We start from the raw sequence: 142,755 nt of genomic DNA, 5'->3' as shown, positions 1-142,755 counted from the left end.
TAGTATGACTAGGTATGATGATGTCAGTCATTAAAAAAATATTCACAAGAACACCACACACTTTTCTTCAGGATGTGCTCACGTTTAGCAGCCACGGCTATCACAGGAATTGAAGTGAGTTCATGTATTGTGACGACATGATGCATTCACCTCTGCTCCTGGATGCAGAAACTCATGTGAACAAGTAAATTACTTAAAGTGTTCTGACACTTGTGAGTATTTCTTACAGGGTTTAGAAGATTTGAAGCTTCATTGAATGCAAAAAAAAAGTTGCAAGTAAAAAATGTCATATCAGTATACCCCTTTACCGAAAAGTTTTCACAGTACTCTAGTAAAGCTATATCCAGAGAGAGTGGAACCTGAAAGCTAACCAACAGCAGTGTCGCAGGAGCCATGTGTACAACTATGCTCACGGACAACTTCCTGTGGCAATGAAGGGAAAGTTGTGGAGGCAAAGGGCGCGCAAATAAGAGCTCTTCTGAAAAAAAAATCTTGCATTTTCATCTGTGTCAATTTAAGCTGGGGAAGGCAGAACATAAACAGCCCGTTTACGACAGCAAATTAAGTTAAAACACACTACTGAGTGCTAAATTTGACTTATGTTTTTCTTTTCGCTTCTGCATCAGTGCAAATGTAAAACCATTGTGTGAGCTATGCAGATTTAGTATCTGCAAAGCGAAAATGCTGCCAGACTACTTGGTGCAATGAGACATGTGCAGAAGTGCCGCCCCCATGGCTTTTCCTTCACTGCCACAGAAAGTTGTCTACGAGTTTAGAGTTTCATACTTGCCAAACAAGCTTCAGAATGCCAGGATCTCTGTCCACTTGTGTGCCATGCTAAGCCATCCAGAGGGACAGTTATGATAGTGTGCACATTTGTGCAGAATTTCTATAGCTTTACCTTCGGTTCTACGACGCAGCACACGATGTGTAAAAATGGGTGCAGCTGGAGTGGAGGGGGTACACTAAGCATGTGCCTGCCACCACCGAAATCTCTGTGCACAAGGATACCTGGCATAATAATGTGTGACAACCCCCCTTCACCGGTCAAGCCTGAAAGAATTCCTGGATTTGCCACTCTGTATGAACATCTACATTTCTTGGTACAGTCTGCTGTATTGCTAGAGTTGTTACTTAAGGCAAATAAGCACAGATGAAAATGCATGTTGAAGAGGCCCTCGTGGTAGGCAACCCACTGTCTGGGCTCAGTGGTGATGGTGTTCTGGCAAGCACTTCTTCACAGGTTCAATTCCCAGCTGTAGCCACTGTATTTTGGTCAGGGTAAAACGTAAAAAACTTTGTGCGCTTATAATCAAGTGCACTTTAAAGATCTTCAGATGGTCAAAATTAATCCAGATTCCTACACTACGATATTCTTTGTACCGCCACTGTTGCTTTGGGGTGTTAAACTCAATCAATCAATCAGTCAATCATGTTAGGCATGTGTTATGTAAATTTGTTGATACGGGCTTCATGGCACTGTTGCTCAACTTGCTTTACAATGCTGAGGTCGTAATAGTACACGTATTTAGTGTTTTAAATGCCCCCTTACTTTGCATACGCTTCTCTACACGGCAAATACGCTTTATAACACAGTCTGTATGTTTCGCTGCATAACACAACTGTACTGTGTCAAAGCTGACAGCAATTTTTGGTAGATTTGAATATTTTTAACAGTAAAAGTGTCTATCGAATACTAACCGACTCGAATCGAATATTCGCAAACCGCTAGTTCAAATTCAAGTTCATTTGCACAAACGGTTTGATTTTGCATCAACCTTGTTTTTTCTCTACTGTGGAGTCTTTTTTTCCAGTTCTACAAGTTTCTTTTTGGGTTGTGCAGACGAATGATTGGGCTGCAGGATAAACATGTTACATCATCTGCTAGCTGTTGTGTAGAGGACTGTCTACCAGACCACCTATGACTAGCATTGTTAAACGAGTGAATGGCACAAGTACGATTACATCAATGCCGATGCATTGTTTAATGATGCTTCAGGCATTTTAACACAGTATCCTCTCTTTTTACTAAGCGAGCCTTGGAAAGAAAAACAGCAGCCACGAGTCCGACTGCACTAGGCAGCTCCAATGCCATGCATGCCCTAACACAACCCAGTAATTTACGTTGCTCTGAAGACCCCTTTTGGGTACATGCATAGATGCAAGTTTCTTGTGCACCTATTTATCTTGTTTCATGCTAGTTCACTTTTCGCCTGCTTGATGGTGCTTGTAATTGACAAGCATAGCACATTAGTTGAACTGCACTCTTGTGGCTTGGTTTGAATCGCCAAAGGAATTTCATATTTGGTAATGTTAACTTTAATGTTGACCAATCAAAACCATTCGGTGAAACAGGAAAGTAAGGCTATATAGCGCAACTTTTTCTTTTGTAACCAATGTAATGAGGTTGTAGAGAGTTGAAGATTGCCCTTATCAGTCTTGGTTTGAGCTGGTGGTGATCCTTGGCCATAGCATGTTCCCACAAACAGGGATAGACCAAAAATTGGGCAGTTAGATGTAGAATTCTAGAATTAATTATCCAAAGAAATGAAAAATGTAGGTATAGAAAAACAACAATATTATTAAACTGGGCAGTCAGACTTTCACAATTATGAAATGGGTATTAATGAAGGAGAGATTAAAAGACCACATTAGTGAAGAATGTGGAGACACAATTTCATTGAATAGTGGGCAGAAAAGAAGCAAAAGAGTAAAGACAAAAATGAGATGAGCATGGTAATCATTTTGTTTCGCTCATAAAATCAAATCCAGCGCAATGAACGTACCAGTGGCTATATCCTATTGTTGAGGCCCCGAATGTTAGTACAATAGGAATACTTAAATCCAGTCCAATATGGCAAAGCTAGTAACTCCTTTCTCTGACAATGTCAAACATTCGTTGAAGCAGTCCAGGGTGACATTACACAGACAGCCGAATTCCAAGGCCACAACTGCATAGTGCTGGAAAATTACATTCTAGCCAAGTCATACCATCGGTTGAAGTTCTTTAGTAAGCCTTGTAGAGGGGCGGCTGTTCAATGAGAAGAATACACTTTGCTGCTTGGCGGCGGCAATCGTGAACACTGTTACACCGCTGCTGAAAATTTACACCCAAAGCAAAATAGAACACACTTGTTTACTGCAACATTAGCTCTGTGTTTGTCTGGTTGAGCTCTGCATCATCAAGTGGCTGCACTATGTAGGCCACTCATGTTTGCGCCTCCGCCCACCCGGCAAAACACCCAGTCTGCCTGTGTTTAGTGGAATACCACTCATGCTAAAACTACGGTATTTATTGTTACAATCATGTACTGATGTGGACAAATTTCATGTAGTTTTAAAACACAGAAGAGAGTGCGTAGTCATAAGTGCAATATAGTCTTCAGTTACCCTAGTACACAGAGTAAGACATTTAGGTGGTGAAACTCCCGTCAGCGCGAGCGAGCGCGGGCGACCAGATGTATGCGATGACGGGGCTGTATACAGTGGCGGCGCCATGCGGCGCGTCGTAGAAGCCGCAGCGAAAAAAAAAAAAAAATGCAGCGCCCAGGCAGGTGGCTCCGATGCGCTCTCAACGGCGGTAATTTTTTTCCAGGCCGCCAGCACGATAACGGCTCCGTGGGCTTGTGACCTTTTCTGGTCGCCGCAAACAGCGGAGTTTCCACTTCTAAATATTTCTTGCTCCGTGCCCTAGTAATAAAGCTAGAGGCTTTAAGCATTTGCTCAAAGGCACTAAATGGTTAACTTCAATGCTCATGACTATTCTTAGATAAGCTCAATGAGATTTGTGGCAGGAGGATCACAAACTTGCATCTTCTGAAGGTTCTGATATGTCTGATATGTCATGCAGTGATCTGCTTGCATTTCTGGCCTGTGTCAAAGCTAGCTGGCATGATTGAATGTGTCTGATTTGCATGGAAGTTGAAGAAACTGTAGGCTACTGCTGGTTTGCAATATGTTTTGTTCAGGCTGGTTGAGTGTGTTCATCTTGGAACAGAAAGCCTATAATCATTTGAATGGATACTGTTTTTCACAGTGTTATGCAACCTTATTTCAGAAACATCCTTTGGCCAACAGTTTGGCCAACTAAAGAACTACCAAAGGACCACTGTCAACTGTCTGCGTTGTACCTGTCATGAATGAAACATCATGCAAAGCTTGCACGCACGGCTGTGGTGGAGGGTGCTTGAACATTGTGAAGCACCATATGCTGCTCAAGTAGCGCAGCAAACCATTTGTATTGTGCAAAATTTCCAAAGAAATGTCATAGAAGTTGCGCATTCTGTTGCTATCCAGGCCTGCTGAGCTGCTGTGTAAGAATTGTTGCTGCAGTCCTGACATGGATAGTCAACAGGTGCATGGTTTACACACGTTGCAATATGTCACAGTGAGAGATTGCAACATGTTGTGAGACAGGGCCTTGTGCCTTCAAAATAGTTTTTCTCAGAAATTAAATGCTCATATGTTGAGAAAATTTCTGTGGTTTTCTTTTGTGCTGAATATGTGACAATAATGTGAAGATGCCATAGTTTTTGCTCTTTTGTTCTAATTCACGAGTGGGTGAAGCACTGAAACCTTGAAGAAGCATTCATCAGTATCGTTCATTCGAAACATGCACTCAGCACAGCTGGGCTGGTTCAGTTGTTGGTGTAGACAGTAACTAAAAGCATTTCATGAATGGAGTGCAGAGTACACCAAGTTTTTACCCTTATTTCATGACACTGGAAATATGTTCCGACTACCTGCAGTATTTGTGCCTTTCAGTTAAGTTAGCATCACATAAAGTCAGCAAGTTGCATAAGGCAGGAAGCCGGTGCTTAAATATTGTTGTGTCCTTGCACACTTATAAACAACACAGAAAGCGTCAACAATACAGTCGAAAACCAAAATGCAATAGTTACTTTTTAAAGGTTCGTGTCACCACATAAAATGCATGATATCACAGTCACAAAACATACAGTTCTGCTCTGGTTAGAGTAAAAAAATGCAGATGGGCACTTGTGGCAACTTGCAGCACTACAATACAACAATGTGAGTATGGCTTTTACATCCCCTACAAGGACCTGTCATGACTTGTCGTCGCAGATGCCCGCAGCACCCTGTCCAGTGCTCTGCGCAGCAGGCGGGAGGCTGCAAAGCGGTTGTCTTTGGCATTGCTTGGCTGGTCACAGATGGCTAGCAGCTTGGACAAGCCGTACTGCTCGTCGACGTCCTTTGGAATATCATGCATCAGGCCCCCATAGGATGAGTAGAAGGCACGGGGTGCAAGCAAACCACTGCACACAGCGTAGAAGTTGTGGTCACTTGTGTCATGCGAGCACAGGTCCTCCACATTGAAGCTGAGGCAGTCGTGGCACATCTCTTCCCGGTGTTCGAGCCATTGCTTCCAACCTGGCCTCCTTTCTGCAACACAAAGTGAAGCATTTTAGCCTACTATATCTTTCCTAAGAGAAACGCCTCACAAGTATTAAAGCAGTCATAGCAGCATACATTTGGCACAAGTAGCTGCCAATATATTTTTCATTTAAATATATACATTTATTTTAAGTTGTCACGTCTGTTGCCCTTGACAGGCCCCTAAACCACTCAAATATAAAAAAAATTTGCTATATGGTGGCAGCTGTGCACCCATCTGCAACGAACTAGCAGCTGCAGTATTTTTCAAAGTGATGTTATAATAGCAATGTCACAGGCATCTGAAGAATTACCTTGTGGCGCACACAGTTTCTCACTCGCCTTTACTGTCCTACCCATGGTGTTCTCTCCTTTTCACTCGTCAACTTATGGCAGTGCAGGAAAAGATGTGGGTAGCATCAGAAAACCAGAAGAAAATCCTCTATATAAGCCCCACAGAAGGATCAATGGTGCACAAGGATTAAATCCCCCTTCCTTTTAGAACATACAGCCAGCTCTCGTCACATTGTTGCTCTCGCTTCCCAACCAGTCGACAGCTTCTACTAAGGTGCACATGCATGCACATACATGCAAGCACATGCGTGTGACTCTGCTGTTGTCACAATGCTCAAAGAAGGTGAAGAGGAGCACAGGATTGCTTTTAATTTGTGGCTTGCCAACAAAGCATACCATTGCCATGCTTGCCGAAGATGATCATCATGGCATTCTGTACATTATATGCATGGTTATATACATGCATTCAATATTCCAGAGGTGCTTTAAGGGTGCTTTAAAGCAAATGATTTACTGAGGCCAGACTTGTTTGAATAATAGTATGCAGTCCTTATACCCCCCCCTCTTTCCTGAAAGTGGATGTCCTGTACGTTTGCACACCATTGGCTTCCGCAAACAAACATTAGGCATACAGACCGTAATTGACAAATGAAAATAAAATGCAGCTATGCAACATATATTTAGCATTCACCACAATGCAGAATTCATCAGTTTCAGACTGCACATTTAGACCACAGAGAATTTTTGCCATAAATGCAGTTCCCCTACTTTCTCTTGTGGGTGTATGGTACATGTACTAAATAACCATTGCTGCCAGTGGCATCATAAAGAGAAGACAGACGGAGGATGTCCCCGTCCCCAATTTCTCGGACCTGTTGCCATGTAGAAAGAAAAGAGTGGCCGACCAATGGAGTAATGACTTTATCCGTCCTTATTGTTCTGGCACATCTTGCACCAGGCATTTGAGATGTCCTTCACAGCCACATTACCATCATGCCAAGATCTAGCTGGAAGTTGCAGCACTGGTGACTGTGTCTGCTGAGGTCATGTTCAACCAAAACAAATGTGTTCCAATGTTACCATGTTTTAACAACTCTCATTGGCAGAAAATTTAGAGAGCCTAGGGGTGTGCGAATAGTGATTTTTGAGACCGAATCGGATAGTGCAATAAGCAAATCGAATTGAATACCTTTCGCATAGTTTTCAAATCATGACCAGCTGTTACCACAATTATTTTAAATGTTCACATCCCAGTATTCTTAAAGTTAGCAGGTTTCTGTCACTGCATAGTATGTTATGAAGCATTGTTTATTAAAAGCACAAATAGAGCATTAGGAGAGAATAAGTAGTTTCTATGCAAGCACAAGGACCTTCAAAAAGTACAAATGATCGCTGCACAGCCTGTAAAGTATGGCTACCGAAGTGATGCAGCCTGCTCCATAATGCAAGTTCTCATGTTTTATGGGGGTGATAATTTACCGTACTTTTGCCCCAATCTTATGTTTCTTTGGGTACAGTTGATGTTCTGAAATATTTATAAAGTATTTAAAAGATATTGGCATTTACAAATAGTGACTATTCAATTTGGTCTTCGAATAAAATAGGATGCCATTCTATTTGTTATTCGAAAATTTCAAATATTCGCACACCCCTAGAAGAGCCAAACATATATCAACATCATACCACTATAAAGCCTCTGTGCAATCAGTTGTGTAAACACAGTTGCGTACTGGAATACATGTCCTGTAAGTTTTGGCTAAAAGTATCTTTTTCATAACTCGCTACTGGTGTAATGTGAATGTTTCTACACTTCACATCCACCCAAATAGGGTGGACCTGTGCTAAAACAGCACCTATAATCATTCTACAACTCACCTGCCCGAACCTGCACGCGGTCCACCACAACTATATTTTCCAAGTCGACAAGCCTCACTTCACCTTGATCGTTGACAGCAAAGTTGTCCATGCTTACATCAGTCATATACAGTGCATACTGAGTTGGGTTCTCAGTCATCAAATCGGCCATGTCGAGCAGCTGCAGAGAGATGTTGGCTCGCACAGTCCAGCTGGCCTGCTCAAAGTGTGAGAGAGGCTCTCCCTCATACGTCTCCACCACTGTGCGACCGCAGCTGCCCAGCAATGTTGGGAATGGCCAGTCATCCATGCGTGGAAATGTCTGCGTGGAGTTGTGCGGCAAAGGTTGGATTAACCAACGACCACCGTAGCACTAGTAGACTAGGAGCCAGTGGCTGGTAAAACATGCAAAAAGGCTTTTTATGTAGCCTATACAGGTAAGCTTAGTTATAACAAAAAAATACTCTCATTATATCCAACATCCGTTCATAAGCATGTATTTGTTACGTGCTCACATTGCGAGATACATTTTAGATTTACTTCGTTATATCCGTGTTCAATATAATATCGAAGTTCAGCTGTATTCCAAAACTGTTCTAAATGCTATATGTCGCCCTGCTTCTATTCAGAGGCAGAACCATCCCCATCTAACACACCTGCAAAAGCAGTGGCTCGGCATTGACGGTGACGGTATAAGCAAACACATCGGCCCTCCTCAGTGCTCCTTGGCGGTGTGCGATCATGGCTGGCTTGTACGAAAGCATCATCAGCATTCGGCGAATCAAGCGTGAAGATGGGCACGCCGTCATGTCTTGCTCCTTTCTAACAGCGAACATGTGTTTCAGCAATGCCGCTTCGTGGCTTTTGCCGCTGTCCACGGTATTGCGAACCGCGTTGGCGACGTTACACCGACGACTGCGGCACCAGCGACGATCCACTTGGCGGAACTCATCGTCGTGTGCCAGTTTCTTGACTACCACACGCGTGCCGTTCAGCTCCGCCATGAAGACGTTCTTGACGTTGAAGACGCGCAGCGCGCTACGACTGTACCAGCCGGTCAACTTCACGTCTCGCATGTGCGGGCAGAGACCGTCGCCGAAGCAGGCGGGGCATTTGTGGAACTCGTGGAAGGCTTCCGATGTCGGTTCTATGTGAAAAGAAAGAAGGAACAACGCGTAGACGAACACACACGACGCCAGCAGCCAGAACAGTCGCCATCGAGCCCGGGAGTGGCGTACTAGCACCATGCCGAGTAAATAATGTTCAAGGTAATGTCCCAAATAATTCAGCGAACCGGAATGCTTGAAGATGATCAGTGCTGCTGCTAAATCTAACAGCTGCGTGCCGAAGAAGCTTTCACTTGTCCTTTTGAGCTGAGCTTGCGTGGAGGCTTCTGGTGACGGCAGCAAACGGCGAAAATAATGTAGAGCCCATTCGGTGACGTTTCGTCCTTTCGAGTTGGCTGCACGCGGCACATTTAGAAGAAGTTCGGATGTTCAAGTTAAGGCGCATTAAATCCATGCGGTTCATGTTCATGGTTCCTTTGAAGTGTCACCTCAGAATAGTTATAGCAGACAGCAAAGGAAACAAAACCCGCGGTTCCGCGGTATCTGGGTAGGAAGAAGTTACAGAGGCTTTCGGCTAGATTTCGGCTCTACATTGGCTAGGACCGGCCTCTGGAAGGGCTAAAGCACTGACTCCGGATCACGCTCCGGATTGCGTTTTCACGCATGTTTCTGTTTCCGGAAAGTGTCTGCGTTCACCCGGTCGACGGAACGCAGGCGTTAGGTTCACCCAAACGTCACGTCCGGGATGTCGCATTCATTCTTTGTTTTTCGCATTCGTGATGTCACATCCGTCTTTGGTTTTTGGCGGCAGAATGGCAAGCTCAAAGGTGAGCTACGCTCAAACAACTGGACAAAGATGTGGATCGTTTATTTTTTGGGGCTTGTGCTAGCGTAAGCTATCGTAAGTACTTCACTTTTCCATTCGATGTGCCTCTACTATGCAAACCTACGCTTTCGGCTGCCTGATACTTCATTTCCAGGTTCCTTACCAGCTTATTTTCCTTGTGACGCATCCCGCGGACCGCCGCACCGATCAGCCAGTGCTACATTGTACTGGTAAGAGCCTTTTTCACAATCACTTAAACGTAACATTACCTGGTTACGGTGCTGCTACACGGCAGAATGTGTAAATGGCAGATGACCCAAGTGCGTCATGTGCGCGCACTTGTTTAGAGAAAATAAAGGGTATTCATCATTTATCTCGCAATGTAAACGCACATTCCTGACTCATGGTTCAGGTCTGCCGTCCGCCGACTAAGGGCGGTAGTGAATGAAGTCGCTAAATGAGTGCTTTGCGGCGTCATTGCACGCGCGGGAAATAGCGTTCGTTTACATAGTAATATGAGCCTTTACATAGCAATATCGCTGCGCTGTCAACAGCCATTCTCTGGTAACCTTTCTCCGCAGCGTAACGCTCGAGTGCTCTGTGCAGATGTGACAAAGGTTGTGTATGCGGTCGGTATTTGTGATTTTCTAGAAAGAAGCTTCATTACAAAGTGCATGATCAGGCTGCGTGGTCGTCCATTCTACTAGAGCGGGACAATCAATAAACGATACAAGCATGGACATACACATGCTGTTGCCAAATAACCCTTATGGTGGGTCCATTTAATACTGGTGATTTAATCGTGGATGAAGACTGGGATGTTCTCTTTATGTGCTTGCTTCAAAGTAGGATAAATGGAAACGTGGCCAACAAATTTTACTAGTGTTATAAGGTTTTGTGAGAAAGGGTGTTGTGTATTGCTTTGTAACGAGTGACTTTTAAGAGTGTGACATTGTCTCCCATCGCACGTGTATATCCCGGCTGGAAGTTATGTTCATGTGCTCAACAGTGCTTCAGGAACCCTCTCAGCGCTTACAAGTTGATATTACAGCCACTTGTGAATTCTGGTCCTAATGTAAGCATTAAGGGGTTTTAGCACTCCTCTTAGTGATAACCTTAGACGTTAATTCTATAGTGTATATTGTTAACTGACAAGCTGGGTCTGGTAAGTTTTACATCTTGAAACTAAGAACCTGTGGCATGATGAGTTTGCGCAAAAGAACAGTGTAGGTGCCATCATATATACATTCATTGTCATTCACGCAGACTATTGGAGGGACTCCAATCTACATTAAGTACAGCGCAATCGGCGCCAGTACCAGTGGTTGCTCAATGTGTGGTTTGGAATTTACGCCAGTGCAATAATCAGTACCATCTTCAATCACGCACTGACTGGACAGCGTTATGTGAACAATATCCTTGAAGGAGTGGTTGATGAGTTTCTCAGCAAAGTCCCGCTGTCACATCTTCCACTTCTGCTGTATCAGCAAGATGGGCCACCTGCATGCAGCAGCAGCCGAGCACGAAACTGGTTGGGTGCTACTTTTCAAATAGATTGGAAGGCACGAACCTGTAAATAGGCCGGCTAGGTCACCTGACCTCTCTCCGTTAAGTTTCTTTCTTTGGGGTTATGTGAAAGATTGTGCCGGACGTCAGATTAGACGAATGTCAGATTAGTTCAAGGTAAGGATAATGGATGTCTGCCATAGAATTCCGGCATCGGTCATCAAGAAAGCCACTAAAGGTGTGATAAAATAGACAGTACTGCGTAGCTGCAAAAGGAGACCTATTTGAACACGTCCGCTAGGCTGGTGTTCAACGGGGCTTATGAATTAATAGATAGTAAGAGCACACAGTTTTTTTTTTCTTTTTTTTTTTTTTTGTCTGTGTGTGTGTGTGTGCCGACATTCTGATTGCCAGTTCGGCTCATAGAAGCGGTATATTTAATTTCGTGAACGCATTGGTTTTGCCTTTTCTCTACAAGTTGGTCGCTTTCCAGTGTGTTTATTTCGCTTTTATTTGTTGACACGAACCTGTTTTTGCAGCACGTATACACTTTCATAAAAAATAAGACGCTCACTTTATATTGGCTTTGGTCCGAAGCAAGTTTCTGGTGTGAAATATAACTTCGCCCGCACTCTTTCGATGCGGTGCGAGCAAAGTCTGGATTTTGAAACATTCTGTGCCTATTACATTGCTCTTCACATTTCGTGTGTGGTCAGAGCTGCACTTTGGCTGCGTTATCAAGGTGCTTTTGTTATCATTTATCAGTCGGCCTTTAGAGAGAGATAATAAGTGTGACGTAGAGAGAAAGGAGTAGCTGCGAAGCTGCGAAACCTGCTGTTGGGGCTCCTTCCGTAACATTATCAAGGTGGTGCGCTGTCTCTTCGGGTTCGCGATAGGCAATGCAGTTACTTTCAATCAGCTTATTTGAGGGCGCTGCTTTATGATGCGGGTGAGAGTTCACTCACATGGTGTTTTTCATAGTTCGTGAGGTTATTTTCCAGTCGGTAAAATTGTACGCAATTAGTATGTGGCTGAAAACACTGCAGTTAGATGTCATTTTGGGATGCCAACAAATGCCTCATTGACACTTTGAAAATTATGAGAGTACTTCTCGAGTTAGATAATTGTAATTACCAAATTAAATCTCAGTAACGAAAGAATTACTGGCTACTACTCCACTTTACTGGAAACAATATGCACTAGGTTTTCTTCGAGTAATGGAACTGTTTTTTTTTTTTTTTAATCTTAGTGCATGATAGCTGTGGAACACTCTCTCTCTTCATCCCTATACCCCTTTCCCCAGTGCAGGGTAGAAAAACGGACATGTGTCTGGTTAACCTCTCTGCCTTTCCTCTCTTCTATTTCTCTCTCTCTATAATTCACTCAGTAACCGTAATGAAGCCAAGCCAGATTCACTCGAAATCAGAATCAACAGCAGTCATGTGCGGCAGCACTTATGCTCGAACTAGCAGAAAAATAAGAGAGGCTGCAATTTTCCAGAAAGGCGAAGCAGTGTTAGTGATAGCCAAGGATGCGACAATTACACGGAGGAAGATTACACCAGCAAGGGGACTCAGGCTGTGAAATTGAACTGTCTCCTACTATGAGGTCTTGTATATACTTAGCGCCGTCACTTCAGTGCTCAAGTCTTCGAGGTCAAGCGCAGTTTCTTGAAGTGCAAGAAATATATATATATATATCGTAAGGAACTGCTTTATTCCAGCCAAGCTCGGACTGCTACCTCGAGGATTAAACTGTGCTGCTGGTGATGATATATGCAGATGGAAAAGATGTGCAGATGATGAAGTTGAAAGTCAGGCATGTGTTGTGCCCATGCTAATTCTCTCTCGCTGTGGAAGCGGCCGCCTGGCAGCGCGTAAGTACTATAAAATGCGTGAAGTATTTGATTTTAAGCGGGAGACATGCACTATCTCTGTGCCACAGCAACGGGAATTGGGTGGCGTTCTAACAAGCGAGACATGGTAATTGACAGGTGATGTCTGCTCAATGACCGTGGAAAGTCGAATAAAACACGAGAAATTTTTTGCATAAGCCAGGAATGCACACAGGAGTCCACAGAACTTCGTCACCAGGAGAAAAAGTCACAGCACAGTGGGTCCAGTCATAACGAAACTTGCGAGCGTCCTGGGAGACACCGGTGTTAAGCGGGGCGAGGCGTCTGCACTCTGCGAGGCGAGACACAAACTGTTCCAAGAAAGGAACTGATGGGGGTACAGGAGTCGAAAGGAATGATACATCAAGAATGAAACTTGGTGAACAGCCATAGATGAAGCAAAAATGTTAAAAGCCAGTAGTACGTTGCGTAGCCATGTTATAGGCGAATGTCATGAACGGCAGGATTGCATCCCCGTTCGTGTGGCCAGGGTGGATGTACGTACATCGCAATCATGTCAGAGAGGGTATGGTGAAAACACTCCGTCAACCTTTTTGGTCTGCGGATGGTAACTGGAAGTCGTCTTGCAAATTGTGTTAGAGGCGCACAGAACTTCCGTAAGGATAGAAGAGAGGAAGACTGCTGCGGTCACTGAGGAGAACGCGCGGAGCGCTGCAGTGTAAGATAATGTTGTATAGAAAGAAATTGGCGATTTCAGCAGCAGTCCCGGATGGTAGAGATGCTGTCTCCGCATAGCGTGTTGGTCTATGGCCATTGCAATCCAACAATTTCCATGTAAGGTCATGGGAAGAGGACCGTACAAGTCTATTCCAACTACTTCAAAAGGCGAAGCGGGACAATGCAGAGGTTGTAAAGAGCCAGAAGGAGCTGTTGGGTTTGCTTTGACAATGAACGCAGGGTGCAACATACTTCGCAACGGCTGAAGATGGGCCAGGCCAGGAGCAGCGACTTCATATTCTGTTGTAAGTCTTGTGGTAGCCTAGATGACCAGTCGTCGCATGATCGTGAAAGGCTTCAAGCACCTCACATTGCAGAGAACATGGTATGACCGGGACCCATTTGTTGCCATCGATCTGATAAATGTTACGATGTAAAACCCCATTGTGCAGCTTGAATTGATTAAGTTGTCGACGAAGTCTGGCATTTGGAGGCGACGAAGAATCTTCCATGCGTTGGAGAATAGTTCAGCAGTATGGGTCGACGCGTTAGTGGGACACAAGGACAGATGGGCTGTCGTGTCTTAGCCATTCGAGGGTTACAATGGGTAAAGCCGATGAAGAGGACTCGGGACGTACACAATCATGGAGAGGTTATGGTGAATCGTCGTGATTTGGCAGAGGGTAGCAAGAGAGAACATTGGTGTCTTGATGCTTCTTTGCAGCCCTGTAGGTGACATTGAAATCGTACTCCTGTAGGTGAAGCACACAGCAACCCAGGTGACCTGATAAATTCTTTAGCGATGAAAGCCAGCACAGTGTGTTATGGTCGGTAACGACTGTGAAATGGCGGCCATGAAGACATGGGTGAAATTTTTGCACTGCCCAACAGCAAGGCACTCCTGCTTGGTTATGGTGTAGTAATTTTCTGCACTGGTTAGTGCACGACTAGCATAAGCAATTACTCGTTCGCGGAATGTGTTGTCACATTGCAGTAGAATGGCACCGAGACTGACTGCTAGCGTCGGTGTGAAAGATGGTGGGCACGGTCGGATCAAAGTGGCACAGTACTGGGTCTGACGTCAGGGCATGTTGCAAAAGCAGGAAAGCATGTTCACATTCGTCGGACGAAACAAAGGGCGCATTACTGGCAAGGAGTTGATGGAGCGGGGACGTAAACGTAACGAAGTTGCATATGAAGTGTCGGAAGAAGCAAGTCCAGGAAAACTGTGCATGTCTTTTTGACGCAGTGGACACAAAATTCGAGGATGGCAGTAAGCTTCTCGGGGTCCGGTTGAATACCTTCTTTGCTGACTATGTGCCCCAGAACTTTGATGGCCTTGCTGGCCAAACTGCATTTGTGTGTGTGTGCGTGTGTGTGTGTGCATGCGCACGTGTGCGTGTGCTGAGCTGCAAACCAGCATTTGCAAGACAGGCAAGGACTTCATCAAGATGTTGCAAATGTTGTGAGAACATGGTTGAAAACACAATGTCGTCGAGATAGCACAGACAGGTTTTCCATTTCAAGCCACACAAGACTTATCGATCATGCGTTCGAATGTGGCAGGCACATTGCAGAGTCCAAAAGGCATCGCACTGAATTCGTAGAGCCCATCAGGGGTAGCAAATGTCGTTTTTGCTTTGTCGGATTTGGACGTCGGTATTTGCCAGTAGCCTGGTCTAAAGTCAAGGCTAGAAATATATTCAGCACCGTGGAGTGAATCTAGTGCATCATCCATCCGTGACACGGGGTAAACATCTTTGCGCACGATTTTGTTCAGCGCACAGTAATAGACGCAAGAACACACTGAGCTGTCTTCGTGACAGTTGACCCACGAGGCAACAGTTGGGGTTCGATTTGGTTTATTGCAGTAAGCAATGCAGACCCCTCAGAGAAGCGAATAAGGCCAGGGGTAATCAGAATTGCTCGAGATAGGGTATGGTCATAGGGTAGAATGAATACGCCGCCATCCACAATGTTACAGGAGTTGACACCTATAATTTCTTCTCTAGGTGGCCAAAGAACGCAATCGGAAGAGGTGATGAGACAAATGCGTTCTTCGAGGTTAGGAAGAGAACTGCCAGTGGCATCCAGTTGTGTGAGGTGCTGACGACAAGAGATAGAAGCGAACGCCAAAGATAAGAAGTCCCACCCCAAGATGAGTTCATGGGTCACTCACGAAATACCGCAAAAGCAATGTGGTGAAGAATTTAGTCTATGGACACACGAACAGTACACGGTGCGATTGGACGAATAATAACGTTGGCCGCTGCACAAAGAGAAAGGCCGGAGTAAGGCAATTCTTGTGTTTTATAGAGTCCCGAACAGTCACATGGCAATAATCGCCAAGCGTCTTGTAACAGGGAGCCACCTCAGAATTGCACCAAACAAAGATGATGGATGCAGCCAGTCTTGCCAGATAACTACATTTTGACTATTCTGTATTGTTTGCATTTTTTGTGCAAAAGGAATTCTCGCAGAGAGTTTTATCTTCAGTGGCCTTCAGTTGACATCATCTGCTACAACTAGCACATAAGTTAACTCCATAGCACCACTAGGATGGAGACATTGTGTCGTGGGATGCTTCCTTAAAAGTGGACAAGAAGATTCTAAAGGAAAAGTGTGAGATGGTCACAGTAATAACCAAGGCATTTGGCATGGGAATGACCCAGCTATGAAGGTATTATCAGATGTGGACAAGCATATAATACTAAATGGCGCCTTGCACGAGCCCCAAGTGTCAAATGTAATGAGTATTGTGCATTGAAAGGGCCAAAAATGTTTTGTACATGCAAGGGAACACTATGGTCATTTGATAGCAGTTGCTTAGATGTACTGCATTAACAGGAACCAAACAAACTCCCTTAGACATAAGCATGCAGCAAATTCAAGGACTAGATGAAGCTTCAAAGAAGTAACTGCATTTCATGTAGGATAGGTGTGAATGACCTTTGTGCATGAGATCAGTGACAAAAACACTAAATGAATGCAGTACAGTGTCTGTATCATATCTTGTGCAGACCAAACTAGCCTGGCGTTTCAGCGTTCCTTGTCAGTTCATTTAAATAGGCACTACATTGTTCAAAGTGCAATATTGTTCTACAAAACATAATATGCAAGATGTAGCATGCTAACCCTCGTGGCTCAACAACTACTGAACCGAAACCTCAATGAGCAGTGAAGCGTCCTTGTCATTTTCATCGTAACCATACTTTTGCTCTTGAAAGTGAACCTCTTTAGTGAATTTGCTTGTGTATTAATTTTTCTTTAGGCAAGTATTTTTTATACATGTTAATGTCTCAATCCTGCTTTCTCTTTCCGGAGCTAAACAAAATGCCTCTTATTTCAATTTGATCTTTTGACCTAGGAAGCCATCATCTGGTGCTGTGTACAGCAAGCACATGCTTCGGGCAAGGAGGGAGCCAGCACCATATCTACATCAGCAAGAACCTCGGTGCTCAAAATAAACATTTTCTGTGCAAATAACTGTCTTTTTATACTTCCAGCATGAATTAATAAAGTTTCTTTTGCCTTCACATGCAGGAAGGTTTATAGGAATAAATAGTGACTGTTGAATGCCCAGCAAAAGCCTTGAAGCCATTTTACTTGTACAGTGATAAAGTACATGTGTACTTGAACTTGATAGTACAGAAACGAAAGGCAAAGTAACAGGCAAAATGCTTGGGGCAGCAGTCGTATAAATGGTAGATGAACACAGCTAATTGTGCTGTCCAGTTTCATTCAGTTTGACCAAGTGTTGCAAGAATTGCCTTCAGTATGAATCATTCAGTTTAGCCAGCCAAAGTCGAACTCGTACAAACTTTGGAATGTCTGCTGAGAATTTTAGCATAAATGGTATGTGTGCATCCTTCAGCAGCACTACAAGCCCAATAAGGTTTTTGCGTTACTGTCCCCCCTCCCTTAGGGTTATGGCAGTGTCTACTTCAAGTGCTTGAGGGTATTATGGAGAATGACTCCAATTTGCTATAAATATGTGCAGTGTTGATGCAGAAATGAGAAGGCTATATAAATATGCAGGACAAGAGCTCGTAGGCCTGGTTATAAGCATGAATTAGAAATTTATAGACCAGAGGCAATATGAATACAATATGTTAAATTACATCCATATGTGGGAACTGCCCACATGAAAGGAAAGAAAGTGCAATACTTGCAACCTACCAACAGAAACATCAGTCTAGGGAAGGATTCTGTAAGGATCCACTAAGTGGACTATTTCAGCACACACTGATTAGGTAGCGCTCTAAGTTGGTAGAGCAAGCAGCAATCGTCACCGTGGGCTCTTGTGCTCTATTCATTCAGCGTGTACTGGAATGGACAGTCCACTTAGTCAACACTTACAGACTGGCCCCCTAGGGCTGTGGAAGCGCGCAGTATATTAAGCTTAAGTCTGGAGTGCTACCTCCTACTTATGTGGCAAGTCCTCCTGTTTACCTGTTCCTTTCAACTGAGAGCTGAGCACCGCCTAGGTTATGTCAGAAAAAGCAACCAGCGTCCATAGAATTCAAACTATTACTATTTGCCCTATAAAAGGGGACAGTGGAGCCTAAAATGACACTTGACTTGGGCCATATTTTTCCCGATATGCCTGAGAATATTGGGATTTCCCATCAATTTTACCCTTCCTACATCACATAGCGAACAACCTGAAAACTTAACACTGTTGCGCAGAGCGATGAAGGGTCAGGATTTGAGCGAGAAAACAACACGACACCTGAGCACAAACTATAAACTGGTTTACTTTTCTGCAAATGAAGCGTACATAAAGCCTACATGCATGCACAGGAGTCTTCTTCCCAGTCTACCTACCTATTGTCGGCGATTATGCTAGTCTCTTTATTGCTGATTGAAATAGACGGCACACTGACACATGAGCCCTGAGGTACATCTTGATGTTGTATGCTTCCACGACTTCTCTTTTCCTTTGGTTCCTACTTTTCAGCAGAATCATTGTCTTGTGATAATCACCAGTTGATAGTTTGTGCTCAGGTGTCGTGTGTTGTTTTCTCGCTCAAGTCCTGTCCCTTCGTCGCTCTGCACAACAGCGTTAAGTATGTCGAACCAACTAGCCCACTGCACCATTTTCCTGATGCTGAAAACAATCGTAAACTAAAGTCTGTGAGAAACGATGAAGTGTTCTGTCGTGACATACAGATTTATGCATGATCATTTTGCTATAGAAAGATACAATTTTAGCCAATGTTAACGAAGAGCTTCACTTTTAGTTCACTTAAATAGTGTGTGTGATGCATTGTGACAGTACGAGGTCCTAGAGATGCTACTGTGGAGATATGTCAACATTGAGCCAGTTCCTGTTTAATCTATGGATAGATGCCTTCACGAAGAGTTGGAGAAACTGCACAATACAATGTTTTATATCACATGTAATAATTATGCTGTGATAAAGTGTACACGCTGAGCTTAATGGTTTAGAAAAGCTCAAGAAAAGGCTCCAGAATAGGTATGATGGATAGGCAACCTTTTATTTGGCTCTCTTCATAGTGAAGTCTGGACGCATCACCTCAGCCACACTTAGTAAAATTTGTGGGCTCGTACTGCCCATGCCTTTACTGCACAAGTTGCCTTGGTGCTCCCAGTCTTGACAGGTAACACTTAAGAACCCTCTCATGCACATGTTTGTTTCAAAGCTACAGTTGCTAACTAAAGTAACTCCCACATGCGATTCTGTAACTCTAGACCTAACTGCAAAAATGCATGCAATACTACGAGTTTGGCATGGAGTTCACATGACATGTGCACAACTTCAAATTTCGTATAGGCAACAGATAACTGGTAACCTGTTAGAGTAACAAAATGGATGCCAAGGAAAATTCACCCAAAGCCTTAGGCAGGAAAATGAGGTGTTGTGATGAGATAAATAGCAATCACATTTGATCGACTGACTAAAAGCTGGCAGGGGTATTGCATTTGACATGATTGAAATGAGCTGAAGCATGGCATGGTAACTGTGGCAGCCTTTACAATGCCGCACTCTCTGAATTACACTTGTGTGCACCCATATGCTGCAGCGACCAATTGTTTTTATTCAAGAAAGCCAGGTTTGTGGTTCAGCACACATCATACGCTGGCAAACTCACTGATTAGTCAACTCCCTCAGATCATCCGATGAGTCTGAGTGAGCCCAGCTGAGCAGTATTTTGGCGAGTTTGAGCCCGAGTGAGCTCGGCTGCGTAGTATATTCTTATGAGTTCAAGTGAGCAGCTAAGTATAATTCTGGCGAGTCTAGATAGGGAGTTCCGATTATTTTGCCAACATATATATGGTCCGTGTACTTTCGAAATTCAGGTACGACACTTGCGCATAAGTTGGAAATTAAGCTTCTCGACAAGTGACTACTGCAGAAATGATCATAGAGCTAGAGAAGAACGATACGCCTTAATGATGCAGCGTGCCGCGCGGGATCCATGTGTGCAGCATGCCAGTGGATGGGTGCGTGTTTGGGAAATTAAGGGGTTTCGACCCATCCACAGATAATTTCCATAATACCTTTCTCCATAGTGTATTATTGCGATAGCAATTTTTGGACACCCCAAGCGAATTTTCGCCATCGCCCTGATGTTTGGTTTAAAGTTCAAGTGTGACAAAAATTATAGTGCCCCGTTGCATCCCACATGCTGGGGTTAATTGCGAATGAAAGGGTGCGAGGGTGAGCCGAGAAGGATGGCAGCTTTATGCGCGCTGTCCACGTCCCGTGGACAGCGCGCATAAACCCTCTCCTACCCTAGCGCGCGCTAGGGTAGGAGAGCGCGCGACGTCTCTTGCCCGGCCGTGCCCGTGCATATGGCTGTCCGCGCGCAGCAGAGTGCATATACACGGCCCGCGCGTGCCACATTTTTTAAAGTAATTTGCGGTCGGTGTAAAGGCGACAAGCCGACGTGGCTGCTGGTTTCACGAGTGTTGGAAGTAGCGTTATCTAAGTTTCTGACGAAACTTAGAGAACAGTGACTTAAAACAGTGACTTCCTTAGAGGGGCCAAAATTTTGGGGCGTATGAGCGGCACGTATAGTAGAATGCAGTGTTCCATTGTAAAAAAAAAATTTTGATGTAACAAAGTAGAGTGCTGAGTGTTAGGTCTTTGTTACATCAAGGTTCAACAAAAATTAAGCGCTGGAAATCAGCGCTGGACGCATATGCAACTCCTTACTCCACACTGAAAACATTTGAGAAAACATTTTTTTTAAATACTTTGTACATTTCTATAAATCCCTACCTGCAGATATTCCTCTGGTTTAGCCTAATTATGTGCTGCCTACTTACTGACGCAGCATACGTATCATTGCGAAATTTATAATTTTTTGCTTTTAGAAAAAGCATCGAGTTATTGAATTTTGCGAACAGAAAAAAAATTGCAACTTCCAATATAGCGCGCTTCCTAGGCTATTAAATAGCTACAATGTTCAAGGAACGTACTGTTTCCATGAGTGGTTTACTCATGCAGTAAGATGTACTGTTCCTACACTTTGTAATAAAAAGCATATGCATCGACACATAGCAGCTGATATATTCTTGCTTATTTTCTCATCACAGAGGTAGATGGGGCACATGAACCTATATGCTCACACAAATCAACGTGACCAACTACTGCGGAGACATGGCAACGAATTCTTTGTTTACGTTGTAAACCACAAGTGCGAGGTTTGCGCATTAATTTGACTTCATGAAACCCTAGTTATACTACAGGCTTTACGGCAATGCTTGCATGCAGTGCGGTGAAGCGCTCGACAAAACTGCACATATTATATGGTTTGTTTGATATTAACTCGAGATGCAAACGTTTGTGCAGGCAGGCAAGCAATGTTTCCATTCACGCAGCGCACCAAAAGAGCGTGGTATATGCATTGATCTGGTTTCATGACATCGTACTTTTGCCACTAGCTTTACGGCAGTGCTTGTGTATAGTGCTGCGAAGCACGACGGAACTGCACATTATTATACGGTGTGCTCGAAATCCACTCGAGATGCAAACGTTTGTGCAGGCAGGAAACGAATGATTTAATTCACGTAGCACAACACGAGAGCGCGCTCTATGCAGTCATTTGATTTAATAAAACTCTATTTCTGCCACAGGCTTCACAGCAATACTTGTGTAGAGGGCTGTGAAGCTCGACGCAGCTGTAACAGCATCCCACGGTCCACCCGATTTTTACCGAGTTTGTTTTAAAGAGCCCCTCACAGGCTACATAACAAATTTTGGTTATACGCTGAAAGTTGTTACGTGCCCTCTAAGAAGTGTTTTACCGCAAGCATTTTTCAAATTGGTTCATTAACAGCAGAGAGAGAATGATTGAAGTGCCGCGAACACATGATTTCAGGAGGCGAACGTCGCCGCCTATATAAACACTCTCTCGACTTTCCCCGTTTCGCCTGTGTAAGCAAATTTCCTTCACTGCGTTCTCCCATACCGGAGCCGAGGGGTCGCGCGGCGGGTATACCCTGCCGTCTTCTTTTTCTCACCGTCACCGGCACACTTCCGGTGACGGTGTCGCGCGAGCTCTTGCGCTTGTCTCGTTTCCTGTAGCGGACGATAATGCGCACTCTACACGAAAACACGTGATTAGCGGTATAAGTCAGTGCCCCAGCACTGAGGCAAACGCGAGAGGATGAAAGAGCATGATCGCAATGCTGGAACACAGTAGACAATGACGTATAGTTTCGTTCTCTGCGCGCGTGCAAACGTCGGAAAAAGGAGACGAAACGGAAATTCATCTCTCTTGCTACAGTGCGAAGTAAAACAAAAGCACCCAGACATTCGGGTTGTATTTTTCATTATTTCTCTAAACTTTAATTAGTCCACTGAAGCAACAGATTCAACAAATAACTGATGCTGCCTTGAATCTAAGTCACATGTTACTCTGAGTGCCATCACAGCACAGCCTGTGCTCCTATGCAGCAGCACAGTTACGGGCATTCATCTGCTTGCTGCTGCGATAACATTATGACACTTGAACTCAGAGGTACGATTTTTGTTGTGTGAGGTTATAGATAGCCAGTAGGCTACTTGTCTGATGTTAAATGCTATGACCCACTGGCAATCCACGATGCACTCAATGAAAACGTTTTTATGCTGTGTGCGGCGTGACTCACCAGTGACCCACCCGCAAGAATTCTCGCTCTTGTGTTGCCATCTGAGGTTTGAAATTGCAACTAATATATCTTTTTACTGCACTGGACATGGGGTGGCATGTTTGTTTCGGAGAGTGGAGTGGCGGCACATTTCTCAGTTGGGTTTCTTGCAAACTTTTCGCCGCAGTTCTTGAAATACGTGCTGTTGGAATAAGTACCTGCATTTTTCTTGCTACTCCCAAACTTTTCAGCGTGTCTCATAGATAGATCCTCATGCCCCTTATGGATGCAAAAAAAAAGGACAATGCAGAGGAAACAAATAAACTTCGTTTTGGGCCAGAAGAATGCACCAGCAACTTCGCGATCACCAGCGGATGAGTCGAGTGCTTCAGTGTCAGATGTTCAGCAGTGGACAGACAGTGAAATCAGTGAGAAAGATAGTGTTTACGAACCATCACAGACCTCAGCCAGCATGTCGAATGGAGAGCCAGACCTGACTGATGATTCTGAGGTGAATGATTCAGGATACGATGCTCTCATTTCTCTCAGCCCATCTCTAGAGAAATGGACACCGGCAACAACCACTTCGCCTAGTGTGACACCACACTCTAGGCCGCCCACTATCATTCAGTTGCCATCTAGCCGTTATGCCCCATCTTTATGTTCACTGTTTATTACGGATGACATTTGGCAAATGATGGTCAATGGAACAAACAGGTTCACACAACCAGTGTTGAAGTCAACTACTCCTAAATCTAAATCACGGTTGAAAAATTGGACGGAAACCAATGCCAAAGAAATGAAAGCATTTATTCGAATACTGATTTGTATTGGTCTCCTCGGTCTTCCTACTCCCAAATCTAAATCAAAGTTGAAAAATTGGATGGAAACCAATCTCCAACAAACGAAAGCATTTGTTGGAAAACCAATTTGTATTAATCTCGTCCATCTTCCTATCTGAGTCACTACTGGGCAAAAAGTAACTATGGTGTTGAACTCATTCGTCAAAATATGAGCCGTGACTGCCTTTTCCCTACTTTTGAGGTTCCGGCACTTTGCGGACAATTAACTGGTTGCAGAGTTGCAGGATCATGTCTTTAAGATTCATGCTCTGGTAGAGAAATTGAACCAAAATATTTGCCACTGTGCTTGAGCCGGGAAAGGAGGTTGTGATAGATGAAACAATAGTGCCATGGCGTGGCAGACTTTCGTTCTTACAGAGTCAGGCTGTCAAGGCATGTACTAAAGACGGTTACAGGCTAAAGGTTGATGTATATGCCGGAAAGTGTGACTGAACAGTTGGCATCGGACATGCCGAAGATGTATGCTTGAAACTCCTGCAAAATTACAAGGAAGTCGCGTGCCCGCTGTACGTAGACAACTTCTACATGAGCTTGCCGCTCACTCTTCGCCTTCTAAAGGAAGACACTTTCATTCGTGGCACAGTTCGCTCAGTGAGGAAAGGGCTGCCAAAAGATCTCACTGAAGTAAAGGTTGCAAATGGCAGTGTTACCGGACTTCAGTCCAAAAATGGAGTGAAGGCACTGAAGTGGATGGACAAGAGGCCTGTTCTGATACTCACACCTGTCGCCAAATATGAAGCAACTTTGGTGGACAGTGGGAAGAAAACAAGGGACGGCGCACCAATCATGAAACATCAGGCCGGTCTCGATTACAATGCAGCAAAAAAGGGCGTCGACTATAGTGACCAAATGACGTTATACCACAACTGCTTTAGAAAAGGACTCAAGTGGTACAGAAAGGTAGCTGTTGAGTTGCTTGTTGGAAGTGCCATCATAAATGCGTGGAACATTCGTGGCATGCTTGAAGGAAACTCTACGCCAATTATAAAATTTCAAGATGAACTGGCTCATTCACTGTTCGGCCCTCGTCAAGACAACATCGAAGAAACTCGTGGGAGAAGTGTCCACATGCTAAGAAAAACTGGCACATCGGCACACGACACTCAGTGGCACTGCACTGGCTGCTATGCGGCCAACAGTACCAGCAATAGCCCAAACACTACAGTGAGAAAAGTGACCACTTTCTGTGAATAACGCTTCGGCAAGCCATTCATCTGTTTGTTATGCTTTAATTCTAAGCACAAGTAACCTGAGAAGCAAGCTAGCTTCAACTGTAAAATGAGTAGGATGAAAACTTCAAGACATGGCTAATGTTCATACTAAATTTTAGCCTTTCTCTAACTAATAAATATTTCTAACACAGGAACTGACTTCTTGTCTTTTCTAATGGCAAGCACTTTGTAGTTCAACATAGGTTTCTAGCATCTTGAATCCATTGAGGGGCTACAGAATGTATTAAAGAAAGATAAAAATGCATAGTGTTGTGCTGAATGTGATCAAGACACATGTACAAGAAACTATAGTTATTAGTTCGATGAGGACAGTAATGTGCTTTAGCAAGTTAGAAATTTGTTACCAACTTGCCCACATTCACATCTTAACAGATTTAACAATGTTTCCACTACGTGGAGAACCTTGATCTACAGTGCTTTTATCATCCTGAAGAAGGTTGGTGTTCCTATTATAACACGTGTACTTGAGAAGCTCAATCTCTCAGGATTTCATGTTGTTTTACTTGACATAAGCTTACGAGGCCTACAGATTACGTGCTCGTATCTCAATGTAAACACTAACTTCCTTTTCAATGATTTTCATTTCTGTAAAAGCACAGTAAATTTCATCAGACGAGAAGTGCAAATGCGTTTTTTATTCTTTCATACTTGGTGCTTGCTATTATACAACTTACTTATATTACAACTTGCTTGTTTAGAAAACTCATAAAAAACACTCCCCCCACCTTTTTTTTTCTTCTTTTACTTTCAATTGACTCTGACTTTCATTATGTTAATAAACTTCAGAAGAGCTTGCTCTCAGGCTAGTTTGTACACACTGCTAAGAATGAAAAAATGGAGAGAAATTGGGACAAGAAAGAAAGGCCTACAGAATGCTGATTTGCGCGCGGCAATTTATATCAAGGATGGGGTGCTGGACCAGGGAAGCTAAGAAGCCGCCACAACAAACTAGGGGAGCTAGGTAAATGGCTTCGATGTCCACACAGAAACATAAATATAGGCATGTTAGAGAATGCTGTGTCATTCAACAACCCCGCGAATGTTGAAAAGTGGGACAGTGATTAGCTGAAAAGAGTTTCAGAGAGCTCCAGGGAGTGGGGAGATGGATACGGTAAGGGGGCTAGAGTGGTGACGCGCATTAAGGGCATCAAGAATGAAGTGAAAAATTGTGGATCATAGGGGGATTGTCTCATCACTGCTCGATCGCTCTACACCAGATAGCCGTGGCCAGTTGCTTTAGCCGAGATTCACCTACCCTGTCATAGCATGTGCTGTGCTTGCTGCTCTGCTGTCTTTAAAATAGGCAGGTGTCAGGGAAGCATGCCCATAATGCCTGCAAGTAAGTAATAGGCGACTTGCAAAATAGTGCCCGCTCTCTTCCATACACAGCCATGGCTGAACCACTCACTAGCAAATCTGGTAAGAAAATAATGCTGACCTCCACTGTTATTTGGGCTGCAACAAGTCTGGGCTGCAAACAAGAAGACACAAGACAGAGCGCTGTCATGTTTTTAGCACAGCTCGCTTTCCTAAGTAATGTACCAACAAGGTCATAATATACATTATATAAATACATCAATTTGTAAACAAAATGTGATTTTTAATATAGTCATTTTTAAAAACAGCACAAGGATGATAGCATAATTTTAGGCGTAGTGGCTGCATGCCTTAGCAATGAAAAACTTTTGTCAGAAGTTAAGCAAAGTTGTTTTGGCAACGTAAAAATGTGCATCCTCATTGCTAAAGCATTCCTGTCCGGGGAGTGCTAGGAGTTTGTCTTGGTGTGATGTAAAACCCTCCACACATTTATATAGTGCGAGAGAGAGAGGTGATGGGGGAGTGGTAGTGGCCAGTGGAGTATCCTTCCCTGAAATAAATTTCTGGCTACGTCACTGAATGTCTGCAATGCCTTGTAATAGCAACAGGTCTTGGATGGAAACACTATAGATGATACCAGTGAACCTATCGAGCCTATTCCTGTTTAGTGAGATGATGGATGTTTTCCCAAAGAATTATATAAACTGTACAATGGAATGTTTTGTACCACCTGTAATAACCATGCTGTAAGAAAAAACAGAAAGGCTGAGCTTAAATGTTGTAGGAAATCTCTTAAGAGGCTTGAGGATAGGTATAGATGACTAACTCCCGTATTCTCCACTCAACACTCCACCTGGATTCAAATGCACAGCAGCCCCGCTCCTTGACAGAGGCGGTTGCTTAGCTTTAATTAAACTTCATGTCAATTACTGTGAAACACAGCGTCGTCTTCAGTCTAGGGGTGGCACTGCGCTCAGCTCAGTGGAATGAAGCTTCCAGTCATAGATGGTTTCAGAATACAGGGTAAGTGACCTCACATTTTACTCTCTTCGTCGTGAAGTCTAGACACCAAAGCCTCGGTTTGAACAAGTAATGCTTTAAGCGCTCTCTCATGCATATGTTTGCTTTAAGGCAGAGTCAGCTTACTATTTCCTGCTTCTCCCACATGCAAATTACACAAAAATATCTCAATAAAATGATTGTGATTTAAGTGGTACACACTCTCTGCAATGTGATTAAATGTTTGTAATAAAAAAGCACTACTCATGTGCTGGTCAGCATCTGCAGCAATATGTTCACCAAGATATTTTTTTTGTCTCAATATATTCGATATTGTTGCAAATTTAAGAGGTTTTGCAGCTAACATGTAGCTGTTTACTTGTGTCTCGAGAACATACAGCTTTAGGTGAGAGGAGCGCTATATTGCATGAGACAAAGGAACATTTTTAGACTGCTTGTTTTATTTTTGTGCGAAAAACAATTGTGAAGGTTTTAATTGCAAAGTAATACAGTAGGTGTTGGCAACGCGAACAAGCCATGCAAAGTGTATGCATTAGAAATGAACTATCCAGATGAGGACCCCCCACCCACTGATATATGTCAATGCTATAATATCAAATGCTGTGACATTTAACACATATGGTAACTAAAAAAAAAGGATAACTAAAGCAAGAGCAGCATTAATAAAACAACAATATCAACTGCAAAATTTATATAATTTTTCTCAAAACTTTTATCTTCACATAAACTGTGGCCTCACACACTGTGGGCACCTTTGCTAACAACCTTCACATTTCACTAGTGCCAATTCTAGCTTCCCTCTAGCTTCTAGCTCAACTGCAATGTTTTGAATGTCAGGGCATGTGCAAGTGAAAATTAGTTTGTGATGGCCATGTGGATCTGTTTCTCTGCCTGAATAATAGGGAGAGGAGGGCAATATAATTGCCTTAAGAACTATTAAGCAGAAGCAGCATGGTGGATGAGGAGCAGTGGCTGGGATAAAACATTTCAGGAGTTCAATGTAGTAAGGATACAGGAGTAATATGATTAACTTTGCAAGAATATGAGGCCATTATAACACTAAGGGAAACAGACTGGCTCATCACAATGAATTTTCAAATATTGTAACTGATCTAGAACACCTTGCACGGCTGCTGCAATTAGGAAAGAAAAATGTAGCATTGTCTTAAAAAGACAGCTTTTTTGTTTGTTCACTCTGCTATGCCACTGTACAAATTATTACTATTACTTTTTTTTCTTTTGGAACAGAAAGTCACCATATGCCTGGAGGTTTTAGATAACCTTCTTGGTGTGCTCCCGATATATGAACAGTTCGAAAACATTAACACTGTTGCTTGGTTTATTGCCCAAGTAGACCAACGACTGACTAAGGAAGCAGGCATGTGAATATGCACACCCTGTAACCAATCAACCCCTATATCAATCAATTTTGTACAATTAGACCTCCATATATTGAACTTTAATGTAACAAACCGTTTTACTTTGTAGAACTTATTTGGTGTGCATACAGAAATCTTCAATTTATTGTATTCTGTTTATCTGCAATTTCAATTTACTGAAATTATAAATTCTTCTAAAATTTAAATGAGGATATGTGTTGCATTTGAACTGTAAATTCTATGGACGTACAAGCGCTTTTCGGGAGTAAAGCTTCACGATTTCCTTCCCAAGTTCCTTCCCAAATTCTGCAGCAAAGCTATAAAACGACCACAGGTGACAAGCAGCTGAATGCGAGGTATCTGGTACAGACCGACGGGGGAAAACTTACAAATCACAATAGCACACATTCAGGCGAGTATGTAAACAGGCGAACTAAGCAGGGAACAAAAACACAGCACTGCTTTCATAGGTCCCGAAGGATCAGAGTTTCGTCAGAGTTGGTGCAAGCACACATCCGCAGATAAAACGGCTCCCACCGTGCATTGCCCAATACTTTGAGAGCTGACGCCTACACAACCACCGGGGTCACTTGTTTCTGCTCTGATCGTATAGTGTTCGAATGATGTCGCGACAACGCAAGTACTTGCAATAGGGGCGACGACCTTCCACAACTCCAGAACATCACAAAAGACCGTTTGCACATGTACTAACCAGCCAAACAAACTAACCACGGCAGCGAATACCACTTAAATCGAAAATACAACGCAGAAACACCTCGAAAAGGTTTCACCATAGAGAAAGGTTACGCCCTGTTTCACAGACGCTCACAAGAAATTCAAGAAATGTCCAAAGCGGCACTACCGCCGCCTTTTAAAAATCCAACGGGAGCTAAGCCAAATCAGTAACAAGTTGGCTATTTGGGTGAACGCAACGCACCCGTTCGAACCACCGGGTACGCGCAACGCCGGCCCTGTTTCCGACGTGCGTGCACGTGCGTTCGTGTGATTTGCTTCGTCCTACGGCATCGCCGACAGTGCGGCAAGTGAGACGGTTTCATGGGAAGAAGCAAGAAGAAGACAAATAAGGAGAACAAACTAAGTGAGTGCCGAAACACAAAACGTTGTGGGTCTGAAGGACCGCTCTCCATTGCGCGTCAATCTTTCAGGGCCAGGTACGAAGAAAAGTTCGGAAAACCTCAAAGCAGAATGCAGCGTCGACGAGCTCTTGTTCCAGGTACCGCTTTCGAATTACTTGCTTCTGACGACATTTATGAACGCTAAGGTCCTGTGTTGCTAGCTGAGAGGTCAACCCAGCGCAACAAAAACATTAATTGAAAAACGATATTCGTAAATGTCATGTTTCGCATGTTACGTTAACGTTATGTTGTCTTCTTGTCTCGTGGTCATTGACGTGGTTCTCACTTTTGCTGTGACTTTCCTTATCGATCAGATGGAAAGCTGCGTGAACGAACTGCAGTACGATCAAGCAAGGGAGTTTGGCGAAAACGCCTTAAGAATGGAACCGGAGAACCTGAAAGTACTCGACGTCCTTTCCAGTCTGCTGCTCGAAATGGGCGATTCCACAAGAGCCTTCGAGGTAGGACCAGCAGCGTCAGAATTTTTCTGTAGTACGGTTTGGGGTGAGCCTGCGGTAGCATGCAAGCCTCGACAGGTTTGATTGCATTTCCTCTATTTGCTCTAGCTTCTAGATTTGCATAGGGACATGATCAGAGTCACCGTAACGATTTCTTGACACCAAAATGCTTATGTGTTAGCCATTGTTCCGTTTACCTTCCTTTTAATTTCTAAGCTTGCGTATTCTTTCATTTTGTGGTGTTGTCGCTCAGTTCTTGCCTTTGCATGCCACAGAATCGCCATGCATGTATGTGACCCTCTTAGAAATTTTTCCTTTGAACTAGAAAGTACACGTTTTAGCACACTCTTTATGCCCTTCAGCATTGCTTTCAGTCATTCCCTTGCAGTTGACGCATGTCCACTTCCATTATTCACGAACAAATAAATATTGTTTAAGAAAGGTTGTTTTAAGTTAGCGCTATATCTGATTACTAAATTTTGAGTAATCAACATTGATTCAACAACACAGGGCACTCTAAGGAAGCGGAAAACTGGGCCGTGAACAATGGTGTGAAAAATGATTTGCACTAATGTTAACAGAGTGATTAAGAGAACAAATGCAGGTGAGTGATATTGTAGATGAGGTTAAGAGGTAGAAGTAGAGCTGGAGAGGCTTTGTAATGTGTAGAACAGATAAGCAGTGACCTGTTATCATAACAGAAAGGGGTGACAAGTGAAAGGAAATGCAGTTGAGTGTGAGACAGAAATGAATGGAGAGGCAAGATAGGAAGCTTGTAGGTATGCAATACAGTTGGGTGATATTGGGAAGGGGCAATATGGAAAGTACTAGAAGAGCCGTTCATCCTGCAGTGAACCTAAATATGCTGATGATTATTATTCAGTTTTAGCTGATGAAGTGGTTATGATTTTAGTTAACCTGAAATGAAACCTGACTTTTGTAAGATTGTTGAACATTTTATGACCTAGTGCGCAGAGCAATCCACTCACTTAAAGCAGGAAATAAAGAGCAGCGAAGCCGTTCTGCATAACCCTGAACTTGACATGTCCAGCCTCCAGACCTTTCAGTGTACCAAAGTGTGTGTATGGTTTCCTAAAAAAAAAAAAAAGATACAGATGTGTCATTCAGGTTGTTCCCCACCACCCTAGCATGTCACTTCCCTCCCTGCTCACTTTCTCATGCCAATTTCTTCCCAAGGATGCAATCATCCCAATGCTTGTTTGTGCAGCTGTTGCAAAGAATGGTCCAGTTGGATCCAGATGGGGGCTTCAGGAAGTATCTCAGCCTGGGCCAACTGACAGATGGCAAGGAGTCATTAGCACACTATGCAAAGGGAGTGCAGATACTGTGCAACTTGCTCCAAGAGCAACATGGCTTGGCTGCTTCCTCTGAGGTTAGTACCAACTGTCTCTCTGTTGCACAAGCCCTTGCAGGCTTACCCAGTGGCTTGGAAAAGACGTTCAGTGGCTTTTGGCAATAAGTGGCCACTCCTCTTAAAAGCACTGATGCAGCCACGTTTGTCTTGGTAACTTTCACTTCTAATTCATCTTTTGAGGGCTATCTATGTATGTACGATGTTTGTGCTTTTGTATGTTTGTATCTAACCATGTTCCCGCCTACCTGAATCACTGGTTAGCTTGTGGTCAACTGGGTAGTGCATTGGGCTGCTTTGCTAAGGGAATAGGGTTAGAAAACAATCGTCAGACCAACTTGGGCAATGATTATGTGGCAATGTGGACATACCTGCCACTCATCAGCGAACCTCTTTCACACTGACATGGGTCACTTTAGATGCGGCACTGGGCAGGTACTGCTTTTCATTGAACACCTTTCATGCCAACGCTTTAAAATTAACTAATGGCACATACCCAGCGCCATTAATGCACTGGGTGTGTGCCACTCTTCAGTTAACCTATCGCTGGCTTATGTTACTGCGTATGCATGTTAACAATTCTCAGCATTCACAGGCATTGGCGTGCCATGCTTCTCGTCTCGGGAGGCCAAGCGCGAACTTCTTGGAAATGCCACTAGATGGCGCAGCATATCCAAAAGTGCGAGAGACGAGTTCAGTTGACGCATTTCTCAGCATTTGCACGCACCGGCACGCCATGCATTTCGGCGGCCATATGCAGGCCTCGCGGCGGCAGCCCTAGATGACACCGATTGTTCTTAGGGAAGCACAAGAAAAGAGTCCTGCTGTAGTACATGCCTCATGCATAACTTGTTTCAATGGGGACCGGATGTTGTGTTGCTATACTGATTCAATGCTAACGTATTACTGTTGACAGTCGTCGTGAGATGGGTTCTGCCGCAATTTTTTATTTTGTGGTTCGTGGAAAAGTGAGGTTTGATGCGCAAATATAATCTTAGGTACTTATGCATTGTTACACAGAAACTTACATTTCTATTATAGCTTCTACAATAAAAGTGTGTCCAAGAGCATACATTTATTTTAAAAGGGCAAGAAACATCTTATATAAATGGTTGACAAATGGCTTGCATAAACAGTATGGTGAATTAAGCTTGAAATGTGACATAGAAGGTTAAACGTAGTAGTTCTGCGGAACCTGCAAGGTGGAGAGAAGTAATGAATAAAGGGAAAATCAGGAAGGGGAAGTTGTGAGCCCCTGTATTTCGGCTAAATGGGGGCTGCACTAGTGAACTTTTCACTAGCTGCAAGTGAGTGATTGCAGGATACTGTGGTGCGGGAGATACACACAGGTGACGAAGGTCCTAGGTGAATCACTGCGACAAGTGGCATTCTTTTGTAATCCAATCCAGCTATCACTATCAAGAAAGTCTTTGTCTAATTTTGCCCCCCCCCCTCCACCTGTGTGCTATAGGCAACACTTGATTTTGGTAGCTAAGTTAGCGAGGAAGTGAAACAAAGCTTCAGGTTTGAGAATCGTACTGTAAGGTCCACCTTCAGGAGCTCCCGATAAAAGGGGACTCGGGCATCCTGTCGCTGATGTGGTAGGCCCTGTTGTGTCAGGTCCTACCACAACCACTTTCAGTGGCTGACCTGGCTGCTTTAAAGAAATGGGAGACATGGCTTCCTAGTCTGGTGTACAACAAAATAACCAAGCTCGAGGACACCATGTCGCTCAACAGAAGCTCACAACAATAGCAACGCAGCCACAGTCTTTGTTCCCAGTAGACAGTCGGTTGTTAGAGCCTGTCCCGTGTTTTTTAACCCCGTATGTACTTATTTTCGTGCATGCTGATCATCATGAATACCTCTGAACTTGCCCAATTTGCAATCCTTTTGCACTTCCCACTTAATCCACTGTAAACCGCTCGTCATGGCTGGCAGTTGCTTCGAAATAAGTGGCAGTATGCTTTGGGATTCAGTACAGATTGAATGTTGGGCCTCACATTGCTAGGCTATCCGAGGTAATTGGGAGAAACATGCGGCATGGGCTGCATTGACTGCACATTTGAAGAAGTGTGTGTTTACCATCTTCATTGTAGGCAAACCGTTTTACATTGATGTTTGCTTGTTTTTAGGAATGTAGTGGGGCTGACCTCAATCGAGCATTGTCATCAGCATACTGCGCCATGGCTGAGATCTACATGACTGACTGTTGGTGAGTTGATTGGCATCTTCTGCAGAGACAAGGAAGACCTGCTTGTTTTGTTGTCCCTCTCCTTTTCCTATTGGGAAGCTTAGTAGAATTATGTCGAAATGTGCATCAAGCAGGAACCGGGTGATGTGACAGTCAAGGCTTAACCAAAACCGTCTCCAGATCAGGGTGCCTGCTCTGCATTGGCAACTTGGCTTCGGAGCATGCATCTTCTTCGTTACGTCCCCTTCTTTTTATTCTGGCAGAGGACAACCATACAGCCACTTTCGCGTTTGTTACGTTTGGGAACAGCTGCATATTGTTAATACAAGGTGTCCAGGCTAACCTTAGCCAGAGTTAAAAAAATATGCAAATGTCATGTAGCTGGGCAGAACCAAAGTAATGTTGTGTGTCGTCGCTTGGAGATGCTCAAATTATTTTTTTCATTATGTCTAATTAGATAATTAGTCAATTAAATAATCAACTTCCTAAATTTATAATTAGATGAAAACTGCCAATGAGTAAATTGTACAGTGACATGAAAAGCTCCAGATATAGCTTTCTGTTGCTCATTACGTGCTACATAAAAGTGTTTTTCAGAGCGTGAAAGCAGCCTGCAAATACACGCAAAATTGCCGCGATTGGCTGCTCAAGGTACTTTGTGTGTATTCGCGGGCTTCTTTCACACTTGTAAAAACACTTTTATGTAGCACGTATTGAGCAACAGAAAGCCTCTATCGGGAGTATTTCATGTTGCTCTACAATTTTCTCATTGACGCTTCTCATCTAAATATAATATTTGAGAAGTTGATTAATTAATTAAGACTAATGATCTAATTAGGCAGAATGAAAAGAAATGAGTATCTCCAAGCAAAGGCAAACAACATTACCTTGGTTCTGTTCAGCGACTTGGCATTTGCATATTTTTAAACTCTTGTTAAAGTTAGCTGTGACACCCTGTATATTAGTGAGCTATACTTGGTTATACAATGACTGCAGTAAAGAGCATGCTTATCTGCTGCATTAGATGTTACAAGTGAAATCAAATATAGCTATGACCTGAAGAGACAACCAGCCTCACGTCTTATCCTTATTGTAACCAAGATATACTTATAATAAGTGCAAATGCATCTACTACTAGCTCTACTCGTGTATATGAGCATCCCAAGTCGGTACCAAATCTATGTTGCTCCTGTGATTTAACAGTTCAGGATTACAAAACTCTTTGAGTGTTTATTTTTGTCCGTTTTATCTTTTGCCCTGCCAAGTTACCTTGGCATGCTGAAAGGCGTTTGTCCTGGACATGGTTAGGCTTGATAATATGGAATTACATCTGGCTATATTATATGCTGCTGTCTGTTTTATATCATTATGAACATGTTAATTTGAACTTACTGTTTGCATTGTACAAAGGTAAAAGTTAACAGTTTCTGTATGCCAAATATTTTTCCTCTATGTCAAGTTTTTATGAAGTTTTAGTTTGGATGCAATTAATAAATATTTAATTTTACATTGTAGTGCTGGTGAAGAGTAGCTTTTTCTTACCACTGATGCATCTATGCTGCACCATGTTAACGATGTAAATAACTGTTTGATTGATCAATGTGTTGATCAACCAGTCTTTCCATCAGTCTCTTAACCACTACTGGGCTCCATTTGGTAGCAATCATGTTTTGTGACTACACAGTGATGAAGAGGAGGCAGAGCAGCAGTGTTCAGAGTTGGTGCAGAAGAGTGTCCAGGCCGATCCCAGCAACCCTGAAGCCTTCCAAGTCCAGGCCAGCTTCCTGCTTGTCAAACAAGAACATGAGGTTCGGAGAATTGTCTGTATGAAGCACTGAAGACCAGAGTGCTTGAATCATTATACATATACAAGTCCTTAAAAGTGAATGTGAATGCAAGCTGTTGGACTCCTTGGTTTACAACGAAGCTGCTAATACTACTAGAATCACCTTTCGCATCTAGAAAAAGCATGCACAGAAAGGTATTGCTGAGCATATACAAGAGAACTAAAAGTCAGATTGGGATGGAACTTTTCTGGAATACGAAGGACATTGGATATCATTTGTAGGGTTGGAGGAAAAGTTATAGGATCTCGCTTTATTGTGGGAGTCATGAATTTATGAGAGATTTGTTGATTGCAAATAACACTTGCCAGGACATTTGAAATTATTGTTGTGGGAAAGCTTTTAATTAATAATATTTGGGGTTTTACGTGCCAAAACCACTTTCTGATTATGAGGCACGCCGTAGTGGAGGACTCCGGAAATTTTGACCACCTGGGGTTCTTTAACGTGCACCTAAATCTAAGCACACGGGTGTTTTCGCATTTCTCCCCCATCGAAATGCGGCCGCCGTGGCCGGGATTCGATCCCGCGACCTCGTGCTCAGCAGCCCAACACCGTAGCCACTGAGCAACCACGGCGGGTGAGAAAGCTTAAAGATCAGATTGCAGTGAAAAGTTTAAGGAATAGAGTGGATACTTTGCAGAAGACATTTGAGAAGTTACGGAGATGTGGGATAACTGGGGAAGTCATAAGAAATTATAAAAAGCTGCAATAACTGTAGCATGCCTCAAAGATAATAAGAGAGGCTATTTAATATGGCTTTATGAGAGCTGAGAGATCAATCAGAATTAAACTTTGCAGCAATATGGGGCACATTGCCTGGGGTCTATGGGCAAGAATAAAGTGTGTAGGTCGATTGGAGGCGGTGCAAGATATTAAAAATTTACTGTGGGGCCCTCTAGTATAATTACAAAAGAGCCAAATTAAGGTCAAAGTAGTTGCCAGAAGCACGGAAACAAAAATTTCAAGCTGACATTTTGCACATGTATCGTTGAACACCTCTACAAGCCAAGTGGGTATTGAAAATTGCTTTATGAAAACAAAGGTATTTAATTAAGCACATAAACTCTTTCTGTACCGCGCTCATTGGACATAGTTAGCCCACCAACGGTAGTTTCAAACGCCGCTTTCGAAACCTTCCATGCCACTCATGGACACACTGCACTATCGTACGTGAAGGAGAACTATATTTTTGTTTTCTAGGCAGGTTGCTTTTTTCTGATCAGGCAGTGATTTTTGAATGCGCTTTGATGTTTCTCTATGGTCAAAGTAGAAAGCAAAAATGGCCGCCCGCTATCGATTGTTTGAAACACCGCTTTAGAGACCTTATGCACCGCTCACGGACACACTTCTTCATTGGACGTGAAGGAGGAGAACATCATTTTTTTTTCTTTTCTAAGCGGTTAGGTTTTTTCACGCCAGGTGGTGATGTTTTAATGCGCTCCAAAGTTCCGCTGTCGTAAAAGTAGAAAGAAGAAATGGCTGCCTCTGGGAGCGGTGCACGCACTTCGTAAGATTGCAGATGTCGCAATTCCTGTGGGTCTGCAGCTGATTTTATAGATGGATCGAGCGGCAGCGGGTCTCAGGATGCTGCCTATTTGTTGGACTTTGACTCTGAGAGCAACGACGATGCAAACGAGTCCGGAACATTCGCGGCCGCAGTCCGACACGCCAACCTGTAGTGCTTGCGGTTGAAGTTTTGTTCTGGAATACCTGTTCAAGGGGTGATAGTGAGCGGCTATGAGTATGCGCACTAGCAGAAAAATGGGCGCCACGAAAGCTGCCTCATGGAAACTTTCTCATGCTGCAAGCGGGATCACTGCAGTGGCAAGCAAGCCGCGAACGCCGGAGACCAATGAGAGCGGCCCCTTCAGTGACATGGGCGTTGGAAACTGGTGTCATGCGGACACGCCCAACCATTTAATTCGCACTCGTGTGTGGTGTACTATAGTCTGCTCGTGTCAGCTCTCGCTCACGCTTGTTTTGGTTTGCTTTGTTTGGTCTCGTTCACACTTGTTTTTATTGTCGTGGTTTGTGATTGTTTTTTACAAGGATGAATATAAACAAACGTCCCAGTGGGAAAGTTCTTTGGAAAAGGTGCACCATATCCGAGTCTGTACAACAGGACAAACCCTGAAAACAAGGATGCAGGGCCCCCACTACCTCATTCTCCTTGTTTTTTTAACACTGCGATGTAGCAACAGGAGGGAGCACACCAACATGATTATGATTAGTGGCAACGACGTCGCCATCTTCATAAGACGTAACTCATGTTAAAAACAAAGAATGTAAATACACCACTGATCTGTCAGCAGATGAAGGAAAAAGCATGCGCCGTCTTGCACCTACATGCAGAGGGAAGGAGAGGAGGCGAGATTTGCGTGCTGTCACATGACTGCTGTCACATGGCTCGCCGCTAGTTTGTGTGGCCGCTCTGCTGCAGTTGCGTCTTGTCACTGTCAGCGTGCCGCACGCGTTTTTCCTCTAGTGTGCATGCACCTTAAGGCTCGATGTGAGGCTCCCTTCGATGTTTTCGCCGCTGACACTGGTGGCATGACTTTCCCACTACGAAGGGCCGCTCTCGTCGTTGGTGGAACAAAGGCATAGTGCTGCGCAAGACGGGCTGTGTGGGGATGATGACTACGATATCGTGCCAGAGTAGAGCACATTGTCTGTATGGAAACAAAGCGTTACACGATTGGAGGTCTGTCTGTAGCGGCTGCTGTGAATTGCAGATGCGCCACACTTCACTTCATTTGGAACGTGCCGCACTAGACAGATTGTCTAAGCCAGCCAATATATCGCAGAATGAAACACATATAGAGCTGTGCTCAAATTTCAAATTGGAGAGTATCGTAATTGTTGGTGGATTTTATTTTTTCCTATTTCTTCACTGAGTCCAAGTATAAGTGCAGCTGTGCATGACTGCTATTGATTCTGATTTCGAATGGATCCAGCTTGGCCTCATTTCAGTTAGTGAATGAAATATATATATTTAACCTCTGCATGCAAGTGCTGATGTTTCCATCTCTAATGAATGTCGTAAACTATTAGAAGATTTCTTTTTTTGTGAGTCGTTAGCCTTGCTTACTGGAAAGAGAAGCAATACTGAGGTACATATCATTCCTGTGCATTTCACATGCTGTTGATAAAAGACTCTGCTGAAGGGTTCACTGAAGCCTGCAGGGTTTCTTTTTTTTTTTTCAGGATCAAAAAAAGCACACAAAGCAATTTGAAGTGAGGCTAACATACAGCAACTTATTCATTCTCTAGGCACAGGCTATCTATATCATTAGAAATAATTGCTGCTTGGCTACCTCCTTTGCATTAAAAAATATAATTCACTTTGTCCTGTTTATATATTTAAGTATATTGTGTCTGTGCATGGTGTTACAGTGGAAATTTTAAAAAAATGTTGAAGTGAGAAAGCACGGATGGGGTAGCTGCTGCTGCTGCTTCTAATGCGTTTGACCTCCTGTTGTCAGAATTTGCAGAAATAAAGCGAAAGTATGAATTGAAAGTCGTCCACATCCACGTCAACAATGATGCAGTAAGCTTTCAGCCACAATAAAAAAAGTGGAAAGGTAGAGGCAACTCAAAGGAAGCCTCAGGAGATGTGGGTGAGAGAGCTCTGGTAATGACACCTTTTGCGGTGGAGGGGAGGGGGCAAGCGGCTAGGCTTGAACATAACATCGCCAGAGGGGGCTCTGCCACACCCACCCTCCCCCCTTGGAAAACTTCCAAGGGGGCTCCCCCCCCTCCATAGTCGTTGCCTATGGGTGAGGCATGTCCATATGATGTGAGAGGTGTTCAGATAGTTCCCACTGTGGATGCACAGCAGTGGGTCATGGATGGTAATGGTCTGCAGGAGCAGGCAGTGTGTTCATTTGCACTTGTCACATGAGTGGTCCTTGGCGGCAGGTGAGTTAACGAGAGCAAGGTGCGCTCAGTTATGGCAAAGGAGAGATAAAGCGAGCAGTGGCATTGCGGGAACGAAACAATATCTGTAGAGGAGCACAGTACATCACAATAGTGGGATATCTTGGTGAGAAAATATGTCGGTTTCTTGTCTGACCAATGATTAATCAAATTTACTTGGGTCTGCTAAGAGCTTTTCTCTCTCTCTCTGGGAGTGTTATCCTGTGCCACTCATGACAATGGCAACAGGTGTGGAACATCCTTCCAATTTTAAACATTTATGTGTTTTGTGAACAACAGCAATTCTTGCACTCTGAAATCCAGGCGGCGAAAGAGGCCATGCAGCGAAGTCTTGGCCTGTGGCTACCACAGCACGAGCGGCTGCTCCTGGGAGAAGAAGCTGGAAGTAGTGACCCTGTGGAGGTGATTGGTTGCTGACACATAAACCCGCTGCTGTGCTTTTTTAACTTGCTGTTGTGTTTTTTAATGTGATCAGCACACTTAGGATACTTCACACACTTTTCGGTATGTATGTCCTAAACGGTATCTAACCGTTTTTCTTTCATGCCAGTTTGGGTCACTGTGTGTCCCACTCATCATAATACCATCAAACCCACTTATAGTAATACCGGTTTTAACAATATATCAAATATAACAATGAGCAGCTGCAGCACCCCGAACTTCTGTGGGTGTTTTATGATAAAATAAACTGCTTACTACAATGTCAGGGTGTCTACCAACCGGGAAAACCGGGAATTCTCAGGGATTTTGAGTACTGGAAAAAGTCAGGGAAAACTCAGGGAATTCGGGCCTCTATCAGGGAAAATTACAGCAATTTTATTGAAAGGGTCTAAAGTCGCTGTAATGCTGGCTCGAGTAACAGACAGGAATCGTAATGAATCGTCTTTGACGCTGTGTCGTTGGCTGGAGGAGTTGCCAGTGTACAGTCAACGACCGACTTTCCGGATTCCCAATAATTTGGACGGCTTCGCGGCACCGCCACGTACCCCATAGAGTCAACGTATCAGAACGTGTGCCATTTCCGACGCAAGAACTCTTTGCCGTCCGATTTTCCGGACGTTCTGCCGTGACCGCAGGTCCAAAATGGCAATAATCAAAGGCACCACCACTGCCGTTTTGATTGCTTTGCCACCTCGAACCGGCACTCTCGCACGCACATCCGCTGGCAGCCATTGCCGCCACTGCGGCAATGCTAGGCCTAGCTGCTTCGACGTTTGCTATGAAGCTTCTTGCCGTTGGATGCCGAGTTTTTTTTTTATTGAAAGAATTAGCTGCTGTCAGCAATGGCACGGACTCCGCCTTTGTGGTCCTCGCAATTGACTTAGAAACTTGGAAAACACGGTGCGTTGCATAATGCCGGTGACTGAAAGTCAGCTTCGCCTTTGTACAGAAATGTTACTTGGTGAAGCATACACAAAAGTACTGCAGTGAAGCATAACAAGCGTGGGAAGGGGCTATTGCCATGGGACACAGTATGTATTCCTTAATTTTACAGGCGTACATCTGGTGTTTCCGGTCACGGTGCGAGCACCGATATGCCTAATATGTGTACCGACAGGCTTTCAGAGCGTTTTCGAACGAACCTGTGGCGATTTTAGCCCCTAAAGGCACTAAATGACACATATTTATTTATTTTTTTCAGTTGGCCGATTTTTCAGACGTTTTCGCGGCCCCTAGGGAGTTCGAAAAATCAGTCGTAGACTGTGCAGCTAACCAAGATGCTTCAAATAGTCCTCGGGGTGAACGAGTGGCGGAAGGAGGACAAGAACAGAAATGACCTATGCATTGAGGAATAAACGGGAAAGGAAGCTTGCTGCTGCCGTTTTGAAGGAGCTTGAGCTGAAAAAATAAAGTTTGGCTAATGCCGAGATGCAGATGTCCCTCATTCAAACCAAAATAAACTCTTTAAAGCAGTGAAACACAACACTCAGGCGTCTTGCGCGGGCTGAGAGTATGTCAAGGCAGTTGAGGTTGACTTACGAGCTGTTGAGAGAGAATCTCAATTGTGACAGAGTTCGGGCCTCATACCACTGAGCTTGCTATCAGTTTATAGGAATAGCTCATATTCGAAAACATTTGCTTCTATATGCATCTCTTTTTTATTCGTATTTGAGAATGTCCGACTCCATATGCAATTTTTTTTGAAGACACTTTATTTGCTGTGCATTTTACTAACCCCTGCCTTCTGTTCTCTTTTTGAATAACACAAACACTACTCCTTAGTATTCAAATTGGATTAAGGCGCTTCTTTATTTTTTTCATGTGCTTACTAGAGAGTGACAGCATCAGGCGATATCGTTTCAGCCCGTCTTGACATAAAACATATATCTGCATTACTCATAGAAATTTGCAATGGCACTCGGGGAAAACCTGGAAAACTTGGGGAATTTGGAAATGTCAACTTGGTAGACACCCTGAATGTTCTCATACCACGTTATTGCTTATAACGGTTGAATCTGGCTAGTGGGTGCGCTAATAGGGGGAAAAAAAAAGGGTGAGCTCATGGCTATGCAAAAAAAAAAAAAAAAAGTGCACTGCTGCACTTGCCTATATGCCACATTTTCAACGCAACTGCCTGTGTGTTGTGCACTCCACCACCCCTGCCATATTGCCAGCCTTGCACGCCTTTCCCGTCTTGTGTCCACCACTCCAAAGCACAACTCAACTGTTCCAACATTCGCCCTCGCCATCGTCCATCGTCGGCACTGTTGACTTGTATTTTGGAAGGGTAAAAAAAAAGACGGGAAATACGTGCAAGGTTGGCAATGCAACAAAAATGGTGGCACGCTTTCTTTCTTTTTTTTTTTCATTATTTCCTATGATTTCATGTTCCGTTTCCTTTTGGTGCAGTGCAGACCTCCAGTAGCCAGATTTAATTGTTATGACGAATAATGCGCCATGGGAACATTGTAGTAAGCGGTTTATTTTACCATAGAACACGCACAAAAGTTTATGATGCTGTGGCTGCTGATTGTTATATGCGAATATGTATTTTGAAAATCACTAATGTTAAGTTTGTTTGACTCAGAAAAAGGTGCACAGCACCGCAAACAAAAAGGTGCTGCAGGCGGTGCCAGTTGTGGTGTGCCAGGAATAAACCATTTACTGCAAGGTTCAAGGGTGCATTGCACTGCGGCGGCACCTTGCCTTGCACCCCATGCAATCGAGGACGGGAGTGCAGGGTGTGCCGCTGTGCCTCAGAGAATCGAATGCCTAGATGCAGCGAGCACACCATGGATAGGCGCAGAAGGTGCAAAGTAACCTGGATGAATCTAATAGACCTGTTATAATGGTGTCAAAGTAAATTGTTTTGATGTCGGTCCCTTCTGCTTTCCTTTTCTTTATTTTTTTGTGCAACCTGGTTATAACATTTATTGGTTATAACAGTGGGATTTTCTTGACACCTGAATATTGTTATCAGTGGGTTTAACTGTAAACATCATAACAAATAAAATGTATCCTCACCAATTACGCAATTATAATAAGATAGATTGCTAATTGCATTATTGTTGCCAATCATCTCCAAATAATTGAAGCGCCGCCAATCATTTTTATTATTATTATTTCAGGTTTGTCCCCTAAGTTACAGCAGTCGAGTAAATGGAGCCAAGCTACTAATTGAGCTGGAGATGCTTGATGTAAGTATGCTGCATGAGATAAATCATTGCACTTCAGTTGTTTGAACAAGAGTCACAAACATAACATCAATGTGAGGCACACAATAGAAATGAAAATAAGAAGCTGTTTTGTTATGTGACTCCAATATCGAGAAGCATTGCCGATAATAACAACAACAAGGTAAATCACTTTTCACATTGCATACATAAGAAATGATGCGCACATTAGCTGGAAACTTGAATAATGTCACTTATTCTTATGTAAACCACAAAGCCCGATGTAATATTCTTGCTACGCTAAGTTTGATATCTCAATATTCTGATTTAACCACAGGAAGCTTAATGCAAAGCCTGTAGTAACATTTTTCATTTTAAGCTTGAGTGAGTTTTTATTCGTTCATAGCAAACTCAGCAAGCCAACTACGAGTTAACTACTGTAGTAATTATTTTTACTCTGACAACATTTCATTGTTCTTATTGTACGGATGTGCTCTGCATGGCCAGAAATAAAGATGAAGAACATCTTGTAGTTTTCCTTGATGCTGATTGGTGTTTTGGCTTTGTTTACAGGAGGCCAACACTGTTCTCGATGGCTTGGTTGAAGAAGATGACGAAGTTGTTGATGTGTGGTACCTGCTTGGATGGCTGAACTACCTCCGCGGAGGAGAGTTCTGGGGAAATGCGCGGTACTACCTTAACCAAGCTCGCCAGGTGAGTGTACATTTCATTCTCCAGTTTTCACTGCTATGTTAGTGCATACGTATGAAGTTTTATGATTCTATCATGAAACGCACAATTTTTCACATACTTTTGCAAGTACCATATAGATGCTTATATGTTTACAATTTTCCATGTTCTGTGTTCAAAACTCATAAATGCAGTGAGCGTTGGTTTATGGAGTCACTATAACTGCTGCATCTCACCTAGTCGTGGTGCCATGTTGGCAACACAGAGTTTGTTGGTTTGTACCTAAATCCAAAGCTGACGATCCTTTGTGGAAACATAAGTGCTCGTCTTTGCTAATGCTGTCACACCTGTGTGCATTGCTGCCGAAACTACGGCACATGACTCTGTGCAAGCAGTCTAAGCGATGTCAGGGAAGAAGTACTTTCAAATATTTTTCTCCAGCTATTCAGCTGACTTTCCATTGATTAAGAAGTTGCACAAAGGTGAAAAGTACGCATACTGCAGTTAGTGCTGCTGCAATGTCAACATTTCGCACGCTGACCAAAAGGATGTGCTATTGCATCTGGGTACAAAAAACACAAGTACTTGGCGAAAATAGTGGGCTCATACGAGAAGCTTGGAGGGGTCTGCAGCTGATGAGCGGATCTCCATATTACTCGGGCTGAATGCTTTTAGCTGTGTTGCGGGGTTCTCAAACATGCTCTTGGGACAAAGGAACGACAACACAGTAGTGCAGACACTCACAGGGGCATTTATTGCACCTTTATACACTAATGCCTGCTAGCTGACTCACAACACGTAAAACATGCCAATGGGCGCGCGACAAATCGAGGAAGTCTGACTTATTGCGACCGGATAGCGAGTGAATATGTTCAACCTGTGCTGGACACCAACGCCTGGTTGCTTGTGTGTACGGTCACGCGAATGGTGGCCCGTTCAAACGATTGTGTTTGTCCATTCCAGTGTCCCGCTCCTAGGCCACGCGAGACGTTCTCGCAGAAGCATGAATCGGCACACGTGCGGAACGTCCGCGCCGCTTCCCGCCCTTGAGTCAAAAAGGAAGAGCCTACTCCCTGTCGCGTGCAACGTACCCCGCCGTGAAGTGGCGCTAATAGTGCCACGCTTGCGCCATTTCTTGTAATGCGCTGCAACCAGACTGACCGCTGCCGGCACTAAGCTACGCAGAGAGGCCGGATTACAGGATATGCAAGACATACAGGGAAAACAACCTATCAGGGGACACGTGAGAGTCTCACATTCCCACATCCCCCCAACCTTATATCACTGCATATTCCGGCAAAACATGTCACACGGTCCAACATCAACACGTGCTTTGTGAACAAGAGGTAGTACATGCAGCAGTGGTCGTGCTGAGGAAATGTCCACGCACTGTCCGTAACATGTGAGCCGACATTGTCCTTGAGGTACACTGCTGGTGTCCGCTCTGCATACTTGACGGCACAACTCCAGGCCAGGACTTCGAAAACAGTGACGCAGTAGTCGGCATGAGCAAGCGTCGCTTGTGGCAACGCGCCCTGCAGGTGAGAGCCGCAGTAGCTGTTGGTGACTGCCGGCTCTTTTCTCTGCCGCCGAGGGTTGTGAGTCAAACACATGCGGCCACCAAAGTCGCTGGGCTGAACTGGTCACAGCATCTCCATAGCCCAGTGTGGCTCTATTGTAGTCCAGGGCAGCAGTGTAGACAATGTGCAGGTGACAGCAAACCATCAGCGACTCCACTCACGCTGCGTACACTCAATGCGCTCGGCAAACAGTGAAGTAGTGCAAGGGAGAGGAATTCTGCATGCGCATTGCCCATGTGGTACGATGTTTAATTCGGCTAGGAAAAGATCAGGCGGCTACTCAGATGCTAAGTTCACGTGAACAAAGCTCGCTTTCTTGAGTTGATTGAGTAATTTCAATTTGTGTGAGGCTAACTAGAATGAGCAAAGCAAAGTGCAGCACCTCAACGCCACAGTCCACCAAGTTGTGTCCCTCCAAGTGCGACAGGCGGCTTCATAAAGCCTTAAGCCCAATGAGTCATTACCATGACAACAACTAGCATCCAAAAACAACATCCAAAATGGGCGCAAAACAGGCAGCCACGAGGAGACGTCAGCTCTGTTAGGCGGTCCTACCCCGCTCGGTGCACACAGCATCCGAGTTGACATCGCCCACCGTTCCAGAGAGTGTCGGAGTGCCCGGTGCCAGGCCGCAATACTAGTCGGCTCATAGCGGCACCTGTGGCCCGTGGCCGCCCGGTTCCCCGAGCTGCAATTCATCTGAGTCAAAGAAATAGAAGAAGCTATTTACATAAGAAATTCGGACCACCAAGAGACTTCTGTACTCACTCATTTCAGGCTTGCCAATGCTCCGTGAGCACTAAGCCTTGCTCTCCCAGGATGCAGACCACATGGCTCTCGTACCGGTGAATGTCATTAAAAAAAGAATAAACACTTGCAAAAAGGCTTACCATGTTGAAAAGTTCAAACACACTACAGCCACCATCGCATCGCTCAAGAAAGCACGCCACCAACGCTAGCGATAAAAATCCACTCTAGCCCCACCCTACGCTTCAAACAAAGGTCTTGAAGTGAAACTGTTAAGGCTATCGTCCTATACCCTGAGAGGTCCACGTTGGACAGCCAAATGTGGGGGTCTCATTCGTGCTCTTAGGACAAAGGAACGACAGCACAGTTGTGCAAACAATCACAAGGGCATTTATTGGACCTTTCATACACTAATGCTTGCTAGCCGAGTTGCTATCCACAAAACATGTCTGTGCAACAACATGATGGGTGTTCAACAAATCGAGGAAGTCTGACTCACCATGACCGGATAGCGAGCGAGTAGGTTCGCCCCATGCTGGACACCAGCGCCTGGTTGCTTGCGTGTACAGTCACGCGAATGGTTGCGCGTTAGAATGATCATGTTAGTCCATTCAAATGATCATGTTAGTCCATTCAGGTGCAGGCCTCGCGAGACAGTCTCGCAGAAGCATGCATCGGCGCCCGCGCAGAACGTTCATGCCACTTGCCAACCCGAGCCATTAGGTGGCACTAGCAGCACCGCACTCGCGCCGCCATCTCTCGTAATGCGCTGCAACCAGACCAACCGCCGCCGGCACTAACCTATGCAAAGAAGCCGGATTACAGGATACGCGGGACATGGTGGGAAAACAGCAGGTCAGGGGACGCGCGAGTATTGCGCATTCCCACAGCGTTCATTGTTGAACACAATGTGCCGTCCGTGACTGCTCATCGCGCCAGAGAACTCCTTCAGAAAATGTTCCCAGATTGTTGTGACAGGTTTGTTGTACATTTCACGTAGCCAAAAAGCTTTTGAGAAATAAAATGGTATTTTAGTATTTCTTTGTGTAATTGTAATATTTTCTGTCATCTCGTGTAGTATATTAAGCTGTGTGGGGTTGGTAGGTACACACTCGAACCACTTTATAACGAAGTTGAAGGGGGGAGCCAAAATTACTTCGTTATATTCATTATTGCAATTTACTGCATTATGCTCTATGGCGTGCACAATTGCAAACATGGAAATAAGAATGTGGCACTGTGGCCCACGGAACTGCTACGCGGCCACACATGTGATAAAATTTGAATAAAACAAGAAAAGAATCTTTGACACGACTTCTTAGCACCCGACAAGCTTCAGAATGCCAGGGTTGAATGCCTGACCTCTGCCACTTGTGTACTATGCTAAGGCATCCAGAGGGACAGTTACGGTAGTGTGCACATTTGTGCATAAATTGCATAGTTTTACTTTCAGTTCTACTACGCATCACACCATGTGTGAAAAGGAGCGCAACTGGGGTGGAGGGGGTTCACTAAGCATCTGCCTGCCACCCTCGAAATCTGTGTACAAGGATACCTGGCATAATAATGTGTGACAACCCCCCTTCACCGGTCAAGCCCTAAATAATTCCTGGATTTGCCATTCTATGTGGAAATCTACATTTCTTGGCAGAGTCTGCTATATTGCTAGACTGGTTACTTAAGGCAAGTCAGCACAGATGAAAATGCATGTTGAAGAGGCCCTACGATAATGTAGCAGGCAATCCACTGTCTGCATGCAGTGGTGATGGTGTTCTGGTAAGCACGACTTCACAGGTTCAATTCCCAGCTGTATCCACTGTATTTTGATGGGGGCAAAACATAAAAAATCTTTGTGTGCTTATAATCAGGAGCACTTTAAAGATCTTTAGGTGGTGAAAATGAACCCGGAGCCCTCCACTTCACTGTTGCTGTGGGGTGTTAAATCAATCAATCAATCAGTCAATCATGTTAGGGAACAGCCTTTATTAAATCCAATCAATCAGTCAGTCAATCATGTTAGGCAACAGCCTTTAGATAGCTGCCTTCCGTTTCATTGTGATAGTCTTATGCACCCATTTCCCACTTCGCTCGTCACGGTCGAGCAGCACGTGGCACACAACACAGCGTTCTGCTGGGTGATTGAGAAGGCAAGCGAACTTGGCTCGGCCAGCTCGTGGCCTCCGAGATTGGACCGGTGCCAATGCGATCTCAGAGGCCATGTCCAGCTGTCAGCCCGTGTGGCGCACCGCAGAGAGTAGTAGTTGGCTTCTTCGATTATGCAGTCCCAAATTATCTGTAAACTGCCCGTGGCTTTCAGTCTGACTAGCCCTGACAGAAGGGCACATCACCATCACATGATCCATCTGCTGAGGCACCGTGATAAGAAGTCACTCCCCTGGCTGCTGTCGTCTGCTCGTAGTTACTTATAGGTAGCCCTTCTATTCAGCGAATTCATTAGTGTGGCCGACATCGCCACAGCGCTTGCATAGTGGGATCGCCACCTGAGTGCATCAAACAGGTGTTCAAAGCACAACTAATGTAGTGCTCTCACTCTTCATGCCACTTAACCGCTGTAATTAGGCTAGCTCGTTGCCTGTGAAATTTAAGCTGAATTCCGACATGAAGGTAAACAAAATTGCAATCGTACAATGTTGCTCGTACAATCGTACAAGAACGCTGCTGCTGGTACCCTGAAGGCTTGTGAGACCGTCTACTAATAGCCCAACGCACATCTCGGAAAGAGCGAATGTACATCACCTACTAATTGTACATGTCAAAAAGCAAATGCTTGAACTTCGCGACAAATTTGGATCAACGTAGGTAAGCAGTAATCGGCAAAGTTCACAATAGTATAGCACCCCAACTACCAGCGAGAAACAGCCACATAGAATATTATATGCTTTCTCCCACACCAGTTTCATTCACCTGAAAGGTGATATCTACCTGTTTACTACACATATAATAACAATGAGCATAACAGCTTTCACAAAACGCATAAAAAAAGCAAACATGTGCACCTGATTCCTGTGCTTGTCTCATAAAAAACGTGAAGGCTGTAGCTGCAGCAGTTACACAGCTACTGAAAAGCTCACATGATGGCACACAAAGTATTGGTGTAAAAGAAGTGATAGCTGGATGCACAGTATTTGCCGCCTGGAATGCAGAAGCACACAGCATCTTTCATAACATGGCAGCAAATGCCGGGCGCATCTTTTTCAGACAGCTGTCGTCTGTTATAGCTGCATGCACCAATCCGAGCAAAAATTTGTTGACAACTCCGAGAGTCCATGGACAGTCCGTGGCTTCCAGTCCGTGATGAAAGAATTCGATTCTGGCAGATGTCGGAACTGGCTGCACAGCATGCCGTAGAGATTGAGATAAGTAAATGCACCAATCTTTCGCACTGCTGCGCGTAGCTGCGCAGCATGGCACAACTTGCACAGGCTTTCACGTGACCCCCTAGATTGTGCCGGGGGAGATCCCGGAGGCTGCGCCGCGCAATGGAAGTCAGTGCATTTATCTTTCACTCCACCACGCAGCATGGTGTGGCTCGCACATCCAGGCATGCACAAGGTAGGCCAGAGGAGAAGTACGATGGTGAGCCCCTGCTTGTGCTCAGGTGCATAGCTACATGCAACAGTAAGAAAGACCATTGTGTGTCGACGGCATATTCGAAGCGGGGACACGGGAGTTTTGAACTGCTGAGACGAACGAGTGCCGAACCTTGCGGAAAGCGATGTATCCGGCGTGCAACGGTTGGGGTATATTTTGGTTTTGGAGATTAATCTAGTTCATTGTATTCATTGTACAATTTACAGTTTCACTTCGTTAAAATGAGGTTTTAAATACGTGAATCTCTATGGTGATTGAAAGAGGCTTTCAACTTCGTTATATTCATTATTTTGTTATATCCCATTTTGTTATGATAAGGTTCGAGTGTACAAGTAGACCAGATGAAGGGACTGTAAAGCCATTGGTGTTAGTGGCTGTTATTCATCACTAATGCTAATGTTATCACACCGAACTCATCTAACCAGACGAGTCTGTATCATGCAATTTTCCAAAATGATGGGGCCGGTAAGTACTGTTATCATAACATTATAGTATTAGCATTCTTAGTGTACGAGGGGAGTTCCAAAAGCCAATTTCGTCATTTTTTTTTAAAAGAGAACAGTATACCAGGTGTAACAAACGATTAACATAAGAATCCATGCCCGTTGCTGGTTCGACGATGGAAAGAGCATCAGCGGAGGAGGAACAACACATGCACAGAGTGCCTAAGAAGAGGGAGTAGCAGCAGACCAGCATGCTCGAGGTTATTCGTGTGCAAATCACGATGGCGGTCATACGTGTGCTGACAACGTGGTTGCCAGTGGAGGGTGCGTGCTATTATCCGGCGTGAATGAGCACATGGGACTAGTGTGTCCATTATCCATGAATGCCTACAGATCATGTATGGTGAAGAGTCCGTGTCTCAGGCCTTGCATCGCTTGGCACCGACTTTTACCCGAGTGGTTTTTTTCAAACTGATTGCATTCTATGACAAATGTCTCACTGTCGGTGGCGACTATGTAGAAAAATAGTCTAAAGTGTATAGTTCGTGATGCCATGGTGTATTTTCTGCTGGCAATAAAATTTCTATGTGAAAGTAAATGACAAAACTTACTTTCGGAACGTCCCTCATACTTCACGCACTTTGTTGGCGCTATCTTTCTATCTATGTATGTTTGTATCTGACTGTTTTCCTGCCTGCCTGGGTCACTGGGTAGTTCGTGGTCGAATGGTTAGCGCATCGGGCTGCTGTGCTGAGGTAGCAAGGTTCGAAACCAACTAGTGGACAAATTTAAGCCACTGATAATGAGGCAATGTGTACACATGTGCCGCTCTCCATCAAATGCCATTCTTGCCGACATGGGTCACTAGGTGTGGGACTGGCTAGGCACCACTGTTCAATGAAGCTCTTTGATGCCGACTTAGAGCACTGGGTATGTGCCACTCGTTCTGTGCTGGGCGTCAGCAATGCTCATTGATGACAGCTTGGATCACTTAGTATGTGCCAGCAGGTGTGTGCTGCTCTTTAATTTAATGTCTTTGATGCCAACTTGGGCAATTGGGTGTGTGTGCCACTGGGAATGTGCTGCTACACGATGACGAAAAATATCCCTTAAATTTTTTCAGTGCAGAGCGGCATTGTACCCTCGTTACAAGGGTTCCTGAAGGACAGCATCAGCAGACTGCGCCACAAATGTGCTGGTTATTTGCCGCTTTCAATGAATGCATTTCACGCCAATGCTTTAGAGAGCTGTGCCATGAATGCACTGGGTATGCGCCACTCTTCAATGAACCTCTCGGCAACTTGTGTCACCCAGTGTGCAGTAGATGAGGGAACAATTCTCACTGTTCCACGCGCCCATGCTTATATCTTCATTGTGATCAAGAGACCCGTACGGGGTCCGAAACGTCTGTTCTTTATTTTTCTTTTATTCTTGGCGAGTACATGTTTTTTGGCACCAAGATTGGTCTAACACTTCTTTGAAGGAATGCCAGTGTCTAGCTTCTTAAGGCAGGCTGATATTGAATAGGCACAAGGCTCATTGTGAAAGTGGCTTGCCTAGAAGGTGAGTTTGCGCAGGACGCAGGTTTTCATCTCAACATTTTCCATAGGGTAGATTTCCGGACACCAAAGCTCTGGAAATGAGATGGTTACAAAAGTGCCTACACAGTGTGCATGGGACGAAAGATAGCTGTCCGGTAGTTATGCAGGGGCCTAGTGCACCATTGCTTGGAGCTCATTTGTGGATCTTGCTGATTTGTCAACAGTGTGCCTGTGTGTTTGTGTTTGTGCAGGTGGCCCATAAGGTGCAATTTGATGACGCAGATGAGTTGGCTCACATCGAGGAGCTGTTGGGCGAATTAGGGCCAGAGCCCGAGGGAGGAGATGAGGAAGACAAGGCAAGCTTTGCCAGTGAGAGTGAGGAAGAAAAAGAAGAAGCGATGGAGGTGTAAGACACTTAGGAACACTGTGTGCAGAATGAACTGATGGTGAAAAGAAAGTGCACTGTTTTTAAAATGTGTGCAGCAGCCATATGTCGTCATTCTTTTATCATACTTGACTGGACTGGACTGGACTGGAGAAAGATTTTTAATCGAGATGCCCTGTTCAAGGCCAAACATCATCCTTTTTCTTTTTTTTGCTGGATGGATGGATGGAAGGTAGGAGCGTCCCCTTTGAAATGGGGTGATGGCGATTGCCACCATGCTCAGCTTTTTATTTTTGTTTAACTGTGTTGGAAGTTATTCAAACTCGCCATTTTCTTTAAATATGTTTTCCTACACTTTTGACCTTATGTCACCTCTCTGGTTTTGAGCCACCAATCCTCCAATCGCCTCTTGCTAATTTCCACCGCATATTTATTTACATGACTTGTTATATCTGAACTGTAGGGCCTCTGAAAGCGTGACTGTGCCCGCTTCAACATTGGGACAGACACCATCACATTTCAGTATGATGTGTTCTATTGTTTCTACAGATTTAGCACACACAGTACATGTGTCTTCTTCTTCGTTAAATTTCTTTTTATAGCTCCGCGTTCTAAGACATCCTGACCTAGCTTCAAAGAGAAGGGCACTGCCTCTTGAGTTATCATAAAAAGCTTCCTTCCTGATCTGCTGTTTCCAGTCTTGATATGGTTCAACACTATGCTTCTTTTCCGTTGAATTTATCAATTATTACCTTCTGCGTTTTTAACCTGTCGTTTAATGCTCTGTCTTTCTCCGTCCTCGTGTCTGGCGTACTTACTGGTTAGCTTCCTAGTTCTTTTCCGCCATTGTGAGTCAACACTCTTTCTGTATAGGTATTTACATACCTTAGCTGCCCACCTGTTATCGTATAATTTCCTCAGGCGTGTTTCATATGGGATTTTACTCTGAGCTTCCCGTGTTTCGAATGATGCCCAGCCCATATCCCCCTGTACTGCTCCGTTTGTGCTTTTCCCGTGGGCACCTCGTGCTAATCTTCCAACAGCTCTCTGATTTAGTTCTAGTCTCGACTGAACTTCTGCCCTTAAGCATAGGACCGCATTCCCGAAAGTAAGCCCCGGCACCATTACTCCCTTCCAAATACCTCTCAGTACCTTATACCTGTTGTACCCCCAAAATGCCCTATGTTTCATTATCCCGGCATCTCTTCACCCTTTTGCTATGAGAAACTGTTTGTGCTTTTCCGTGTACCTCTGCCCTTTGTTTATCTATACCCCGAGATATTTGTATTCGGCCACTTGGGGTATTTCATGGCCGTGTATTGTAAGCTCATGATCAGTTGTATCGTTGAAAAACATCCCATCGGACTTACCTGCACTAAAACTGAAACCTATACTGTCTGCTTTGTCTCCACAGTAATTTACCAGAGTTTGTAAATCTTCCTGGCTATCTGCTAACAGTACAATATCGTCCGCATACATTAAACCCAGTAGTCGTTGCTCAACAACCTTTCCGCCTAATCTGTACGACAGATTATACCTTAGATTGCTTCCTTATAGCCTTCTTTCCATACTTATCATATAAAGCATGAACAGCAGCAGTGATAGAGGACAACCTTGCCTTAATCCTTTGTGTACCTCGACAGTTGTTGTACTCTTAATTCCTTCGGATGTTATTTCAACATTATTTTCTCGGTATATTTCCTGTAGAAAATCAATTACCTTATGACCGATACCTTCATCTTTTAATATGTTCCACAGAAGTTCCCTGCTCACGTCGTATGCACCGCTTATGTCCAGGAAGGCTAAATACAGAGGTCTGTTTTCTGCCTTGGCTATTTCTATGCACTGGGTAAGCACGAACAGGCCATCACCTAAGCGCCTACCACTTCTGAACCTGTTCTGAAGTTCTCAGAGTATTCTATTACTCTCTACCCATGACTGCATTTTTAATTTCACCGCCTGCATCGCCAGCCTATACATAACTGATGTTATCGTAATTGGTCAGAAGGATTTTATGTTCGTCTTATAGCCTTTCCCTTTATAAATCAAATTAATTTTACTTTGTTTCCAGCTGTGCAGAATCTGCTTATTTGTTATGACTGCCTCCAATGCTTTTATCAGCGTTTCCTTCCTTCTTGTGCCAAGTTCATTAATTAACTTGATTGGAATTTCGTCTATCCCTGCGGACGTGCATTTTGGAACATTTGCTTCCGTCTTTTTCCAGTTAAGATTGGTCAGTTCTAAGCTGTTTTCTATTGTGCTATCCTGTGTTGCTCCCTCATTAGGGGCGATTACCGTATCATCTTTCCTAAATGACTCGGCTATAACGGAACCAATGTAGTTCACAGCGCCATCTCCCTCTAAAAAATTTCCTTTGGCATCGTGAATCTGTTCCTGCTTTCTGTGATTCGCTTTACCCAGCCAGCTTATATGGTTCCAGAATTTTTTACCCCCCCCGCCCCCCTTTAGTTGCATTGTGAACTTCAGCCAGCCAGTGATCAGAGGACTGCTTTATTTTAGCCTGGACGAGGACCTGCACTTGTTTTTTCTTTTGTCGATAAGATTCCCAATTTCGGCCTATTTCCTCTTCAGATAACTGCGCCCTCTTTGCTTCTCTGTGTTCTTGTGATGCCAACCGTCGTTGTTCGATGGCCTACGTAACTTCCTTATTCCACCAACTTCGTGGTTTCCTCTTTCCTCTCTAGCAGTTTACTCCTTTTACTTCTTTTATTTTTGTACTAACGAATAGTTCTGATTATATTCCCACTTTTCCATGGGCTGTTTTTCTATTGCTTCGTCTATGCCAGCTGCTATTTGCGCTATTTGTTCGTCATTTAATTTTGCATACTCTTTTTGATTTCCCGACATTTCTCTTTGGAGCAGGGCTCCCAACTGTTCACTAATACGCTTATGATCACTTCCGAGGCTGTACTTCCCCTCTTCGTCTATTTCCATTGTTGCGAGCTTACACCTGCGACATTAAGCAGTAGTCAATGGTCGTTTGTGTGTTACGGGATTCCCACATGATTTGTCCTTCACACTTAGTTTCTCTATTTACTATAACTAGGTTGTGTCGCTCACAGAAGTCTAGCATCAACTTCCCGTTACAATCTGTGTATCCATCCAGATCCTCGATGTGGCCATTCATGTCACCCAGCAGACAAATATCGGCACCTTCTCCAAATTAACTGCTTTATATCGTCATCGAGACACTTCACTAGATCCTTGTCCTCTTGCCTGTATTTGTCCCCTGTCCCTACATAAGCTACTCCTAGCCCTGTCTTTTTACCGGAAATTGTACCTGATACCCAGACATGTTGGTTGCAAGTTGACTTTATTTGCCAATTTGTTCCTTGATGTATCAGCATACCTACTCCTCCTCCCTTCCTCTCTGTTGTTGTTCTGTTGCTCCCTTCTCAGACGTAGCCTTCAATAAACAGTGGGTCTTCTAGATCCCTGAGATGTGTTTCGCATAGCACGTATAGACCTACTTGTTCGTCCTTTTAATGCTGTTCTATTTCTAACCACTTCGCTCTCTTTCTACCGCCTTGCATGTTTATGTACCTGATCCTGGTGTTAAATTTCCTTTTTGTAGTTTTCTTCCTGGACCCCCTTTGTGGTCATTTTATTGGTGTCAGCCTCTATTGTTGCACATTCTACATTGTTTCTACCTACCCCTACGCCCAGAGACACAGTGGACCCCTAAAAAAGCTACTGCCCGGCCTGCCAGGCGCCAGCTGATCTCGGCTGCTAACCTTCCATTAAAGTGGATGCCATATTGTGTAAAGCCTCCGCCAAAGCCTGCTCCATGCGCTTCTCTGTTTATGTCTGCCACTTCAAAGCCTTTCTCCTGGCTTAGCTTTCTTATCTCATGATTAACAGCCACGACGTCCTTGGCAATTTCTCCGTTCCATCCCTGCACATCCGGCACTGTGCATACCATGATCTGTACTTGCTGTGCTATCGCTCTTAAATCGTCGACTCCTTCCGCTAATCTTTCCACTACTCTTGTGGCTTCACCATTCAAGACGTCATTTAGCCCCGCCTCTACCACTACCAAATTGCGCTCTGCAACATTCTTAGAAAGCTCGCTTTTTGTCTCTGGACGCGAAGCAGCTGGCGCCATCTTGTGGCACGTTGCGCCAACTTGCAATGCTCTGAATCGGCGCACTGGCTGGATGTGCTGCACGCTAATGGCGGCAGATACGAATTCGCATAAAACTTCGCCCCGTCTCAGTTAAGGGGAGCTGAGCAAAGCAAATTTCATGATTATTCTGCATGGAAAATGCCGCCAAAAGGCAGAATTTCTATGGTTATATCAGATATGCGGTGAATAACATATCCTTATATATGGTATCTTTTTTTCTCATAGCCCTAATGCGTAAATTGATTCTCTGAAGTCAACTCAACGTTATAACCGACATATCATTATATGTGATATCGTTATAAGCGGACTACACTGTACTATGGTCTAGCCCGGCTAGGGCATAGAGACAGGTTATAGTCGAGACTTCTCTGTGGATAAGGCAAGGCTGATGATCTTGGCCTTGTTGGCAATTTTCTAGTGGTATAATGGGACACCTCTTTGTATTCAAAGGGAGGTGACTTAGTGGAAAGACACTCATTCATTGGACATCACTAATTTTCGTGTATCACGGCCACTTAAAGCAAACAGACAATGATACCAAGGAAATAATTTAAGAAATCAACTGTGTTTTAAATTGGACTGTACAAAATAATTAAGAAAAGGGAAGCGAGAGTAGACGGAAAGATAACTTGTCGCCGGTGGGAGCCAAACCCAGAACCTCCGCATTATGCATGTGTTGCACTACCAATTGTGCTTCGGCGATGGCTATCAATTCATGCACTAACACGGGTATTTAGCCCTTGGAGTGTTAGCCAGCGCCACTCAGAGCCAAGGTGGGTGAGGTTGTCAAATCTGGCAGGCTTGACAAATTCTTAGGTAGCATGCAAGGGTTTCCAAAGGTTCTCTTCAGATCACATGTTATGTGATGCCTTTAGGGAAAAAAGGATGTTCTACATACACTCAACGTTGGCTCTAAGCGGCACTGGTTGCCTCTCCTAGAGCCAGACCTAGCAGACATAAATGCTCATGTTAGTGGACAAATTGATAGCCATCGCCATAGCACAAATGGTAGTGTAATGCAGAGGTTGTGGGTTTGGGTCCCACCGACGACAAGTTATCTTTTTGTCCACTTTCATTTACCTTTTGTTCATTATTTTCTAAATTCCAATTTAAACCACCGTTAGTTTCCTCGATGCTTTCCTTGGCTTCATTGTCTGTTGACTTGACGTGGTCATGATTAACGAAATCGAGCCCCTCAGTTCCCCTTCGTCTCTGGTTAATATTAGTGGAGGCACTTTAGATACCTTGTACTTCAAGGCAGTAATTCTCTTGACTTATGGAAATCTCGTGACATGCAAACATGCCAAGCTAGCAGGTTTGGAAGCAGAGAAATTCATGTTCTGGAAACGAAGCTCAGGTAGTGCCACTTGGCAAATGCATGTGGTGCTTGCCAGTCTTTTTGGTTGTAAGGAGGTGGCCTTTGTGGACCTCCCCACGTATGCTGTCACATTACTGTGCTGAGCAAATGTCTGTATGCACAATAGTTTGCGCAGCTCCGTGCATCACCAGCCACTGAGTCGGAAACTTCGCTTTACCTTGTACCTTCTCTTTGAGATAGTCATTTCTGAATGCTGTTCTGTAAGTTATCCTGCCTCCGTAAATGGCCAGCTGTAAACGTTATTAATTATTTTCAAGGTACTAAATAGTGTTTCTTGCATCATGCTCAAGCAACACCACACTTTTCACAAAAGACAAAACACAGGAAAGTGGTCAAGTGCAAACCTACAGGTGTTCGTTGCCTTTAAGGGGGCAACCTGGTTCTGAAGGTGATTTTTTTTTCAATCATTTTTGTTGAAATTATGCATACTTCAGTTTTATTGTGATAGCAATTATATTGACACTCCAGGCACATTTCCGCTCTCGTCGTTGCCTTCACCATGATGTTCAGTATAAAGTCCCAAGTGCACTAATGTCACCGTGTGCTGCATATGCTAGTGAAAGCATGCAAGGGTGAGCCAGTGTTGGTGGTTCACTCTTGCGTGCGCAAGGGAGGAAAGCAGGGAAGCAGCGTACTGTCTTCCATGACGCACAAGGCACAAGGGGGGGGGAGGGGGGAGACATTCTACTCTGGCAGTGGCTGCATATGGCACAGATGCGTGGGCTCCGTCTTCAGAGTGATCTACGATAGGGGCAGAGCGCACCGAGTGCTGATAGCTTCGTGAGCACTGTGTTCTCGCCAATTAGTTTGTGTTGGAAGTGGAAGTGAGAGGCAGCATGAAGGTCAATTCGCTCACTGCTGCTGCCGCACTTCCTCACTCTAGCGTTCTGACGGCGCGTGTCTGCGGTCATCGAATGAGATGTGTTGATGTTTGCATGTGCAAGCTTGACCCCACGCTTCTTAATGTAGTTGGTAAGCGAATGTTTACGAGTTTATGCGGCCGATAAAACTACTGTCCTTACTTCATATAGCTGTTTAATAAATTGCTACCACAATCGATGCTTCGCCTTTTGAGTGAAACTGCAACTTTCTTTCATGCTGATTTCAAATATATATTTTTCTTGTGCAGGTCAATTATTTCATGGGTTAATGAAAATGATTTACAACTTACATACTGTCGTTTCAGGCCTCTATTTGGAGGAAGTGGCTAAATAAAGATTTCATTTTAATGTGTGGATCACGAGCCCAAAGCATGAAGAATGCAGTAATGCAAGCGTTTTTAGAAAGTGGTAAATAAAAGTGCCATTATATTACAGTGAAGTTCAGTTTCACAATGTGACAGGAAATACAGCAAAATATTTAAATTTCTGAAGCTAGAAATTTAAAATCTGCTTGCATTACACTTCTTATCATATGTGCTGCTTTCTAGTGCAAAAAAAAAAAAAAAAGATTTATCTGCCCCAGGTCCTGAAATATCAATGCTTGTAGGCTGCAAGAAGTAAAAAAAAGATGCGAGAAAATCACAAGAAACAGCTGAAGGGGAGCATGGGTTTATGAAGTTAACTTTGCTATTGACAAAAATGTTGATCCATGAAGCGAGGTGTCTTAACGATTAGTGCAATGAGATAGATACTGCAAATGTCAATTATTGAAAGATGTTTGTCTTCTTTCACGGTTTTCAACCTCCTAGGACCAGGCTGCCACCTTAATGAATTTTATATATGTCTTTTTTGGTGAGTGATTTATAAGGAAGAAATAAGGAAGAGACAAACTATCCAGCTGTTTCCATCTATGTTGGCATTAAGGTTAAATTTAATTATACATACAAGCTCTATGGGTTGCAATGGCAGAAGTTTGCGGAGATTTTCTTGCCCACTATGTAGTGCAGTCTGGAGATCCTTTATGAGAAATATAACTTTATTCATACACGAATGACTACAGTGCGACAGTGCACCTTCTGTGCCTGTTCTCCATTCCACAATAGCCAACACTGATTTATTCAAAATGACTATATTCTAGTTCATTTCTGTATTTACTTTCATGGAAAGTCACAGCAGCACACAAGCCAAGTCTCTGGTCTAAGGTGTCATCATTAAGCAACACATGAGCAACACGCCATCTCATTAAACCTACATCAACATATGTGTGCGCACTTGTCAAAACAGGTGGCTACTGCCAAATTAAAATCATTAAGCTGTCTATTTACCCTGCTCCACCGATTGTCTAGTGTGTTGTATCGTACAAAACTCGAAACTCGACAGCCTCTGACAACTACCATGCAACATGTGGCAGCCACAGACAGCTATCTCGGTGGCTGGCGACAGCACTGCAACAACCTGCGAAGCACTACTCAGTCAGATGGGGTGGCTTGCATTGTTGAGGATGACTGCAGAGTGAACTGCAACTGGGCCTGGTGACTGCACTGCTTGAGGCATTCTGCAAAGATGGTTTTCCGGTGTTAAAAAAACGAAAAGAAAAAAATCGAAGTGCCAAGATGTGGGGTTGTTTCATCACACGCATGCATCTAGTGCTCTAGCTTTGGCAAGTCGCATGCAGCTGTGCCTTTGGTAGAAGGTACAGCTAAAGGTAGAGCTCATGTTACTTATGCTTGTAGACAGGTATTATGAGTGTTTAGTCATTTGTTACATGTTGATTACACCAGTTATCATGAGATCACCAAAGCTAAGCAGTATTGGGCTCTCCATCAGTCATCAGAAGAGACCACTTGGTAGTGTAGTGTGCTGACAGCCTTTCTTGTGCCGTGGAATGGGTCCACTTATTGCCTGGACCGACAGTTTTTCCTTCAAACAAAAAAAGAAAGAACAATGGTACTTGAACTTTGATATAATGATAGTAGGTATAATTAAATAAAAAAATTTCTTGCTGATATCAACATGCAACGAATATATGCTTAAATAAGTACCATTAAACATCGATATAATGAAGTATTTTTTTAATAATTTTTGTCCATAAAACATGCATTTAGAACCTCAATATAACAAAGTGCGTTTATACACGACTTCAACGAAATTTCACTGCCGCCACCACGAAGAAATAGTGGGACAAATGGAAACTTCCACAGCCAGTAGATGGTCAAATAGCTGAATCACACGTGGCTGCTTGGGAATAATTAACACTGAGCAACCAAGAATGACCGCCGAAGTGGAGCGAAGCATCATGTTCCGTACAAAGGGTCAAGTGCGATAAGTTCTTACTGCGCCTCCTCGCCCGCTGTATTTGTGAGTGAAGGCCACGGAGGTGAAGGCATGCAAGGGTGAGCCGTTTGATGTGGATAGTGGCTTGATGAGTGCCATCTATCCACGCGAGCAAGGAAATAAGGGGGGGGGGGGGGGGTGGCGAGCGCGCAGTAACTCCATGTAACACCATCAAGAGCGTGTGAGGGGCGGGGGCAGATTGGCTAGTCTCTCTTTTTGTAGTGCGTCTGTGGCTTAGCGTGGCTGAGCGCACATGCGGCCCACGTTGAAGTTGAGTTGAAGTTTATTCATGTGAAAAAACTTAGGTACGTAAATTTAATATACAGACGAGGGTCCCAAAGTAATGATACTGAAAACGGGACCCTCGGTTAGTAACTACAACAGAATTGTAACATAGTTGGCAGCGTAACAGTGGATAGCATAATAATATAGTAGTTGCAAGAAAAGCAAATGATAACGAAAATAAAAAAAAGAAAAACCAAACAAACTATGCTCTAATCGATATAGTGTAGCAGGTATAACAACGGGAGTGACAAAACTTATACAATTGTTAAAGGCAAAAAGCAAAAAAAAAACGAACAAAGAGGGATAAAAAAATGTGGCGCAATGTGAACACTGCAAAAAAAAAAAAAGAATGGGTGATACTTATTAGTTAGGTGACTATGAAAATACAAATATTTATTAGGAAAAATTATCAGAGGTTAGCAAAAAATCTTTTAGCGAAGCTTTGAAACGCTGAAATGTAGGTAGTATTTTAAGCGCAGCAGGCAAACGATTCCAAAATGTAATGGTAGCGAATGTAGATGTTTTTTTACCATAGTTAGTACGAACTGATGGTAGCAGAAAATTATAATTAGAAGCGAACCTAGTAGGGTTTGTATTTCTAAGGGAGCTGCTTTGAATATATTGAAAGGTCAGCTGGGAATCAAGCAATTTATAAAACATTGTTGCTAAACTGTAGTTGAATAATCTTTTTATACATGGAATTTTGTACTGCTCAAGCAGGCCGATAGCATTAGAGCGCGGTGAACTGTGGGTGATGATACGGATTGCTCAATTTTGTATATGCTGAACTGAAGACAAATGACATAGATATGTATTACCCCAAACGATTAATCCGTAGTTAATGTATGAATGAATGAATGCAAAGTAGAGTGAAAGCAAAGCAGAAGGAGTAAAATAGTGTCGTGCCTTGATAAGTGCACGGATACCAAAAGCGCACTTCAGCTTGACGTGATTGATGTGCAGGTGAAACTTCAGATGGCTGTCTAGGATAACCCCTAGAAATGAAACGGAGTTGCTAATGGGAATAGAATGATTGCCTAAGGTTAACGAAGGAGCAATAATTAGTGATTTTTGGTGCGAATGGAATACTAAAAATTTCGTTTTAGATGGATTAATGACTAGATCGTTGTCATTACACCAATTCATTTGGTGTCAAGAGTTTTATTTAGTTTGATTACTAGAGAAGAGATACACTTATCAGCTATAGATATAGTTGTATCGTCAGCATATAGAACGTAATGACTTAAGTCAGTGACGTCTGGCATACCATTAATGTAAAGAGAAAAAAGCAAAGGCCCCAGTATTGAGCCTTGTCGTACCCCTTGGTTAAGTTTTTTAGAACTGGAAAAACTGGAGAACTGGTGCCCTGTTTTAGAGGTAATCTGCCGCATGTGCCGAAAGTGGACGTGCTGAGATGGCATGGCACAGTTCACTGTCTTCCAGAGTGTTTAGTGTTGGCAGATGCGTAATCTCGAGTTTAGGAGATGTGCTGGAGCTAGAGGCATATGAAGCATTCACCGGCATTTTTCATGATAGCGTCATGCCACTGCAGGCAACTATGAGCCGCGGGGCATGAGTGGACGCAAAAGGGTAGCTGACTTCGCTTCGTACCTCTGATGCAACAAGGCGTGAAACCGTATCTTTCGTCACCAGCTCTCAAACCTAACAAAATGATTTTTTTTTTCTCATTCAGATTTACTTTTTCCAATTGCCCCATAATTAAGCAAATTTTGCGGCCCCTCGGTGTAAGAAAAATACATCGCCGACTGTACTTTATTTACATAATAGGTCACATTTCAATGTAACGAAACTTCTATACAACGAAGCAAATTGCTGATTTTACCGGCTTCGTTATATAGAGACTTGGCTGTATACAGTGAAGCTATTTTCGTGTTGGATGCGACTTTATTATAAAGAGGTTTGGCTGTGTCAATAATAGAACCCTCAAAAACTGACAAGCGACCACGATCAGGATCATGAGAAGAAAGATGAGAGGTATGTTTTGTGTGAAATATGCATAAAAATACAGCACTCCAGGATACTTCAGCAGTGGCAATTCTATTCAAATCTATTTATAAATAAACAAAATGATTTTAATAGCAAGGTCTCACAATATTGTCAACACAATAGAACACAAGGAGACAGTGAGCCCTCCAGTGTAACAAATGAATGAAAGGCTCCCTTCTTTGAACAGACAGTATGGAATTCTTTGACCAAGAATGAAGGCAGTTATAAGAAGTGATATTGGTTAAAACAGCAACATGCTTGCACCTGTTATGATACTGCACACCGTATGCCAAGAAGCAAGGTCTCTTTTGCAGTATAATGAGCTAATGTTTAAATACTGGTGTCTTGTAATTGACTTAGGTATTACCTTGGTGCTGGAGGGACAAGACATGTGCTTTGCTTCTTTTAGACAATGCCAGGAAATACATTGTCTGTGCATGATGTTGAATTTTAATTATCATGCCTTCACGGCACACAATATTGTAGAGCGGACAACCGACACTGTGAGAAAGCACCTCTTTTTGACATCTTGAAATTCGAGATTGCAGCACTATAAGCCCCACTCTTCAGGCAGTGAGGCAACAAATTGCATGTCTTAAGCCGGCTTCAGAATTGCACAGCTTGTTGGGGTTCCGAACTACTTCTACAATTTTGCTAAAGACTCATTAGTCTTATCTAAGCTCATAATAATGTGGATAAGACTCATTAGTCTTATCTACTCTTCAGAATCATCTCATCTCAACAACTGCTTTTAGTCTACTATTGGAACATGTACTCTATCTGCCATTGGAACAGTTTTTCGCTATTTGGAGTGGAAACTCTATGAGAAGAACTCCAAGTCTGTCTTTGAAGTTCTGAAACTTGCCATGATTGCTCGTGTTCATGTCTATCTCAACAATATTTGTTCCTGCGCTGTCAGAGTAAGACATGAATCATTGATACGCCCATCTTGACATGTGAATGGTGGCTTTGGAGCACAAGGTCCGTGCCTAGAAATAGACGAGACAACGCTGACCAGCCAATGTCGATCACAAGAGAAGCTTTATATCTCACCATTGGAAAATGCAGCATTTCTTCATTAGCATAGCTAAGATAAGTAGCCCTAAAGGCTATGGCAGAAAGGAACATAAAAAGGAATTTACAGTGCCTGCAGAAGTGTCCCCAGGGTGCTGTAGGTATTGAAATAATTAAATAGCCACTATGCATGCTTAGTCACATTGGTTTATGCAGTACAACTGAATGATTGATTTTCTTGTTTGGTGAGATCTCATTAGTTACTGACGGTAGCAACACCCACCATGGTTGCTCAGTAGCTATGGTGTTAGGCTGCTGGGCATGAGGTCGCGGGGTCAAATCCTCACCTCGGCGGCCGCATTTCAATGGGGGCGAAATGCGAAAACACCCGTGTACTTCGATTTAGGTGCACGTTGAAGAACGACAACTGGTCGAAATTTCCGGAGTCCTCCACTAGGGCGTGCTTCATAATCAAAAAGTGGTTTTGGCATGTAAAACCCCATAATTCAATCTTTTTTTAACAGTAAGAGCTCCATGCCAAAGGATCAATTTAATTTTATTGCTCTTAAAACAGAAAGACACACAGAATTTGTTTAGACCCATATTCCCAATCAGAGTAATAGTCTAAGGTTCATCTAACCTTCGACTGCTATATTGGGTGATATGATATGAGCAGAGTGTAGTGTCAGTGTGGTGACATGTGCCAAGCTGTAGCTTGTTCTATGTTTTACTTTGTCTATATTTGATTTGTGTTTTTCCCCAAAAATGAAATTGCATTATAGCTGTCAGCTCTAGGTTAAGGGTTGCCAAATGCCACATTTCCTGTAAAAGAAAAGAAAAGCTGCCACAACATGTTCTCACCTTCACTCTCTGTTCATCATCATTAGCCTATCTTATGTCCACTGGAGGACGAAGGCCTCTCCCTGTGCCAACCAATTCCAACTTGCTGCTGCTAAGGAAAGGATCACGGGCTCAGTTCCCGGATGTAGTGGCTTAATTTTGATGGGGGTGCAATGCAAAAACACTTGTGTACTTATTTTTAGCTGCCCGTTAAAGAACTCTAGGTGGTCGATCCCTAAAGAAACCTGGATGGTAGAAATGAATCCGGAGCTGCCTCTTCGATGTCCGTCATAACCTGTGCATTGCTTCAGAACCTTAAACCTCCACAATTTGGCCTATAATAGCAAGAATTATTATATTTTTACCATTGGTTACGTATGTCTCATTTTCTGCATGTGAGGGGAAGAAAGACAGTAGTTACATGGTTGCCCAATTAGTGGTGGTGTTTCTAGAAATAGCTGTACCCACATCAATTCGAGTGGCTTTGTTGACATTACAGTCAGAAAAGAGCTTGAGATTGCCATATCAGGCAGTGAGGAAGCAGTATGTTGCATAGTCGGACTTAGAACCAGAAAAGAAGCAATTTGAAGATTTAAAATATGGCGAAGAAGTGCCACATTAAGAAAGAGCTCAACACCATTAACCCTTTAACTGCTATTGAGGAGATAACTGGCCATCACAAGTTTCCTCTGGTGCCGATGACGAGTTAACTTGTAGCGAAATTTGTGCTATTTTCGCACATGTGTATGTGTTCGGTTCCTTGCAATCTTGACAAGAAAATAACACACAGTGACTTTTGTCAATTTCTTTTTTTGCACTTGTAAAAAATTTATTTGGAATTTGTCATGGCTGTTAAGAAGCTAAAATGGTACTTATAATAAAAGAAAAGGGAGAAACCTTAAACCAGTCATTGTTGATTTAATGGCCTTCATTAGACTCCTACAGTGAAGAAGTGAAAGCAGCAAATGACCTTGCTTGTTACATTTAAAGCAGAATGTTGGTTTGAGCTAGTTGGTGTCATACTCTAGGATAAATAAGCAGCGCTAAACAGACACTGACCGAGAAATCGATACGACAGGATTGGCTGGCATGCTCCATTAATCACGTAGAAACATACTAACTGCACATCGGATATAGTCTATGAAATTCCGCCAAGCTATAGTAAAGTTTACATAGAATATAGACAGGACAATGTTTTAACCACAGAGCCAGGCAACACCAAAACAACATAAGAAATGGATATGGCAGTCACTAGCAGTTCACTGCAAAGAATTGTGCATATAAAGCTTTGTTGGAAAGGCTAAGTTTCTAAAAAAGGCAAAAACTAAGCAGGAACGTGAAATTGCAGAGGAATTTTAAATAAGTAAAGCTGGTGATGTGTGTGTTAGGGAGCCATCGCTTGCCGTAATGGAAAAAGGAATATTATTCCTAGAGAAGCTCAAATGACATGTGGTATTGTATGCACGCTCACTCTTTCCTTTTTGTGTATGTGTGAGTGAAAATTCTACGTATTTCCGTTTTTTTTCTTAATAAATTTCAGTTAGCAGTTGGCACCCGTCCTGTCACATGTGTTTCTCGGTTTGCGTCTGTTTCGTGCCATTTATTTATCCTTAAGAATTGCATTTAAAGTTTAATAGCAAAGGAAAACTGCAAAGAGTAAGAGCTACCCAAGAGCTACTAAATGTCAGCTAGTCGGTACAGGAAAAGCTGCAGAACTCCACTGAAGTTTCCGCAAGCAATTTATCAAAGATGGATTGCTGCTCTGGCTAATTGCAATACTAGCTGCTCAGTGAATTATTCCTATTTAATGCAACAAAATAAATTTTTTGCAATAATTGTTTTCTCATTGCTTTGTGCAATAGAAATTATCTGCAGTCTTCTCAAAGTGTTGTTTTTGTTGAAAACTTCCAAATGTAACATCGGATATGGCTTTGAACATACCTCAGCAGAGCATAAAAATTCCTTGAATTTTTTTTCTTTCAAAGCTGTATGAACTCTGGCAGGCATTTATTTTAAAATGCATCTGCATGCATTTTTCTTTGTATGCATTCTTTCCTTCGGCATATTATGCAAAGCAAGATTACATTATATTGCAGCTCCGTACCAACATAGATTGCATAAAGTTCACTTCTTGTTTACTTGTTAGAAATGCCAAGAAAACGGGCAGCAGATGGTGAACCAGCACATACGTACACAGGAGAAGTCGAGCTGCCTTTTTGTGCTGGTCAGGCCGGTTGACCTTGGCAATCGAGGAAATTTTGCTGTTCTTATTCCTTGCTATTCTGGCATCTCTCCAGTTGTCTTTTTTGCTGCTGGCATTCCCTTCGTTTGCATCTGTTACCCTTTCTCTCACTTGCAATGCATGCTGCACACATTAAGCAAGAAGGCATTGAGATCTCTCTCTATCGATTATTGTGACAACAGATTTGAGAGACTTACATGGAGTCCAGTAAAACTTTTTGGCTTCCCTTTCTAATTTGGTCCGTCAGTGGCAAAGCGATCAAGATTAATCTTTGATTTGATTAAGATTTGCTTCTTCTGCATCGCTAAAGGTCGAAGCGACTATAAATGTCATGTGTGAAAAAAAAAAAAAGCAAAGCGGTGCAACTTATAATGTTGACGCAGTCCAGAGCGTTGCAGTGTTATTTCTGCGACAATATCAAAAGAAACTTGTTAGCAACACGCGTGTGGAGATGTGTGTGCGTGTTCCATTATTTTTTCATTTGAGTCGCAGCTACTGTTTAGCGTGCGTCTTTCCAGGCTTCAACGGGTGTGTGATTGAACGATTTGTTTGTCTCTCAGATTGAAAGTCCGATAACCCGACCCTGGCTAGGCGCAGGTTGCACACCTGAGTATATCTATAGGTGCACCATATCAGGTTGGCCGCCCTCGAAAAAAAACGGAAGGGCCAGTTGCGATGTGCTAACGCTTTTTTTTTCTTCTTTTCTTTGATTGTGTAAGCAACTTAGAAGAGTGCGGATGCAGGCCAGATGGTGAATCATTCTTTGGGAAGTTGCTCCAAAGAACACACAGGACGAAGGAAGAGACGACACGAAGCTAACCTTCGGCGAAGCAAGCGCTATAGCAGACCCAAACTTATAAGCTCACTACACGCATAACTGTTTAAGTGTGTGCCGATTCATGGTGCGCTTAAAAGGAATGAAGTGGAGCTAATTATTTGATATTCGATCCATGGTGCGACAGCGCATTGAACGTACGCCACGATATAGCAGTGGGCGTTGTTCAGGGAGCGAAGTGCGCGCGCGGCGCTGCGGTCCGCAGGACTTGCGGATATATATCCGATTTGAAACTGCTTACGTGAGCACAGCGGGCAATAAAATTCACGCGGTGCGTGCGAAGTCTAATTTTGGCTGCTGCGGCCCTCTTCCATATGTGAAGTCGTAACCGTTTAGGCACTTGTAAAGTTGGTGTAGCGGCATCAATTGCTCGCTGACAACGATAGATCGATCAATGTCGGACGCATGCATGCACTGCATGCTTTCACCGATCTCGACCTGCAGCAGAGGATTTTACGAACTGCCACGCATTATTTGCGCGCTCACGCGCGCGCGGAGCACCCTTTTTTTTTTGCGTGCATGTTCCCCTCATCTGCTCTTTTTTTTTTTTTCACACGAGGGCACAATCGGTATTTTTGTCAATGTATTTGTTCCCAGGTAATTTTAAACAATAAGTACTATTATTTTGTAATCCCGCGAGCACACGGAGAACACCTGGCACACCTTTTAACGGCGTTCATCCATAGATGTCGGCTACCTCGCTGCCCACGCCCTCCTTCAACCTCTACCTCTACCCTCTACCCCTCCAGCCTTTGCGCTCACGACCGTCGCTCTCCGAAAAAGAAAGGAGTGCGTTGTTCGTTGCCTCAATAATATTTTCACAATCGCTTTACGTATTTTTTTGTTACCTATCGCTAATTTTTATTGGATCTTGGAGAGATCTCTTAAATTTTAATGTTACGAAAAGCAATTTTATATAATGGAAAATGTTGTCCTTGCATATGCGTCTCTTGCATGTCGTCATGGCTTGTGAATCATCACAGGCCATCCAATGACGGTGACGCAGCGCATCGTCACGTGTGCGTCGCTTGTGAATAGTCCAATGAGGAAGGCCCAAGGTGACGTAGCGCGCAGTGATATTGAGCTCTTAGGTGAGGGTGATGTGGACCTGCTTTCAGTGACGACGTCGTTGTACTTTGACGTGGTTCCTACGTTTCTGCCAATTTGCCCACTCGGGTTGCGGCAAACTTGGTGACGAGAAATACGTAACTGGTAAGTGCTCTGAGTCGCCCCTCTTACAATAACAGTCGGGCGTGATGTCTTTGGTGCGGTGGTGGCATTTTTCGATTGCCAGTTTAGAAATTAGCCCAATTTTTGACCCCTGCTTTTGGGAAAACGTGTGGATGTAGTGTGGAATGGTATCGCTGCAAATATGGCAGGATGCCAGGGCTACCAGGGCTGCAATCGCGCTGAATTTAGACGCGTGTGTATCCGTTAGGCTTAACGGTACGTCGCGGCTGCTTCGATCGCGGAACTGCGAACCTCTGCGTCCTGACTAGCGTTCTAACGCGCATTTAGTTGCCCACTTAGGAGTTGACCGAATGAACGGAGCTACTCTGCCGTATGCGAAGCGTCGATTTTGTGACTGTCTGAAATGGTGTGGCACAAACTTCTCGCCTTGTAGGCTGTGTTCAAGGTGCTTGTGAAACCGTGTCGCCCGATAGTCTTGCAATCCATTTCATATATTGGCGACTTTAAAATGATTGTTTGCGCGTTAAATTGGGTCTGAGTGGTTTCTTTTTTCTCCGTTTGTGCGTTTTAATTTTATCATTATTAGTTCTATTTGATGCTCCTCTAGCTGAGTCTTGCGTTCTGCGGTCATAATTTGTGCGGACAACACACGAGGGTTTCGTCAACACACGTCTTCATGCGTGCGAGATGTGCGTATTCGAGCAGCTGACTTGTTTCCTGGAATAAAACGTTACCGTATTCTTTGCTCTGCTGTGCGTGGTATAAGGAAGCGGCCGTGGAAGGTATTGCGCCGCGCTTTCGCGCACCTGGGCTCGCAGCGGCCTTGAGCCAAATTAGTTTTGCAACGTGGCTGCGGAGTCGCTTCGCGCGTAGGCCATTTTGAGGCCCTCGCGTAGATTGAGCTTAGTAGCAGTTAAGAGTTTTGATCGCAGATGTTCAGCGTTAGTGAAAGGTCAGAAAGCTGGTGGCATCGGCGCTTACGTGCGTTCTGTGGACCCATTCGATAGAAGTCTGCACTGTTCTGAACCGACTAAACGCACAGCGTTTTCCTTGTGAGAAACCAGGCACCTTCGAAAGCTAAGGTCATCGATGTAGCTGTAAAAGAACGCTGTTAGGTTGTCGCATATGGCTGTGCTTTAGCGCGCATTCTGCCAACGTGGAGTCGATAAAAATGTCGCGTGCGTCATCGCATGACGTCAGTGCAGTTACGTCACGCGCTTACGCAAACCGTTACATGGCCTCTGCCCATGCGGGCGGACTGTGTGCGGTAGGATCCCTTGAAACGATTATTAAACACTGGTTGAAAACTTTTTCTTCCTTGCCATTCTGCAGTTTTACATCCCACAGCATACGTTACAAATATTAAACCGTCCTTGGAAAGCAATCAACTGCCCGAATTATGTTTGTGAACCAAAAGGTGATGCATTAGAAATCCCATTCTGGAGAGACGTGATAGTTTTGAGACCCTTGCAGACACACAACTTTGGACAAATGCTATTTACTCAGGTCATAGATTTTCACATTACATGCAGCTAGATAGCAGTATTGACTGTTTGTACAACACAAGTCTCGAGTAAAGTCTATAAAATGGAGTGGGCAAAGGTTGCAGTCGATTTTACATTCCACACGCTGCCAGACTGCAGTTCACAGAATTTTAGTCTCATGGCGACTCCTTGCATGCTCAAGCGCCCGTGACAAGTGTGATTAATACTGCTAGTGACTGCTAATCTGTAAATAGAGAAATGGTGATGGTGAGAAATGATAAAAGTGGTGATGTGTTCAAAAGTGCATGTTGCCAGTGATAATTACTGTAACACAGTCTGAAAGGGTGCGCGATTTATTGTTATGGGCCTCTGCATGGTCTCATTGCCCCCCTTCCTGCTGTGATTTGAGAACTGGCGTTTATGTTAGAAGCTATAAGGCTTTCTAAATGAAGTCTCAGTTCAGTCTTGTATGTAAGCTTAGCAGATGAATAAGTGAGCATTCTAAAATTTTTTGATGAAAATAAACATTTCATAGACTTGACTCTCTTGCATTCATTTCAAGTTGCAGATGGATTTTGATGTTTGACTGTGTCTACCATAGCTGATACTGCTGGCTTAATTGCAAGCAAGACCATCTCTTTTTGCTAGCAGCTTGAGAACACAAGGCAACACACATGTATGCACACCCTCAAACACCCAAGAATGGACTCCCCTTTTCACATTTACGCCCGTTTGAGATGGTGCAAATTTGACTGTGTTCTTGCATTTGTGGCTAATGGGCCGTCAGACACTTTGTGCATGCAGTGTTTGGAATCCTGAACCTCTCTGTGAAAATGCATATGGAAAGGATGGGCAACCAATCGCAACATGGATTGTAGACACGTCAACTACTTAATTTTCGTCTGATAGAGTAATGCACTCAAACACAAACAACCATCACAACAATGGTTTCTAAGTTGTTTTACTTTGTTTTCACTGAAGCGTGTTGACGGCAAGAATAATTCAGTCCTCCGCTAGGTGCTCACAAATGCGAAAATCGCAGCTGCTATGCTCGGTGCATGTGAAATGGCAATGCGAAGTTCGCATTTGCGGAAATCGTAGCTGCGGAAAATGCAGTATAAAATTGCACCATGTGAAACAGGTTTTACTTGTGAGAAAAGGGGGACTTATTGGGTGTTTCGGTACATGCATGAAAGTGCGGTTTCCTGCACTCTTAAGCTCTTACCAAGATGGAATACAAAATAATCCGGCTAGAAGTTCTAAAGCAGTGCTGTACTGCAGAGTGTGTGAAGGTGGGGGGTGGGCATGATTTATGTTGAGGGTGCCATAAATTGTGCTGTCCTGATGGTGTGCCCATACAGCTACTTTCCTTTTCCATTATGTTCATCCAAGTATTGGTTTTGAAGAAAGTGCGAATTTTGTGTGCACAGACTGGTGGTGTTTCCCACTTTTCTCTAAAAAGGTAGCTCTAATGAAACTATAAACAGCAGTAAAATAAATAACATAGATTAACTTGGCAATATGGGTCATACAGGGATCGTAAAAGAATGCAAATAAAATTGAAGCTGTTTTTGGGGGCCAAACTGTTGCTGTGCTTCCTGCAGCATATCTTCGGCTAATGCTAAAGACATTGGATATCATCAAGGAGCATGTGCTTAGTGTGCACTAGTGTGGCCAAAATTTCTGATGTTTGCTGTAGTAGAGGGGTTTGGCTGGCTTTTCTGTTCACTTCCAATTGCTCTTTCTTTTTGTGGACAAAAGTACATGAGTTTAGTTGGAACTGACTCTTGCACTTAATTGCAGAGCTGCTTACTGTGCTGGGCTTCTGCAATGTCATTTAGTGGATCTAGGAATTAGTTGTACTGTGGCAGTGTTCTGTGTTATGGCCTCGTCAGGTGTGCCTGGTGTCCTTGCACAGCTTGCTGCACTGCCCTGTGGCTGCTGCTACTCTCGAAGGTTCAGCAGGCATTCTGAGCGGGGCTTGGTCATGGGAGCGGTTTGCCGGGGGGTGGTTGGTGGTGTGTGCCCGCTCTGGCTGCCGGGTGGCGTGTGCTGTGTTGTCGTGGCTGGCCAGCGCTGACCCCGCTTGCATGGCGTAGATGGAAGTGCTGATGGAAGAAGGAGCGACCGTGGTGACCAGCAGCGCGCCCGTCTCGCGTGCCAGCAGCACGACCACGGCAGCACGCTCCAGCCCGGCTCCCAGTGCGGTAGTGGTCACCTCTGCCCAGGGGCGCACCAACGGCACTGTGGTGTTTGCCTCGCCGGCACAGGTCAAGCAGCTCAACGTGAGTTGGTTCTGCACTGTGGCTGCCACGAGACGCTGCAATCCCTGGAAAAAAAAAATTTGTTGCATCATGCTTTGCCTGCACATCTCTGCTTGTCACCACTGCATTGTGCAACTCGCAACTTTTATACTGCTCCAGGAGGAAGCTGCATGAAGACTCGATGCAGCATTTATGTAACAAAACTGGGAAGTCCAGTAAAAGCAGCCACTGGAAGTTGGGATTATAAATTTGTCCACGGTGTTTGTAAACACCGAAAATGTCTAAGCAGCAGAGCGAGGGCGTCTTCTCATGTGGCTCCAGTTCTTGCTTTCAAGCCTGGCTTCAAGGCTTTTGCATGAACCAGGAAATGGATCAATTTACAAAGCATGCGTTTGCAAGCATTCACCTGCTGTGCATGACTAATGGCGAAGCCTAGCACGTGACTGCCAACATTGCAGCAAGCTTGAGGTTCTACCGGTGCTAGTAGAGTTGCAACCGTGCTTCTTTGAGGATGACTTTGCCTGTGCGCATGACCAGCACTTTACATTTGATGGAGGATGTACAGCTGCTGGACAAAGCAAGCACTGATTGCAATACATGTTTTTGGGGTTTCTCGCAATGTCTGTGCCACATTTTCTTCGCACTTTGCTGCTTTTCAGGTGTTTGTGCAAGAACGACACTCTCACTCCTTTTTTATTCCTCCGAACGAAAGTTTTTTTTTTTTTGTAGTTTGGTTTATACGTCCTGATCGTTTAGTGGAGACCCTTTTTCTCATGTAGAAATGGTGATCGAAGCAGGCATTGTCGAGGAATATCCTTTTCTTGTCTAAACACTACCTCTCTTGTAAAGTTGTCGATTTGTCAGACGTTGTTAATATGGAAGTTGAGTAGCATTAAGAAGGTGTCATGAACTCTGCTGGGGTTTCCATTAAGAATGATCCATCTTGGTATGGCAACCAATCACCCTGCAACTACTCAGTCATGTCTTAGTAGGCTTCATAATTTACATTGATGCTAAGTGCACCCTTGTCACATAATAGCATTTTGATTGTCATTGTTACCAGGCAATTTCATATCTACAGATGTGGACACGAGCAGTCTCCTTTAAGGTCTACAAAAGACCAGCTCAAGTGCAGAAATTTTTCAAGCTTACAACAGCAGGATCCATTCATTGACGATGTCGCAGGGTTAGCATAGGCATGCTGCTCTATACTGAATTCTTCTTGGAAAGACAAGAAGGGTCGCTCACTGTTACTTCAAAGGTTTGCAAAAGTGCACGAAGTGCCGACGTGATGTGAGCCACCCGTTGCTTCGAGGTTGCCCCAGGTGGTCGACAGGATCTTGTGTTGAGGACAATGAACACACAGATGGCACCCATCTGTCATGAGCATGCAGCTGTTGTGGAGATGGTGGAAACCCCTGCCGTGCATGCATGTTATTGCTGGCTGCAAGGTGTATTTCATTCCTACGGTTTTCCACCTTTTGAGCTGTAGACTCCTACTTTTGAGAGCCACGTCCTACGTCTTTGTTTTCACTGGTCTGTACATTGTCCATTCTTTTCTCTTTCTCTCTCTTTCTTTTCTTATTTTTTTCCCAATCAGCTGTCCACGATGGCAAGTATAGACCGTATTATCTTTGGCTGATGCATGCCGCCATCTTGGAAATTCGCACTGCTGCATGCGTGTGCACTTTGCACATTTGCGAAATGCCAAATGTGTTAGCACAATTAATTTGCTGATTGAAATTCCAACTTATCAAGTTTAGGAAGTACGGGATGTGGTGTCCGTGCAAATCAGCTGCCTGTAGACTGTCTGTAAAGGGGCATATCTAGCATTTCAGCTAAGCGTGTTTCTGGTTAGCAATGGCAGCACAAATTAGGCATTGTAGTTGAAGAAAGCTGCAACATCAAGAACCCATAGCGGCGGCACTCCTGTGATTTGATTTATGGCCAGTGGTGCCTATGCATTTGTGCAGCAGCTAGGAGTTGGCTTTCCCTTCTCTCTCTTCTTTTTATTTTTTTATTAATGTAAAGGCTTGCATGAGTGCATGCAAAGTGCTTTCTTTTTGGCTCGAACTACATCACTGTAAAGCCAAACTTGGTTTCAGATATGAGGCTCTATCATGTTTAACAGAGTGCATGCAAAGTGCTTTCTTTTTGGCGCGAACTACATCACTGTAAAGCCAAACTTGGTTTCAGATATGAGGCTCTATCATGTTTGACATGTTTGTTTCAGTAAAATGCCCATTTTATATTCAGTACAGCACATTGACATGGCACCTTCTCAGCTTCTGCTTGTCAGGTTCATAGACAAGAACTCAGATTTAAATGCTCCTGTGTAGTTGCACTGCCAGTCTGATTTGACCTGCCTCAAGCAGCATTCACAATAGTTTATTTTAAAAGCCTGGTGCACTATAAAGGCATTATAGCGCAAGGGCTATTGCAACTTATGGAAGAATAAAGCCATGCTTCTACAGGGGGACAATAATAAGGAAAAGAATGGGGTACACGCACCACAGCACCATTGTTAAAATATGGTAATCCATAAAGATAGGAAACCTGTATAGCACTTGCAGCATTCTATGGCACCTGGAAGCTTGTTTCACATTGAAATGGTGTCGGGAAATATTCACCTATAAGTTTGGAATCTCCACATGTAAGTCTTCCTGTATGTAAGAACTTGTGACACATTCAACAGAGGACTGTACAGAAGATATGCTTGTGCCTTATGTCCCTTGTTAGTAACTGTTTATTTTAATTATTCTTTGAACATAAAAATGAGCATTGTGGCACTATGAAAGCCCTAAAGGAAAGGGTAGTAGAAAATTGCTGCCAGCACTCTTCCAACCCGGCAGAGCTACTCTGCATGCAGTCAGCAGCTGTGTCACCCATGTGCTTAATGCAACCTTACAACAGCAGTGTCTTGCAAGAGTGACACTGTCATTGACGAGGAAAGGCGAGCCTGGCGGCCATCACATATTCTAGAGTTGTTTTCTTGGTTGTGTTGCAGTCTATGCCACTTCCTGTGTACTTCGATTTGCTAAACTTGTTGAAGGGGATGAGACTAAAGAAACTTCTTGGTTAGCACATCTCCCGTCAAGCTTTGTTTTCACATAGAGGCTGCCATATTTGTTGCCATGAAATATTGCCAACAGAGAATGGGGCTTGTAAATGCTGTTGTAAGATGGTGAGGACGACCTGGCGTAATGAAATTGGGAAGTTTTCAAAAATAGGACAGAGTTGTTTGACGCTAGACGGTTAACTGGAGATCATTAGCGGTCTTCATCCTGCAGTTAACATAAAATAGGCTGACCTTGATGATGGTCCTAATATACGCGGAAGAAAAACTGAAGTTGTGATCATATAACTTGAAAGCAGAGTACTATATTAGCAGGAGAGAAGTAGAAAACAACATACAGGGCGAGCACGAAACTATCTTCCCAACTTCATGCCCATCTTATAAGTTCACTATGAAAGAGAGCTTTGAAGCACCTATGAGTACGAAGAAAGACTCTCAACATAAGCTTAACTTGCTAGATGCAAGCTTTGTGTGAGCACATGCAATTTAGTTCTGCCTGCATGTACGGAACATGTCCGATTCTACGCTGACCATGCTGCTATGGCGATTTGCTTCTTGTCCAATCTCACTTCAACATAAGAAACCTCCTCTTGGCAGAATCCACAATCTAACGAAGTTTCTTAATTTCTTGATGTTGGCTTCATCGACCACAACATATTCTGCGATTTAGCAAAGTTCGCGAGTTTACAGGAAGCTGCTGTATGTTATGTTTTTTGGATGTTACTTTACGCCTCCATTCATGGTAAACGTCTGATTGCCCAGCACTAATCTACCCGGCAAGCTTAAGTTACTCTATTTACTACCCCTTTCATGCAAGAAAGCATAGCCCAGAAAGTTGGGCTGACCAACAGTGTGGCTCCCTTATGTGATTGTTGGTTGAAAGTATGGCCCCCTTGACCTGTCTTGCACTTGTTCTCATCCATTGCCACGCAGGTGGTTCCATCAGCCACAACGCAGGCACTGGCAGTGCAACAGCCAGGTGGAGGTGTGTCCATAGTGCACGTGTCTATCCCCAACCAGCCCATGCACGTTCAGTCAGTGATACAGCCCAACCAGCAGTCGGTGATCCAGGCCGCTGGAGGGGCAGCTGCCCTGCAGACAGTAAGTGGACTTGGTGTGAGTGCTCTTCCATTTTTTAACCCTTGGCGAGTTAAGCAAAGCTCATTTGTGCGTGTGTGGTATACAGCAGAGTGTTAGCAATCTCTTGCGCGAGTCCCTCACCAACACATTCCTTAGGAAACCCCAATAATAAAATCAGCAAGATGGATAATGAGGCACATTGGTGTGCATCCATCTTGGCATGGTCAACTGAGTGGGCAGCAGACAAGGCTGAACATGGGGAGTGTTAAAATCATCTGTGTTCTTCTTCCTGGTCTTGTATGCTGCTCATCCACCTGACCACACGAAAATGCACCAGAAGGTAAATGCTTTGTCAGGCAGTATTTGCTACTTCAGCTGCATAATTTACTCATGTTTCCCAACTTGCTTTCTTAACTGTTCATTTAATTAGTGCATTGTGTTTTGTTCTTATGCTAAATTCGCTGACAATAGGTATGACCAGTGGCATAGCAGAACATGACTTGCCTGTCCCTGTGTGCGTGCGTGCTTGTGTGTGTGTATGGGCACATTGGAAATAAAATTTTGTGGCAGAACTTGTGCCGGCTCCTGATCAAAATGTGCGCACCAGGAAGTATAGCCGATGGAAACATTTCCTCCCAGCTGGCATTAGTAGGCTGCGGGCAGTCGCAGTTCATACCTTCTTTCTGTGCTTGTATTAGTGGACGGTAGGCAAGGATTTATGACAAAATTAAAAGTGCAAGAAAGGACTCAGACAAGACTGAACAACACGATTGAGCCTTGTTAAGCTAGGCAAGGAGCTCCTGAACACAATTGGTGATGAAGCCACTTATGCTAGCCTCTGACTGGCTCTTCAGGTTCAATCCCTATAACAAAGCTTGAGCACCTTGTGACAACGAATTTTGGAGCCTTAAGTGTCGCACTTTCTTTTTCCCACCGTACATGTATTAACCCTAGAATGTGTAGTCATGAATGTGTATTTTCTTGCATATTAAACTTCAGCTCAGTGAGTGTTCAGGTCCCGTGTTGTCTAAATCTGCTGCATATTTAGAGGTGCAATGTAACCTGCACTTGCACTAACGCTTTAATCGACCCATCCCTGTTGACCTTCGTCTTAATATTATTTTTTTTTCTGTGTTCTGTGGTTGTGATCTGTGATGGTGCAGCCACTGTCATTTGTGCATTCACTAGGCATTATACATGTCCCCACGTCGTGTACATTCTTGGAAGCAACACTGCATTACATGGTAACATAGGTGGCTCTGAAATTAGTTACCTTGGCAGGCTAATGTTCACTTCCCAAGCAATGGTATGAAAAATTTGTCATTACCGAAACCACCCTCCAGCCACCATTGCTGCCATCTCCATTGCCAGAAACATGAAAGAAGGTATCAACAATCTCTACTCTTCCCTGTAATGCCTTCTGGTCTTGACAGTATAGGAAATAAGATAAAAGCTTGTACGTAGCATTTGTCTTCGATTCCCCCTTTCATACTTTTCATAAGGGGTTGCCTTCTGGTTAACTGCATGCCTTGTGAGATGTTTTTCATTAGTTTCTCAGGGTTGCTTCTTTCTTCAATTGCTTGTTCAAAGCACTTAGTGGTTTCTTTCGTTGCAACCATTGCCTAAATATTTTCTCTAGTGTCCTTCCATGATCGTGAGGACTCAGTTTGGCCTCGGTGCATTTTACAGCAGCCTATTAAAGAAGGCCTTTTACTTCTTGTCTACAAGTCCTGTATTGCCACATAAGTAATACAGGAAGTGTTGATCGGGCTTGCTTAGTCATTTACTTCTAGACGTGACCTTCCGTCTCACGAGTTCATTGCTGAGAGTTGCTCTCTTAGATCATATATAATTTGACCCCATGCTATAGTATCGCTACCACCATGTGCTTTTGAAACAGGGTGTAGATATAATCTTTATCGGATACCCTGCATGTCATATGTCATTTGTAATTTAGTTTACAAGCACATTGCGTCCATTTGGTTATCCTATATTGGATGGGACATACTACTAGGTGCAAGAGTAGTTTTGTAAAATGCCTAGGTATGGTAAAAGTTTTGGCTATTGTCATGGGGTACTTCATGGCCTCCGTGGTGCAAGTTGCCAGCTTCACTTTGCACGAAACAGGCACTTGATTGCTTGTAGAGGCGTGTCTTCCTATTGCTGTTAAATTTGTGAACCACAGTGCGGGTGCTAGTTCATGTTTAGCTGTGGTTGCTTCCATTCTGTTGTGAGATTTTCTAGATACCGTTTGCAGATTTACCCAATCAATCTGATGACTTCTGAAAGTCTCTTACTTTGCAGTCAGTGAATGTGTTGTACACATTTTGGGGCAAGTCTGTTCGGAAACACTGCTTGCGATCATTTGGATTGAGGGACATGGGTTTAGACTGTGACACACGGACAGCTTGGCCATCTTCGCAGAGGTCAGGGATGAATAGTGCGAAGGAGCGTTGGGGCTGCCATGCCATTGCTGCTGCTGCCGCCACTGCTCTTGCTCCAAGTGGGGGGCCCCCCTTTTTTTCTGCTTGCTTCTTTCCAGTTGGGCAAGAATGTCATTTTGGTAAATAAGGGCTCAGTGATCCACAGTGCCGACGGTGATGCTGGCGTCCACCCTGTCCAGGTAACACTGCCTGGACTTGCAAACATGCGCTTCTGTCATCCTAACACTGCCCGGAGCTTCTCTTCTGCTTGCACTGCACACATTTCTTTAGTCATTTTTGTTTCTTTGCTTGCGCGAGCATTGTGTGAATGCTTATGCAATGCTTGAGTGTGGTCAACCGGTGGCCCTCGTGCTAAAGCCTGTCTGCCACATGCCTCGTGAAGGTCTTTTTTTTTATTCTGTTCAGTATATAGTGAGTATGTTGGTTCTATTCTCTTCTCTTTAACGTGGAGACACCAAATTTTTGTTGGTGGGGGAATAGGGGAGGAATGCTGACAAACATTTGCAGGAAACTAGGAGCATATTAAGCAAAAAAAGAAAGAAAGAAAAACAGAGTTCCTGTGTTCTTTGATTCAGGATACACATGATGGCATAAATGTGGGACTCTATAGTTTCTTGATTCCCTTGTAACAATCATGGGACAGATACACTGAAACCCATGTGACAGCCTAGGAAAACCACCAAATCCAGTGGCTTTGAACGTGTGTGACGTCTTTGTCTTGCAAAATATTTAGGCAGTGAAGTTATGGGAGCTTACAGTATACTGTAATTTAAGCTACAAGTCGTGTTATCATTGTCAGGACACACCATAACCTCGATGTCACTTGAACATATTATTAAGATAAAGCATTACATTTGCATAGCCTTGTTTATTTTACATGTATCGCAGCCAACTACATGTTCTGATGTGAAGGGGATGCATAAGAGTACATGCTATCGGGGACAAGTCCCCTGGAGGCGCAAGTGTCTGGCGAATTGTATTGCTGCCAGGATCAGCCGCCCTATCATTCTTGCTTGACACTGCTGGAAAGCGCATATGTGGCCCACACTATCCGGCATCTTGAGCGCAGGTGATAGTGTAGCTGATCCCGGCAGATATCGCAGTAATGCAATTCGGTATACACTCACGCATCCTGGAAACTTTGGTCCCCGATAGTAACAGATGCTATACTTTCTCTAAATCAAAAGAGTGAGCTGCTGTTTTGGGTCTGGCTATATTGATACCTGAACCTGTCCATCTGCACATTGGTTCTGAAAAGGTGCATTTGACTGTGTTCATAGTGAGAGTAGTACATTGGAAACCTAAATTCAATTTGCTCTCAAAAGCAAACATAAATTCCCAGATCATTTGGTGACCAAGGAGGTGCCAGTGTGTTCAGTACTTAGTTTGATGCTGTTTCCATACACTGTACAAAAACGTAACACACAGTGGCTTAGGACCAACATTAACGAGGCTTCGGGCTAAGGCAAGCTGCCTGCCAGGCATGTTCAGAATGTAAGGCGCCAGGGAACGAATATGTAAGCTTCAGCGGTACAGGGAGTTAACTTGTTCCAAGTTCTGCGTCTTGGCCAACATAGTCAGTGCAATTATCTTTGTCCAAAATGCACATAGGGTGGTGTGCATTTCTGCAGGACAGGTTGGTTCTGAGTATGTACTGCTAAAATACCAAATCAGCAGACCTTTGCTACTGCACTTCTAACCGTGCAGTGAATGCAGCCCTTGTGGCTTGTAATAGGACGAGGATACATTTAGTAGTAAGGCACATCTTTGTTTTACAGCCGAGCAACTGCGGAAGTTCTAGAGGGGCAGGGTCGAATAATTGATAAGGAGTTGCATAAGACACTATGCAGGAAGAGGTGAAGGTAGCAGGCTGCATTTGGTGGCTAAATTTGCGTTACGAAAACTGGCTCCTTGGAGCTAAGAAATAACACTAATCTGGTGTCTCTACTGCTTCAGGCATTGCACTGCTGGTGCAAGATTATTGCATTGTACCCCCCCCCCCCCCACTTCCTCCCACGTCTGCTTTTTCACCCTTCAGCTTGCAACTGTTCAAGATAATCTGTCCTTGCTGTAGACTGCCAATCATACGAGCTGCCTCTTGCACAAGCCATGAGCAAATTTAAGTGGCCCATGCACTTAATCTGCATAATTGCAAGCTTAAAGAACAGCCATGTTTGAAAGAGAGCGGCATTGACATAGCTGTTGTTGCTTAAGAACTTGGCAATTATTTGTCGAATATGGTGTATCAATTTCCTGATATTGATGTTGTTACTAGTTTTTGAAGCAACTCTTTGGTCAGTTAAACCCAAGGTGTAATCACCCATTTAAAGGAAGTCAAAAGCCAGTAGCTCTGCGTAGGCTATATGCTGAAGAAGTAAGTGGCTAAGTTAATGCTTTTAGTAGATGCAACTGCAGGCCCCATGTAAGAAGTCGCGTTGCTTTATGTGGTGTGATGGTGCTTGCAGGCTTGCTATAAAATTAGCGTAGTCCCATAGTGACAAAAGGGTACAGAGGTTTTGTTTTGTTCGATAACTTGCTTTCTGATCATTTGCGCTGCATGTGTGCCATGAATTGCACTTTTTGTTTTATACAAGTTGAGCATGTCTGTGTGTGCGTGCGTGTGTGTTTGCGTGTGGCTGCAGCTAACAATACTAACCTAGGTGTGTATGGCATGCGAGGGACATGTAGTGGAAGCTTGTGGACTTCAGTGCTTTGCTCGTTTTGTTACTCTAGGATTTGCTGGTAGTGTGTTGCGTAGTATATTTGACAAGCCAGCTGGCATGCAAATTTGAATTCTTACAAGCACGGTACATTGATATGCATGCTTTCATATGTATATCATTATGCTTTCAGTCAAGGTTGTTATCTTGTAGCTGCTGCCACATTATGTTCACTTGACTTTTTTTCGCATCAGTGGTGAACTTCATAAAGGCAGACAGAAATACATGATTATACAGGGGCAGGCTTTTTGTGGGGCATATATATGCAGCTTCTGCCTGGTGCTTTATCCTGATTCTCATTTTTGTGGAGATGACCGCCGAGCAGGACAGCCTAACTGACGATGCACTGGAAGCATCAATGCCGGTGACAAGTGCAAACACCTGACAACATTGTCTTCTACTATTCTTTCCATCGTCAGCTGTTTGCACAACCTTTCTTTAGCTGAGAGTTGTACAAGTGGCAATCTTACATTAAGGCCAAGATATGCATTGAATAGAACAGAGGACTAGATAGATTTAATGATGACTATTGCTCGCAGGTAAACAATGCAATTAAAAATTAATTTTTGCAGCTGTATTTTCGTTGCCACTGCATAAGCCCATTTTCTTTAACCATCTTCCAGTGTAGCAGTTCGTGCAGAATATTCAAAAGTGCCACTCTAAGACAGCACTCTATTGTCTGATTTTGGAAGGCCGTATAATTTAATTGCTGCCATGTTGGCTGATGTCCAGTATTTCGATGCTTCTCATCGCGAGTGAACTGGCTCACCTAGTTTAGTTATTTTGAACAATCGTGCTGTGCTCCTCGAGGGTAGTCTCTGCAGGCAGTGGAATTGGGAAACTGTCCTCTAAGTAACACGTGTAGCCAAGTTTCTCACCTTTGAGAGGTTTAATGATGAATTATGTAGGATAGATTCTGTGAGTGAGAATAAATTATCACTTGGGTTGCACACTCGTAGCATATCTTCAAGAACAGTTTGAGCAATGAGCATTCTTTTCTGTGGAAAAACAAAATTTTGTGGATATAGTAAGTGGGCATTGCAGTTCGCATATTTTGTGTGCCTCTATGAAAGTCACCCTTACGAAAATAGGACACAAAGTTCTTGTTTCAAGCCTTGTTGCATTTTTAGCATTACAGTGACCAAACTGCACCAGTTTACTGGTGCTTAAGTACCAACTAACTAAGGGATGTAAAATTAGCCCAGCACAAACCTGCTCTCACAGTGACTGAATTGAAACCAAATTTGAGATAGAGCCAAAACTGAGACTACACTGGACACAAGGTTTCATTACCCTTGTGTACGAACATTTGTCTGTTTCATTCTGCATCTTTAAATTGCCCAGTAATAGTATAATCGTTAGCTTATTCACTTTATTTTTCAGAACAGCTCTTTTGTGCGTCCATTCAGAAATAATTCTAGCTTAAAAACAATCATTGGCCCCCGTCACTGTGTTGCATCATGTCTTGTCAAGCATTAGGCTCATGTCAACTCGTGTCAAGCAGCTAAGAGTGGGGCACAGTGAGGACAGGTGAAGAGCAATAAAACGCTTCATTTGATTTGTACTTTTTAGCACTGATTGCCATTTGTGATATTAGTTGACGCTGGGCTGGGAAGATTTGCAATGTAAACAACCCACTTGCTTTTACAGTTGATTCCAGCGAGCAAGTTGGATGCCTCAGGGGAGGCAGCTGTGCTCACAGCAGAAGACGATTCCAAGAAGCGGCGAGAAATACTGGCACGGAGGCCCTCGTACCGCAAGATCCTAAACGAGCTATCGTCCACCGAGGCACAGGGTGCGGTAGCGTCACTCGCGGCTGATTCTAAAGACGAGGACGACGACCCTGACACCATCACAGTGGCTGGCACTCAGTACCACACTGCAGCTGGACTGCTGAAAGGTAGGCAACCTCCAATGGGCATCCAAATTTGAGCAGAATATTTTGCTTGCATGCATGGGCCTTTAGTTTCTCATTAATTGGTCAATACTGTCGCCGCCCGCCACTGTGGCTCAATGGCTATGGTGCTCCGCTGCTGAGTACCAGGTTGCTTGTTCGATTCCCTGCCCCGCTGGCTGCATCGCTATGGAGGCAGAATGCAAAAAACACTTGTACTGTGCTCTTGATGACTTTTGACACTCTGGAGTTCTTTAATGTACACCCAAAGACCTCCACTACAGCAGCCCTTATAACCCTCCGTGCAGCTTATATTTTCAGTGATGTTGGTTGGTCATTTACTCCTCTGGGCTCTTTGCATGTATATGCATGCATGCATGCTATGTTGAGCGGTCTTGTGATGACTAGAGTTGAAGAGTAAAATATGCAAAACAAACTTTTTTTTTTGTCACTTGGATAAATGCTTCTTTCCTGTTTCATCATGACTGATGTTTCATATCATATTAAAGGAATTTCTCATGATTAAGAATTTGTGAACTCATGTTGATGCAATCTTTGAAGTTTTTTTATTGCGATAGCAATTATATGGACACTCTAGGCGAATTTCTGCCATCAGCGTCAGGTTCTGCATAAAGTCCAAGGGCGATAAAATCGTCGCCACATGCCGCATGCTGTATGTGCAAGTAAAAGCGTGCAAGGGTGAGCCAGCGATTGCGGCCAATCTCGCACATGCAAGGGAGGGAAGCAGGAAGGAAGCGCCTTCCGTCGCGCGCGAGGCTTCTGAAGTGGGGGGGGGGGGGGTGCATTCTACTTAGGGCCATTTTATCTTGAAAGCCATCTATGACAGGGACACAGTCCGCCGTGCTCTGTGTTTCCACGACTTAGTTTACCTTGATGCAAGGCGCAGCATGAAGATCAATTCGCTTGCTGCTGCTGCCGCACTTCCTCACTCCAGCGTTCTGACAGCGAGTTTTCGTGATCGAGTGAGATGTGTTCATGTTTGCTCGTGTACGCATGACACCATGCTTGTTAATTTAGTTAGTACGCCTATGTTTACAAGATTATATGGCCGATAAAACTACTGTTCTTACTTCATACAGCTGTCCACTAATTTGCTATCGCAATCGATGCTTTGCCTTTCAGGCGAAACTGCGACTTTCTTTTTCTCCTTGATGTGCACTGAAGGCATGCACAGTTTCTCTCAAAATCGTGTCAATAATTCCTTGTTATCACCACAGAAGGTCCACCTTTGCCAAAGTTGTTTTGATGACACTGTCCACAAATGGACAGTGTCATTTCATTTCCTAAAGAAAAGATCTTGAAACTCTTATCATCCCAGTCCATTGTTATCTATAATGAGGTTGCCGCATAGTAGCCAAAATTTTCGTAGATTGATAGGCCCCTAAAGTGTTGAATTTGCACAAAGTAGCAAGACCTGGTCGGAAGCTCCTCCTTTTAATGAAGAGGAATCAAATTGAACTTGCATTTGTTTCAGAACAAGGTTACTTATCTCTTGTCTTTGTATGAATAAAGTTGCAGGGTGATGGGTTATCCGAGCACTTACATGCAATGGTGGCTTAGTGGTTGTGGTGTTGCGCTACCAAGCAAAGGGCCACTGGATCAAATCCCAGTCAAGGTGCCTGCATTTCAATGGGAGTGAAATACAAAAACTCCTATGTACCATGCATTAGGTGCACATTACAGAATCCCAGGTGATTGAAATTAGTCTGGAGTCCCCCACTACGGCATTCCTCATAATCAAGTTGTGGTTTTGGCACGAAAAACCTTGGAATTTAATTTTTTATCTGAGCAATTGAATGTGGCCTCCTGCATCGTGTAAAGAAGTCTTGAGTTTTGGTGGTTGTTCTGCTTGGCAGTGGTCCCAGCTTCAGCCATACAGCTGGCGACTGTGACTCAAGAGGGTGGCCTGCAGGGTCTCCAGACGCTTACCATGACCAACGCTGGCTCCGGTACAGCTGCTGGCACCATCGTCCAGTATGCTCAAGGACAAGATGGACAGTTCTTTGTCCCAGGTTAGAACTGTTTCCCCACTGTTCTTATGCGTATCTCTCCCTCTTTTGTCCTCGTCTAAGTTGGTTCTATTTATTATTATTTTGCTGTTATGAACGAACTGATCCAGCAACAGTTTTTTTCCACCTCTGTGCCACACTCAGTTCATGGGTAGCAATGTGACGAAAGACTACACAAACACCCTTTGAAACTGTAGTGAACGCATGGAAGAAAGCAAGGTTGATAGCACCGTTAGCTGCACTAAAAAGCTTGTAAGCGACCTAGGCATTGATATTTGCCATCTTGTTCCTTCTACTTGCAAGCGCAGTCTACTTTAATGAAAAGGAGACACTTTAATGGAAACTTGATCCACTTCCCTCATCTTCCTTTCTATCTTTCTGTCTGCCAAGTAGCAAGCCATAGCTTGGCACATCTGTATGCTGCTCTTGGCTTGTTCTCACATTGAACTCGTTCTGTCTTAGTAGCACAGCTGCGACAGCGGAGATTAATTAGGGCTGCATGTTGCTTTACAGTGACAGTGTCCGCGGCTGACCTGCAAGCGTACCAGATCCGAACGACGGGCAGTGGTGGCTCATCACAGGCACTGGCGCAAAGTGTGGTCATGGCACCTGCGGCCAGTCTGCAGACCCAGCAGTCACTCGCCGAGGAAGCGTCCCGCAAGCGGGAGCTGCGCCTACTCAAGAACAGGTATGCCACCAGGAGTGCTGAACTGCATAGTATGTCATTTGGCCATTGCTGCATAGCAGAAAGAACATAACATTAAAAATGCTGTTACTGGTGATTCATTAGTTTACTATCATTATAACGGTGACTCCCCGAGGACATTGTGTGCTCGCCATTTTATCACTTGGTTTGCTGAAAGTTATTTGCTTGTAGTAAAGAGTCTACACTTTTGCACAGCTATAAAAAGGTAATGCTGGCATCCACCTGACTGTAGCACAATAGCTACAAAGAGAACCCACACATGTTCCTCGTAAAGAAGCTTTCAAAGATTTACAGTAAACGCTCATTAACTCGAAGCTGTGAAAACCAGAAAATTTTTTTCGATATACGAAATCGCGAAAATACAAGCCCGCTGGACACGCATAGCCCACGTGAAGCCTTTCCAAAATGCTGCCAGCAATATTCTCAAGCACTTTTGGGTGCATCGAGAACCACACACAGTGATGTTTATGAGCTACGCCGTTACTGGCACTGTGTCAAAACAGTGTGTTTTACTGAAGAACCAAGATAATTGATCCTAATGCAATATTTGAAGCCATTCTTCACAGCATAATCAGTTCGAAACATCCAAAAAGCTGACTCTGCTACTTTCTGCATTGTAATGAATTCCGGACAATTTCACTTCAAAAACTGTAACTGAACTGCAGAAGAGTGCAATTGTCATGCCTTTAGTAGATGCCCGTGAGTGACCTGGAACTGATGCCTCACCGTTAAATGAGCATGAAGAGAGCATCCTTGTCAAGTTGCAATCTTGCTAAAATAATGTGAGCTTTTAACGCGACGGCGTTAAGGAGCTCGTGTCGCAGAAAAGCCGGTGTCGGCGTCGGCGGCGTTGGCCGTGAGCGATAAATCCCAGCAGGCACTTTATGAATAAAAAAACAACTTGCAAGATGGGCTGGGTGGGAATCGAACCAGGGTCTCCGGAGTGTGAGACGGAGACGTTACCACTGAGCCACGCGTTCGATGCTTCAAAGCGGTACAAAAGCGCCTCTAGTGAACGCGGTGTTGCCTTAGAAACGAGCTGCTTCTAAGGCTCAGGCGTGCGTCGCTTGCTCAGGCGCACATTTTGTTGTCGCGCCGAACGCTGCGTTGCTCGACGCTCACCGCGTCCGATGTGGGGCGCGTAGTTGCTGCGCCGTAGCCCATTGTCTTACACCCCTTGGCGAGTCGACGGGAACGCTCTCGCGTTCCACTCTTGAAGGCGAAGCTTAAGCGTCCTCCAATTTTTATGGTGCAGCAATATTCTTTGGCAATCTTTTTCGGAGACGGTTTCCCATTCACAAGATTTCGCAGGACTCGGCATTGGACACATCCGTGTATGTAGCTAACAGCGTTCTTGGTGCTGTGCGAAGCTCACTATCTTCACGTAATGCCAAGAGCACTGCCGGCCGTATACTTTGACGTGTCGAGTGCTGAGTCTTGCGAAAGTGAAACTGTCCACGAAAGTGCTCACGCGAGAATAAGGTCGCTAGCTTCTCTTGGGTGCAGGCTGTAGGCTGACTGCACCTGCTCAAAAGTGCCGATCACTTTGCTCAAGGTCATGCTGTGGCCTTGTTGATGCGTACACTGACAGCATCGTAATTAAGAGGGAAAATAAAAAAGCCTTCGCCTCCCCACTAACCGCTGCTGCACGAGGCTACAACACAGTGACAGCTAGCAGCTGAGCAAGTGTGCACAAGTGATGATAGACAAAAAGAAGGGGGAAAAATAAGCTAGAGAGCTGGGTGGGATGGGAGTGCTGCCTGGCACTTCATATGGCTTGGCTAGTGAGCTGTTCACCGGGCCAAAAGAGAGTGCAAGCGAAGCTGCCGATGCTGCCCCTGCGCCTGCTCCCTGGTATTTTTGGAGTTGAGATTTCAAGATATCTGGAGCCTGGGTGCAAAAATTTATTGAGATAAGGGATGAAAAACGCATGGGTTGACACCATGGCCAGTAAAAATTTTCAACTTGTCCAATATTTTGAGATATCAGACTTCGAGTTAATTAGGGTTTACTGTATCTTGTTCCGAGGATAAAACTCAGCACCACACTCCTTTTAGGTAATTGCTTTGCCACCCGAGCAATCCAAGAGGCTGGTACTGTGCGGATCAGTGTAGTGGATCCCGGGTGTCTACCAACTGGGAAAACCGGGTATTCTCGAGAATTTTTATTAGTCTGGAAATACTTGGGGAAAACTCGGGAAATTTCTGCTTCTGTCAAGGAAAATGAGCTGCAATTTTATTGAAAGGAACGAAATTCACGCTAATGCTCGCTCGAGTAACAGAGAAGAATCGTAACAAATGAACTTTGATGCCGTGTCGTCGGCTGGAGGAGTTGGCAGTGTACAGTCGACGCTCAGTTTTCGGGACGTGCCCGATATTTGGATGGTGTTGCGGCATCACCACATACCCCATAGAGTCAATGTATAAGAGCGTCTGAAATTTTGGACGCAAGAACCATTCGCCGTACGATTTTCCACACTTTTTGCCATGACCACAGGTCCGAAACGACATTAATCAAAGCCACCACCACCGCCATTTTAATGCCTCGAACCGGCACTCTCGCATGCACAACTGCTGGCAGCCATAGCCACCACCACGGCAACGCTAGGCCTAGCTGCTTTGACATTAAAGGGGCACTAAAGGCAAATGCTAAGTTGATGTGGACTGTTTAAATATTCTTTCAGAAACCTCGCAATGCTTGCTTCGTGCCAAGAAAAGATAGTTTATGAGAAAATTGCATCTGAAGGGTCCAAATACCTTTATTGCACTTCAACTCACTCCCCACACAACCGGGGGAGTGGTGACATTGCATACGCCATCTCTGCGCTTTGCGGCCATCGGTGAGTAAAACTGCGCCCGACAGACAGTGGCGCTGAGACAGAGAGGTGAATCCGCTGCTACAGCTGCTTTTTGGTCAAGTAGTGGAGAGGGTTCGGGCATTCCGCGACACCAAATAGAAGTTGAATTCTCTGCTACTTGCAGTTTGCGCGCGTTTCGCGCAGCCAGCTAAACCAGCGCAGCACTACGCGCTAACGGAACAATTGAGATGCGAAAACACGGGCAGTGCAGAGTCGAGCGAAAATGAAACCTTCCGACAGCCCATGTCGTCGTCAAGGATAATTTCAATTTCTTTTTTCTAAAAATGAAGTCTAACTGGACAAGTAGCATTTTATTTCAACTTATCATGCAATACAACGATGTCTTCTGCAACAAGTGGTTCAGTACTAGTGACAGAAATTAACTCTGGAGTGCTTTCGCCATTGGCCCAGTACTTGAATTTCCCAGGGGAGTCTCTAATCATGTCCTGCATTTATCTGAATTTCTCTATTATTAAGGCTCTGTACGCGATAATATTGATGCTTTGGAGATTCTCGAATACTAAAGATTCTCGAGCTTGACCTAATATTTGCCTTTAGTGTCCCTTTAAGCTTCTTGCTGTCTGGTATTGTGTTTTTCATTAACTCAATTCGCTGGTGGCAGCAATGGCGCCGACTCCGCCTTTGTAATCCTCGTGATTGGCCTTGAAGCTCGGGTTGATGCTGGTTTCTGAAAGTCAACTTTGCCTCAATACAGCAGTGTTACTCGGTGAAGCATATGCAAAGTATTGCGGTGAAGCTTAACGAGCATGTGAAGGGGCAATTGTCACGGGATACAGTATGTATTCCTTTTAATTATACACGCTTGCACACGCCATCCTCTGTCACAGTACAAGCACTGATATGCCTAATAACTGTACTGGCAGGCCTTCAAAGCTTTTTTGGACTTGCTTCTGGCGATTTGTACCCTTAAGGGCAGTAAAAGACATGCATTCATTTTTTTCGGACTGCCTGATTTTTCGGACGTTTTCACGGCCCATACAGACTCCGAAAAATCGGACTTTGATTCTACAACTGACCAAGAGGATGCTTCAAATGGTCTGTGGGGCGAACATGCAGTGGATTGAACACGAGAACAGAGAGTACCTATGCATTGAGGAATGAATGGTAAAGGAAGCGTGCCGCCGCCAGTTTGAAGGAGCTTGAGCTCAAAAAACAGTGTTAGCTGACACTTAGATGGAGGTGTCCATCATCCAAACCAAAATAAACTCTTTTAAACAGTGAAACGCAACACTGAGGTGTTGTGTGTGGGCTGAGAGTATTTCAGTACAGTTGAGGTTGACTTTTCAGCTGCTGAGAGAGAATCTCGCATGTGACAAAGTTCGGGCCTCATACCAATGAGCTTGCTATCACTTATAGAAGTAACCAGTATTCGAAAATATTTGCTTCTGTATGCATCTATTTTTATTTGTATTCGAAAATGTTTGACTCGATTTGCAATGGGCTTTACTATTCTTTTAAGGTACTTTATTCGCTGTGCATTTTACTAACCCATCCCTTCTGTTTTCTTTTCGAATAAAATGAACACTGCCCCTTACTATTCAAACTGAATTAAGTCTTTTTTCTTTTTTTAACATGTGTGTCAGCCCGTCTTTACTTAAAACGAAGTTCAGTGTCACTCACGAATTTTGCAAAGGCACTCAGGGAAAACCTGGAAAACTCTGGGAATTTGGAAATGTCAACTTGGTAGACACCCTGTGATGTAGTGGATCAGTCAGCAACTCGCACACTTTCCTATTAACTACTCTCGCTCGATTCGGCTGGACAACCCAGTGCTGTATTAAACTAAATTCTGCAACGGGAACAATGTCAGGTGGAAAAATGTCAAGTGAGACAAGACGCTGCAACCAGACACTGATATGCACCAATCTTGTGTGGCCCGAACTGCTAAAGACGCATATTGTCATTTTTGCAGCTTTGGCAAGCTTACGTTTGCACTCCTGAAATTCGGCCTTGGTCAGCAGCTTCATCAGGCAGAACATAATGGCAGGAACTTTTGACATACCCACTCGGTGAGAACTGTTGTGGCACGAGACGCCGACACTCGAGCTGGTGGCCACTACCACTCCTCCTCCTTCACCCTCTCTCTCCCTCATATATATATATATATATATATATATATATATATATATATATATATGTATGTATGTATATATAAGTGGCTCTTGAGGGCGCGAGTGCCCGCCCTCAAGAGCCACTTCTTCATTACACTCGGCCACGCTGCCGCAAATGGCTCTGGGAATGAGAAATTGCCAAAGATGGCTCTCGTGAGTGGCATTGGCTGTTTCAGGATGGTTGCCAATGAGAAAGCATACCAGGAGATCTTGGACATTGAAGAGTGGCCAGCTGCACTGGTGTGCCATGCAAGCAGTAAAACTGTCTGCTCACTCGTCGGGCACATCATCGCAGTGTTGCTAATGCACTCTGCAAAATACCACGTGCCGCTTAGTGATCCATGTACGATGATGGAACGAAGGGCGATTCCTGGTCACTGTGGCATGGGTGACTGCAAGAGCGCTGTCGTTGCCCACCGGGAGGTCGTTGGTTCCAAACAAGGTACAGCTGCGTCTACACCGAAACCTATGGTCTCTTGCGCGTGTGACACGTAGATTTGGTCTGCACGGGACGATCTTCGATGATGATTTCATCTATGTTGGTCGCTTCTGCTTCTTTGAGCAAGACGTCGCTGAGCATGGTGCGAAGTGCTGTGCCTTTGGCCAATGGCTACCCTTAGAACTGGAGATGTGGCACCGGAGGGTCAGGAAGTATCTCGCTTCCGTGGTCCAAGAACCTATAGGAAGTCTGGAATGGTATAACGTCTAGTACGAGAGGAGCCAGTGTCTCACTGTGCCTAATCATTGATGTGTGCGAATGCCACGTCAATGACTGCTGAGGATGGAAAGTGGTCATGGTCTCTGGAATTGATGGTATGGTGTCGGATGCTACAGTGGGGCAGGTGGCGAGGCAATCTGCCAAAACCTTCTGAGGTGCAGCTGCAGTGGCGAGATGGTGCAGCTTCTGGAGCGTCGCCACGTTTTCATCGCCGCAGCTCAGCTGGTGTAGTCTGCCGTGTGAATGTAGTAGCGGTGACCTGCTGCATGTTCAGAGGTTGTGGTGGAGCCGATGGTGTCGGCTTGTGATATGCCACCCAGTGGTGGGTCGGCGCTGGAGTGGTGGTCGCCATGCGCTTCCCACCGTCTGGTGTGAAGCAGACGGTGACACCCGGGGAGCCAGCGTCTGTGACGGGGTAGCCTGCAGACCTTTCTGTCGAGGCATTGCTTGGCACACCTGCCACAGGATTGAAACGATAGCTCTCTGGAGCGTTGTGTGCAGAACTGTGCTGGTTGGACTCACCATGGGCATATGGAAGCTGGCTGAAAGTAGCTATCAGAGCTGCACACTATTCAGGCCAAGACCGCTGCTTGATGCCTTCGTAGTTCTCCTACGCCTTGGCCGCACTGCAAAGTCGTTTTGCTGCAACCAGCCATCTCTTTTGTTCTGGCCAAGCATGACAATCACCCAAGGCATTGATAGGTTGAACCCAAAGAATGGCATCATCTTGAAAGCTGCAAAACTCCGGTATTTCTGTCAAAGCGGGCGGCTGGAAGTCACAGCACCTCATCTCTGCCAGGCAGCATGTCCAGCTGGCTGAAAAACCGGAGGTGGTGTCCATAGACAGCACTGTCATTGTGGTAATCATGGAAGCCGTTTCTACCACCGAGGAAGCATCGGCGGCATGCCTTAGTGGCTTGGAGGTCGAAGTAGGGCTTGATAGGATATATTCGCCATGGGAAGCATGGACGGCATTCCCAGGCAGGACAGGTTCAAGACTGAAGGGCCGAAGTGCTGTCTCAATATGAGGTTGAAGTATGGCACTACCGCCGACCGATGCGAAGGCGCTCGTCATAACCCGGTGCTGTTGTGTCAGCTGGGCTTGGACAAGGCTACCGGTACAGTCCTGGCTTAGAGCTGCCGAGGAGGCTTGGACGATGTCCCCAGATGGTGCAGTGGGTACTTGCAACAGTGGTAGGGTGGCAGGCTGGAGGTTGTGCACCACCAAAGTATTTCATTGCTAAGGCGTGCAGCCACTTTTCATCAAATTATGCTATCATCCTTATGCTATCTTTAAAGAAGTATGATATTAAAGAAAAACTACAACATTTCATAACTATAACAAAACTATAGTAGATTGATGAATTTATATAATATGTGCTGATGACCTAGCTGGTACGTGACTTAGAAAAATGAATAGCGTTAGAAACAGGGCCAAACAAATGACAGCGCACTGCCTTGTATCTTGTTTGCAGCACAGACTTGTTGCCGCCCAGGTAACAGTGGAGATGAGCGTTGTTTTCGAACCAGATCTTCTAGTGAGTGGTTTGGCTATAGCAACGTACGGAATAGGGCAGGCACTATTTTGCAAGTCGCCTATCAATCAGTTGTGCTTTTGGCATAGTGGGCATACTACATCGTATTCTACATTTAAGCATACAGGAATGACCGCTCTCCCTACGTCCATAATTTTTCACCTACTTCTTTCTTGACACCTTTCATGTGTGTCGTCCCCCCTCCCCCTCTCCTCATATCCATCACCCCATTCCCCTCCTTAAAAAAATCTTTTCCATCACTCACTGTCGCAGTCTTCAACATTCATTGCGTTGTTGAATGGATAAATCTCGAAGGCTGTACTTTTGCTACCTGGAGGTGCCGAAAACTTGGCATGGCTGCCTTGTTTTGCCACCGATTAGAAAGAAAAAGCTTCGGAATTCTTGCATCACACAACAGATAACACTGCCAACCTTCTGAAAAATCAAGCGTGCAGCTTATATACACGGGTAATATTTAAATATATCCTTTGGGGCATATTTTTTTACAAGGTTCAGGGTGTAGCTTTTGCATGGGTGCAGCCACTACACAAGTATATATGGCATGTTTCCTAGACAATCAAGTTAAAAATTTTCTGAATGTTTTTCTTCCACGCAGCATGTTTGTCGATTCGGTCAAGTAACACAAATGAGAAGCTCTTCCATGACATGAAGGCCTGGTGGGGTGCAACAATGCTCCCAGGTTTTATGCGCATGCTTGTCCCATCTTTCTCTGCGTGTGAAATTTTTAGCGCTGATCCCCCTCAGCAGTTATGGTTAACACAGTCCAGACTGAGGTACGGGCGTGTCATGGGTGGGGCCGCAATGTTCTGTCTGCTGCTGGCGCTGGGCAACACCTTCTACTTTTCTCTCTGAAAGCGGCGCACTCCTTGCACCCATTTGGTGCAATGAGTGGGGTCCTAAACATAGCCGTCGTAGACACTGGATTCAGGGGATGGGGTTCTAGAGTTGAATTTTTTTTTTTTTTTCGTTGTCTCTGTATTCATGCCTTGAATATACTTGCAAGCAGCAAGATCAGGCTGCACATCTCTTATTAACGGAGGCTCTCATCAGTGGTGTACTTTGTGTGCGCAAATGGTGACGGGCACAAAGCTGGTCGTTCTCCAAAGAACAACAGTCGTCATTCTTTCAACAAAGAAAATGTGCAGTTGCTTCAGACCGTGTTTTGCATGCTTTTCGTCGTCCCTTCAATAACGCATTTCTCATTCTTCGCTCCCATAATTGCTCTGTACCTGTCATAGGCATCCATGCCTAAGGCGCAGCAATGTGGATGAACTTGTGTGTTCACTTCAAAAATGCCTCGAGACCGGCTGTGATTGAAGCTGAGGCCCCTGAGAATTGTTTAAATCTTACTAGAAACAATAGCTCGTTGGCTTGCACCTCTTGAAATGGATTCTCTGAATTTCCCACTAGCCGGTGTGTCCCCTGCATGGGAGGAGAAATGCCTGAGTAAATTGCACTAGTGTTCACTACTGTAAACACTAATTATTGTTAATACGCCCTCTGTACTATTATTTCTCACCACTCTGTGCTTTCTCCAATTGTGTTCCCTCTTCATTGCACCATCCCCCTTTCCGGCCAATGTTCAAATATGAGCCATTGCCAGTACAGCATGCGAAGTTCTTTCCTTCTTCCAGCACCAATGTTCAGATATCTGCCATCGCCAGTATGGCATGCAAAATTCTTTCCTCCTTCCAACAGGCGCAAACGTTTTTTTTTTTTTTTTTTCACAATCGGACGCGTAGTAAGCTGCACGTTTCGATTATTTGTTGTTGGTGTGACGGCGAAGACGGCATGTGCGATTACATGGGAGAGGGGATCGTCCTCTGAAGATCCCCCCTTCCCATCCTTCTGATTGCCACTAGCACCTGACTTACTTTCACATTCACCCTTTCTCTTTCATCAATGTTGCTCTTTCTGAAGCTGCCTCCTGAAAATTTGTTCCCTTGAAAGGGGGAGGGGGGTTTCAACCCCCCATGGCTACGCCAATGGTGCACCCACACGCCCGTACTGGAGCAATGACTGCTGTAGTGCATGTGCACAGTGTAGAAATGAAACCGAGACCCTCGCAAAAGCTGCTGAGAAAGCCTAAAGTCTTGATGTTATGTGTCGTGCACCTGCACTGGCACAGTGACTGCTGTGGCATGTGTATGAAGCACAATGGTGAAAGCACGCGAGTCTAGCTTGGCTCTCCGATGTTGCTTTCGCATGATCGAGAATGGGAGCATGCATAGTCTGAATATCTCGAAGGCTACCGCTTAAGTAGGTGGCAGGCAGTGACTGGCACAGCGCAGTTTGTTGTTGCTGCGTTGTTGGTGGGATGCCCAGGTCCAGGCCACCGCTCAGGCTCTTCAAGATTCTGAACTTTTGTCAGCTTGCTCTTCATACTAAGCGGTGACTGCTGCACACAGGCTTCAGGTATTCCGGTCTAAAATGTATGCATTTGGGTCGGGACCACGTGACACTTTCAATTAAGCGGTGATTAGAATTAAGCAACTTCATTGTAACAAGGGTTTACTCTGTTATTTGCTTGCAGTATTTTGTTTTATATTTATTCCTGCTATATATTATCTGTGACTGAAAAGCTCTCTAGAGAGAGACATCAGTGTGCAAAGAAATAGATGTGTGCTGATGCAGTGCATTCTTGTAGAGATGGCGTGCCTCATAATCAGATTGTGGTTTTAGCACGTAAAACCCCATAATCTTTTTCTTTTTTTGCAGGGATGCTGCGAAGGAGTGCCGACGAAAGAAGAAGGAATACATTAAGTGCCTGGAAAACAGGGTTGCCGTCCTCGAAAACCAAAACAAGGCGCTCATCGACGAACTCAAATCGCTCAAGGAGCTGTATTGTCAAAAGAACGAATGAGCCACATTTCATCGGGACATTGCCGCTTCCAATCTTCAGGCCATCGTGTGCACAGTCATGGGACAGATTGCCATGAAGTGCATGCAGACGCGAAGTGTTGCGTGGTGCAGTTGCTCTGTGTGCCAGGACCAGTTCATCACAAGGGTCGTTAATTGTTTTGCCCTGACAAATTGGTGCACAGGGCCTGCTGGAGTTACCATTATTCTCATCTCTTTCGCGAGCATTCAGTTTCCCCTGCAGCTCTGTGGAGTTGCATCCATCTCATTATCACTACGTTGACTGTACATAGTATCATGTATGTGTTCATGTCTCGATCTTCTCTTCGAGCAAGGGGTGAAAAGTGCAGATAAAGCATCGCAGCCTATCTTTCTTTTCCCATCTGCTGCTGTGGTTTCATCATCAAATGCTGTAGAAAAGTGTTACCTGTGGGTGTTCTCATTATTGTGTGTGCTACATGGTGACAGCATCTGCGATTGTACATATGTGAATTCTTGTCACCTTTCCCATCCCCCATTTTTTTTTCATTACATATATATATATCATAGTTAAATGATAGCCTGTGCTGGTGTGGTTCACCCACAGGCATTTTTTTTTTTTGCTTTTGTTTGTGCTAAGTCAGCACATTCTTAAATATTTTGTTACGTTATGTAAAAATTGCATTTTTAAGAAGTCCGCACATTGTTCGGTTTGTGTGCCCTAAAATTATTGCTGCGGGACACACGTTTGCTTTCTGTTGAAGAGATCTCAGTTGTTGAGCTGTGCCTTGAGCTATTTTGTAACCCAGCAAAAAATAAAAAGGGTTCAAGACAAGAATACCTTGTTTAGTGTATTTATTGTGTTTGCAAGCAGCTGCATTGCTGCACGAAGGCAATGTTCACAGAACAGGTCTTGAGCTCCTGCTGACATTATTCCGGGTACCCATACAGTCGGAATTTGTATAGTTAGTCGAGCTTGTCGCCATCTTTTGAGAGAAAAAAAACTGCATAACTCATCGCCGCAATGAGCCCACGCATGCTAGGTAAATGTGGAACCTAGACAATACCGCGAGGCGGCCAGATGCGGACGTTTGTGCAGCCTGCAGTCGACCACTCTAGACAAGAGTGATTGATGCGGACAGAAGTACTTGAGACACGGGAGCTCTGGCCGAACTGCACCCCCCCCCCCCTTTTTTTTTTTTCAGCACAGTAAGCGAATGTCGTAAAAGCCAAGTTTTCATTGCTGTACAGTTAATGGTCAAACATTAAGGTAGCGTTCAAAAGAATGATGTGCATTGATTAAAAAAGCCACGCAGGTTTAAAAACACGGTAAAAAGAGCACAAAATCGCTGACGCCCTGTGCTACACACGCAACCGGTCAACGCTTCTTCCTCCGCACTTTGTCCAGTTCATACTTGACCTTGCGCATGTCCTCTCCCAGTTCCGCCTTCTGCACTTCGATGTACTTCTGGGCCTTGTTCTTGGTGCGGGCCTTCTCTAGATTGATAAAGTCCAGTGTTGTGAGGTCTTCGTCTTTCTTGCCCAAGCGAACGAAGGCGCACTTTGTCGAGCGTGCGTGCTCCTTGAATGGGTCGTCATTCGGCTCCCAGCCGTCTAGCTCCTTGAGGCACACGTAGCAACGAGCAAGGTCTGGCTCGTTCTCCGTTGGACAGTGGTAGAAACCGGCCTCGGCCATCCGTGCCGGCGTGCACATGCAGTCGCCGGTCAGCGGCCAGAGCTCGAAACTAGCCAGGCGAGTTTCGAAGCGGTGCATGTCACTGTCCGTTTGCGCCAGCAGCACCGACTTCAGGGACAGGTCAACGGACGGCTTCGATGTCTTGACCATGATGTCGGGTTGCTCAGAAAGTGTCAGCTTCAAACTGTGTTCCTCTTCGCTCGGCACAGCACCACTTTTTCAAAAGGGCGGGTTTGAAAACACGATTACAAAACGCTCGCGCTCATGCGCGCGCTCTCGAAACGCGGACCAGTGCCATCTTTTCAGAATTCAAGAATTAACTCTATGTCAAGAATGGATGGATGGGTGGATGGATGATTGAGACTCAACCCTTTGAATCGGGCGGCGGCGGCGCGCGCCACGTAGCCTTGAATGGTACTATATGCATGCATACCTGTGTATTTACTCCTTTACTTTTGTGTTGATATTATCCACCAATCAGATAGCCTCCGTTTAGTTATTTCTACCTGTTCAAAGTCTAGTTTACTTTCACTGTCTTTAAAACCCAAAGCTTTGAACCCACAAGGCGCGCGAAGCCGCCCTGGTGGAACCGTTTAGCTGTAGCCTCTTTAGCAATCAGTATTTAAGCCGTTACGCATTGAAAAACAACGGTTGTAAAGCCATATTTGAGGTAATATTGTAATAAGATAATCTGCGTAAGTTATTTTAGGTTAGTACAACAACACACACATTTCTCTAGGTTTAGCGGCAAGGTAGAAAAGTAAGCTGGTGACGTTGCATCAAAAAGTTACCACGTGATTTACTTTCCTTCGCTACCTCCTCCCCTTTTCTAACTTGCTTGTGCTCGCTTGCTCTTTGCTCTCACGTCGGATCCTCGTCCGTCCTTCGTGCATAGCAAGGGTGGTACAACATGCTGAGCGTCGTGGGAAGAGCCTGCTCGAGCGTGCTAAAAGCGGCGAAGCCTGCCGCCTCTTTGGTAAAGGTTAACGGGGCGAACTCGAAGTTGCTTCCGGCGCTGTGTGCAACACGTAAGTGGAACAGTCCTGCCCCTGGCCGACGCCGACCGCTCTGTGCCCTTGGGTGAAAATGTTGGGTCAATTAGGGTTAACCATGCCGACTACAACTGGGCTGCCCGCAAAAAATACTGCTGCATTGTTGATAAAACGTAGTCACCAGCAGCAGTAGGATTGCGAGGTTTGTCTGCGCTTCCAGAAACCGCTTCAAGGATGATCCTTCCTGTCCAAAAGCTCTGGTTGGGACCGCGTGCCGGCGTCCATGCTTCTTCCAGCCGGTCGAACTTTGCAGAGATGACCCCTGGTTACCTGCGTCAGTTCGTCGCGAAAGATTAGATGTTCCCAGTATGTCTAGTTGCTTCTGCTTTTTTACCTTCCTATCGAAACACTACGGACGTGTAGAGGTCACCTAACGGTTATAAAGTGGGCCGGCTATCGCCTGCTCTCCGATGCTGCGTTGCACCTCATTTCCCTTGGAGCCTTCATGTATGAAATCAAGTTTTACGCTTGCCCAGTTACGAAGCACTGCCTAAGCTGTCCTTTCACTTGCTTCGTTAAGTGTGCCCTCATTGTGACCCCAGCTATCCGCCGTCTTTGGTATCCAGCGTGAGTGTTCGGCTGATGCCTGCATACCAGCTTCGTTTCATAAGGTCTATTCGATTCAGCCAAGTTTCTCTGCACCTTCTGCACCTATTCAGGGTGCACTGCACCTAGACCCTCGATTCCCCAAGGTGCAGCAGTGCACCCTGCACCCCCGTGCTCGATTGAACGGGGTGCAATGCAAGGTGCTGCCGCGGTGCACTGCACCCTTGAACCTTGTAGCGGGTGGGTGCAGCCCGGCACCCCCTGCACTTTTTTGCTTGAGGTATCGTGCACCTTTTTCTGAATCGAACAAATCTATAGACAGCGAACTCTAAAGTAGAGAGAGAGAGGTGGTTCTTGAAGGGATGAGGAAAGGTTGACGCAGTTTTCTGCAGCCCTTGCGGGAGGTAAAGTAGACAGCAGAATCTAAACTTGACAAACTTCGCCTGTGTAGAGGTTTTTGAAATTATCCTCTCCCTTTAGGTAGCCAGGTGAGAAGGAAGCTTTAGTTACTCCCTGTCGAAAGCTGGACGACTACGCGGGAGATTTTTCTGGTTGAACAGGCTAATAAAATGACAACTTGCAATTCATTTCCTTTCGATCGTGTCTTCCTTAGCCACTTACAAGTATTGCCGAAAAATGCTGCATGTATAAAATGAATGCGTCGTGCATTTTGTATTTAGTACTTATGCACTTAAAAGCAAATCACAACTCTACTTATTGGACGCCTTCTGCCTTATTACAGTAGCGCCCTCCAAGCATTTTTTAGGCCCTTTCTTTGTTAAACTTCTAGCTCTTCACTATTGTGCCTGAAAGGGTGGTGGTGTTTCAGAGCTACTTGCAAGTGTAGGATTGGATAAGGTAAAGGAAGTATATTCTTAAAATGGGAGCGTGAACAAGGCGTTCGTTCGCAATGGAAGTCTTTTCTACGCTAAATGTAATAAAATTTAAGGTAATGCAAAGTGATCAGTGAAACGTAAAGTCTTGGAGATTAAGTCTGATTATAGTTCGAGAAAAAGCATACAAGCACAACAATAGTTGTAAAATCTGCAAGTATGTTCATTATGATCGGCATATATATAGTATTGGGCTTTTTTAATTTTGGGTTCCTAACATTTCGGATTGAGCGTTTGTACATTTCATGGTTGAACATATTAAAAGTGGTTATGAGGAAATGTGAAAGAACAAGAATGATTTGGGACAGGTGTACAATCACTAGAATATTGTGCAGCTTAGCTAAATAAATTGTTCAGAAATGCCTATGGATCACACCAGAACATTAACATTACACATGTCAGAAAAATGGAAAAAGGCCAAAACTAAGGGCTTGATGCACCCAGCCTTGATTGACTTGGGAAGAACACTTGAGCTGAAAGTAAATACTAGGTGCTTGGTCTTTTTTTTTCTGTCGCACGTCTTAATTCACTTTATTTCCTACAGAGTGTAGGGTTTCAAATCCCTACGTTAAACTGCCCAGACGGCTTAAGTGATATCAGTGTTTGTGCAAGTGTGTTCAAATCTGCTTTGATAAAATACTATATTGAGTTGTAATTGCAGTTTTTTACTTGTCATCGATGTGTGGTTATTGCTGCTGCCTTTTTACATATAGTAGAATAGTTAGCATATATATCTATAGTATTGTATATGATTTCTATAGTCTTGTATAGCAAATTGCGATTTCTTTTTAAGGCAAATACTTGCTGGTTTTGATTGCCATGCAATTATTGCATGCTTCTGCACGTCGACCCTGCGAGTTTAACTGCGTTAGGAGCGGAGGGCTTTGTCTGGCTAAATAGCCTTTAGCTTCTGCTCCTGTAAATGAGCAGGACAAGTAAACGAGAAACTTAATGCTTTAAATTGTTCAGCTGCCAAAAGAATGTTGGAATATTGTAATTTCGTTTCTTCCAGATCCCGTCAACAGACGACATGCAGCTGCACAAGCGAGTGCTAAGCCAAGCAACGGACACATTGTGGCTGTCATTGGTGCCGTTGTGGACGTGCAGTTCGATGGCAACTTGCCATTCATCTTGAATGCTCTCGAGGTTGAAGGTCGCAGTTCGCGACTTGTCCTTGAGGTGGCACAGCACTTGGGTGAGGGCGCTTTCTCTCTTGGATTAAATTCTGTTGCAGGTGTGACCAGTGTCAACTGAGCACTGGTGGTTTCTTTTCTCCGCAGGTGAAAACATTGTGCGCACCATTGCCATGGACGGCACGGAAGGTCTTGTGCGGGGCCAGAAAGTGAGGGACACGCAGTCACCCATCAAGATCCCCGTCGGGCCCGAAACTTTGGGTCGTATCATGAATGTTATTGGCGAGCCCATTGATGAAAGGGGCCCTATTAACTCGGAGAAGTTCCTCTCCATCCACCAGGAGGCACCAGCGTTTGTTGATATGAGTGTCGAGCAGGAGATTCTTGTCACAGGCATCAAGGTAGTGCAACATTCTCTTTCAGGCATACAAAAAATAACCAAAATATTTTGTTGCAAAGGCTGAGATGTTGGCTAGTTGGTTTTCTTATTTGAATTTGAACTAAGTGCATTAGCTGTGCTGTCTTACAATTCCTTTGGTAGTGTTGTCTCACACCAAGGGCAGCATCTTTCAAGCGTCAGCCAGGGGAAAAAAAGGGAATTTACGAGATAGAACTGAAACACTGTGGAACAGTCAAGTGGAGCAGTTTATTGGTACGGGCTTGTAATATTGTGCTTGGGATGCTTAGGCTGTCATAAAATGGAGGCTGAATGTATCACCAAGACGTGGAAAGACTAGCTCCCACCAGAATTTGTGCAGCAGGACTGAAATGTACTGTTCACACTTGCTGGAATTATTTGCCTAAACATGCAAATATAAGAAACATACGAAAATGCATCTGTAAATATAAACACATATTTTGCAGACAAGTTGGTACTCTTCTGTATTAACCTTGTCTTACTTAAATGCAAAAATGTTCATGTACATGTAATTTAGGTGCATGTTAAAGAAGCCCAGCTGGTGAAATTAATCTGGAATCTCCCATTACAGCAGGGCTCATCATATTGTGGTTTTGCACATAAAAGTTCACAATTTAAGTGATTTTTCTTTTTTAAACGCTAAGAGAATTTGACAAACCATGATGTACGATGCAAAGGAAGCATGCACCCATGCTTTAATTTCGCATGTAATTCCTCCCAGAGTTTAGGTATGCATAATGCTAAAACAATTGAGGACAATGATTGGCCTTGGAAATGAAAACCTTGTTTTGCTTGATCGCCATCTGAGCTCGTCGCATGCTGCCTTCTCCAGGTTGTAGACCTGCTGGCGCCTTACTCCAAGGGAGGCAAGATTGGGCTCTTCGGTGGTGCTGGTGTCGGCAAGACTGTACTCATTATGGAGCTGATCAACAACGTGGCCAAGGCGCACGGTGGTTATTCCGTGTTTGCCGGTGTCGGCGAGCGTACCCGTGAGGGCAATGATCTGTACCACGAGATGATTGAAGGTGGTGTCATCAGTCTCACAGACAAGAGCTCTAAGGTATTGCCTTTTGCTTTTCATAAGGCCTCATATTTTCTTTCCAATTTCATAATGGTATACCATTGTAAGCACTGGCCATTCTGTCTGCACTGTGCTAATTACTAAAAGGCAGCCCTGAACAGGTTGGAATATTGTAGAACAAATGGCTGAAGTGTTATGCATCGAATCGCATGCGCACTGTGAAGACGTGGGATCGTTCCCCACCTGCGGCAAGTTGTTTTTTCATCTACTTTCATTGCCACTAATTTATTATTTATTTAATACAATTAGTAAGTACAAGTAATTTCCCCCATTTTTTTCCTTGTTTGTTGGCTTCTCATGATCTGCCATATATTGAGGCACTGCACATTGCAAGGATTATGGATAAGAACAATGCACTGATGCCAGCATACTTCTCTGACTGGCCAAGGAGCTGTCAACTGAGTTCTCATGCTCGTACGGCACCCACTGTTTGGGTGATAAGCACAGCATAGCAATTATACAACTTGTTTGTGTAGCATGTAGTTATCCCCCGCAATAAGTACTCTCTCATTTGCTACTATTTATTGCACTTTTAACATGTTTTACATTAACCCAAACTGTAACTTGCAGATACTCGTGAGTGGGATTCCTATAGCCTGCAAAAATATATTTGGAATTCGACATTTAATTCAGTGATAGCAATCTGCACCAAATATCTGTGTAAACAAAAATTCTAGAAACAATTTTTTGTATATTATCACCAAATGTTATCACTACATTCACTGTTAAAGCAGCATAAATGTTGGAGCGAAAATTCAGACAATTCCAAAAAAGCTCCCAAGTTTTCGCTGCCGTCATTTAAGTTGTATACCCGAGTAGACCGAAGTGTAAATGAGCACCTCATGAGCATCTCACTTTCCAAACATTCGCTTGTGAATTCATGATTCGCCGGCACTGCACTTTCATCAGAGGACAGTGGTAAGAGACGGGATCCGTGAATTGAATAGTCTACTCAGTGATGTAAGAGTTGAAGCAAACATTCATAAAGCGAGATGCATGTGCGATCTCACCCCTAGAGGCCAGTTTGAGGAATATCTCCTGTCAGTTTTATTTTTAAATACTTCCGAATGTGCTAAAAAATTGACAAATCTGACCAAATGTTAAAGTGCAGTCTGCATTTCATATGATGCATTGTGTTGCTCATGAACGCATTTGTTGACAACATTTAGCAGGGTTGGAAAGTTGTTGGTAAAATTTATCGATACTTTTAGATGCAGTAAGAAAATAGTTGAGTTCTGTTTTCAAGCATCGTGGTGCTTAATCCTTGACAAAGCTTTGTCAAGGCCTTAAACTCTTTTCCTACCACGCCCATTGAGCATAGTTAGCCTGTTAATGGCTGTTTTGAATGCCATTTTCGGGACGTTCCACGATGCTCACAGATGCACTGTACCATTTGACATATACCATATTTACTTGAATCTAGGCCAGCTCCGATTCTAAGCCGACCCCCGACAGTCCCAATCCAGAAAAAAGAAAACCTTACTGTATTTACTCGCATAATGATGCACTTTTTTTTTAAATGACACAAATTCAGAGGTGCGATCATTATGTGGGATAAATTTTCCATGAAAAAAAAATTTTTTTATCCCGTATTTGCTGTGGCAAAACAACAGGTCAAAAACAGGTGGCTGCCGCTGTAACACTGCGGATCATCAAAACAAAAATGGTGCCTAATAAAGCAAGCCGAACGCGATTTTTCTTCTCGTGAGTGCATTACGTGCATTGAAACAGTTTCTTCCATATCAGTAATGAATAATATCATTAATATCGGCGAGTTTGCCGCAATTACGTATCCATGTCCACTTTGAGGGGACAGAAGCAGAGATGGGCGTGCTCAGCTGCCAGTGACATAGAAACACATGATGGGCATGCTGCAAAAACTGCGGCATTTGTCTTTACTACAATCCTAGTATGGCACATTTCCGCCAAGGGTGACTGAATACCTTAGCTCTGTTACAAGCGTCGGTGTATGAATAGGGCACATTTCTAATATATTAATGTAAATGTGGCTACTGTCGTTGCCACTCGCAATTTGTTGCATGCCCACGGGTGCAGACGAGAGGTATCGAAACGTGCTTCTTTTGTTGTTGTTGACCACAACCACGACAAAGCTTACAAATAATAAAACCAAGACAAGTTTGGTTGTATACTTTTTTTCTTTGAAGTGATGAAAGGAATGAAGTGGGGCAGATATCTGCCTTTAGTGCGTGCAGACTGCTTGGCAAGTCTTAAACAGTCGTTTGCGTAGCATTCGACAGCATTACAGATGGTAAGCACAATTATCATCAGCTAGACTTGGCACACAACATATTGCTTCGGCAAGTTCAGGGTGCAATCATTATGTTAGTAAATACGGTACATTGAATGTAGGCCGAACAAAAAAGCGAGGACTGCGTTCACAAAATGAAAACATTGAATATGAACATGCGGAGCTCATTCTACACCATTATCGCTGCTAGCCTCGTCGCTGTCTTCCTTAGCATTGTCATCTGCGACGCACGAAAAAAGAAAGCATATCCCATTGCCCCCTCCAATGACAGACATTTTTCTTATCGATGCTGTAGTCCAGCCCTACTTGAACGCTTGACAATGCCTCTGCGGCTAGCATAACTTTTTGTTTGAAAGTGGCACTGTAGTGAGATCGGGTGTTTGGTGCCATAACATGCTATTACGATATTGCCATGCCACATGCCGATACAACATAGGTCAATATGGCGACGTTGCTCGTGCACTTCAGTTGGCTACTGGCACGGCTAGTAGCGGCTGCGATACTGACTTTTCTAGATCGCGCTGGCTATGCATCATATTTGTCAATTTGAATGAAAAGCCGGCATGTTTTTCCCTAGTATCTAAGCAGACCCTAGAGTATGGTATTATTTTAAGGGGAGACACGGCTCTTTGGGACCGAAAATCGGTCAAAAAGCCCGATTTTCAATCTTTTCATTTTTGGATTCATGGCATAATTCTGCACCTTTGAGCAAATTTCCATTTAAATCTTATGCGTAATTGCGCCGTAATGTCGATTTAAAATAGTGTAGTTTCTAAAAGCGCCCTTTAAATTGTGGACAAACAGCGCTAGTTACGACCGCGCGCCGCGCAAAAACGAAAAGCCGCACCTATGCCATCTTGGTCTTGTTTGAAAGCTCGCGCGTCTGGCTTTCCTTCCTCTCTCGGCCAGCCACCATGTGCCAGCCGCAGTAAAATAAAACAAGCGCAAAGTTTTCTTCAACGCGCGTTCTTATTGGTCGGAAAAAGCACGTGACCCGAATGGCACCATCTGATAGGCTTACGCCGGTTGCCCTGGCATGAGCGCTGCACATGCCGCCATTTTGAGCGAGTCCTCGGTACTGCACGGAACTATGCCAGGGGGACCGAAGAAGCACCATTCGGTGTATATGTTCGGCCGGAGACGAAGGAAAACGAAGAAGGAAGTAGGGGAATCGTCTTCTTTTCCGTCTGAAGCCAGCGACCGACGAGGAGCAAGTGCCGACGAGCAGCCGCATGATAGCCGCGGAGAAGCAAACAATGCATCGCTGGACGACGCATCGCTGAACAGTGCACCCATCACTTCTGCGGATCGTCAGCCGCCCGATTGTCGCGGAGAAGCAGAAAATGCTTCGCTGGACAGTGCAGCCAACACGCCTGCGGACGCCAGACTCGCCGACCGACGCACGGACGGGCAACCGCCCTGCCGCGGAGAACCAAACAATGCCGCGCTGGAAGTTGCATCGGTGGACAGCGCACCCGACGCGTCTGAAGTGTCCGCCCGAGTGAGAATTGACTCTAAAACTGTCACCGACAGCGACGTAAGGGAGGCAAGCGCTCGTGAAAAGGCTACGCTCGAGCGGCTTGCGTCGACGGCAGCAACGACGCGAAAGATGGAGCCATTCACGGACCTCGGCGGCGCGGCAGCGTCGGTAACAGACGAACGTAAAGACAGCGTTTACTGCCGTCGACATGCGTGCGATAAACTCCCTCCTTGGCTTTATGCGCTGCCAGACTTGTCAAGGACGCGCGGAGATGGTGACAGGAGATCGCGAGTACGGCCTCGCAGTGAAACTGATGCTGATCTGCGAGAGGTGCGGTGAGTTAGCGACTGAGTGGAGTTCGCGACGGGTACAGGGTGAAAAGAAATGCAACCCGTTTGAAATTAATATCCTTGCCGGGCGTGCGATGCTCGCAACAGGTAACGGCCAGACAGCCATGAATGACATTTTCGCAGCGATGGGCCTGTCTGGCCGAGGTCTCCACAACAAGACGTTTCAGCAGCATTTGAAAAAAACTCTGAACCCCGGTGCGACGCGTGCAGCTGAGGCTGTTATGGTGCAGTGCGCAGAAAAAGCGGTTGCACTTTACGAAAACTTGTGTTTTGGACACAAAGGCAACATTGCTGTGTGCTTTGATGGCACCGGGATGACGCGGGGCCATTCTTCGCATATAGGAGTAGGCGCAGTGGCGGAGCTATTTACCGGCTACATCCTGGACTACGTCGTGCTTTCAAACTTTTGTTTGGGCTGTGAAATTGGACCCACACCTGACTCTGAAGAGTATGCTGGGTGGAGGAAATCCCATCAGTGCCAGAAGAACACCGATTGTAAATCTGGCCAAATGGAAGTTGAGGCTGGATTAATCTTGTTCCAGCGTTCTTTAGAACGCAACAAAGTAAAGTACACAACCATGCTGTGCGACGGTGACAGCCGCACTTTTAATGCTATCAAGGATGCAAAGGTGTACGGCTTTGTAGATGTTCAGAAAGAAGACTGCATCAATCATGTACAAAAACGTATGGGTGCAGCGCTTCGAAACCTGCTCCAGAAGCACAAAAGTGAAGGCATGCGGGGACTTGGTGGCAAGGGGAGGCTCACAGCAGACCTCATCAACAGGCTGAGTGCCTATTATGGTCGAGCACTCAAGTCACATTGTGGTGATGTTGACGCCATGCAGAGAGCGGTAATGGCAACGTACCACCATGTCACGTCAACTGACCGCTGCTCTAACCACAGCCTGTGCCCAAGTGGCAAGGATTCTTGGTGCCGTCATAATGCGGCAACAGCAAAAGGTGAGCCACAACCAAGGCACAAGTATAACTTGGCAGCGGACGTGGCAAAGGCCCTTTTGCCTGTGTATGAGCGCTTGGCAGATGTAAAGCTGCTGAACAGGTGCAAGCGAGGGAGAACCCAAAACTCCAATGAATCATTCCACTCAGTCATCTGGAGTATGATTTCCAAAGAGCAGCATTTCTCCCTTTTTGCTGTGGAGGCAGCCGTTGCAGAAGCAGTGCTACGCTTCAATACTGGAAATGAATATGCAGCAACAGCCATTCTTCAAGAAATGAATATGAATGTGACAGACTCCGGCTCAAAAAGAGCCAAAGAAAAAGACTTGCGTCGCACCACTGCTTCCAGGAAAAAACGGGCATTGTCACTAGGCCTCCAGACGATGGCAAAAAAGAAGCACCAATCTGGGATGCACCCAGATTATTCCCCAGGTGCATTTTCGTAATTTGAGGTGCTTTCGTTCTCATAAAGGTGCTTGAAACCGTTTTTCTTCATTTTCTCAAAACTACAATTTTGACACACTAGCAACTTTGGAGTGAACATATTTCTGTTTGTATTTGTGCTAGCACAGTAATTTTTTTTTCCCTGAAAACAAACTCTTACTCTTTGTAGTAAGGCTAATTTCACTGCGCATATTGGTCAGTAACCTATTTTTTAAAGTTACTTTGTATAAAGCAGGTGAGGGAACTTTTACTGCAATGGGTTTGGCAACCCCTAGCTTTAGACCTAATTGGCCTAGGAGACTCATTCTTGTTTTACTACATTCCTTAGATGTTAAACATTAATTTGGTATGCTAAATTTTATCACTGCATCAATTGTTTGGGAAATTATCAAACTCCAAATGAAAAACATAATATTGTAAATATTTTGAAAACTGTTTGTTGTATGGAAAAAATAAATGCAGATTTAGAATCAGTGCATAAAACTTAATGAAACATGAAAGTTTCATTGCAATCAATCCACAAATAAAAAAAATTTTTCAAAGAGGGGTGTGCCCCCTTAAAAGAGAAAAGACTAATGGCCTAGATCCTAATAAATATGGTAATAGAAGGAAACTTCTGTTTCTTATAAAGTTTGTTTTTCTCACTTGGTGATTTTTGAATGGCCTCCAAAGGTACGCTAACTCAGTGGAGTTAAAAGCAAAGAAAGGTCTTGAGAAGCAGCATGCATGCTCTGAAACATTGCAGATCTCTCGATTCTGCTGCCTCTGCAGCTTACTTTATTGGCGGCTCAAGCAACAAAGAGGATGCTGCTTTTTCATCTGACTGATGTTGAGAAATGACAATGGAAATCAACCAGGAACTTGAGGATGCAATGCTAGTTTGTGCTTCTGCACTATCTGAAGCTATTTAGAATGAGCCAGCTAATAAGGAGACATATCGAAACTGCAAGAAACGTTAAAACAGCAAAATGCAGCAGAAAACAGCTTTACTCCAAGGTTTGCGACGTTTCCCTGTTTTCCACATTGAGGAACTACTTTGCTGCATGGCAAGCCGAACTGTAGGGCTTCCAGCTAAATATTTAGCAGCGTAAGTAGTTTTCAAGGAGAAATCTTGATTTCTTTGCAGATCGTGGCTATTGGGTAGCAAAACATCTTGCACATTTAAGCACTTCCTTTTTACAGTCGGGTGTTCGGCAACTTGCATGTTTTATGACATGAATTTAATATTTGTATGCCTGAAAAGTGGATTCATTCTGCTGTGCTTTCGTATATTACATAGAATATAGAGTGTAATAGTTTTCTCAGAAAAAGATATCTAGTGTGATCTACCGAAAACGGCCGCCTTCCCCATGGTAGGGAAAGAGTTGGAAGTTACTGAAAACCCCTGAAATTTTCTGCAACAGCAGCTGTGAACTCTTTTGAATGCACTTCTTCCAGGTCTCCCTCGTGTACGGCCAGATGAACGAGCCTCCTGGTGCCCGTGCCCGTGTGGCTCTGACGGGTCTCTCTGTGGCTGAATACTTCCGTGACCACGAAGGACAGGACGTGCTGCTCTTCATTGACAACATTTTCAGGTTGCAACACTCTCCAGCTTAGGGCAATGGCATGCACATTCTGTTTCTTGTGTGGGAAGCCTACTTGTCACAGCGCTCATTGTCCTAATTGGAGCCACAGTGCTAATTTGCTAGTCTCGCAAAGCCAAAGTACAGTAGCTGACAGAATCTTTGGACACGGACGGAGTTGAAAAAATGGTTTAGATACAGTGAAAGCTCGTTAAACCGTAGTTGGCCGAAGCTCGGAAAAAGTATGTACTAAATGGCAGTACTGCTTAACCGAAATAGCATGAGATCGCCCACTTACCTGTAAAAAACAGAACTGATAGAAAGTGCGACAAAAAGGCAAAAACATGCAGTATTTATTCACTTCGTGCTTTCTTTCAACACTCTTTGGCATGGCCACAGAACCTGTATGGCAAAGCACCGAAATGATGTTGATGTGGCTTCATGCGCAAATGCACAGGGCACTTGGAGGCTGTTCCAATCTCCGAGGCTTGTTCTGCCAGGCAGTCCGATAGGGTACGTGATTGCGCGACGAAAAGTGGAAATACGTGTTAACGATACGCACACAATAAGATGGTACAGTTTATGCGCATACAAAACACATTGTGTTCAATGGCCTCTTGAGTCGGGGATTTGGCTTTTCTACTCTTAAAACGAATCTACTGTTTAAGCAGGTAGGGTTTAACGAGGTTTTATTGTGATTGGGTGGTCTAAACAAAAAAAAACTGCAATGGTAAAGTTGATGTAGTTGTTTTTTTACAACTCGGCACCATGGTAAATTCATTTGCTTTCGCTTTATGTTGTGCTACATTGAAATACAATAAATGTTGTGGTGGTCGAAGTTGCGAGTGCGTTTCGCATGAACTAAATGTGCATTATGTCATCGCTAAGGGCAGATATTTAGCAGGGCATGTTGACTCTGCATCGCTGCCAGTTTCGAGCCCTGTCAGCCAAATTAGTTTTGAATATTAGGCCCACATTCAAACTTAGGTCGTTCCAGCCAGTGAATGCACATGTAAATTGGCAGGAATTTGTGGTAATATGGTAAGTTTGTTGCATTTTTGGCTGGCTGGTTGCTTAGCAACTCACTCTGCTTCATGCATAGTCGTTACTCCAGCTTGCACTCGTTATCTTGCACCTGATCTGATGTAGTCTGTGAGCACGAACTTATCAAGGTCATGCTTTCTGCATCAGCTTGCTGCCCGCATGCCCCTACTGGCTATGTGTTAACCAGTGCCGCTTCGTCGGGAGTCTGCGAACAGAGCTGCATTTAGCAGCCAAGAATGCTTTGCAGCAGCTGTACAGCACTCAGAAGGCTGAAAGACAGTGAGACACGAAACAGCATTAGAAATTTTAGTCCCCATTATATATTGGTTCTGTGGAGAATGTTGCAGTGCTGGGTGAGAGTTTGGATAATTGGACAGGTGTAAAAAGTCTGAATTTACAATGGGTCTGGCCTGAGAATCCCCTAAGTGTAGTCGCACATTTTTGTTAAAGTGTGACATCATTCCTGATTGGTCATTATTGACAGCTGCTGTTCAAGGGTATTTGGTGATGTGCAGACAATATTCTGAAACCGTGGGCTCTATCTCTGCATGCAGTGCAGTACAGGATGGGTGAGTCTTGTTGCTAGCACTTTACATTAATCAATAGGTTTTGCCATTCATGTTTAGTTAAAACACGGATGCGAAATTGAGCTGCATCCTGTCAGTTTACGGAGGCAGTGGATGCTTATACCGCAGAGCTTTGCTCTTTTTATTTTCTACTCTCCGTGCACCTAAGTCAAGCACTTTGGTTCATTCAGTTGGAAATATTCATGGAGGCCATCTGTGTCTGTTAACGCTGAAAACGAAGCATGTCTGCTTCGTGCTACCAGAGGACTTGCACTGTGTGGACTTCTTGACACTGCTGACTGGCTTATACAGTTGACACTTCTTGCATGTGTCATCTTGCTATTCCTAAAGTACAAATGCTAACATGTCTCAATGCTGTCCTTTGATACACCCCTTTCAAGATGCCAGATGCTTGCCTCCAAGGGCGGCTGAACAGTGTTCATGTTACTGATGTGCAGGTTCACCCAGGCTGGCTCTGAGGTGTCTGCCCTGCTGGGCCGTATCCCCTCGGCTGTGGGTTACCAACCCACACTGGCCACAGACATGGGTACCATGCAGGAGCGTATCACCACCACCAAGAAGGGCTCCATCACCTCTGTACAGGTGGGCAGCCTTGCTGGTTTCTCCTTGCCAGCATATTAACATATTTACTTGGATTTATGTAGGCGAACGCAGTTAAACCTCAATACATATAACGAACTTTAATATAACGAAATTATCAGTATAACGAAGTATTTAACTTTTCTTGACCTCTTGTCCACAGAACACCATCTATTTAGAACCTCAACAAAGTGTGGTTCTATGCGATTTCAATATAACGAAATTTCGCTTTCGCAGCAAACGAATGCTGCGACAATAAATGGAAACTTCGAGGGACGCAGATGGTCAAATGATTCAATTAGAAGCGACTGCTTGCAAATGCGCCTCTCAAGTAGTGTGCGGTGCAAGAAGAGCGACCCCCGAAGTGAGGCCGCATCATGTTCCGTATAAAGTACAAGTGCCTTCAGATGCTATCACGCCCCATGCACTTTGTGCTTTAGGTGCAAGTGAAAGTATGCGAGGGTGAGAATGAAGGATGGTGGCTTCACGAGTTCCACCTCCCCACGAGAGCAAAGGGTAAGAGGCCGAGAGAAGTGAACTCGCAGTAATGTGATCGAGTGCACGCACTGCGATTTATGGGATTTATGGCGTACGTCTCAGCCGTGGCTGTGCATGGCTGTAAGCGCAGCTGAGCGCATATGCAGCGACGCACCCTGCTTTAGACGTAATCTGCTGCCTGTGCGAAGAGTGGGCGTGCTGAGACGGCATGGCATCATGTAAGCTGTCTTCCCGTGCATTTAGTATTGAAGGTTGCGTACGTAATCTGAGTTTTGGTGGCCCATTGAAGCTAGAGGCAGACAAAGCATTCACTCCGCTGTCGGCGCTTTTCATGATAGCCTCGTCCCAGTGCAGCCGATGCTATCAGCCGCAGGGGCTGAGGGCAAGCGAAAGCTTGGCTGGCTTCGTTTGATTCATACTGCCGATGTGAAGATATCGTTGACGTGTCATGAAACCGTATTATTTGTCACCGACCCTCAAATTAATCAAAATTGTTTTCTCATTGAAATGTGCTTTTTTCGTTTGCTTGATAATTTGGAGAAGTTCTGCAGCCCCTTTTCAGGTAAGGAAAATTGATCAGCGACTCTGCTGTTGCGACCAAACAGTTGGTCGCACTGACTGCTGCGATTTTTCGTCAATTTTTCAGCATAAGTTCGCAAGAGCTATTTCGCGGTTTGTTTTGCAAAGTGCCATCGGCTGCTCAACACAACGTTTACACTTTTTCATCTATAAACATTGGCTCAACAAGGCTTGAACAGTGCAAGTAATTGTGTCGAGCCATGAATTGTGTGAGTGGTACGTACCATCAGTATTGACACACAAACAAGGCAGATAAAAACTTGTGTAGGTCAGATTCTGTTCTGTGATTTTTTTTTTTAACATGCTGTGTTGCTAATGAAGTCACGCTTTTTATTTTTCACGTTGGCTTTAGGTGCTGATAGTACATACCTTCGCGTGCCTTTGTGTTATTCACATGCACTGCGAGTTGTAAATACTAAGAGGTGTCCTTCTAGAAGACGTGGCCTTTGGGTGTCATCCCAATTTTCTGGTTTGTTGCGTACAAGCTACTTGCTATCTACGAAAATGCCACAGTGGTAGGGCAGTATGCTTTTACGAATGGACCAATTTAAAAAATATGCAACTACAATCAAATGCTGGGTCGAGGGGATATGACACGACAGCATAGTATCTGACATTGCGCGACCATTTAGTTGCAGTGTATCGGTTTCAGCTTTCATGCATATTTTTTCCGATGAATTATCTCATTTACAGTTTCTGTAAGCAAACAAACAAGCAAACTATATATTGTAATGAATTTTCTATACTAGCATACTTAATGGTTTGACTAGGAATAAACAGCATTGTCAATTTGCTTTTGAAACATTAATGCGCAACAAGCATGATTTAAAGTTTATCTGTTTTTCTGATATATCAGTTTTTTCCTGCACAGAAACCAATAAACCTTCAATGTGTTGCAGACTTTGTATCGTTACTGCACCTGTAAGTATTAACCCTCACTTTAAAAGGTAATTGCATATTGTACTTCAGTGCACTAAATTTTTTTGTTTATGCTGGTTGTAACATACTGCAGTATTATAAGAAACTACTTTGCCGTAAACGTTACTGCCTTTCGTTGCTTCTCTCTACCTCCTGTAAAAGACATGCAACAATGTGGAAAGCAGTCAAGCACCTTGTTTTAATAAACAAAAGCAAATCAGAATCGTGTAGTAAGTCAGCCGGTTGCATCCCTTGCGAATGATAAAATTTTTCAAGTGTGGATGGTTCTTGCACATCCCAAGCTAATTAAATGTGCAGACTTCTGAGGCGTAGGCTGTGCCTAACAAGACAGAGGCGAAGTTGTTGATGAGTTTGCAATTGCATGTATTACTGCATAAACTCAAAACCATATCCTGTCATTACTGCCTCTATAAAGCGAGTATAAAGGAATTTGCAAAATACACAAATGTCATGCTGTCTTTTTGTATATCTGCATCTTTTTGTCAGATTGTGATATGAAGCTGCTTACTGTTTTATTCCACGGTGCAATTTAATGGCATTTGTGTGCAGACTCCCCAAAATTCTACTCAGCTGAGCTTGCTCTGACCTGTTGCTGAGATTCAGGGAGCGTGTGTAGTAGTGGTGCGAGTTGATGTGCTGTTTTGCCTTGAGTGATCACTATGTCAAGAAAATGATTACAGCACCGTACACTCCTGTGCAGGCCATCTACGTGCCGGCTGACGACTTGACGGATCCTGCGCCAGCCACAACTTTTGCCCACTTGGACGCCACCACTGTGCTGTCCCGAGGTATTGCTGAGCTCGGAATTTACCCTGCAGTGGACCCCTTGGACTCTACCTCTCGTATCATGGACCCCAACGTTGTCGGGCAGGAGCACTACGACATTGCACGAGGTGTCCAGAAGATTCTCCAGGCAGGTCCACCCTCAAATGCGTAGTTGCCCCAGATATTTTGGAATGACGTCAGTGTTTTACATGCTGTGAATGAGCATGTAGCCAGGTAATGCTGTGCAAGATTTTCAAGTTCATAATGTGATCTGTGGTTGATCAGAATGAGGAGCGTGCGGAGCAGTGTGAGATTTCAACTGCATTGGGACTAATCTGCTGTTTGCTTTACTGCTGGTGTACTGCAGCACAGTTGGTCTTTTGTGAACATACTGAATCGTTAAATTATGTAGCACTGGAAGCAGGTGGCAGTTAACGATTACAGTAGAACCTCGTTCATATGTTTGGAAAAAACCGTGAGAAACAACGTACTGTATTTACACTATTGTAAGTCGACCCCACCATATTGCGTGACAGTTAAAAAACAAGAGCATACTCGAGGGTGCATTCCATAACGAAAATTTATTAGTAGCTCGCATGGTCACTGGACTACTCGTCTTCACTTGTGCCATCATCTTCACTAGTGCTGTCATCGCTGCTACGGTCCCACAGCGCATCGTCGTCCAGCGAAATTCCACATTTGGCAAATGACTGCACTACGACATCTTGTAGAATAGCAGCCCACGCCGAATGCACCCAACCACACGCAGCCATCAGGGAAGCTCTTTTGACAAGTGCGGTTGGCGTAAGTGACCAGTCTTCTGCCGCCAGCCACTTGTACTCACAATGGAGCAGGTCTTTGAAAGACGAAGATCCGGGCTTGTTTCATGACCAATTGTCGTACGTCACTGGCAGGGACCAATCACGCATTTCAGTGGCGTACCCCGCAAGCTTGGCCTACAGCTCTGGGAAGTGTCCAGACTTCAGCCCGTGGGAAATTCTTCACTTGCTGCCACAGGTGAAAATTTTGCTTTGCTGCAGTCGCCACTCTTGCACCACCCGTTCAGAAACATCGAACTTGCGGCCCGCTGCGCAGTCATTTGTTTCTTCGGCGTAAAGGATGGCAGCCCTCTTGAAGGCTGCTGTGAATGAGGGCTGAATGTTTAGTGGCTGAACGAGTGGCTGGTGGCAGAAGACCGCGAACTTACGCCAACCAGACCTGTCAAAAGAGCCTCCCTGATGGCTGCGTGTGGTTGTGTGCATTCTGTGTGGGCTGCTGTTCACAAGATGTCATGGTGTGGTCATTTGCCAAATGTGGAATTTTGCAGGACGACAACGCGCTGTGGGACCGTAGAAGCAATGACGATGGCAGCCCTTGTGAGGACAATAGCACAAGTGAAGACGACTACAGTGGAACCCCGTTCATACGTTTTTCACCGGACCGAGGAAAAAAAACGTAACAGCCGGGAAAACGCAACAGTGAGGAAAGCTCCGAAAATGAATGAAAAAAGTGCAGCTTCAACTATAGACAATTTATTTCCACAGGGTGCGCTTAGGACTTAAAAAGAGTCTAGAATGGTGGCTTGCCGTTTCTTTCGCTCGCTAGAAATCACCACACGTTTCTCAATAGCCTGGAAGGCCGCATTGCTGTCAGCGTCGCTGTGAGGTGCGACGTACCTGCGGAGGAGGTCCAGAGCCGCAACGGCTTCTCCAAAGCTAGGATTTGGCAACCTCCCGGCATCATGCGACTCGTGCTCCTCGTCGTCACCGCGCCAGGCAACGGCAACGGACGAATGAATATCCGCAGGAAATTTTGCCCTCTTTGGCATAATCATGCTAACATGCTAACGTTTGTTTAGTATTGCTGCGGAGCGCGCGCGTCCGAGCAGCCCGGTTGCGCGCAGCGCGGTTTCGCGAGAAATGTAAACAAGAGAGGAGAGCTGGCCCGATAGGCGGAGCAACACCAACTTCCGGCTTCTCTTTAGCTATAGCTTCCCGAAGAGTGACGTCAGGGCCTCTCCTGAGTTTCCTTCCTCCGTGAGTCGACCCGCCCAACAAACCATGCGGTGACCGTAATCAGTGATGATAGTGAGAGCATTTTACACGAATGGCCACCTAGTGGCGGCCTCTCGAACTGGCGTGCGGCTTCTTGCAGCCAGTTCAATAGCCAAGCCCGGCCAAGCCTGGTCAAAACTCGTCAAAAGCCAAAATGGTGGTTGAAGCGCGTTGCCTACTTTAGCCCAGGCGGGTTCGGGTTGCGACGCATCATGCAGGAACGTTTTCACAGCTACTACATAACAGCGGGGTTCCTTATACATTGGATCCTATGGAAGCTATGCCGGGACCGGATGAAAGCGACGTAGCAGCCGGGAAAACGCAGCAGTGAGGAACGTAACAGCGGGGTTCTACTGTAGTCCAGTGACCACGCCAGCTAACAATAAATTTTTATTATTGAATATGCCCTCGGGTATGCTCTTCTTCTTTTCCTGTCATACGCGATGTGAGGTTGACTTACAATCGTGTAAATACGGTATAGACTGTTCTCAAATGCAAGTGCCTTGCACCTTTTCTTGTTCACATGGGATCTAGCATCAGGAAAACGTATACAATTGTAGTCTGCAGCAAGGAACAACGTAGTGTTTCAGTTATTGCCTATTAAAAGCATGCACTGCGCCTTAGACAGCCCACATGCTGTGAAACAGATAGGCAAAGGTGCTTATCACAATAGGATTGACGGTGATAGCTGTGTATGCCGTGTGCGACAACCCCGGATAAGATTTGCTGGTACCGAAATTAGAAACCGGCGTTTTCACGTGACACGGGTGGGCAAGTATTGCAGTAAAGCTGCCACGGCGGGCATGCAGTTATCAATTGCAAGTGCCTCGTGCTTTTTCTTTATATGGGATGTAGCGGCCGGAAAATGTATCATACGGTCGCAGTTTAGCGACATACTGATTGTTGGTGACGAAAAATCTTGCGTTCTGGTAATGTATGAACTGGTAAAAAATGAGCGTAACTCTGTTGGGTCATTTTTTTTTTTTTTTTGTTCTTGACTGAGAATGTTGGTCCCGGGAAAACGTATGTAATGGGAACATATCAGCAATGTTCTACTGCATATCCTGCCCTTTATGAGCTGATGGCCTGAACCAGGCTTTGCCAGGCAGTTAGCTGGAAGCAGAGCAGAGAGAAATTGTTACATGCATCCAATTTCTTTGGGAGCATGTAAGTGGATAGAGGCAACATGGAGCTTCTGCTTCTTGGCATAGTCTATTTTGCGCGCACCACTCATTCTATGCGGTGTGTGGTGGCGGAATCTACGGAAAATGGCAACAGCACGGGTCAAGTGCCAACAGCGATGTTATTGTTGGATAGCTCATATGGTGACAACTGATAAACTGATGGGTTGATGGGTTTAATAGTAGGGGGGAGCAGGGGATCTGAACTTTTTTGTTTCTTGGCAGAAAAGGCTGAAATTTGGCACACACACTGCACATTGCAATAAAGAGACAAATAAAAAATTTCATTAAGATATCTTCATTAGTTCTTGTTTTATAAGAATTTATAAGTTCCTTGCATGTGGAAATCCTGGCACAGTAAGGAAACATGCTAGGGATCCAGAAATACTTTGTACGTTTGCTCAAATGTCTAATCTACATCAAGACAGTGTTTGATTCCTTTCTTTAGTGCCCTAATAATTTTTTGCTCAATATGAGATTCATGTGACTGTGCTTCACTGCATAGAGCCATGTAGTTTTTGTCAAATAAGGTAATGGAAAGATGAAAAAACTTTTCAGCAGTGTCTTTGTGTATGGCAGCTTATGGATCACAGCAAAACAAACAGGATCAAAATCATCCAGCCATTGTTGTGCTATGCTTTCCATGAGCAAGGCGACCGACAAAAAAAGAGAGAAATCGGGCTGCAAAGTTTAGCAAGCAGTGCAGATTTATTAGAACACACCAGGGCTGTAATATTTGGCATCATTGCTGCACCTTTACCTCTTCGTTTGGTGGGTTTTGGAAATTCTTGGCCTCCTTGGTCCCAATTGCGACAACTTGTGTGAAGAGTTGCGAACACTGCATGCATGTGCCTCTATCGTCACCGCTGACACAAAATTCAGATCAAGGCACGTCTGAATAAGGGTGACATTCGGGTGACAATTCATCCGGTGAATCTGCGGTTATCACACTAGCTTGTCGACGTTTGGGGCTCGCTCACAGGCTGTGGGCTTGTGTTGCACGATGTATCAGAAATTGTGTGTTGCACTATGTATCAGAAATTGTATGTTGCACTATGTATCAGAAATTGAGTACAGTCTTCGCAAGTAATGGTGATGCACTCCGCACTGACAAATGAATTTTTTTTTTTTGGCAGTTTTAGTGCATTTTCAGCCAAACCATTTTGATACAATGTAGATTAGGCTTTGCAGAACCAAAACATCTAGTTTCCAAAACACATTTTTTTTTTAGATTTTTGTGATCTGATTACCACGTCGTCCCCCCATAATTTTGGAGCTTTCTGTATGATGACCTCTCAGAATAACAATTTGCCATGGTCTCCTGAAGTTCGTTATATCGAGAATTCATTTGAGCTTTCTGGCTGCTTGTGAATGCAAAAAGTTTTCTTCTTCCCAAAACATTTTGTTTATCGAAATATTTGGACATTTTGCAGTCTCTGCTTGTGAGAAATCTTTTTGGATCTGTAACTAAGCAATATAATGTTGCTTTGACTTGTCATGCAGAATGAAATTGTACAATTATTCTTGTGTGCACCTTGCATAGCTACAGCCATCATGTCCCTTTGCTGTCGTGTTATTTCAGGACTACAAGTCACTCCAAGACATCATTGCCATTTTGGGCATGGACGAGTTGTCTGAGGAGGACAAGCTGACTGTGTCTCGTGCCCGCAAGATCCAGCGTTTCCTCTCGCAGCCTTTCCAAGTGGCTGAAGTTTTCACAGGACAGGCGGGCAAGTTTGTGCCCCTCAACGAAACCATCACTGGCTTCAAGCAAATCCTGAATGGTAGGTATCGCTTGCCTGTTTGCTCAGCTGCATATCATTACAGTCGACAACCACTGATTCGGACATCACAGGGAACATAAATAAGTCTGCACTACCATATGTCAGAAAAAACTAATGTATCCAAAAAAGATAATTTTATTTACATTTTAAGGCCCCTGTGGAAGGAATAAGCGGTCTATTGCTGTATGCACTTCCGCTTGCATGCAACCAAGTACGCCTGTATTTTGGCCAGTTTTGGGCCGCCACTATATGCCGATGCACGGACTGCAAAGGCTCCAGTCCGCATGTGAAGGCCCCGGAGCATACTGCACATCACCGCCATCCAAGCTAGAGTTGCTGTTTGACAGTGGGAGAACTTGCTCAATTATTTCATCATCATTCAATTCGGCGCACAACACCAAGCTGTCGATGTCTGCAAAGTCTTCAGATGTAACTGTAGCAGAAATTGGGAAACTGCAGCCTAGCAGGTCATCAATGATGTCCGCATTTGAGCACGTTGTGGTTGGCAGCCAGTTCAGGCTCTTCAGTTGTGGAGTCATACGGACTGTGAGCGCATCATTGGTGCCATTTCACGTGACCTGTCAATAAGTTAAAGAGAAAGACTTCTTGGAGCCAGCAGAGTGCTGTCTGGTATGAAAACTAAATCAAGCACAGAATAGCAGAATGCTGTCCGAAAAGCAAACTCAACATACAGAATGGCAAGAGCAGGCCATGCGTGGGCTTGCCGGAAAGGATGTGATGATCGGGATGTTGATGCGACCTATAATTCAAGCATTAACCTCCAAGATTGGTATTTGCAGTTAAATCTCTGAGGCGTAGGTGTAGCGGCCAAGGCAAGGGCTCAGGAATTATTTTCTAACGTATAATCTCTGAGGTCATACTTGATGTCTTGTCGAGGTTGCCAGAGGAGATAATGGCGGCGGAGTCGGTGTAAGCTACAGCCACGGACGGAATCCAGATAACCGAATGTAGAGCTGGCGGCTTTCTTAAATGTAGGTCATCTTTACACATTAGTAACTAAAAAATTTGACACTCATCTGCAGTTGACATCTATATAATCTAAAATGTGCAAATCGTTGCTGCACAAGGCACAACATGCCGACGCATCTCGAGCTTGGCAGGGCTTCAGCAACCCGAGGCGGTGTTTTCATGTTTTTCTATTGCTTAATGTTCACAGCTATGGGAAACCGAAACAAAATTGACCTGGTGAGCAGTTTCATGCAGCTTAGTTGCCTTTTTGGCCATCGTACATCCATCCGTCATGCAGAGGCAAGTGACAGCACATTCAAAACGTCCGCTCTTGTCTCTTGTTGTGTAACCTCTTCATTAGTGGAGTTGGAGCTGAAATCTACAGTTGCATATTTGACGTGAAAACTTCTGTTCCGCTGATGTCGCCATTGCTCGCAGTCACGCCTTCACCGTCGCTCGCGGCCTTCACCACTGCTCGCAGGTGTTCTGGGGTCGCGTCGTCAGCACCACATGCGGGCGCACTTTCCCAGTTGCCCACGTGCGCCGGTTGTGCCTCGTCCACAAGCTCAGGGGCATCCGCTTCCACAAGTAGTTTTCTCCCTCTTTTCCACGTCTTTAATGGTCTTCCGTACACGTGGGCCGTTTGGAACTTCATTTCTTTGAAGCTCATCACGGAAAAGGTGCATAAGCTGCCACGACCGTCAGTCACGTTGATCTGAAAGCGCAGCTCGCTGCTGCACAAATGCGCACAAGAGAGGTTCGTCCAGCAATTCAAATCTACAACAGCCAATAGGAGCACGCCATGTGCCCCACGTGACTGCTACGCCCAGTCGCAATGCCGCATTTGCCTTTTTTTGCTTGCGTTTACTGGTTTACCTTTCGGGGGAGAAATGCGTCGCTCCTGCTATCTTTAGCTCCGATCTCTCCTCTTTACGATGATACCAACATGGCAGCGCTGCGTCAACGGATAGCCGGGCGATCCGCGGTGTGACGGGGCCTTCCGAAGCCTGATTTTTTTTCGCAATTTTTGATGATAGCAATCTACGAAAGGGCCGTTTTCTCGATTTCTACTGCATGTGTTATTTTTCAGCACGAGGTAAATAAAGGGCCATGGATCGCGAAAAAGAAGATCAAAATAGAAAATTTTGACAATTTGACCACATCAATTGCCGCGGCTTCACCTCCGCCGTGGATCGGCCAGGCACGGCACTACCTTCGGAATTGGCCCTCATATGGCGAGTGCTTAATGCCTGCTTCACCACTGCCATGGATCGGCCCGATATTGCACCATCTTCGGGATCAGCCCATGTATGAGAAATTGTTGGTCTATGCGCAGATGCGACACGCCAGAACCTAGCTATAGACAGTTTCGCTGTAATAACGTGCACCAGCTGAACTGGCGGTGGCATGCATGAAATGTGGTTCATAGGCGATCAATAAGCAACTACTGCAAATGCGTGTGGCAAAACTCTATGCGCGTATACTGATAGGAACGGTGAAAACTTGCCATGTGTGACAACACTCCAAACTGGCGAATTCAGTCTAAACTGGTAGTGTCGCAGAGTATATAGAAGAAAAACAAGTGATGACACTTCCTAATTTTTTCTCTCGTCCCATAGTGGCCAGAGAAAATTTGTGCCAAAGGCTGCTATGTAAGACGAGGGGGCACTTTTCCTCTAATCTTTTAGAGGACACCTATACAGTTGAAACCCTCAATAACGAAATCGCCTGGGAAAGCAAAACATTTCGCTTTTGCGGGAATTTCGTTAGCGCGAGAGTGAGGCAGAAAAGACAGGGAAGAAAATTGGGCTTGCAAAAAAAAATATTGACAAAAGTCAGTCAGCTTACTTTGCTGAGCCTTGCCTTGCAGCAATTTTACTGCTCTCGACTCGCACTGCAAGAAGTGGTCCATTGCCACGTCATCATCATGCTCACCGAAAAATTATCGAATTACATCGAAGTCATTCAACACATCCCGCGGGTTTGCAGTCCTCTCTTGATTTGGTGTCTGGTGGTCGTCGGTGTCGTCGGCACCTTGGCAAACGCTACTTATGATGACCTCATCAGTCATCTCTTCATGGACAACACCTTCATCCACACGAACGAACTCATCGATGCTGAGGCCATCCGGAACGCCATCTGTCACGGCAGAAAGTTCATCCCATGCGTAAGCCAGCGATGGCGGCACTGCGCAGTCAGCACTATCAACTAGTGCACATTGAGGCGAATCTTCTTGCGATGCCACTGGATCAGCGCATGATGCTTGCCGAGTGGCAATGAAGCCGGCATGATTAAAACAATTCGCTATCACGGCTGGCGACGTCGCAACCCATGCGGCGGCCATCATCTCAAGCGCCATGAACATGTCCACTACGGTGGGACGCTTCAACTGGAGGTTCAGCAGCAGACGCTGAATCAGCCTCTCCTCCTTGTAGGCGCACTTGACGCTACGAATGACGCCTTGATCAAGCGGCTACAGCACGGAAGTGCAGTTCGGTGGAAAAAAATTCAAGCGCACATTTCCCAGTTCCATGTCATTGACATGATGGGCACTGCAATTGTCCAAAAAAGGCAGACCGATCTGCCTGCCTTCCGCATGTCCGTATCGAAGGCCTCGAGCCGGCTGCCAAATATGGCCCGGGTCATCCATGCCTTCAGGTTCGCAGTGTACTGTACAAGCAGCCGACGATTTCCCTTGAAGCAGCGGGGCTTCTTAATTCTGCCGATTACAAGCAGTGGCCGTTTATCTGTGCCGTCCATGTTGGTGCACAACAAAATTGTTACACGCCGCTTGCTGTGTTTCCCCCCGCGGCATTTCTGGCCTTTTAAGTCCAGGGTCTTCGAAGGCAGCATCTTGTAGAATAAGGCCGTCTCATCTGCATTGTAAATGTCCGAGGGCTTGTACTGGTCCAATACTTCTTTGTTGGTCAGCAGCCATGACGACGTTGTCAAAGGGCCAACAGCTGCTGCCTCCCTGGAAATGACTTTGGCCACTATGTCGTGGTGGGCTTTGAAACGGCTCAACCAGCCAGGGCTAGCCTTAAAATCAGCGTGCCGGAGAATGCATGCGAAGTCCAGCGCTTTCTGCTGAAGAACTCTGCCAGACAGCGGCACTTTGTTGGCACGCTGTTCACAAAACCATGCAAACACCGCCTTGTCAACGTCTGGAAAAGCCGCAGCGCTCACAGTTTTGTTTTTCGCACTCACATCATTACCGAGCGCGCCGAGAATGGAGGCCTTGTTTTTCAGAATCGTCGATATCGAACTGCACGCAATTCCAAATTTTTCGGCAATATTAATTTTCTTCCTGCCCTTTTCAGCTTGGGCAATAATTGCAGCCTTATCCTGCAGTGTCTTAAATTTCCTCTTTTTGGCTGGAGGTGGCATCTTAGCAGGCTGTCAAAGCAAATGGTCCGATTGGCACAGAGACACACAATTGACGCACTCTAGCACCGACACTGAGCACACGACCATGTGTGGCGGTACACAAAGCCCACTGATACTAAAGCGTCATCTGGGTTATCGGAGCCTTCACGTGTACAGTCGAACCCGACTATATCGAACCCGTTTACATCGAATTATTCTATATATCGAACAATTTCTGGACACGATATAGTTACAATGAGTATATATCGCAAAAATTACGCTTACATCGAACAAATATAGCAGCGACACCCGATATATCGAACGTCAAGCGGCGGAAAGTGCCCCCGGAAGTTGGCTTTCCCTCGCGGTGGCGGAGAAAACCTGGCTGCGCGGCTCCATCCAACCGCTCTCCCTACCGTGACTGCGCCCGACCGCGCTGCCTCGGACGAGCCGTCGGCACCCCCCCTGCAAAAGATGATCCTGGCCCGCCCACAGCGCTTGCTCAGACAGCCAATCAGATGCTCTTGTGCCCTCGTCATGCAAGATGGCGAAAGTGCGACTTGTCTCGCTGTTTTTGTGTGCGCCTTGTAGGCCTTCTCTCGCAGTGTTGCCGTGATGAAGCGGCAGAATTTGCCTTTCGTCGTGAAGCTCGCAATCATAAATCGTGTCGAACGCGGTGAGAAGTCGGATGTCCCCGCAGAGCACAAGATTCCGAGGAGCACTCTCGGCATGATCTTGAAGAATAAGGGGGAGATTAGGGCTAAAGCGTCCAAACTCTCGACACGGTGCCCGTGGCGCTCGACCCGTACGCACGGCCGTGTACGAGTGGTTAATCTGAAATTGCTTCAGCCGTGCCGACTTCCGCGTGCTCGGTGATGACCGTAAATTCTGATGAATGCGACGAAGCCGTTGCCAGTGTTGCCGAAATTTGGAGCGAACTGTCAGAATTTCCGGAAGCTGTTGACGAATCAACGGTGGATGAGTTTGTGAGCGCAAATGATGTGTCGCGACCACGGGAGAGCCCGAAAACGAAGACTATATTGCCAACATCGTACCGAGCACAAGTGAAAGTGGGCACAATGAGGAAAGCAACGACGGTCCTTGGCCCACATCCTTCGAAGTGAGTGGTGCGCTCGCACTAGTCTGGTGCTTCTGCGCGAATGCGGAAAGTTGCGGCCTCAGCTGCTCCGACTCCTTAATGTAGAAAAGTGCGTGCGTTGCAGGCAGCGAAATTGCCAAAGCAGAAGAAAATGCAGGACTATTTCGTGCGAAACTAAGCTAGTTTAATCAATAAAGTGATTTTATAAATGGTATGTGCTTTTATGACATCCAATTATTTAGCAGGCTTATATCGAATTATGCTCTATATCGAACTGATAGGCGTTTTTTTGAGAGTTCGATATAGCCGGGTTCGACTGTAGTAGATGTCGATTTGGCTGCCACGCACGTAGGCGTTTCGCTCCGCATTTAGCACAAGCTGTAATGGCACACAGAATTAAATAAAATGTGCTCACTGCGAGATCGCCTATGGTTCTTGTCTTTTTTTATTCGTGTCATTTAAATGCTAATTGCATTTTTGGGCCGGACACTGCGCAGTCACCCGTTGCGACGGGCGAACGACCACCACCATCATCATCATCGCTGTCGTCTGTCACGAGAGGTGGCGCGAGGCTTTTTTTTTATTGTAAACAATGATGGCGGCGGCCACGCAAGTGTGCTGCGGCAGTAGTTAATGCAATTTAAGCGCACAACGAATGCATTTGAGCAGTTTCCAGACACAATTAGTGTTACATGTTACATGCGGACTGTCGTTTCAGAAAATTTCGTTGATGAGGGATTGCTATAGAAAAAAGTTTCGTTGTCGCGAGATAGGAAATGTATTGACTCCTATGGCTGTTCACCGGGGATCCGAAAATATTTCGTTGCAGCGAGAATTTCGTTCCCTCGGGATTTCGTTATCGCGGGTTTCAGCTGTATTCCTCTCGAAGTTGGTTTACACAGGTCCTCTGCAGACCACAAATAATTGTCCCACGAACAATTCTGTTCAATAAGGTATAAGCTTCTTGGTAAAATTTTGTTTTTCATGAAATTCTGTGCCTGTAGATTATCCCAGAAGTGGATGAACAAGGGAAGCATCAGCCTGGAGCAGCTTTGACAGCGAGACTTGTTTGCCAACTGGTACAAAATGTTGGCTCTCAGTTGCCCTGTTCCCTCCCTGTGGCCCATCTTTCCCTGTGTTTGCAAGTGTAACATAATTATTCTGTCAGTGTTCCGCTTTTTAGTATGATAGGCAAAGGTGTGCTATCAGGGTGTCTACGAATTGGGAAAACTGGGAATTCTCAGGGATTTGAATAGTCTGGAAATACTCAAGGAAATGGTGCTTCTATCAGGGAAAATTCGCTGTAATTTTATTGAAAGGGAATGAGTCACGCTAGTGCTGGCTCAAGTTACAGAGGAATCGTAACAAATTGTCTTTGACACCGTGTCATTGGCTGGAGGAGTTGCCAGTGTACAATCGACGGATTTTCTGGACGCCCGATTTTTAGGACATGCCTGATAATTCGGACGGCTTCGCGTCACCACCACGGGCCCCATAGTCAATGCATAAGAACTTATGAAACTTAGGACGCAAGAACCCTTCACCGTCCGATTTTCCCAACTTTTTTCCGTGACTGCAGCTCCAAAACGGCATTAATCAAAGCCACCACCGCCGCCATTTTGATTATCTTGCCGTCTTAAACCAGCGCTCATGCACGCAGATCTGCTAGCAGCTGTCGCCACCGCTGCAGCAACGCTAGGCCTAGCTACTTCGGTGTTTGCTACCGTTAGCGATTGCGCTGACTTAGCCTTTGTAATCTTTGCTAATGGCCTCGACGCTCGGAAAGCATGACGCATTATGCCGCTTTCCGAAAGTAAGATTCACTTTAATACAGCAATGTTATGCGGTGAAACATACGCGAAGTATTGCAGTGAAGCTTAAGTGTGAGAAGGGGCAATTGTCATGGGACCCGGTATGTATTCCTTAATTATACACATGTCCAGGCCCCGTCTTCTGTCACTGTGCGAGCACCGATATGCCTAAGTGTGCTGGCAGGCCTTCAGAGCTTTTTCGGACGTGCCTGTGGCGATTTGAGACATTGAGGACATTAAAAGACGTGCATTCATTTTTTCGGACAGCTTGATTTTTCTTACTTTCTCGCGGTCCCTACGGAGTCCGAAAAATCAGACGTTGACTACAACCGACCAAGAGGATGCTTCAAATGGTTCGTGGGGTGAACATGCAACAGAAGGAGGTAGATAACAGAAAGAACCGTCGCATTGATGAATGAACTGGAGTCTTTGAAGGAGCTGGAGCTCAAAAAAGTGTTGGGTGATACCGAGATGCAGGTGTCCCTTACCCAAACCAAAATAAGCTCTTTAAAAGCAGTGAAACACAATACTGAGGCGTGCATGCACTGAGAGTATGGCAGAGCAGTTGAGGTTGGCTTTCCAGCTGCTGAGAGAGAATCTAACTTGTGGCACTTTGGGCCTCATACCAATGAGCTTGCTATCACTTGATAGAAATAGCTCATATTTGAAAATACTTGCTTCTGTATGCTCTGTATGCATCACTTTTTATTCATATCTTAATATGTGCGGCTCGATTTTCAGTGGGCTTTGCCATTTCTTTTCGAAGAGATTTGATTTGCCATGTATTTTACTAATTCCTCTCTTCTGTTTTCCTTTTGAAGAAAATAAGCACTACTACTTATTATTCAAACTGGATTAAGTGTTTTTTTATTTTTTAACATTCTTACTAGAGTGACAGCATTGTGACATTGTGTCGGCCCGTCTTGACATAAAACAAAGTTCTGTGTTACTCAGGGAATTTTGCAAAGGCACTCGGGGGAAAACCTGGAAACCTCGGGGAATTTGGATGCCATCTTGCTAGACACCCTGGCTATTCTTTGGCATGTGCACTCTCTCAGCTCTGTCAATTGTTTATGTTCTTGCAGGTGAGATGGACCACCTGCCCGAAGTTGCATTCTACATGGTGGGCCCCATTGATGAAGTTCGTGAGAAGGCTGAGAAGTTGGCAGCAGAGGCCACGTAAAGGGTGTCTTCAGCAAGCTGCATGTACAGGACAGACGAGTGACCGCCGCTAGCCACACATCCACGACTGCCATAGGGTAGCCATCATTGCTTTTTTTTTTTTTTTTAATGTAGCGGAGGTGTTAATAAAGGAAGGTTTGTGTCTTCCTTGTGACCTGCTATTAGTGGTTCTTATTCACTGTTGATTGGTGAGCTGGGTCAGTCATGACCTTGGGGCTGCAAAATTTGCCTGTGCTTTGTCAGTGACTCGGTAGAGTACTGCGCTATCAGGCAATCTGGGGCTGTCCACCAGAGCCTGTCTTAATCGCTTGTGGCATGTTCAGAATGCATTTAGCATTACCCCAAGATGTCAGTGCTTAATGTAGCCTTTTCGTAGACAATCAACATCCCTTGATGAGAAAATTGTATTCTGCCACACCTTTGTTTTTCACTTTTCAAGCAAGTGTACAATGAATCTTAATACATGCTAGCACATTCATAATGGTTGGCATATTTGCTAGCAATGCTGTCAGTAATGAGTTTTCTTTACATATTATTTATAGCTGTTGCAATAAATGCATTCTTGCATTGATTGACATATTGGCATGTCGTTCTCATTGAATTTGCATTAAATTTAGTTTGCAAGGAAACTGCACATATTGGCTGTTAAATTTCTTCTTTGGCTACATCGTGCCTTAGATTGTGCATTTGCAGTTTGTTGGCTGCATGAAATTTAAGGCTTGGCAAAAGCTATCCTTCGAGGATAGTCGTGGCTCTAAATAATAACATGGGACTCTACTCAGTGAAAGACGAGTGGTTTCTTGGTGGTTTGTCGGTGGCTTTCTTTCTTTCTTTAGGAAACCATTGTTGCTACTTATTTTTCGGTCTTTTTCACTCTCACTTACATGGTGCAGACTAGACTGTGCGGAGGTCTTTGAATGTTGAGGAGCTCCTCCATGAACACCACTTTACCATTTAGGGGCCAGACAACTGCAGTCTGCTGCTGTAGCTGAGCAACACTGTTTTACTCTGGCCGGGTACAATGAAGTGGTAGGAATGGTGCACCAATCTGTGCTGACTGGAGTTTGTTGCTTCATACTGCTCCAAAAGTTTTTTTTACCTGAATCATGACAGTTTTGGTGGTATGAAAATTGGGATGCTACCATGCAATGCAATACAAAGCACAGTGCCTCTGCATTCGTTCATGGCCTTGCAGCCAGCGAGGCTGCTGTTCTGACAGCCGACCATAATCTAATTCCTATTATAGCCTGCAAATTGTGTGGTGTGCGAGAGGCTACAATGAGTTGAATGACCATGCTGGCTTTGTGGCTGCAAAATTAAGTTTTATGCATTGAGGGCTGATGTGTGATGGCGCTATGTAGACAAAGGTAATCTGTGTCCATCATACTTTTTCCTGTAGCTCGCTTGCAGCTTCATTAGCTGCACCATATTACTTTATTTCTGTATAATTTGAAGTCCTTGAGTTTAGCATCGGGCATTATAACTACACGCATAGTTGTTCATGTCTGGTAAAACTACTTGGTAATGTTTGTGTTACTCATTTTTGTTTGTGGTAAAACTCATTGTAAAAAAAAAAAAATTTACTATACTGGAATGTCTGGTGCAGACCTTCCTAAAACGGATTATTGCTGGTTGTGCAAAAGCACTTTAGTAGGGGAAGTTGTCGGGAACATTAAGGGCCAACTTTAAAAATGCACCTTGTAAACCCTGCAAATTGCAAAACGGTTTTCGTATTGAATCAACACATTTCCTCTGATACCTACCCATTCTGCTTAAAATGGCTGAGAGATTCCATTGGTTTCCTGTATGCGACATCTGGTATACCTGGTAGTGCACAAATCTTATCAATGGTACATACAACGGCGCAGCTCTAAAGAAAATGGCAGTAAAAGAATCTGAGGTCACCTAAGCACATACGAGTTGTGAATGTGAAAGCATTTATTTATTTATTATACCCTCAAGGTAGAGTGGTATATTGCAGAGGGGAGGGGGCAAAGGTAGATATGGAGACAAAATACACATACCTGATTATAGATTAAAAAAGAAAACATGAAAGAAAAGGTCAAAATCGAACACATTGAAGTCAATAATTTAAAATAAATGAAAGTAAAAAAAAAACTAAATTGGACCGGTAGCGTTGGATAAGTAGCTTGTAGATTCAAATGTGGCAAACATGGCATCAAAAATAAGAATGGTAAACAAACACTGCAAGCATAAAAGATGCATAGTATAACTGAAAAATAAACAATGCATGGCTTAACATGAAAAAAAAAATGTATATAAAATAGAAGGCATAACTTAAAGAAGAAATATGGCATAGGAGAAGTTGTTATGCAGAAAAATCTGTCAATCTTATAAAATGAGAGTGAAGTGTTGTTTTAAAGTTATCAGTGTTAGGTATGCTCCTAAGTGGGAATGCAGGTAAGGTATTCCAGTCTTTGCTCGTTTGTGGAAGAAATGAATATGAAAAGCCGACGGTGTTGCAACGCGGACTGTTTACTTTTTGGCAGTGTTTAATGCGAGATGAAATGTGTGGTGACGGTTAAACATATATGGAATGTGAATGAGTTAGATTTCATGGAAAAGGCATAGGTGAGATAGTTTTCTGCGGACTGATAACAGCAGAAGGTGTATGAGGGCTTTCATGTTAGTGACACTCGCAGTTCTTTGGTAGTTGTTTGGGATGAAACGGGCTGAGCAATTTTGTATTGCCTCTAGGGACTGTATGAGGGTGTCATGTCCAGGATCCCATACTGATTGCGTACTCAAGCTGTGGGCGAATGTAAGTTGTGTACAGTAATAGTTTTAGCGATGATGGTGCTAGGGAAAAGTTCTGGCAAAAGTATCCCAGTGTACGTGTGGCCTTAGAGGTGTTGCATCTGGGTCGCAAGCCCCAAGGGTAGCGTTGGCCTGGCGGCCTGGGGCACAACTGGAAGCATCCGAAGGTCCTGGCAAAGCATGAGTCGACTGCTAACAGAACAACTTGTTTATTCTAGCATCGCAAAAGAGCGGCCGGTCAGGTCGACCGAAGTGGAGAGACGGGAGTGCACGTTACTAGACGGAAGAAATCGGAGCCTCTGTCGACGTCCGGGGCGGCTGCTTTTATACTCTCGGAGCCGAGGGCAAGAAGGAACGGCTTGCGAGAGGCGCCCGTGACGGCGGGGCACGGACACGCTGAGAGACGCGTTGAGACGAGTGTAGTGACGCATCCGTCGGGCCGGCGCCGGTCAGATCTCCTCGCTTCACACTTGGGGAGCTCCTCTCCCCGGCTGCCGCGCTTTGACAAGCGTGAGCACCAACATGCACACACACACACGCACACACGAATACACGTGGCATTGAAACATGCCTGGACGCGCTTGGTGGGGAGGCGTTGCGGCAGCGCTGAACGGGCCAAAATGTCCGCCGCTTTGAACGAAGCCCTGGCGTCCGTTGCATCCGCGCCGGCTATACCGCGCGTCGTAGGCGAAACGTAACAGAGGTTATGTGGTCAATGTGCCCTATGCCCTGTGCCCTATGCCCTGTGCCCTGTGCCCTATGCCCAATGTGGCCCTATGCAAGATAGGATGGCAGACCGAGCCAGTACCCATAAAGACAGTCCTTCCAGAAGACTGGAAAACGATCATTCAGACAAAACCCCTTCCCCTGAACATGATACCGGGCAAGGACGACGAGAGGCGCACCGCGCTAGCCAAAGCCCTAGCCCGGAAGCTGGAAAAGAACCCCAGGGTCCTCTACGCGGACGCCTCGCTCCGAAAACACTGTGACAGTGCAGCGGTGGTGGTAACATCAAAAGACAGGCTGATTGTCAGCGCGTCCCTGAAAACCCCGCAGTTGCCGAAGAAGCGGCCGTGGCCCTCGCACAGTCGAGCGTGGACACAATACTCACAGACTCAAAGGCAGCCTTTATATCAACAGCGTAGCTTTCAACTTCCATGTTTACAGCAAGAAGGACGCCACCGCCACATCGATTAGACCTATCACATCGAAATATTTTGTATTCTCTTTCACTGCAAAACAGCTCTTCGTTTGGTATTTTATCAGAAAGCCAAGTTTCGGTTAACGCGACAATATCAGCGTTAGAATCGTTGATCAATGCACAGATTTCATCTTTCTTCGACAAAAAGCTGCGAACGTTAGTAGAGAGCACAATCAGGTGGCTATTGTTAGCGGAAGCGCCGCCACCCCTGGCTTTCTCCTAGCTTCCCGAGGAAGCCAGTGCACGACCAGAACGAAGGTGCCGTGGGGAGAAGTTGGCGGCATTGGTTGCGCGTCTGGATGGTCCTATTTCATATACTGCGTCAGTACTGCAATCATAGCCGTAGCATGTGTCATTAGCAATTAATTTGTTATAGCGCAGTTTGAAAGGGCAGTTCAGTTCTTTGGCATAATTAGTTAGCTTCTCTCTAATACGACGAGTGTTGGCTGAAAAATCTTCCCGCATGACCACTCTGCTTCCTTTGAGCATGTGACGCTTCGAAAAAATCGTTTCTTTTGTTTTGTAGGTGGAAAACTTTACTATAATAGGTCGAACTTTGTTGGTAGAAAATCTCCCGATCCTATGCGCGCACGCAATGTTATCGGCAGATAAGGTTATTTCGAGAGATTGGCGAATTAAACTTAAAACATTTTCTTCTGTCTGCTGCGCCGTTTCAGAAGCGTTATCAACGATACCAAAAAATACTATATTGTCCCTCCGAGAGCGATCTTCTGCTTCATCAAGACGCACGCGTAGCCTAAGTGCCTCGCTTTCCACCTGCTCAGTTAGCTTACGCGTTGTTAATTCGCACTGTACATCATCTAAAATAGATGTCCGCTTTTCGACAGGTTCTAGGCGCGTAACTATGGTAGAAATATCTTTAGTAAGTGATTGTTGCTGACTCTTAAGCTCTAAGATGTCGCTTGACATCGTCATATGTGCAGCTTCAATGCGAATTGAACGTTCATGCATGTCCTTCATTAATTTGTGCATCTCCGTAAGTTGATCATCCATGGGACCCGGATTCCGTTCGACATCGCCGCATATCAACAGCAGTAATTCACGCAAAGGCATCAACAAGGCTTCTAGGCATGGAAGCACCCCGATACAGTGGTGGTATGGGGCGGCAAACAGCGAAAACACTTGCCGTGGGCACGGCACAAGGAGCAGACATACATTGTTACTTCTATAACAGTGAACGGGGCGATCGTTTCTCACCTGCACAAGAAACAGAAACGGGTGCTTCAGACACATGTTCACGATGCCCGCGCCGTGCCCACTGGCGAAGATCCGTGATGCTTCTTCTTTCATAGCATTGTTGCAAGGCAACGTTGCCGATGGTGGCGCTGAAAATCTGTCGACGTCAGTAGCACCGTCGCGCATGACCATTTCCGGAGTTGATCTGGTCAAGGAAACGTTGAGCCAGTGTATCTGCTGCTCCATCACTCCCACCACGGAATCATTGACACGTGATTCAGTTGACGTCGAGGCGCCTTTGACGAAAAGAACGGCCTGCACAAGAAACAGAAACGGGTGTTTCAGAGGCATGTTCACGATGCCCGCGCCATGCCCACTCACTGTCACTTGTTACTGTCTTCTATCGCTGTCCACAGTTCCGTCATGGTAAACGGCCGGTCCAGTTCTTCATTGTCGGGTCCTTCGTACCTCTCGCGCTCTGGGTACTGGCCCTTCTCTGCCTTTAAGTACTTAGCCTTCAGGTCTTCCAGGAGCCTGCGGCCGTCTCCCTTGCACGTGTTCAATACTTTGGTAAGGTTGCGATCGGTCGCAGTTTTGCTACTGAGCGGGTCGATCAGATGCCTCAAGAAACACGTCGTCTTCCACGTCGAGAGCTTGCCCTGTCGGCCATCGCAGGTCTTCAGCCAATTTTCCTTACATAGTTTGGCTGCGTGCTCAGCGATCTGTTTGTTCAAGACTGCTATGGGCTTGGCCAGCTTTCTGTTGTGTCTCTGACGTTTCCACCGTCGCGTTAACAAGTGTCGGGCCGCCCACATGTGGGTCAGTCTGGCATCCACGTACGGTGTCTGCGACGTCGTTGCGATTTCTTTGGTAAACTTATCGAGGGCCTTCTTCTGGTCCCTCGCCCATTCGGTGTAGGTCCTTTGTGTTTCTGCTTGTCCCGATTCTTCCTCGGACGCCTCTTCTTGTTCTTGGGTAAACTTTCTCATCTTCTCCCAATTTGTGATCCGCGCCATCTCCAGCACAGCCCGATATTGCGAGCATCGGATCGTGATGCCGATCACGCTGTAGTCAGACCCCAAGTCCACTTCTTCGCTTCCCCAGGAGACGTCTAGCGTGCCTGATAACCACGACAGGTCTGGCGTGGTGTCCCTCGCGGCACTGTTGACTTTTCTGGTGGTTTCCTCCGGCTCGTTCAGGAGGACAATCTCGGGATCCTGCATTGCTTTGGCCAATGCTTTTCCTCTCTTGGACTGAAACTAATAGCCCCACGTTCTGTGAGGGGCGTTAAAGTCGCCGAGGATCAGGAGCGGTCTGGTCCCCGCCAACCCTTTCGCCTTGCTCACGATGCGGTCAAATTCGTAATGCCGTTGTGACGGCTGGCAGTACGCGCTCATTACAAATAAATTGTCCGAGCTGGCAATTTCTCTCGCATGAATTTCGACCAGCGTGTGCTCGCACCCACCCTGCGCAGTGACGTGTTGAGTTGCCGCCACGTTGCTGCGGACGAGCACCGCCGTTCCGTTCTCCGTGGATTCCGTGTAAGTGACGTACCCCGGGAGCCGGGAGTCTTGGTTTCCCGTTTGTTTCTTGTAAAGCAATTACATCGGGCTTGGTTTCTTGCCCGTAAATGTGTAATAATAGTTCCGCTTCTTTGTTGAGAGTACCGCGGCAGTTCTATTGGTAAATTTCGTTAATTTGCGAAATTGCGAAATTGCGGCCAAAATGGCCGTCAGCTCTCCTCGCGGGATCTGTTTCGTTGCCGTGGTCGCAGTCTCTGCGGTCGCCGCTTCCTCTCCACTCGCGGGGCTCATTTCGGCGTCCATCGCCTCTTGATTACTTGATGCCCGTCGCGTAACCCCTGCCTCTCCCGCCGCCCGCTCTAGGCGGGGCGAAGGGGGGTCCCTCCGCGGCAACCTGCGCAAGCCTGCGGCGTTGTTTGCCGCCATGCTGTTGTTTTGGAGGCTAGCATTTGCCGAGCTGCTGTTATTCGCCAACGCTTCGATCTTATTCATAAGCGCCCGTATTTGGACGTTCTGCTCCTGGATCTCAGCATTTTGGTGCTCTATGATCCTCTTAAGTTCTAACACTTCGCTACTGTCCTTCTGCTGATTCGCTTGCGAGTTAAGGGGTTGGGAGGGGGTGAGCGGTGGGAACTCGGTGTCGTTGGTTCGAGCAACGGGAGACCTGTTGGTTCAGCCCACCTTTTACTCGGCGATCCCGCGGCGTCCGGTTGACTTGCTCTGGTACCTTGAACTGGCGCTCGATCTCGAGCTGGTCCGGGAGCGCAAGCTGCGGTTGCCGCCGCCGTTGCTGCCACCGGATGGTATCTTCGATCGGGAGCGACTCCGGCGGCCGTTTCCGCCGCCACTGTTATTGCTGCTGCGGCCTGGCGTGTGTGACTGCCCCGTTGTTTCGAGGCGCTACGGTGGGTTCCGCCTGCAGGACCTGTCTTGTCTCGGTTTCTTCTCCCGGCGTCTTCTTCCTCTGCTAAGCGCCGTTCCCAGCGTCGCCGGCGGACAACGTAGAGCGTCTCGAAGCGGGCTTTGCAGGCCTTAATTGTCAGCGGTCAGTCGTTTGCCTCCGCACAGGCCACACTTCGGGACACATCTGTGGTATTCGGCGGGGTTGCAGATTCCGCATCCTCGGCAGATCGTGTTCGATGGATCCGGGCACACGTCCATTCTGTGGCCCACTCCTCCGCACGCATACCATACGTCGATTTGTTTTCTGTGCAATGTGCACTCCGTGAGTAGGTTACCCTATCTCATGTAATTGGGTACTTTGTGCCCTTCGAAAGCAACGACGACTGATCGGGCCTTACCGATTCGATTTGCCTGTAGGGCCTTTGGGTTATCCTGTGCACAACATTGTCCTGAAGCTCCTGGGCCCTATCTTCGAGCGGGATGCCCCTCATGATGCCCTTCACCGTGCCATGGGGGGGGGGGGGGTGTGTTTCGTAGGTACTTATTTCGTGCGCTGTGCCGCGTATGTCGATCCTTCCTACTGCAACGCATCGGTCGGCATGCTCTCTCTTGGAGGTGCTCACCACTACGATATTTTGCTGCAGGTTGGGGCACACGACGTCTTCACTTGCTTCATTGGCGGGGATCTGTGCCGCCGCCGTGATTGCACGATTTAGTTCGATGCGAGTCACGTCGGCGGCCTTCACCAAGGCCGCCAGCGGAACTGTGTTTGAATGCCTCCATTGTTTGTCGTCGTCCTACATTTCCGCCACCAAATTTCCCATCCCCTCTTTCTAATATATTTGGCAGACATATTTATTTTTCATCTGCTATCGCTGAACCCAAAGAGTTCAAGCAGGCCCGCCTGCCGAGCGCATATAGTCAAAGTCTAATATATATGTTCCGTCATATCCCTAGCTTCATCGCAGCAAGCACATTCTTCTTCTTTGTTGTACCTCGCTTTATTATTATGTGTACGTACTAAGCTATCCTGATTTCGCTTCGAAAAATAAAGAGCTTCCCTTCTATTACCACAAAATGTTTCTTGCCCGACTAGCTAATATGTTCACGTGATGCGCTAGGTTTTTGGCAGCGTCACAAAGATGGCACAGAGGAAAAACACGATATTCTAGGATCGTGTCAATCAATTCTGGGGTTTTACGTGCCAAAACCACAATATGATTATAAAGGACATCGTAGGGGAGCAGCTAATCCGTATTTATTTTGACCACCAGGGGATCTCCAACGTGCCCGCAATGGACGGAACAGGGGTGTTTTTCAATTCGTTCATATAAAAATGTGGCAACCGCAGGAAGGATTTCATCCCGTTACCTCGTGCTTAGCAGCGTAACACCATAACCGCTAAGCCATCGCGGTGGGTCTGGAGACAACTTGTGGGAAAGAACTCTGGTGTGACGTCCGAGCGTCTACTGTACTCAGATCTACTGAAGATAGAGCGTCTGCGCGTGAGAGCATCTACTGTCCTGTTTCTGTGAGGCCACCCAGCATGGCTCAAGGGACGAACGGAACAAACGTTCTCCTACGTCATACCTAGACAAAGAAATTATAGGTTATTACGTGCCGAAACCACTTTCTGATTACGAGGCACGCCGTAGTGGAGTTCTCCTGAAATTTAGACTACCTGGGGTTCATTAACTTGCACATAACTCAGAGTACACGGCCGTTTACGGATTTTCCCCCCATCAGAATGCGGCCACCGTGGTCGGGATTCGATGCAACACCATATCTACTAAACAACCACGGCGGGTGACATAATATCTAGGTGAAAACAAATCTCGAGGACCACATTTCCGCTGATTTCTTTCTCACAGCCACAGGTACTCACGCATGCGTAGGAAGAATGGCTAAATACAGTTTTGATGGGCTCCTGTTTGTTTAGAGCAGTTGAAATAAAAGTTTCAATTGCCCAAAATAGCATAACATACTTTAAAATATTTCCGGTTTCAAAATTCCTTAAATTAAGTGGTCCAGTGCATTTTATGCATGCCGCCTAAGTTACGAAGTGTTTTTATGGCGAACACTTTAAAAGTACGTAAATCAATTATGGACAACTGACTGAAACTCTTTAATGCAACTGCTCCAAAGAAACTGTTTCTCTGGAAATTTGGTTGTGATTGTGAGAGATTGCCTAGTCCTATTTATTGTAATTCTTTCGGTGCTTCATGCTTATTAGCGACAAAAAAAAAATCAAGCGCACGCTCCTCTCATAGTACATATTGCTGCATCAGCCAAATACTACAACCAGAACCATGATTGAGGGAGTTAATATACTCGCTCAGTTTGGTAATGGGATGTGCTGGGCGTATGCATGCCTGTATAGGTATGCAGCACAGGTGAGGTTGTGTAACCCAGGTTGGACCTGTAAAGATCGAGGGAGACTGCGGATAACCGGAGTGCACTTCTGCACTCTGCAATGAGGTTAACTGTAGTTAGATCTTATACAGGGTTACACAGGGCTTGAGCCGGTGCGTTTGGCCTCTGTGGGATGTTCACAGTTGCGCCCGAGAACACGTTCGCTTAGAGTGGAATGCGTGGTGCTTGTTCTGCATAAGGCGAACGCAGTACGGGATCGTAACTGTCAACAACTGGCGTTGGTCGAGCGCAAGAGCACTGGGTGAAGGGTCGGCCGCCGCGGTGGTCGTAGGGGGGCGCTTTTGCCGGTTTAGCACCACCTCACATGTGAGACACACACACACAAAAGGCGCGAGCACTTTGCGTGGTTAGCGTCTCTTTATCCCTTTTGTTTCCGCGTTACCACCGTAAGACGGCATTAAGAGGCAGCTGCACCGTCAAGAGCAATTTCTTGGGCAGTGATGCATATTGTGCCGCTCGCATTATTTCATATGGCTTGCTTCTAGGTTACGTCACACGCAAGATGAAGCGCGTAGCTTTTGCGGGGTATAGTGTGCCTACAATTCTCAGGTAGTTCACGTATTTTCTGGAGGCTACGCAAGCATGCATGCATGCATGCATGCATGCATGCATGTATGTATGTATGTATGTATGTATGTATGTATGTATGTATGTATGTATGTATGTATGACTATTTTTCAGACGACCAATGTCAGTGGGCAGCCTTTGGTCGAATGGGCAGCTGGGCTTGAGGAAAGAGGGTTCGATAGCAATCATCGGTCGAACGGTAGTCACTGTATGAAAGGATGTGGCAATGAGTATACTTGTGCCACACAAGGAACTTCTTTCACGCCGACGTAGATTACTGCAGATGCATGACACGGTAGGTAAAAGCTGAATAAAGATAGTTGACGCAAATATGATTACCTTGAAAGTGGTTACGTGTCACTCAGCCTGGGATGGTCTTCAATGAACCTGTATTATAAGTGCTCGCGTCACTTTGTATGTGCGAGAGCTGTGTGCCACTCCTCAATGCATGTCTAACACCAACCTAATTAACGAGATATGTGCCACTGAGAATCTCCCGCTCTTGAATGACGGTCCAGACAGCGAATTTTGGATATACGCCGTGAATTGTTGCGTGCCCTCTAAGGAGTGCGCTACCGTGCGAGCTGATCAAATCAATTTATTAATAGCAGTCGGAAGTGGTTTATTAGCGGCTCCTTATGCGAGGGGCCCAGCGACATACATTGACAAGATGATCGTAAGGGCTCGATTCGTCCACTCCGTGAGGCCATTGGTTTGCGGATGGTAAGGATTGTAATGACAATATGCTTAACCACAAACCCGACAAAGTTATTCAACGACGTTAGTTCGTGAACTGCCGTCCACGGTCACTGACGACAACCCGGGCAGCGCCGTGACTGAGTATGACGTGATGCAACAAAAATGAAGAGACATCTGCTGCAGTGGCAGATGGAAGGGTCACCGTTTCCGTGTAGCGAGTAAGGTAATCGACGCATACTATAATCCAGCGGTAGCCAGTTGACGTCTTTGGGAGTGGGCCGAGCAAGTCGACGCCGACTTTTTCAAAGGCTAACGTCGGTGGCCTAACTGGTTACAAATCGCCTTCTCGAATCGTCGTCGTTTGCTGGTGGCGCTGGCAAGCAGTACAGCTGGCGACGTACCGTTTCGTTGTTTTCCAGAGCTTCGGCCAGAAAAAATCTCTGGTGAAGTCGGTGCAGTGCGTCCAAAGCCAAGATGCCCGTACGTGATATCGAAACGCATGGAACGAAGGACAGCAGGGCGCAGGTTTTGGGGCACAATTAGAGGCTGTGGAGGACCATCGGCCGAGTAATCTTTTTGTACAGCAAACCATTACGTATTGTTCCTGCTGCCTCACGTGCAGCTGCTTGTAGGGATTTCAAGGTAGGATCGCAACGTTGTTCACTCTTGAAGGTAATCAGCTCTGGAAAGTTGGAAGAGATGGAAAGTAGGTAGTCATACAAGTCATCATCGTGAGCTTCAATGTACTCTTAAAGGGGCAAACCCCAGCGGGCCAACCGGCAATACAGCTCACGCAGCCCAACGAGCCAACAGGGTGAACCATGGTCAATCACAATCGTGAATACGCGGCCGTGTACTTACGGACGGATCTTCTGAATGGCGAAGACGACTGCTAGACACTGTTGTTTACTAACGATGTAATTTTTCTCTGCTTTTGTATGTGTCCTACTAGCGTTGGAAATCACGTGCTGACGGCCACCGCAGAGGTGAACAAGCCCAGCGCCAACACCCACACCACTGGCGTTAGTATGCAGGTCACTTTACACCTGCGGATCAAAATGCTCCAGAACCGGTCAAGAAGCCAACAAATACTTTTAGCTGTTGAAACTTCGACTCGCAGTCAGCAGTCCACAAGTAAGATGTGTCTTTGTGAAGGAGAGACGTGATGGGATAGGCAAGCTGTCCGAAAGCCTTGATAAAGAGCCGGAAATATTGACGCGAAATAAGTCTGCACGTGATGACACGGGACTCTTAAGGGGAGGACGACGAAGTTCGTGGTTGCGCGCGCGCTCTTCGAGGACCAGCCATCGCTAAAGGCAACGCTTTTTTGCCAATGTGTCGGTGGTAAACTGTTTTAGATGTAATAGCTGGGTGACCTTTCTTGTGGACGTGCGGGGTACGGTCGATGCTAGGATCTCTGGAGCATACGCCTGACCTAAGCCCGGCGAATAGTTCAGCCGAGCTTACTCCTGTGCACGTACGTGCCAGCCGACGTCTCCAGGGACTCCAGCCACAGCACGGTCTGCTACCCGAACTGACTAGAATGACGAACCAACCACCTACTGCCACTCCTGTAGCATCGCACGTTGTCGTCAATCACATCCGGACACCGAATCTGTTCCACGGAGGTGCTTCAGAGGACGCCGATGAGTGGCTTGACTATTTCGACCGGATTGCCCTCCTCAACGACTGGAACCACGAGCGTAAGCTACGCTACGTGTACTTCGGTCTTGAGTATTCCGCGAAAACATGGTTTGAGCACCACGAGGCGACAATGACGTCATGGCAAGAATTTCGTAGGCAGTTCTTCAATGCCTTCGCCAGGGCGGACAGGAAGGAGAGGGCGGAGTTAGCGTTGGAGGCAAGAATTCAAGGGCCGAATGAGCGAGTGACGGCGTACGTAGAAGACATGAATCGGCATTTCAGACGTGCGGACCCTTCTATGACTGAAACAAAGAAGGTGCGCCAACTCATGCGCGGCGTCAGAGAGGAAATACTTGCTGGCCTCATTCAAAATCCGCCGACGACACCTGCAGAGTTCCATGACAAAGCCACTACTATGGAAAAGGCCCTTTAATAGCGGGCCAGGCAAAACAACCGCGACGCCATGATTTCAAGGGAGCTCTCTGCCGTTACCCTCGGTAACGACGTTGGCGCCTTGCGAGAACACATGAGGGCTGTCGCCAAGGAGAAACTTCAGAA

The 142,755-nt window shown here is 45.0% G+C and overlaps 5 protein-coding genes and 2 long non-coding RNA genes across 20 annotated transcripts; 4 read left to right on the top strand and 3 right to left on the bottom strand.

Annotated features, from left to right (window-relative positions):
* Window positions 1-2,651: 2,651 nt before the first annotated feature.
* On the bottom strand, window positions 2,652-9,208 carry LOC142572565 (divergent protein kinase domain 2A). Of its 2 annotated transcripts, none has more exons than XM_075681761.1 (3): window positions 8,199-9,208; window positions 7,627-7,864; window positions 2,652-5,403 (listed from the first exon to the last, which is right to left on the bottom strand). In XM_075681761.1, the coding sequence occupies exons 1-3, from the start codon at window positions 8,787-8,789 to the stop codon at window positions 5,054-5,056; spliced, it is 1,179 nt and encodes a 392-aa protein (XP_075537876.1). In that variant the 5' UTR covers window positions 8,790-9,208; the 3' UTR covers window positions 2,652-5,053. The 2 variants fall into 2 exon arrangements, with proteins under 2 accessions (XP_075537876.1, XP_075537875.1); XM_075681760.1 differs by having other exon boundaries at window positions 7,564-7,864; window positions 8,199-9,207.
* A 186-nt stretch (window positions 9,209-9,394) lies between these two features.
* Window positions 9,395-17,072, top strand: LOC142572564 (uncharacterized). 4 transcript variants are annotated; one of them, XR_012826103.1, is made up of 4 exons: window positions 9,395-9,510; window positions 9,590-9,665; window positions 12,723-12,817; window positions 15,526-17,072. It is a non-coding gene; the product is annotated as an uncharacterized LOC142572564 (long non-coding RNA). The 4 variants fall into 4 exon arrangements; XR_012826102.1 differs by having other exon boundaries at window positions 12,665-12,817; window positions 15,526-17,071; XR_012826101.1 differs by having other exon boundaries at window positions 12,665-12,817; window positions 16,881-17,067.
* Window positions 17,073-29,397: 12,325 nt separating this feature from the next.
* On the top strand, window positions 29,398-52,085 carry LOC142572562 (uncharacterized). Of its 2 annotated transcripts, XM_075681758.1 has the most exons (10): window positions 29,398-29,525; window positions 29,593-29,660; window positions 29,877-30,023; window positions 31,249-31,413; window positions 33,528-33,607; window positions 35,271-35,394; window positions 39,673-39,771; window positions 42,939-43,007; window positions 43,557-43,697; window positions 51,848-52,085. In XM_075681758.1, the coding sequence occupies exons 1-10, from the start codon at window positions 29,483-29,485 to the stop codon at window positions 52,004-52,006; spliced, it is 1,095 nt and encodes a 364-aa protein (XP_075537873.1). In that variant the 5' UTR covers window positions 29,398-29,482; the 3' UTR covers window positions 52,007-52,085. The 2 variants fall into 2 exon arrangements, with proteins under 2 accessions (XP_075537873.1, XP_075537874.1); XM_075681759.1 differs by lacking the exon at window positions 29,593-29,660 and having other exon boundaries at window positions 29,413-29,525.
* A 6,261-nt stretch (window positions 52,086-58,346) lies between these two features.
* LOC142572563 (uncharacterized) lies at window positions 58,347-68,179 on the bottom strand. Of its 2 annotated transcripts, XR_012826100.1 has the most exons (4): window positions 67,307-68,179; window positions 67,061-67,232; window positions 64,889-64,979; window positions 58,347-59,942 (listed from the first exon to the last, which is right to left on the bottom strand). It is a non-coding gene; the product is annotated as an uncharacterized LOC142572563 (long non-coding RNA). The 2 variants fall into 2 exon arrangements; XR_012826099.1 differs by lacking the exon at window positions 64,889-64,979.
* Window positions 68,180-69,029: 850 nt separating this feature from the next.
* Window positions 69,030-97,772, top strand: CrebB (Cyclic-AMP response element binding protein B). 8 transcript variants are annotated; one of them, XM_075681751.1, is made up of 8 exons: window positions 69,030-69,156; window positions 72,719-72,904; window positions 76,893-77,075; window positions 79,582-79,662; window positions 83,854-84,103; window positions 85,975-86,130; window positions 86,641-86,815; window positions 96,815-97,772. In XM_075681751.1, the coding sequence occupies exons 2-8, from the start codon at window positions 72,719-72,721 to the stop codon at window positions 96,957-96,959; spliced, it is 1,176 nt and encodes a 391-aa protein (XP_075537866.1). In that variant the 5' UTR covers window positions 69,030-69,156; the 3' UTR covers window positions 96,960-97,772. The 8 variants fall into 8 exon arrangements, with proteins under 8 accessions (XP_075537866.1, XP_075537867.1, XP_075537868.1 ...); XM_075681752.1 differs by having other exon boundaries at window positions 69,077-69,156; window positions 72,538-72,904; XM_075681753.1 differs by lacking the exon at window positions 69,030-69,156 and adding an exon at window positions 69,179-69,390.
* Window positions 97,773-97,774: 2 nt separating this feature from the next.
* LOC142572561 (baculoviral IAP repeat-containing protein 5-like) lies at window positions 97,775-98,954 on the bottom strand. Its single transcript, XM_075681757.1, has one exon. It carries the CDS (start codon window positions 98,778-98,780, stop codon window positions 98,313-98,315), a length of 468 nt encoding a protein of 155 aa, XP_075537872.1. The 5' UTR covers window positions 98,781-98,954; the 3' UTR covers window positions 97,775-98,312.
* A 499-nt stretch (window positions 98,955-99,453) lies between these two features.
* ATPsynbeta (ATP synthase, beta subunit) lies at window positions 99,454-129,413 on the top strand. Its single transcript, XM_075681748.1, has 9 exons — window positions 99,454-99,658; window positions 102,134-102,316; window positions 102,402-102,655; window positions 103,505-103,732; window positions 110,691-110,827; window positions 112,884-113,028; window positions 115,742-115,954; window positions 120,624-120,825; window positions 129,156-129,413. The coding sequence occupies exons 1-9, from the start codon at window positions 99,541-99,543 to the stop codon at window positions 129,251-129,253; spliced, it is 1,578 nt and encodes a 525-aa protein (XP_075537863.1). The 5' UTR covers window positions 99,454-99,540; the 3' UTR covers window positions 129,254-129,413.
* The last annotated feature ends 13,342 nt before the right edge of the window (window positions 129,414-142,755 follow it).

This window comes from Dermacentor variabilis, chromosome 2, assembly GCF_050947875.1.
Source record: "Dermacentor variabilis isolate Ectoservices chromosome 2, ASM5094787v1, whole genome shotgun sequence".
NCBI classification, from domain to species: Eukaryota; Metazoa; Arthropoda; class Arachnida; order Ixodida; family Ixodidae; genus Dermacentor; species Dermacentor variabilis.
This window is presented reverse-complemented; position numbering and strand designations above follow the sequence as displayed.

Excerpts from the sequence above, each read along its gene's own strand:
- LOC142572565 (XM_075681760.1), bottom strand. The coding sequence starts at position 8,789 with ATGGTGCTAGTACGCCACTCCCGGGCTCGATGGCGACTGTTCTGGCTG. Across the intron at positions 7,865-8,198 it reads CCGAGCCACTGCTTTTGCAG|ACATTTCCACGCATGGATGA; the intron begins GTGTGTTAGATG and ends AACTCCACGCAG. Across the intron at positions 5,404-7,563 it reads CCGCGTGCAGGTTCGGGCAG|AAAGGAGGCCAGGTTGGAAG; the intron begins GTGAGTTGTAGA and ends TTTGTGTTGCAG.
- LOC142572562 (XM_075681758.1), top strand. The coding sequence starts at position 29,483 with ATGGGAAGAAGCAAGAAGAAGACAAATAAGGAGAACAAACTAA. Across the intron at positions 30,024-31,248 it reads ATTCCACAAGAGCCTTCGAG|CTGTTGCAAAGAATGGTCCA; the intron begins GTAGGACCAGCA and ends TTGTTTGTGCAG. Across the intron at positions 33,608-35,270 it reads ATCTACATGACTGACTGTTG|TGATGAAGAGGAGGCAGAGC; the intron begins GTGAGTTGATTG and ends GTGACTACACAG.
- CrebB (XM_075681749.1), top strand. Across the intron at positions 72,905-76,892 it reads CACAGGTCAAGCAGCTCAAC|GTGGTTCCATCAGCCACAAC; the intron begins GTGAGTTGGTTC and ends ATTGCCACGCAG. Across the intron at positions 79,663-83,853 it reads CTGGCGTCCACCCTGTCCAG|TTGATTCCAGCGAGCAAGTT; the intron begins GTAACACTGCCT and ends TTGCTTTTACAG.
- LOC142572561 (XM_075681757.1), bottom strand. The coding sequence starts at position 98,780 with ATGGTCAAGACATCGAAGCCGTCCGTTGACCTGTCCCTGAAGTCGGTG.
- ATPsynbeta (XM_075681748.1), top strand. The coding sequence starts at position 99,541 with ATGCTGAGCGTCGTGGGAAGAGCCTGCTCGAGCGTGCTAAAAGCGGCG. Across the intron at positions 102,656-103,504 it reads TTCTTGTCACAGGCATCAAG|GTTGTAGACCTGCTGGCGCC; the intron begins GTAGTGCAACAT and ends TGCCTTCTCCAG. Across the intron at positions 113,029-115,741 it reads GCTCCATCACCTCTGTACAG|GCCATCTACGTGCCGGCTGA; the intron begins GTGGGCAGCCTT and ends ACTCCTGTGCAG.